The sequence below is a fragment of the Heptranchias perlo genome, chromosome 7 (genome assembly GCF_035084215.1).
Source record: "Heptranchias perlo isolate sHepPer1 chromosome 7, sHepPer1.hap1, whole genome shotgun sequence".
NCBI lineage: Eukaryota > Metazoa > Chordata > Chondrichthyes > Hexanchiformes > Hexanchidae > Heptranchias > Heptranchias perlo.
In genome coordinates this window covers 98279962-98424140 of record NC_090331.1, presented here as the reverse complement: position 1 = coordinate 98424140, position 144179 = coordinate 98279962, and the positions used below count along the sequence as shown (strand labels likewise).

The 144179-nt window shown below is 47.1% G+C and overlaps 3 protein-coding genes across 3 annotated transcripts in view; all 3 read right to left on the bottom strand.

The window, feature by feature from the left end:
* Nucleotides 1-30925: 30925 nt before the first annotated feature.
* Nucleotides 30926-98689, bottom strand: LOC137323417 (NAD(P)(+)--arginine ADP-ribosyltransferase 1-like). Its single transcript, XM_067986893.1, has 3 exons — nucleotides 98445-98689; nucleotides 51545-51670; nucleotides 30926-32122 (listed from the first exon to the last, which is right to left on the bottom strand). The coding sequence occupies exon 3, from the start codon at nucleotides 32114-32116 to the stop codon at nucleotides 31211-31213; it is 906 nt and encodes a 301-aa protein (XP_067842994.1). The 5' UTR covers nucleotides 32117-32122; nucleotides 51545-51670; nucleotides 98445-98689; the 3' UTR covers nucleotides 30926-31210.
* LOC137324071 (uncharacterized) lies at nucleotides 96716-116142 on the bottom strand (the record flags this gene model as incomplete). Its single annotated transcript, XM_067988238.1, has 5 exons — nucleotides 115903-116142; nucleotides 100543-100600; nucleotides 97768-97953; nucleotides 97081-97687; nucleotides 96716-96911 (listed from the first exon to the last, which is right to left on the bottom strand). Coding segments are annotated over exons 1-5 (1287 nt in total), but the record flags the coding sequence as incomplete, so codon positions are not given.
* A 17519-nt stretch (nucleotides 116143-133661) lies between these two features.
* Nucleotides 133662-144179, bottom strand: part of cps1 (carbamoyl-phosphate synthase 1, mitochondrial) — a 345020-nt gene continuing 334502 nt past the window's right edge. The window contains exons 34-35 of the mRNA XM_067988237.1: nucleotides 141191-141320; nucleotides 133662-135323 (exon numbers count right to left, since the gene is read on the bottom strand). Of these exons, the coding sequence (XP_067844338.1) occupies nucleotides 135222-135323; nucleotides 141191-141320 (232 nt within the window). The 3' untranslated portion in view covers nucleotides 133662-135221. The remainder of the gene's footprint in view (nucleotides 135324-141190; nucleotides 141321-144179) is intronic.

The following is a 144179-nucleotide window of genomic DNA, read 5'->3' as shown; positions in this document are numbered from 1 at the left end:
ACTCAGGTCAGTGATCCACTCCCAGCACTCATCCCACACTCAGGTCAGTGATCTACTCCCAGCACTGATCCCACACTCAGGTCAGTGATCCACTCACAGCACCAATCCCACACTCAGGTCAGTGATCCACGCCCAGCACCAATCCCACACTCAGGTCAGTGATCCACTCCCAGCACTGATACCACTCTCAGGTCAGTGGTCCACTCCCAGCACGGATCCCACACTCAGGTCAGTGATCCACTCCCAGCACCAATCCCACACTCAGGTCAGTGATCCACTCTCAGTACTGATACCACACTCAGATTAGTGATCCACTCCCAGCACTGATCCCACACTCAGGTCAGTGATCCACTCCCAGCACCGATCCCACACTCAGGTCAGTGATCTACTCCCAGCACTGATCCCACACGCAGGTCAGTGATCCACTCTCAGCACTGATGGCACACTCAGGTCAGTGATCCACTCACAGCACCAATCCCACACTCAGGTCAGTGACCTGCTCCCAGCATCAATCCCACACTCAGGTCAGTGATCTACTCCCAGCACTGATCCCACATTCAGGTCAGTGATCCACTCTCAGCACTGATGGCACACTCAGGTCAGTGATCCACTCACAGCACCAATACCACACTCAGGTCAGTGACCTGCTCCCAGCATCAATCCCACACTCAGGTCAGTGATCTACTCCCAGCACTGATCCCACACTCAGGTCAGTGATCTACTCACAGCACCGATCCCACACTCAGGTCAGTGATCCACTCACAGCACCAATCCCACACTCAGGTCAGTGATCCACTCACAGCACTGATCACACACTCAGGTCAGTGATCCACTCCCAGCACTCATCCCACACTCAGGTCAGTGATCCACTCACAGCACCAATCCCACACTCAGGTCAGTGATCCACGCCCAGCACCAATCCCACACTCAGGTCAGTGATCCACGCCCAGCACCAATCCCACACTCAGGTCAGTGATCCACTCACAGCACTGATCCCACACTCAGGTCAGTGATCCACTCCCAGCACTGATACCACCCTCAGGTCAGTGATTCACTGACAGCACTGATCCCACACTCAGGTCAGTGATCCACTCTCAGCACTGATCCCACACTCAGGTCAGTGATCCACTCCCAGCACTGATCCCACACTCAGGTCAGTGATCCACTCACAGCACCGATACCACACTCAGGTCAGAGATCCACACCCAGCACTGATACAATGTTCACATTGGTGATCCACTAACAGCACCAATGCCACATTCACATCAGTGATCCACTCTCAATACCGATGCTACATTGAGGTCAGTGATCAACTCCCGGCATTGGTGCCACACTCAGGTCAGAGATCTACACTCAGCACTGATCTCACACCCAGGTCAGTGATCCACTCTCAGCAGAGATACCACATTCAGGTCAGTGATCCACTCTCAGCACTGATAACACATTCAGGTCAGTAATCCACTCCCAGCACGGATCCCACACTCAGGTCAGTGATCCACTCCCAGCACCGATCCCACACTCAGGTCAGTGATCCACTCACAGCACCGATCACACACTCAGGTCAGTGATCCACTCACAGCACCGATCCCACACTCAGGTCAGTGATCCACTCCCAGCACCAATCCCACACTCAGGTCAGTGATCCACTCTCAGCACTGATACCACACTCAGATTAGTGATCCACTCCCAGCACTGATCCCACACTCAGGTCAGTGATCCACTCCCAGCACCGATCCCACACTCAGGTCATTGATCTACTCCCAGCACTGATCCCACACGCAGGTCAGTGATCCACTCTCAGCACTGATGGCACACTCAGGTCAGTGATCCACTCACAGCACCAATCCCACACTCAGGTCAGTGACCTGCTCCCAGCATCAATCCCACACTCAGGTCAGTGATCTACTCCCAGCACTGATCCCACATTCAGGTCAGTGATCCACTCTCAGCACTGATGGCACACTCAGGTCAGTGATCCACTCACAGCACCAATACCACACTCAGGTCAGTGACCTGCTCCCAGCATCAATCCCACACTCAGGTCAGTGATCTACTCCCAGCACTGATCCCACACTCAGGTCAGTGATCTACTCACAGCACCGATCCAACACTCAGGTCAGTGATCCACTCACAGCACCAATCCCACACTCAGGTCAGTGATCCACTCACAGCACTGATCACACACTCAGGTCAGTGATCCACTCCCAGCACTCATCCCACACTCAGGTCAGTGATCTACTCCCAGCACTGATCCCACACTCAGGTCAGTGATCCACTCACAGCACCAATCCCACACTCAGGTCAGTGATCCACGCCCAGCACCAATCCCACACTCAGGTCAGTGATCCACTCCCAGCACTGATACCACTCTCAGGTCAGTGGTCCACTCCCAGCACGGATCCCACACTCAGGTCAGTGATCCACTCCCAGCACCAATCCCACACTCAGGTCAGTGATCCACTCTCAGCACTGATACCACACTCAGATTAGTGATCCACTCCCAGCACTGATCCCACACTCAGGTCAGTGATCTACTCCCAGCACTGATCCCACACGCAGGTCAGTGATCCACTCTCAGCACTGATGGCACACTCAGGTCAGTGATCCACTCACAGCACCAATCCCACACTCAGGTCAGTGACCTGCTCCCAGCATCAATCCCACACTCAGGTCAGTGATCTACTCCCAGCACTGATCCCACATTCAGGTCAGTGATCCACTCTCAGCACTGATGGCACACTCAGGTCAGTGATCCACTCACAGCACCAATACCACACTCAGGTCAGTGACCTGCTCCCAGCATCAATCCCACACTCATATCAGTGATCTACTCCCAGCACTGATCCCACACTCAGGTCAGTGATCTACTCACAGCACCGATCCCACACTCAGGTCAGTGATCCACTCACAGCACCAATCCCACACTCAGGTCAGTGATCCACTCACAGCACTGATCACACACTCAGGTCAGTGATCCACTCCCAGCACTCATCCCACACTCAGGTCAGTGATCCACTCACAGCACCAATCCCACACTCAGGTCAGTGATCCACGCCCAGCACCAATCCCACACTCAGGTCAGTGATCCACGCCCAGCACCAATCCCACACTCAGGTCAGTGATCCACTCACAGCACTGATCACACACTCAGGTCAGAGATCTACTCCCAGCACTGATCCCACACTCAGGTCAGTGATCCACTCACAGCACCAATCCCACACTCAGGTCAGTGATCCACGCCCAGCACCAATCCCACACTCAGGTCAGTGATCCACTCCCAGCACTGATACCACTCTCAGGTCAGTGGTCCACTCCCAGCACGGATCCCACACTCAGGTCAGTGATCCACTCCCAGCACCGATCCCACACTCAGGTCAGTGATCTACTCACAGCACCGATCCCACACTCAGGTCAGTGATCCACTCTTAGCACTGATACCACACTCAGATTAGTGATCCACTCCCAGCACTGATCCCACACTCTGGTCAGTGATCCACTCCCAGCACGGATCCCACTCTCAGGTCAGTGATCCACTCACAGCACTGATCCCACACACAGGTAAGTGATCCACTCCCAGCACTGATACCACTCTCAGGTCAGAGATCTACACTCAGCACTGATCCCACATTCAGGTCAATGATCCAATCTCAGAGATACCACACTCAGGTCAGTGATCCACTCCCAGCAGTGATACTGCACTCAGGTCAGTGATCCATTCAGAGCACTGATATCACACTCAGGTCAGTGATCCACTCTCAGCACTGATCCCACACTCAGGTCAGTGATCCACTCTCAGCACTGATACCACACTCAGGTCAGTGATCCACTCATCGCACCGATACCACACTCAGGTCAGTGATCCACTCTCAGCACTGATACCACACTCAGGTCAGTGATCCACTCACCGCACCGATACCACACTCAGGTCAGTGATCCACTCTCAGCACTGATACCACACTCAGGTCAGTGATCCACTCACCGCACCGATACCACACTCAGGTCAGTGATCTACTCACCGCACCGATACCACACTCAGGTCAGTGATCCACTCTCAGCACCGATCCCACACTCAGGTCAGTGATCCACTCACCGCACCGATACCACACTCAGGTCAGTGATCTACTCACCGCACCGATACCACACTCAGGTCAGTGATCTACTCACCGCACCGATACCACACTCAGGTCAGTGATCCACTCTCAGCACTGATACCACACTCAGGTCAGTGATCCACTCTCAGCACTGATATGACACTCAGGTCAGTGATCCAATCCCGGTATGGATACCACACTCAGGTCAGAGATCCACGCCCAGCACTGATTCAATGTTCACATTGGTGATCCACTCACAGCACCAATGCCATATTCACATCAGTGATCCACTCTCAGTACCGATGCAACACTGAGGTCAGTGATCCACTCCTGGCACGGATGCCACACTCAGGTCAGAGATCTACACTCAGCACTGATCCCACACTCAGGTCAGTGATCCACTCCGGGCACCGATACTGCACCCGGGTCAGTGATCCACTCCCAGCACCGATCCCACACTTAGGTCAGTGATCCACTCCCAGCACTGATACCACACTCAGATCAGTGATCCACACCCAGCACCGATCCCACACTTCGGTCAGTGATCCACTCTCAGCACTGATACCACACTCAGGTCAGTGATCCACTCCCAGCACTGATACCACTCTCAGGTCAGTGATCCACTCACAGCACTGATACCACTCTCAGGTCAGTGATCCACTCACAGCACTGATCCCACACACAGGTAAGTGATCCACTCCCAGCACCGATCCCACACTCAGGTCAGTGATCCACACCCAGCACCGATCCCACACTCGGGTCAGTGATCCACTCCCAACACTGATCCCACACTCAGGTCAGTGATCCACTCTCAGCACTGATCCCACACTCAGGTCAGTGATCCACTCCCAGCACCAATACCACACTCAGATCAGTGATCCACTCCCAACACTGATCCCACACTCAGATCAGTGATCCACTCTCAGCACTGATCCCACACTCAGGTCAGTGATCCACTCCCAGCACTGATCCCACACCCAGGTCAGTGATCCACACCCACCACCGATCCCACACTCAGGTCAGTGATCCACTCTCAGCACTGATCCCACACTCAGGTCAGTGATCCACTCTCAGCACTGATACCACACTCAGATTAGTGATCCACTCCCACCTCTGATCCCACACTCAGGTCAGTGATCCACTCCCAGCACCGATCCCACACTTAGGTCAGTGATCCACTCCCAGCACTGATACCACTCTCAGGTCAGTGATCCACTCACAGCACTGATCCCACACTCAGGTCAGTGATCTACTCCCAGCACTGATCCCACACTCAGGTCAGTGATCCACTCCCAGCACTGATCCCACACTCAGGTCAGTGATCTACTCCCAGCACTGATCCCACACGCAGGTCAGTGATCTACTCCCAGCACTGATCCCACACTCAGGTCAGTGATCCACTCCCAGCACTGATCCCACACTCAGGTCAGTGATCCACTCCCAGCACTGATACCACACTCAGATCAGTGATCCACTCCCAGCACCGATCCCACATTTAGGTCAGTGATCCACTCCCAGCACTGATACCACTCTCAGGTCAGTGATCCACTCACAGCACTGATCCCACACTCAGGTCAGTGATCTACTCCCAGCACTGATCCCACACTCAGGTCAGTGATCCGTTCCCAGCACTGATCCCACACTCAGGTCAGTGACCCGCTCCCAGCATCAATCCCACACTCAGGTCAGTGATCCACGCCCAGCACCAATCCCACACTCAGGTCAGTGATCCACTCACAGCACTGATCACACACTCAGGTCAGAGATCTACTCCCAGCACTGATCCCACACTCAGGTCAGTGATCCACTCACAGCACCAATCCCACACTCAGGTCAGTGATCCACGCCCAGCACCAATCCCACACTCAGGTCAGTGATCCACTCCCAGCACTGATACCACTCTCAGGTCAGTGGTCCACTCCCAGCACGGATCCCACACTCAGGTCAGTGATCCACTCCAAGCACCGATCCCGCACTCAGGTCAGTGATCTACTCACAGCACCGATCCCACACTCAGGTCAGTGATCCACTCTTAGCACTGATACCACACTCAGATTAGTGATCCACTCCCAGCACTGATCCCACACTCTGGTCAGTGATCCACTCCCAGCACGGATCCCACACTCAGGTCAGTGATCCACTCCCAGCACCGATCCCACACTCAGGTCAGTGATCTACTCCCAGCACTGATCCCACATTCAGGTCAGTGATCTACTCCCAGCACTAATACCACACTCAGGTCAGTGATCCACTCCCAGCACCGATCCCACACTCAGGTCAGTGATACACTCCCAGCACTGATACCACTCTCAGGTCAGTGATCCACTCACAGCACTGAACCCACACACAGGTAAGTGATCCACTCCCAGCACTGATACCACTCTCAGGTCAGAGATCTACACTCAGCACTGATCCCACATTCAGGTCAATGATCCAATCTCAGAGATACCACACTCAGGTCAGTGATCCACTCCCAGCAGTGATACTGCACTCAGGTCAGTGATCCATTCAGAGCACTGATATCACACTCAGGTCAGTGATCCACTCTCAGCACTGATCCCACACTCAGGTCAGTGATCCACTCTCAGCACCGATACCACACTCAGGTCAGTGATCCACTCATCGCACCGATACCACACTCAGGTCAGTGATCCACTCTCAGCACTGATACCACACTCAGGTCAGTGATCCACTCACCGCACCGATACCACACTCAGGTCAGTGATCCACTCTCAGCACTGATACCACACTCAGGTCAGTGATCCACTCACCGCACCGATACCACACTCAGGTCAGTGATCTACTCACCGCACCGATACCACACTCAGGTCAGTGATCCACTCTCAGCACCGATCCCACACTCAGGTCAGTGATCCACTCACCGCACCGATACCACACTCAGGTCAGTGATCTACTCACCGCACCGATACCACACTCAGGTCAGTGATCTACTCACCGCACCGATACCACACTCAGGTCAGTGATCCACTCTCAGCACTGATACCACACTCAGGTCAGTGATCCACTCTCAGCACTGATATGACACTCAGGTCAGTGATCCAATCCCGGTACGGATACCACACTCAGGTCAGAGATCCACGCCCAGCACTGATTCAATGTTCACATTGGTGATCCACTCACAGCACCAATGCCACATTCACATCAGTGATCCACTCTCAGTACCGATGCAACACTGAGGTCAGTGATCCACTCCTGGCACGGATGCCACACTCAGGTCAGAGATCTACACTCAGCACTGATCCCACACTCAGGTCAGTGATCCACTCCGGGCACCGATACTGCACCCGGGTCAGTGATCCACTCCCAGCACCGATCCCACACTTAGGTCAGTGATCCACTCCCAGCACTGATACCACACTCAGATCAGTGATCCACACCCAGCACCGATCCCACACTTAGGTCAGTGATCCACTCTCAGCACTGATACCACACTCAGGTCAGTGATCCACTCCCAGCACTGATACCACTCTCAGGTCAGTGATCCACTCTCAGCACTGATACCACACTCAGATTAGTGATCCACTCCCACCTCTGATCCCACACTCAGGTCAGTGATCCACTCCCAGCACCGATCCCACACTTAGGTCAGTGATCCACTCCCAGCACTGATCCCACACTCAGGTCAGTGATCTACTCCCAGCACTGATCCCACACTCAGGTCAGTGATCCACTCCCAGCACTGATCCCACACTCAGGTCAGTGATCTACTCCCAGCACTGATCCCACATGCAGGTCAGTGATCTACTCCCAGCACTGATCCCACACTCAGGTCAGTGATCCACTCGCAGCACTGATCCCACACTCAGGTCAGTGATCCACTCCCAGCACTGATACCACACTCAGATCAGTGATCCACTCCCAGCACCGATCCCACATTTAGGTCAGTGATCCACTCCCAGCACTGATACCACTCTCAGGTCAGTGATCCACTCACAGCACTGATCCCACACTCAGGTCAGTGATCTACTCCCAGCACTGATCCCACACTCAGGTCAGTGATCCGTTCCCAGCACTGATCCCACACTCAGGTCAGTGACCCGCTCCCAGCATCAATCCCACACTCAGGTCAGTGATCCACTCCCAGCACTGATCCCACACTCAGGTCAGTGATCCACTCTCAGCACTGATCCCACACTCAGGTCAGTGATCCACTCCCAGCACCGATCCCACACTCAGGTCAGTGACCAATCTCAGCACTGATCCCACACTCAGGTCAGTGATCCACTCCCAGCAGCAATCCCACACTCAGGTCAGTGATCCACACCCAGCACCGATCCCACACCCAGGTCAGTGATCCACACCCAGCACCGATCCCACACTCAGGTCAGTGATCCACTCTCAGCACTGATACCACACTCAGGTCAGTGATCTTCTCCCAGCACTGATCCCACACTCAGGTCAGTGATCTACTCCCAGCACCGATCCCACACTCAGGTCAGTGACCAATCTCAGCACTGATCCCACACTCAGGTCAGTGATCCACTCCCAGCAGCAATCCCACACTCAGGTCAGTGATCCACACCCAGCACCGATCCCACACCCAGGTCAGTGATCCACACCCAGCACCGATCCCACACTCAGGTCAGTGATCCACTCCCAGCACCGATCCCACACTCGGGTCAGTGATCCACTCCCAGCACTGATCCCACACTCAGCTCAGTGATCCACTCTCAGCACTGATACCACTCTCAGGTCAGTGATCTACTCCCAGCACTGATCCCACACTTGGGTCAGTGATCCACTCCCAGCACCAATCCCACACTCAGCTCAGTGATCCATTCCCAGCACTGATACCACACTCAGATCAGTGATCCACTCCCAGCACTGATACCACACTCAGGTCAGTGATCCATTCCCAGCACTGATACCACACTCAGATCAGTGATCCACTCCCAGCACCGATCCCACACTTAGGTCAGTGATCCACTCCCAGCACTGATCCCACACTCAGGTCAGTGATCCACTCCCAGCACCGATCCCACACTCGGGTCAGTGATCCACTCCCAGCACTGATCCCACACTCAGCTCAGTGATCCACTCTCAGCACTGATACCACTCTCAGGTCAGTGATCCACTCTCAGCACTGATACCACTCTCAGGTCAGTGATCCACTCCCGGCACTGATACCACACTTGGGTCAGTGATCCACTCACTGCACTGATACCACTCTCAGGTCAGTGATCTACTCACAGCACTGATCCCACACACAGGTCAGTGATCCACTCCCAGCACTGATCCCACACTCAGGTCAGTGATCCACTCACAGCACCGATCCCACACTCAGGTCAGTGATCTACTCCCAGCACTGATCCCACACTCAGGTCAGTGATCTACTCCAAGCACTGATCCCACACTCAGGTCAGTGATCTACTCCCAGCACTGATCCCACACTCAGGTCAGTGATCTACTCCCAGCACTGATCCCACACTCAGGTCAGTGATCTACTCCCAGCACTGATCCCACACTCAGGTCAGTGATCTAATCCCAGCACTGATCCCACACTCAGGTCAGTGATCCACTCCCAGCACCGATCCCACACTCAGGTCACTGATCCACTCCCAGCACTGATCCCACACTCAGCTCAGTGATCCACTCTCAGCACTGATCCCACACTTGGTTCAGTGATCCACTCCCAGCACCGATCCCACTCTCAGGTCAGTGATCCGTTCCCAGCACTGATCCCACACTTGGGTCAGTGATCCACTCCCAGCACTGATCCCACACTTGGTTCAGTGATCCACTCCCAGCACTGATACCACACTCAGGTCAGTGATCCACTCCCAGCACTGATCCCACAGTCAGGTCAGTGATCCACTCCCAGCACCTATACCACACTCAGGTCAGTGATCCGCTCCCAGCACTGATCCCACAGTCAGGTCAGTGATCCACTCCCAGGACCTATACCACACTCAGGTCAGTGATCCGCTCCCAGCACTGATCCCACAGTCAGGTCAGTGATCCACTCCCAGGACCTATACCACACTCAGGTCCGTGATCCACTCACAGCACTGATCCCACAGTCAGGTCAGTGATCCACTCCCAGGACCTATACCACACTCAGGTCAGTGATCCGCTCCCAGCACTGATCCCACAGTCAGGTCAGTGATCCACTCCCAGGACCTATACCACACTCAGGTCCGTGATCCACACCCAGCACTGATCCCACACTCAGATCAGTGATCCACTCCCAGCACCGATCCCACACTTAGGTCAGTGATCCACTCCCAGCACTGATACCACTCTCAGGTCAGTGATCCACTCACAGCACTGACCCCACACTCAGGTCAGTGATCTACTCCCAGCACTGATCCCACACTCAGGTCAGTGATCCACTCCCAGCACTGATCCCACACCCAGCTCAGTGATCCACTCCCAGCACCGATCCCACACTCAGATCAGTGATCCACTCCCAGCACTGATAACACACTCAGGTCAGTGATCCGTTCCCAGCACTGATCCCACACTCAGGTCAGTGATCCGTTCCCAGCACTGATCCCACACTCAGGTCAGTGACCCGCTCCCAGCATCAATCCCACACTCAGGTCAGTGATCCACTCCCAGCACTGATCCCACACTCAGGTCAGTGATCCACTCTCAGCACTGATCCCACACTCAGGTCAGTGATCCACTCCCAGCACCGATCCCACACTCAGGTCAGTGACCAATCTCAGCACTGATCCCACACTCAGGTCAGTGATCCACTCCCAGCAGCAATCCCACACTCAGGTCAGTGATCCACACCCAGCACCGATCCCACACCCAGGTCAGTGATCCACACCCAGCACCGATCCCACACTCAGGTCAGTGATCCACTCCCAGCACCGATCCCACACTCGGGTCAGTGATCCACTCCCAGCACTGATCCCACAATCAGCTCAGTGATACACTCTCAGCACTGATACCACTCTCAGGTCAGTGATCTACTCCCAGCACTGATCCCACACTTGGGTCAGTGATCCACTCCCAGCACCAATCCCACACTCAGCTCAGTGATCCACTCCCAGCACTGATACCACACTCAGATTAGTGATCCACTCCCAGCACCGATCCCACACTTAGGTCAGTGATCCACTCCCAGCACTGATCCCACACTCAGGTCAGTGATCCACTCTCAGCACTGATACCACTCTCAGGTCAGTGATCCGTTCCCAGCACTGATCCCACACTTGGGTCAGTGATCCACTCCCAGCACTGATCCCACACTTGGTTCAGTGATCCACTCCCAGCACTGATACCACACTCAGGTCAGTGATCCACTCCCAGCACTGATCCCACAGTCAGGTCAGTGATCCACTCCCAGCACCTATACCACACTCAGGTCAGTGATCCGTTCCCAGCACTGATCCCACACTCAGGTCAGTGATCCGTTCCCAGCACTGATCCCACACTCAGGTCAGTGACCCGCTCCCAGCATCAATCCCACACTCAGGTCAGTGATCCACTCCCAGCACTGATCCCACACTCAGGTCAGTGATCCACTCTCAGCACTGATCCCACACTCAGGTCAGTGATCCACTCCCAGCACCGATCCCACACTCAGGTCAGTGACCAATCTCAGCACTGATCCCACACTCAGGTCAGTGATCCACTCCCAGCAGCAATCCCACACTCAGGTCAGTGATCCACACCCAGCACCGATCCCACACCCAGGTCAGTGATCCACACCCAGCACCGATCCCACACTCAGGTCAGTGATCCACTCCCAGCACCGATCCCACACTCGGGTCAGTGATCCACTCCCAGCACTGATCCCACACTCAGCTCAGTGATCCACTCTCAGCACTGATACCACTCTCAGGTCAGTGATCTACTCCCAGCACTGATCCCACACTTGGGTCAGTGATCCACTCCCAGCACCAATCCCACACTCAGCTCAGTGATCCACTCCCAGCACTGATACCACACTCAGATCAGTGATCCACTCCCAGCACTGATACCACACTCAGGTCAGTGATCCACTCTCAGCACTGATACCACTCTCAGGTCAGTGATCCACTCCCAGCACTGATCCCACACTCAGCTCAGTGATCCACTCTCAGCACTGATACCACTCTCAGGTCAGTGATCTACTCCCAGCACTGATCCCACACTTGGGTCAGTGATCCACTCCCAGCACCAATCCCACACTCAGCTCAGTGATCCACTCCCAGCACTGATACCACACTCAGATCAGTGATCCACTCCCAGCACCGATCCCACACTTAGGTCAGTGATCCACTCCCAGCACTGATCCCACACTAAGGTCAGTGATCCACTCCCAGCACCGATCCCACACTCGGGTCAGTGATCCACTCCCAGCACTGATCCCACACTCAGCTCAGTGATCCACTCTCAGCACTGATACCACTCTCAGGTCAGTGATCCACTCTCAGCACTGATACCACTCTCAGGTCAGTGATCCACTCCCAGCACTGATACCACACTTGGGTCAGTGATCCACTCACTGCACTGATACCACTCTCAGGTCAGTGATCTACTCACAGCACTGATCCCACACACAGGTCAGTGATCCACTCCCAGCACTGATCCCACACTCAGGTCAGTGATCCACTCACAGCACCGATCCCACACTCAGGTCAGTGATCTACTCCCAGCACTGATCCCACACTCAGGTCAGTGATCTACTCCAAGCACTGATCCCACACTCAGGTCAGTGATCTACTCCCAGCACTGATCCCACACTCAGGTCAGTGATCTACTCCCAGCACTGATCCCACACTCAGGTCAGTGATCTACTCCCAGCACTGATCCCACAATCAGGTCAGTGATCTACTCCCAGCACTGATCCCACACTCAGGTCAGTGATCCATTCCCAGCACCGATCCCACACTCAGGTCAGTGATCCACTCCCAGCACTGATCCCACACTCAGCTCAGTGATCCACTCTCAGCACTGATACCACTCTCAGGTCAGTGATCCGTTCCCAGCACTGATCCCACACTTGGGTCAGTGATCCACTCCCAGCACTGATCCCACACTTGGTTCAGTGATCCACTCTCAGCACTGATACCACTCTCAGGTCAGTGATCCGTTCCCAGCACTGATCCCACACTTGGGTCAGTGATCCACTCCCAGCACTGATCCCACACTTGGTTCAGTGATCCACTCCCAGCACTGATACCACACTCAGGTCAGTGATCCGTTCCCAGCACTGATCCCACAGTCAGGTCAGTGATCCACTCCCAGCACTGATCCCACACTCAGGTCAGTGACCCGCTCCCAGCATCAATCCCACACTCAGGTCAGTGATCCACTCCCAGCACTGATCCCACACTCAGGTCAGTGATCCACTCTCAGCACTGATCCCACACTCAGGTCAGTGATCCACTCTCAGCACTGATCCCACACTCAGGTCAGTGATCCACTCCCAGCACTGATCCCACACTCAGGTCAGTGACCCGCTCCCAGCATCAATCCCACACTCAGGTCAGTGATCCACTCCCAGCACTGATCCCACACGCAGGTCAGTGATCCACACCCAGCACCGATCCCACACCCAGGTCAGTGATCCACACCCAGCACCGATCCCACACTCAGGTCAGTGATCCACTCCCAGCACCGATCCCACACTCGGGTCAGTGATCCACTCCCAGCACTGATCCCACACTCAGCTCAGTGATCCACTCTCAGCACTGATACCACACTCAGGTCAGTGACCCGCTCCCAGCATCAATCCCACACTCAGGTCAGTGATCCACTCCCAGCACTGATCCCACACTCAGGTCAGTGATCCACTCTCAGCACTGATCCCACACTCAGGTCAGTGATCCACTCCCAGCACCGATCCCACACTCAGGTCAGTGACCAATCTCAGCACTGATCCCACACTCAGGTCAGTGATCCACTCCCAGCAGCAATCCCACACTCAGGTCAGTGATCCACACCCAGCACCGATCCCACACCCAGGTCAGTGATCCACACCCAGCACCGATCCCACACTCAGGTTAGTGATCCACTCCCAGCACCGATCCCACACTCGGGTCAGTGATCCACTCCCAGCACTGATCCCACACTCAGCTCAGTGATCCACTCTCAGCACTGATACCACTCTCAGGTCAGTGATCTACTCCCAGCACTGATCCCACACTTGGGTCAGTGATCCACTCCCAGCACCAATCCCACACTCAGCTCAGTGATCCCCTCCCAGCACTGATACCACACTCAGATCAGTGATCCACTCCCAGCACTGATACCACACTCAGGTCAGTGATCCATTCCCAGCACTGATACCACACTCAGATCAGTGATCCACTCCCAGCACCGATCCCACACTTAGGTCAGTGATCCACTCCCAGCACTGATCCCACACTCAGGTCAGTGATCTACTCCCAGCACCGATCCCACACTCAGGTCAGTGATCCACTCCCAGCACTGATCCCACACTCAGCTCAGTGATCCACTCTCAGCACTGATACCACTCTCAGGTCAGTGATCCACTCTCAGCACTGATACCACTCTCAGGTCAGTGATCCACTCCCAGCACTGATACCACACTTGGGTCAGTGATCCACTCACTGCACTGATACCACTCTCAGGTCAGTGATCTACTCACAGCACTGATCCCACACACAGGTCAGTGATCCACTCCCAGCACTGATCCCACACTCAGGTCAGTGATCCACTCACCGCACCGATCCCACACTCAGGTCAGTGATCTACTCCCAGCACTGATCCCACACTCAGGTCAGTGATCTACTCCAAGCACTGATCCCACACTCAGGTCAGTGATCTACTCCCAGCACTGATCCCACACTCAGGTCAGTGATCTACTCCCAGCACTGATCCCACACTCAGGTCAGTGATCTACTCCCAGCACTGATCCCACACTCAGGTCAGTGATCCACTCCCAGCACCGATCCCACACTCAGGTCAGTGATCCACTCCCAGCACTGATCCCACACTCAGCTCAGTGATCCACTCTCAGCACTGATACCACTCTCAGGTCAGTGATCCGTTCCCAGCACTGATCCCACACTTGGGTCAGTGATCCACTCCCAGCACTGATCCCACACTTGGTTCAGTGATCCACTCCCAGCACTGATACCACACTCAGGTCAGTGATCCACTCCCAGCACTGATCCCACAGTCAGGTCAGTGATCCACTCCCAGCACCTATACCACACTCAGGTCAGTGATCCGCTCCCAGCACTGATCCCACAGTCAGGTCAGTGATCCACTCCCAGGACCTATACCACACTCAGGTCAGTGATCCGCTCCCAGCACTGATCCCACAGTCAGGTCAGTGATCCACTCCCAGGACCTATACCACACTCAGGTCCATGATCCACTCACAGCACTGATCCCACAGTCAGGTCAGTGATCCACTCCCAGGACCTATACCACACTCAGGTCAGTGATCCGCTCCCAGCACTGATCCCACAGTCAGGTCAGTGATCCACTCCCAGGACCTATACCACACTCAGGTCCGTGATCCACACCCAGCACTGATCCCACACTCAGATCAGTGATCCACTCCCAGCACCGATCCCACACTTAGGTCAGTGATCCACTCCCAGCACTGATACCACTCTCAGGTCAGTGATCCACTCACAGCACTGACCCCACACTCAGGTCAGTGATCTACTCCCAGCACTGATCCCACACTCAGGTCAGTGATCCACTCCCAGCACTGATCCCACACCCAGCTCAGTGATCCACTCCCAGCACTGATACCACTCTCAGGTCAGTGATCCGTTCCCAGCACTGATCCCACACTTGTGTCAGTGATCCACTCCCAGCACTGATCCCACACTTGGTTCAGTGATCCACTCCCAGCACTGATACCACACTCAGGTCAGTGATCCACTCCCAGCACTGATCCCACAGTCAGGTCAGTGATCCACTCCCAGCACCTATACCACACTCAGGTCAGTGATCCGCTCCCAGCACTGATCCCACAGTCAGGTCAGTGATCCACTCCCAGGACCTATACCACACTCAGGTCAGTGATCCGCTCCCAGCACTGATCCCACAGTCAGGTCAGTGATCCACTCCCAGGACCTATACCACACTCAGGTCCGTGATCCACTCACAGCACTGATCCCACAGTCAGGTCAGTGATCCACTCCCAGGACCTATACCACACTCAGGTCAGTGATCCGCTCCCAGCACTGATCCCACAGTCAGGTCAGTGATCCACTCCCAGGACCTATACCACACTCAGGTCCATGATCCACACCCAGCACTGATCCCACACTTAGGTCAGTGATCCACTCCCAGCACTGATACCACACTCAGGTCAGTGATGCACTCCCAGCACCTATACCACACTCAGGTCAGTGATCCACTCCCAGCACTGATCCCACACTCAGGTCCGTGATCCACTCCCTGCACTGATCCCACACTCAGGTCCGTGATCCACTCCCTGCACTGATCCCACACTCAGGTCAGAGATCCACGCCCAGCACTGATACAACGTTCACATTGGTGATCCACTCACAGCACCAATGCCACATTCACATCAGTGATCCACTCTCAATACCGATACCACATTGAGGTCAGTGATCCACTCCCAGCACTGATACCACATTCAGGTCAGTGATCCACTCTCAATACCGATACCACATTCAGGTCAGTGATCCACTCTCAGCACCAATACCACACTCAGGTCAGTGATCCACTCTCAGCACCAATACCACACTCAGGTCAGTGATCCACTCTCAGCACCAATACCACACTCAGGTCAGTGATCCACTCTCAGCACCAATACCACACTCAGGTCAGTGATCCACTCTCAGCACCAATACCACACTCAGGTCAGTGATCCACTCTCAGCACCAATACCACACTCAGGTCAGTGATCCACTCTCAGCACTGATACCATACTCAGGTCAGTGATCCACTCACAGCACCAGGACCACACTCAGGTCAGAGATCCACTTCCAGCACCGATACTTGTTTCTGATCAGTGATCCACTCTCAGCATCAAGATCATACTCAGGTCAGTGATCTACTCCCAACACCGATACCACACTCAGGTCAACGATTCACTCACAGCACCAATACCACACTCGGATCAGTGATCCACTCTCAGCACCAATACCACACTCGGATCAGTGATCCACTCTCAGCACCAAAACCACACTCGGATCAGTGATCCACTCTCAGCAACGATACACCTCTTAGGTCAGCGATCCACTGCTGGCACCAATGCCATACTCGGGTCAGTGATCCACACTCAGCATCGATATATCACTCTGGGCAGTGATCCCCTCCCAGAACCAATCCCTGTCTCAGTTCAGCGATCCACTCAAGGAATCAATACACCTGATACCAATACCTTGCACAGGTCAGTGATCCACACTCCGCATCGATATCTCTCTTGCGTCAAAGATCCACTCTAGGCACAGATAGCTCTCTGGCAATCTATAACTTTTCTATAGGCTTAATTATAGTAAACGGGTAGTAAGAGGAGGGGTGGGGCCGATTAGGGACCAAAAAGGAGATCTACTCATGGAGGCAGAGGGGATGGCCGAGGTACTAAATGAGTACTTTGCATCTGTCTTTACCAAGGAAGAAGATGCTGCCAGAGTCTCAGTAAAGGAAGATGGGCTAAAAATTGATAAAGAGGAGGTACTAGAAAGGCTGGCTGTACTTAAAGTAGATAAATCACCTGGTCCGGATGGGATCCATCCAAGGTTGCTGAGGGAAGTAAGGGTGGAAATTGCGGAGATTCTGGCCATAATCTTCCAAACATCTGTAGATATGGGGGTGGTGCCAGAGGACTGGAGAATTGCAAATGTTACACCCTTGTTCAAAAAAGGGTGTAAGGATAAACCCAGAAACTACAGGCCAGTCAGATTAACCTCGGTGGTGGGGAAACTTTTAGAAACGATAATCCAGGACAAAATTAACAGTCACTTGGACGAGGGTGGATTGATTCGGGAAAGCCAGCACAGATTTGTTAAAGACAAATCGTGTTTAACTAACCCGATAGAGTTTTTTGATGAGGTAACGGAGAGGGTCGATGAGGGCAATGCAGTTGATGTGGTGTATATGGACTTTCAAAAGGCATTTGATAAAGTGCCGCATAGAATCATAGAAAGGTTGCAGCACGGAAGGAGGCCATTCAGCCCATCGGGTCCCTGCGGCTCTATACAAGAGCAATCCAGCTAGTTCCACCCCTCCTTTCCCCGCAGCCCTGCAAATTTTTCCCTTTCAAGTATTTATCCCATTCCCTTTTGAAGGCCATGATTGAATCTGCCTCCACCACCCCCTCGGGCAGTGCATTCCAGATCCTAACCACTCACTGGGTAAAAAAGTTTTTCCTCATGTCACCTTTGGTTCTTTTGCCAATCACCTTAAATCTGTGTCCTCTGGTTCTTGACCAATGGGAACAGTTTCTCTCTATCTACTCTGTCCAGACCCTTCATGATTTTGAACACCTCGATCAAATCTCCTCTCAACCATCTCTGTTCCAAGGGGAACAACCCCAGCTTCTCCAGTCTATCCACGTAACTAAAGTCCCTCATCCCTGGAATATTCTAGTAAATCCCTTCTGCACCCTCTCTAAGGCCTTCACATCTTTCCTGAAGTGCGGTGCCCAGAACTGGACACAATTCACCAGTTGTGGTCGATCCAGTGTTTTATAAAGGTTCATCATGACTTCCTCGCTTTTGTACTCTATGCCTCTATTTATAAAGCCCAGGATCCCGTATGCTTTTTCAACAAATTTCTCAACCTGCCCTGCCACCTTCAATGATTTGTGCACAAATACCCCCAGATCTCTCTGTTCCTGTACCCCTTTTAGAGTTGTGCCCTCTAGTTTATATTGCCTCTCCTCGTTCTTCCTAATGAAATGTATCACTTCGCACTTCTCTGCGTTAAATTTCATCTGCCACGTGTCCGCCCATTCCACCAGTCTGTCTATATCCTCTTGAAGTCTATCACTATCCTCCTCACTGTTCACTACCCTTCCAAGTTTTGTGTCATCTGCAAATTTTGAAATTGTGCCCTGTACACCCAAGTCCAAGTCATTAATATATTTCAAGAAAAGCAGTGGTCCCAGTACTGACCCCTGGGGAACACCACTGTACACCTCCCTCCAGTCCGAAAAACAACCGTTCACCACTACTCTCTGTTTCCTGTTACTTAGCCAATTCTGTATCCATGTTGCTACTGCCCCCTTTATTCCATGGGCTGCAATCTTGATGATAAGCCAACCATGCAGCACTTTATCAAATGTCTTTTCAAAATCCATATCAACTGCATTGCCCTCATCGACCCTCTCTGTTACCTGATCAAAAAACTCTATCAGGTTAGTTAAACACGATTTGCCTTTAACAAATCTGTGCTGGCTTTCCTTAATTAATCCACACTAATCCAAGCGACTGTTAATTCTGTCCCGGATTATCGTTTCTAAAGGTTTCTCCACCACTGAGGTTAATCTGACTGGCCTGTAGTTGCTGGGTTTATCCTTACACCCTTTTTTGAACAAGGGTGTAACATTTGCAATTCTCCAGTCCTCTGGCACCACCCCCGTATCTACGGATGTTTGGAAGATTATGGCCAGTACATCCACAATTTCCACCCTTACTTCCCTCAGCAACCTCGGATGCATCCCATCCGGACCAGGTGATTTATCTACTTTAAGTACAGCCAGCCTTTCCAGTACCTCCTCTTTATCAATTTTTAGCCCATCCAGTAACTCAACTATATTTTCTTTTACTGTGACTCTGGCAGCATCTTCTTCCTTGGTAAAGACAGATGCAAAGTACTCATTTAGTACCTCGGCCATCCCCTCTGCCTCCATGAGTAGATCTCCTTTATGGTCCCTAATCGGCCCCACCCCTCCTCTTACCACCCGTTTACTATTTATATACCCATAGAAGACTTTTGGATTCCCTTTTATGTTGACCGTCAGTCTATTCTCATACTCTCTCTTTGCCCCTCTTATTTCCTTTTTCACTTCCCCTCTGAACTTTCTATATTCTGCCTGGTTCTCACTTGTATTATCAACCTGACATCTGTCATACGCCCCTTTTTTCCGTTTCATCTTACTCTCTATCTCTTTTGTCATCCAGGGAGCTCTGGCTTTAGTTGCCCTCCCTTTCCCTCTCGTGGGAATGTACCTGGACTGTACCCGAACCATCTCCTCTTTAAAGACCGCCCACTGTCCAATTACAGTTTTGCCTGACAATCTTTGATTCCAATTTACCCGGGCCAGATCTGTTCTCAACCCATTGAAATTGGCCCTTCTCTAATTGAGTATCTCTCACCCCTATCCCTAACCCTTCCCCTAACACTAAACCTGATGAAATGTAATGCAGTTCCCTAACCCTAACCCTAGTCACTATGACTATGGCTGTAACCCTGCCTGTGTATGTATCTCAGTCCGAGGCTCTCTCTCTCTCTCTCTCTCCCTTGCTCTCTCTCTGTCTGTAGCTCTGCCGTGTCTGTGTCCGTGGGTCTGTCTGTAGCTCGGCCTGCAGCTCTCCCTTTCACTCTGCCTCTGGTTCTGACTACAGTTCAGTCTGTGCTTCTACCCATTCCCCTGTCTAAGGCTCTATTCGAAACTTTGCCTATTACTCTGTCTGTAACCTTGACCCTTTTTAGCAAAGGAAAAGAATCCAGGAAGACAGGTTATTGAAATGGGCAAACAGGTGACAGATACAATTTAATGTGGATGCAAATGAGAAAATACATTTTGAGAGAAAAAACAATGAATAATACACATTTAATGGAAAGATGATGAAGGCTGCGGTGCTCAGAAAGACACGGGTTCAAATATGTAATTCCCTGAAAGCGTAAGTGCAGTTCAATGAAACCATGAAAAGACCAATAGAATTATGGGTTAACAAATAGGGGCCAGAGTAAAAAAGTTAGGAACCAATGATAAATTCATACAAACCATTTGTTCGGCCATTGTAGTCTACTGTATGCGGCTTTGAACACTAAAAGCCATGAAGGACGTGGACTGACCAGGATGTCGCTAGGGAGGGGAAACTGTAGCTGTGAGGAGGGGTTTTGAAATACTGGGATTACCTCCACTGTAACAGAGCAGACTAAGAGAATAATTCATTGAGGTTTTCAAATCCCAAAGGGTTTTGATAGACTGAATAGGGAAAGGTTATTTCTTTTGGTTGGGCAAACAAGGGATCACCATTTTAAAGTTATTACCAAGAGAGCAAGGGAAGAGGATAAGAGAAATTTCTTGATGCAGAGTATTTTTGGAGCAAGATGTGCTTGCAGGATATAATTGTGACAGAGACCATTACACATGGAGGCAGAGGAAAGTAAACAGTTATGGAGAGAGCAGAGATTTACGGGATTAACTTTGGATACTCGAGCAAAGAGTCAGAACGGACCCATCTCTATGGGTCAGTCTGTGGGCCTGTCTATGCCCATCTCTATGGGTCAGTCCGTGGGCCTGTCTATGCCCATCTCTATGGGTCAGTCTCTGGGCCTGCCTGTGCCCATCTCTATGGGTCAGTCTCTGGGCCTGTCTGTGCGCATCTCTATGGGTCAGTCTCTGGGCCTGTCTACGCCCATCTCTATGGGCCAGTCTGTGGGCCTGTCTACGCCCATCTCTATGGGTCAGTCTCTGGACCTGTCTGTGCCCATCACTATGGGTCAGTCTCTGGGCCTGTCTGTGCCCATCTCTATGGGTCAGTCTCTGGGCCTGTCTGTGCCCATCTCTATGGGTCTGACTCTGGGCCTGTCTGTGCCCATCTCTATGGGTCAGTCTCTGGGCCTGTCTGTGCCCATCTCTATGGGTCAGTCTATGGGCCTGTCTGTGCCATTCTCTATGGGTCAGTCTGTGCCCATCTCTATGGGTCAGTCTATGGGCCTGTCTGTGCCATTCTCTATGGGTCAGTCTGTGCCCATCACTATGGGTCAGTCTATGGGCCTGTCTGTGCCATTCTCTATGGGTCAGTCTGTGCCCATCTCTATGGGTCAGTCTGTGGGCCTGTCTACGCCCATCTCTATGGGTCACTCTGTGGGCCTGTCTATGCCCATCTCTATGGGTCACTCTGTGGGCATGTCTGTGCCCATCTCTATGGGTCAGTCTGTGGGCCTGTCTGTGCCCATCTCTATGGGTCAGTCTGTGGGCCTGTCTGTGCCCATCTCTATGGGTCTGTCTCTGGGCCTGTCTACGCCCATCTCTATGGGTCAGTCTGTGGCTGGGTCTTATAGTTGTGTTCATGGTTCTGCCTATAGCTCTGTCCCGACTGTGTCAATATACTGTCCATGGTTCCGTCTATAGTTCTATCTGTTCATAGCTCTGCTTTTAGCTCTATCTTATGAATGTGTTCATAGCTATGTGTAGCTCTGTCTGGGCTGCCCATGTGTAGCTCTGTCTGGGCTGCCCATGTGTAGCTCTGTCTGGGCTGCCCATGTATAGCTCTGTCTGGGCTGGCCATGTGTAGCTCTGTCTGGGCTGCCCATGTGTAGCTCTGTCTGGGCTGGCCATGTGTAGCTCTGTCTGGGCTGCCCATGGGTATCTCTCTGGGCTGGCCATGTAGCTCTGTCTGGGCTGGCCATGTGTAGCTCTGTCTGGGCTGCCCATGCGTAGCTCTGTCTGGGCTGCCCATGCGTAGCTCTGTCTGGGCTGCCCATGCGTAGCTCTGTCTGGGCTGGCCATGCGTAGCTCTGTCTGGGCTGGCCATGCGTAGCTCTGTCTGGGCTGGCCATGCGTAGCTCTGTCTGGGCTGCCCATGCGTAGCTCTGTCTGGGCTGGCCATGCGTAGCTCTGTCTGGGCTGGCCATGCGTAGCTCTGTCTGGGCTGGCCATGCGTAGCTCTGTCTGGGCTGGCCATGCGTGGGTCTGTCTGTAGCTTTGTAACAAGGTGATTGAGGGCCGGTGTGCCAGCCGCAGGCTGGTATGGGCCCTGATGCCAGAGTAAGGCATATTGCCCCTTTAAGAACCTCACCTTTAAGAGGTAGTTGCTCCTGGAGTGGGTGTGACCTCCCCCAGCCAGGTGAGCTTAAAAGGGCGAGGGTCAGCACTAGTGGAAAGAAGTGAAAGAGGCTGTGATTTGGAGAGTTTTCTCGGTCCTGCTGAATTGAATGCACTGTGTAGTTTCGCTCTTTGATCTGTAAAATATAAAGTGTTTTAAGTACGGATTGTTCTCGGACACAGGAGGCTCTGAGATGACAGTGCCATGTAACATGTGGTGTCAGCAGTGGGATCGGGGTCTGGAATAGAGAAGGAAAGAGACCAAATCATAATGGTGAATGTGGGGAGAAAACTGGTGTGGGCCACATGAGCTCTGCAAGAGGCCGACCGGGCCGTACAAGAGAGAGAGAGAGAGGGAGAGAGAGAGAGAGAGAGGGCCACTCTGATCACTGAGACCCACCGGGCCGTACAAGAGAGGGAGAGAGAGAGAGACGGCCACTCCGATCACTGAGACCCACCGGGCCGTACAAGAGAGGGAGAGAGAGAGAGAGAGGGAGAGAGAGAGAGAGAGAGGGCCACTCTGATCACTGAGACCCACTGGGCCGTACAAGAGAGGGAGAGAGAGAGAGAGAGGGGGCCACTCTGATCACTGAGACCCACCGGGCCGTACAAGAGAGAGAGAGAGAGGGCCACTCCGATCACTGAGACCCACCGGGCCGTACAAGAGAGGGAGGACCACTCAGGTCCTGGAGACCCAGCAGGAGTCCACCCAACTATTATTGAACCAGGCCGCCCAGAGTTGAGTGGAGATTGCTGAATTGATGCAGCAGTGAGGCCAGATGGAGGGTCAGGAGTCCCCCATCCAACCTATCAGAGCCAGTCTCGAGCTACAGAAACTGACTCCAGAGGACAACGTGGAGACAAACCCATCAGCCTTTGAAAGATGTGCCGAGTGGGAAAGATGAACACCAGAATAATGGGCTGGCAGTATGGCCCTATCTTAGAGGACAATGTTCAGAGGGCCATCCTTGACCTGGAGCTGCAGGTGGTGGCCAACTACCCACAGTTAAAGATGGCGATCCTCGCCAGGGCTGGTGTCGCTCTAATTGTGTAACTCAGAGAGGTTCAAGGCCTGGTCCTATCAGGAGTGTAAGGCCCCCACCGCCCCACTCTGAAATGTCTCACTTGTTCCATATGGCCAGCCGGTGACTTCAGCTTGTCAGTGACTCCCCAGCCAGGACGGTGGAGTTAGTGATAATGGACCACGACCCACAAGACCATCCAGCCCAGATCAGGGAGTGGGTGGGTCAAGGGGACCTGGCCAATGCCCAAGATTTGTTGAAAGGCAACTTGCTGCAGAGGAACTGGTCAGATCCCCGATGATCTCCAGGCCACGAAATCCTGGGCCACCCCTCCCACCCCCTGAGTCTGAAGAATGGGAGTGGATCACGGGCAGATAAAACTCTCGTGGGTTGGCGGGGGGGGGCACTGAAGGGCAGCAAAGGGACTTATGGGTGTGACCAATGTCAATACAAATCTTGGGGTGACCAGTGAACATTTATCGGTGTTAGTGGTGTGATGGGTGGGTCCATCCCACGACACTCTGCCCAAACCAGGAGGAGCCTCAGGGAATCCGGGATAGCGGCAGGGATTCTCTCAGTTGGGTAGAGTGGCTCGAGCCACGTGGAGGCCGCTTACCCCTTCCTGGAAAATATGCGGGGTAATGGAAGGAGGTGGCGGCCCTCACTGACTCGGAGCGCAGTACGCCCTTCAGATCTAGACCAGGTGGACAAACTGGGAATAAAGTGTATACATGGGGATGTGTTCAATTACCTCAGCACCTGGGTCAAGGTGGAAGTGAGGAGAGCTGCCTGGGAGGTAAAGGCTGGGCTCGTTCCAAAGCTTCCTCAGTCCGGAACACTGGGGAGGGATTTCCCAGAGGAAGGGAGGTGATACAAACGGTCAATGGAAAGGGGGCAGGTTGAGAGCCTCTCCCAAGTGTCTCCCTTCTCCGATCCAGAGTTGTATCAGGCATCCGGGAAACCCAGAAAATCAAAAAGGGAACGGACGAGAGACAAAGCACAAGGAAGTAGGGCAGAGGTTCCGAAAGTTTCAGTAGGGGACCAGAACCCTAATCCCTCGGCTTCTCCAGCCCCAGAGGGCAAACCAGGGCCTGGTACGAAGAGGGAGAGAGGAGCTCCTCAGGCTGACCGCCCAGGGGAGGAAGGGATACATTTTTGATGGACTGAATGTGGGTAATTCAGACTTTTAACAGGAGCAGGTAAACGATCCAGACCTACAGAATGTGAAGCAAGAGATGAGTTAATGATAAACGATAAGGGTAAAACAAATGGTCACATTACATAGTGAAGAATGACCTGCTATTCAGTGACTCAGTGGCATTGGGAGGAAGGGGAGCAATTGCTGGTGCCACAGACCTATAAGCGGATAGTCCTTGACTGAGCCCACAAGCATCTATTCGGAGGGCACCTGGGGACAGAGAAGTGGCTGGTGAGATGGTTCTTCTAGCCAGGAGTGCATGAAGAGATCCGTCTGTTCTGTGCCTCCTGTCCAGAGTGTAGGCTGTATGGCCTCAGGCCTCACTCTCATACTCCATTAATCCCTCTTCCAATAATTCGAAAGGATCACGATGGACCTCGGGGGACCGTTGGAGGGGTCAGCGTGAGGACCCCAATATATTTTAGTAGTTGTTGACTATGCCAGACACTATCCCGAGGCGATTCCACTGAGGCGTACAACCTCCAAAACCAAAGCGGGAGAGTTAGTGACAATGTTCTCCAGGGGAGGGATCCCAAAGGAGATCTTAACGGATCTAGGGACTCCCTTTGTGTCCAGACTGATGAAGGACCTTTGTATCCTGCTCCACATTGAATCTGTGATGTGGAGATGCCGGTGATGGACTGGGGTTGACAATTGTAAACAATTTTACAACACCAAGTTATAGTCCAACAATTTTATTTTTAATCCCACAAGCTTTCGGGGGCTTCCCCCTTCCTCAGGCAGTGTGGAAAGGGGAATTGAATCTGAGGACCTCTGTGTACCATCCTCAAACCAATGGCCTTATGGGGAGGTTCAATAGAACCCTCGTGTATGTCTTTTTTTAAAAAAAAGGTTGTGGATAAGGATGGGAGGAATTCGGACCTCAAATCTAACCCCACCATTTAAAAAAGGAGGGAGAGAGAAAACAGGGAACTACAGACCGGTTAGCCTGACATCAGTAGTAGGGAAAATGCGAGAGTCTATTATAAAGGATGATTTAACAGGACACTTAGAAAATATCAATGGGACTAGACAAAGTCACCATGGATTTATGAAAGGGAAATCATGTTTGAGAAACTTACTGGAGTTTTTTGAGGATGTAACTGGTAGAATAGATAGGGGAGAACCAGTGGATGTGGTTTATTTGGATTTTCAGTAGGCCTTTGATAAGGTCCCACATAAGAGGTTAGTGTGCAAAATTAAAGCACATGGGATTGGGGGTAATATACTGGCATGGATTGAAAATTGGTTAACAGACAGGAAACAGAGAGTAGGAATAAATAGGTCTTTTTCGGGGTGGCAGGCAGTGACTAGTGGGGTACCGCAGGGATCAGTGCTTGGGCCCCAGCTATTCACAATATGTATCAATGACTTGGATGAGGGAACCAAATGTAATATTTCCAAGTTTGCTGATGACACAAAACTAGGTGGGATTGTGAGTTGTGAGGAGGATGCAAAGAGGCTTCAAGACGATTTAGACAAGTTGAGTGAGTGGGCAAATACATGGCAGATGCAGTATAATGTGGATAAATGTGAAGTTATCCACTTCGGAAGGAAAAACAGAAAGGCAGAGTATTATTTAAATGGTGATAGATTGGGAAATGTTGATGTACAAAGGGACCTGGGTGTCCTTGTACACCAGTCACTGAAAGCAAACATGCAGGTGCAGCAAGCAGTTAGGAAGGCAAATGGTATGTTGGCCTTCATTGCAAGAGGATTTGAATACAGGAGCAAGGATGTCTCACTGCAGTTATACAGGGTCTTGGTGAGACCACACCTGGAGTATTGTGTGCAGTTTTGGTCTCCTTACCTAAGAAAGGATATACTTGCCATAGAGGGAGTGCAGCGAAGGTTCACCAGACTGATTCCTGGGATGGCAGGACTGTCATATGAGGAGAGATTGGGTCGACTCGGCCTGTATTCACTCAAGTTTAGAAGAATGAGAGGGGATCTCATTGAAACATAAAATTCTGACAGGACTAGACAGACTGGATGCAGGGAGGATGTTTCCCCTGGTTGGGGGGTCCAGAACGAGGGGTCACAGTCTCAGGATACGGGGTAGGACATTTAGAACTCAGATGAGGAGAAATTTCTTCACTCAGAGGGTGGTGAACCTGTGGAATTCTCTATCACAGAAGGCTGTGGAGGCCAAGTCACTGAATATATTTCAGAAGGAGATAGATAGATTTCTAGACACAAAAGGCATCAAGGGGTATGGGGAGAGAGTGGGAATATGGTATTGAGATAGAGGATCAGCCATGTTCATATTGAATGGCGGAGCAGGCTCGAAGGGCCGAATGGCCTACTCCTGTTCCTATTTTCTGTTTCTGTTTACAGTATGTCTGCAGTTGGGGAAGGGCCTCGGTCCTTGAAAGGGTTTTCCCCGTTTGATCTGCTGCCTGGGTGGCAGCCTCAGGGAATCCTCTATCGCTAAAGAGGAACGGGAGGAACAAAACAGTTCCTCAAAATATTATTGAGCACATAGTGAAGATGAGGGAGCGGATCAAGGCGGTTACTCCCATAGTGAGGGCTCAATTAGAGAAGGCGCAGGAACACCAGAGATATATCCGTATAATAAAGAGGCTGCGGGCAGGAGGTTCCGACCAGGAGACCGAGTTATGGTCCTTGTCCCCACAACTGAAACAAGTACTTTGCACGGTGGCAGGTACCTTGAGGTTATAGAGGCCCGGAGAACTATAAGAAGGAAGCCTGAACAGATTTACCACATGAACCTCCTGAAGGCATGGAGAAAAAGGCCCTTGCAGTGATGGAGGAATCGTTAAGGGGGGCCCTGACCCCAAGGTACAAAGAACAGTTCACCTCTCGCGACCTGACTGAGGATCAGTACAAGCAGGCTCAGCACCTGGTAGATCAGAACCAGGATGTAGTCACATGAATGGAGGGAAGTTATCCAGGAGATTGAGGATGTTGGAAGCAGTAGTGATTGAAGAATCAGTGAATGGAGTCGCCTCATTGCTTTCGTTCTGCAACCCAAGGGCAACTGACTGTTCAGTAATGACTTTCAGAAACTGAATGAGGATCTAAATTCGATGCATGCCCGATGTCCCGGTGGATGAGTTGATTGAGAGATTGGGGAAGGCCAATTATCCCACCCCCTTCGATCTGACCAAAAGGTACTGGCGAATCTCAACAGTTGGCGAAAGAGAGAACGACTTTCACAGCTCCCGTGAGGCTCTCCCAGTACACGTCACATCATTTGGATTACATGGGGCCCCTGGCACCTTCCAAAGGCTCATGGAGCAAGTGATGAGTCCTCACTGGATAATGTAATCATCTATAGTATGGACTGGGGGTTCCCATTTACAGGAAGAGGCTGTATTAAACAGCTGAAGGAGATCTGGGCTCACAGCAAATCCAGAGAAGTGCCACATGGGGTTGTCAGAGACCAAATACCTCGGGTCCACTGACAGGGGTGGGTGGTGAAGCCTCAGGTCAGCAAAGTTGAACTTGTTCTGGTCTGGAATGCGCTGCCTGAAAGGGCAGGGGAAGCAGATTCAATAATAACTTTCAACAGGGAATTGGATCAATACTTGAAGGGAAAATTTACAGGGCCATGGGGAAAGAGCAGGGGAATGGGATTAATTGGATAGCTCTTTCAAAGAGCCGGCACAGGCACGATGGGCTGAATGGCCTCCTCCTGTGCTGTACCTACTGAGATGCTATCAAAGCCTGGCCCCGACCGTCAATAAGAAGCAAGTCGACGATTTATTTATTCCCAATATTGCTCCCTGAGCCTTCCACCCACCCCCCCCCCCTTATCAACCTGACTAAAGTGAAAACCCCTTCTCTGGTACGGAGGAACCCTGAGGCAGAGTCTGCTTTCAGGGACCTGAGCAAAGCACTGTGTAACAATCCTGTGCTCATGGTCCCAGACTTTAGCCTAAAGTTTGTTCTGTAGACCAATGCCTCAGAGGTGGGTTTGGGAGCTGTACTCTCTCAAATAATTGAGGGAGAGGAACATCCCGTGTTCTACCGGAGCAGCACATTGTTGCTGAGGGAGTAACGATGGGCGACAGTAGGGAAGGAGTGCCTGTCAATTAAATGGGCTGTAGAAACTTGTAGGAATGACCTACTGGGGCTCCAGATTCCCTTGGTGACCAATCACAAGGCCCACCAGTGGATGCAGAGTAACAAGGAGAAGAATTCCCATCTTACCCGGTGATTTTTGTCACCAAAGCCCTCCTGTTTTGAGGGGGAACACCGGGCAGGCATGGCTCATTGGAAGGCCGGTGCCCTCTCCCGACGTACTGCCACACGGCGCAGGTCACTCGAGCTGATGGATCTATGCTCGGGTGAGGGAATGTGTAACAAGGTGATTGAGGGCCGGTAAGCCAGGCGCAGGCTGATGAGGCCCTGATAACAGAGTAAGGGTGTTGCCCCTTTAAGAACTTCGCCTTTTAAGAGGTAATTGCTCCTGGAGTGGGCGTGACCCCCCCCCCCCAACCAGTTGAGCATAAAAGGGCGAGGTTCATAGAATCATAGAAATTTTACAGCACAGAAGGAGGCCATTCGGCCCATCATGTCTGCATCGGCCGAAAATGAGCCACCCAGCCTAATCCCACTTTCCAGCACTTGGTCCGTAGCCCTGTAGGTTACGGCTCTTCAGGTGCACATCCAGGTACTTTTTAAATGAGTTGAGGGTTCCTGCCTCTACCACCCTTTCAGGCAGTGAGTTCCAGACTCCCACCACCCTCTGGGTGAAAAAATTTCTCCTCAGCTCCCCTCTAATCCTTCTACCAATTACTTTAAATCTATGCCTCCTGGTTATTGACCTCTCTGCTAAGGGAAATAGATCCTCCCTATCCACTCTATCTAGGCCCCTCATAATTTTATACACCTCAATTAAATCACCCCTCAGCCTCCTCTGTTCCAATAAAAACAACCCCAGCCTATCCAATCTTTCCTCATAGCTAAAATTCTCCAGTCCTGGCAACATCCTCGTAAATCTCCTCTGTACCCTCTCTCGTACAATCACATCTTTCCTGTAATGTGGTGACCAGAACTGTACACAGTACTCAAGCTGTGGCCTAACTAGTGTTTTATACAGTTCCAGCATAACCTCCCTGCTCTTATATTCTATGCCTCGGCTAATAAAGGAAAGTATCCCATCTGCCTTTTTAACCACCTTATCTTCCCATCCTGCTACCTTCAGGGATCTGTGGACATGCACTCCAATGTCCCTCACTTCCTCTACACCTCTCAGTATCCTCCCATTTATTGTGTATTCCCTTGCCTTGTTTGCCCTCCCCAAATGCATTTCCTCACACTTCTCCGGACTGAATTCCATTTGCCACTTTTCTGCCCACCTGACCAGTCCATTGATATCTTCCTGCAGTCTACAGCTTTCCTCCTCACTATCAATCACACGGCCAATTTTTGTATCATCTGCAAACTTCTTGATCATGCCCCCTACATTCAAGTCCAAATCATTAATATTTACCACAAAAAGCAAGAGAAGTAGAAAGAAGTGAAAGAGGCTGGGAGTTGGAGAGTTTTCTCGGTCCTGCTGAATTGAATGTACTGTGTAGTTTTGTTTTGTGATCTAAATATAAAAAGTGTTTAGTACGGATTGTTCTGGGACACAGGAGGCTCTGAGACGGTAGTGCTGTGTAACTATGTGTGGCTCTGTGTGGGCTGCCCATGGCTCTGTCTACAGCTCTAAGTAGTTCAATCCTTTGTCTTTGTATGTGAATCCATTTAATGATCATTGGCTTATTCAGTACATTTTTACTCAGTCACATGGATCGATTGCATCCACTGTCACTTTTCAATGATATTTATCAGGACACTTTGCAATGGGGAGAGTGAGAATGGGAAGAATCCTAAATTAAACAAATCCAAAAACGGCCAATGATTGCCAAGTTTACTTTGCCTAAGTTCAGGAAATGAGTGGAATCTTCATGCCATGTGAGTGCAGCATCACTTTATGAGACACTGTAGGTTCTGATCAACCAAGAATTTAGAGATATTTCTGCTTCTTCAAAAAGACGACACAAGCAGCGAGCAGCAGAATCACCAAAATCGCTAGAATGGAGAACCACCATGGAGATACTGGTTCCAGCTTCCTCACCACCTGAAGATGTCCAGGGCCATTCGACTGCAGCTTCACCTCAGTTTGTTTCTGCCCAACTGATGAAAGAACTACATTGACACCTCGTACTCTGACATCATCTTCCCAATCGACTACCTTGGTAACATTAAAGACCTCATGAGGTGGGATGAGCACTTCCTCTTCCATACGAAAGAAGGAAAGGTTTTGGATGGAAACACCATGGGATGTAGTGATGTTAAAGAGTGTGTTACTGGTCTCTTCCTCATCTGTGAATGTTGAGACTGACTGCGTCATGTCCAGAGATGTTGAAGCAAACTGCCCGAAACGGATCTTTGCTCCTTCGCTGACCAGGACCCTTCTATCCATTCCTCTGTATACCCGTGTTCCTGGATCAGGACCCCAAGAACTGTTCCGTAATACACTCAGGGCTACAGACAGAAGATAGTGCAGACTTTTGTAATGGAAACATTCTGAATATATTTCATCATTAGCGCCATAGTTTCGGATAGCTTTATTAAAATATCTGTATAGAGGTGGGCGGTCTAAGGTGTAACACAGAATTGCTATGACGTGCTCCTCCAGCAGACCATCAGGTACCTTGACTTCCATCTTTCTGTACTGCCATTCATGGTAGGCTTGGAGCCAGGCTTCATTATAGTAAGTTCTGTTATTCTTGCGTTCCACCTCAACGTAGTCGATTGCTATCTTGTCTGATTCAGGGCTCTGAAAGAAATAGTAATCAGCTGAGCTTATTGCCATATCCATCTGGATGTCGCCTTTTTTTTCTGGAACCCGAAGTCTGGAAAAAGGCATTTGCCCCTTGGGGGGAGAGAAACAAAGCAACAACATAAGAGTAAGATATAAATACAACACATTACAGCAAGACTGGCTCCGATGGTCTATTTGATCTGAATACCAACCCTACTGTCTATCTATTACAATATCCAACTGCTTCTGCTTGAGTTTTCTATCCGTGCCTCAGCCATCCATTCTGGTAACCCTGATCCATCCTCCTTTTTGTATAAAGAAGTGTCTGTCCTGAGCTTGTCCTTCACATCTCTGACTCCGTCTTGTCCTATCCTCATGTAGCTCATCGCATTGTTCTGGATTTGATCCCTTTCTACTAAGTATACATCCCTCTAAGGTTCTCCTCTTGGATGTTTCTTTTTGAGATTAAAGAGCCTAGATTGCCTTTCATTGCCTCAACCTTTATTTTTTAGTAGTGCCTCAGTCTATGTTAGTCCTAAGGTTCGCTTGCCCACATTGTAGAATCACAGAAAGGTCTTTCAGCCCATCGTGTCTGTTGCGGTTCTTTGAGAGAGCTATCCAATTGGTCCCATAGTCCTGCAATTTTCTCCTTCAAGTATTTATCAAATTCCCTTTGAAAGTTATTGTTGAAACAGCTTCCACTGTCCTTTCAGGCAGCGCGTTCCAGATCATAACTTGTGTACTAGTCTTGGTTATGGGCTTCTGGTGTTTCTCATAGTGCAATAAATTTTAATATGGTCACCAGTGCCTTGTAGTCAGTTCCTCTGCTTACTGAATATTGTCTGGGTCTAACACACAATGAGCTCGAGGAACCTTTGACTTGCCACAAATGAGATGAATCATAGAATGATGCAGTACTGAAGGAGGCCATAAGAGCAGGTCCTTCAGCCCCTCGAGCATTCAATCCGATCATCACTGATCTTCTACCTCAACTCCACTTTCTCACCCTATCCCCATATCCCCTGATTCCCTTAGTGTCCATAAATCTATCACTCAGTCTTGAATGTACTCAACGACTGATCACCCACAGCCTTCTTTAAATATAGACATCACCCATAAAATCTCCATTGCCTGCTTACCTCTCATTATATCCTCTCATCATTGAAATAATTTCATTCTTAATCACTAAGGCTACTCCTCCCCCTCTACCAGTTTCCCTATCCTTCCTATAGACCTTATAACCTGGTATATTCAGTTCTCAGACCTGACTATCTTGTAGCCACGTCTCAGAAAAGCTTTTTACCTTGAATCTATGAAAATAACCCTCTAAGTTATATTTGTGCCTGTAATTCATTCAATTTGATCCTTATACTCTGTGCGTTTGTCAGCGAGCCCCTTTGGGACCGGGGTTACCTTTTCCACTTGGACTTTTGGTTCCAGCTGAACCCACCTTATGCACAATGATATCTGAGCTAGCTGGCTGAGCTCTCACCTTCCCTGGTCTCAGACAAGGCATTAACACACCTGCAGCAGATACTCTTTAGTCTATCACTGTCTCTATTACTGACGATAGGCATTAGCGTAACAAAGGTAGCTTCTCTTTATAAGATTCTCTTGTTGGATGTAGTTTCTCTTTGTAGTTAGAAGAAGATTCTCTTGTCTGCTTCTGTAAGAACTTTGCTTAGCAGGTGTAATAGGTATACCCTTATCAGTGCAGAGAGTCAGAGTGAGAAGTTAAATTAAATGGCTATCAGCCAAGTGCAGGCAGAGACAAAAGTGTCACTTAACTGTACAAGTGTCCGAGGCCAGGGAAGGTGAGAGCTAAGCCAGCTAGCTCAGATATCATTCTGCGTAAGGTGGGTTCTCCTGGAACCAAAGATCCAAGTGGAAAAGATATCCCTGCTCCCAAAGGGGCTCACTGGCTCATCACTCCAGAAACTAACACCTGTGTCCCAGGGAAGACTCTGTCATACCGCTCATGAGGACATGGTCATAAAAGCTCAAACACAGCTAATCGTGCACATAAACTATCAAACTTTGATATCTAATACTTGTCAGCTATCTAGGGTTAAGCTTAAAATAACCTCACTATTTTTAATAATCTCAGACTCTGATCGCTGCTATAGTTAATACTCAGTGTCCGTAATGCTAATTTAGAGTGATAGACTGAACTGCATGTGTAACCTCTGCTACTCATTTTGTGAAGTAACTCTGTCCATTAATTGCTATTTGAATTATTAGTTATCTCTGACTACATCTGTTTTTATCGATTGAGTGCTGGTACATCTAATGTTTAACTTTAAGTTGTGATTTTGTAACCAATAAATATTTGTTAGTGCACGACATGTTGTCTGCCTTCCCCTTCGGTGATTCGGTGAGAAAGGGTTCATTCATTCACTCGGTAGCTTGTGGGTCTCCAAAGGGAGAGTGGGGAAGATAACCTCAAATTCGATCCGAACTGGTTAATGTAAGGTATCATTCAGTCCGTGACCTAAAACTGGGCCGTGAAACCCCAGGTGATTCCTTAGTGAGGAGTTAAGTGAGGGTGTTAATGATTTGTCTGGTTCCTTGGCACATATTTGCAGGATACAATGTATTTTGATAGGATAGGGAAGGAAGAAGGGGAGTGGGGTAGCTTTACTAATTAAAGATAACATAATGGCAATAGAAAAAAAGGGACATAAAAATAGAAACAGAATCCATATGGACTGAGATGGAGGGATCAATCACGTTAATAGGCATATTCTACAGACCACCAAATAGAGGTAGGGAAGTGGAGGAAGAAATATGTAGACAAATCTATGAAATTAGTAAAAAACATTGAATAATAATCGTGGGAGATTGCAACTACCCTCAAATAAACTGGCAAGAAGAGATAGGGAAAGGTGAAAGGGGAATGGAGTTTTTACTGTGTGTACAGGACTCCTTTCTTACCCAGTATGTGAGCAGCCCAACAAGAGAGGAAACACAGTTGGATCCAGTAAGCATAAATTCATAGAAAGGTTACAGCACGGAAGGAGGCCATTCGGTCCATTGAATCCATGCTGGCTCTATACAAGAGCAATCCAGCTAGTCCCACTCCCCCGTCCTTTCCCCATAGCCCTGCAAATGTTTTCATTTCAAGTACTTATCCAATTCCCTTTTGAAGGCCATGATTGAATCTGCCTCCACCACCCCCTCGGGCAGTGCATTCCAGATCCTAACCACTCGCTGTGCAAAAAAGTTTTTCCTCATGTCACCTTTGGTTCTTTTGCCAATCACCTTAAATCTATGTTCTCTGGTTCTTGACCCTTCCACCAATGGGAACAGTTTCTCTCTATCTACTCTGTCTAGACCCTTCATGATTTTGAACACCTCGATCAAATCTCCTCACAACCGTCTCTGTTCCAAGGAGAACAATCCCAGCTTCTCCAGTCTATCCACGTAACTAAAGTCCCTCATCAATGGAATAATTCTAGTAAATCTCTTCTGCACCCTCTCTAAGGCCTTCACATCTTTCCTAAAGTGCGGTGCCCAGAACTGGACACAATACTCCAGTTGTGGTCGAACCAGTGTTTTATAAAGGTTCATCATGACTTCCATACTTTTGTACTCTATGCCTCTATTTATAAAGCCCAGGATCCTGTATGCTTTTTCAATGAATTTCTACCTTCAATGATTTGTGCACATATACCCCCAGATCTCTCTGTTCCTGTACCCCTTTTAGAGTTGTGCCCTCTAGTTTATATTGCCTCTCCTCGTTATTCCTACCGAAATGTATCACTTCACATTTTTCTGCGTTAAATTTCATCTGCCTCGTGTCCGCCCATTCCACCAGCCTGTCTATATCCTCTTGAAGTCTATCACTATCCTCCTCACTGTTTACTACACTTCCAGGTTTTGTGTCATCTGCAAATTTTGAAATTGTTCCCTGTACACCCAAGTCCAAGTCATTAATATATATCAAGAAAAGCAGTGGTCCCAGCACTGACCCCTGGGGAACACCACTGTACACCTCCCTCCAGTCCGAAAAACAACCGTTCACCACTACTCTCTGTTTCCTGTCCCTCAGCCAATTCTGTATCCATGCTGCCACTGCCTCCTTTATTCCATGGGCTTCAATCTTGATGACAAGCCGACAATGTGGCACTTTATCAAAAGCCTTTTGAAAGTCCATATACACCACATCAACTGCATTGCCCTCATCGACCCTCTCTGTTACCTCATCAAAAAACTCGATCAAGTTAGTTAAACACGATTTGCGTTTAACAAATCCGTGTTGACTTTCCTTAATTAATCCACACTCATCCAAGTGACTGTTAATTCTGTCCTGGATTATCGTTTCTAAAAGTTTCCCCACCGTTGAGGTTAAACTGACTGGCCTGTAGTTGCTGGGTTTATCCTTACACCCTTTTTTGAACAAGGGTGTAACATTTGCAATTCTCCAGTCCTCTGGCATCACCCCCGTATCTACGGATGTTTGGAAGATTATGGCCAGTTCCTCCGCAATTTCCACCCTTACTTCCCTCAGCAACTTAGGATGCATCCCATCCGGACCAGGTGATTTATCTACTTTAAGTACAGCCGGCCCGGACCCCGTGGAGTGCTCTCTCCGGCCCGGACCCCGTGGAGTGCTCTCTCCGGCCCGGACCCCGTGGAGTGCTCTCTCCGGCCCGGACCCCGTGGAGTGCTCTCTCCGGCCCGGACCCCGTGGAGTGCTCTCTCCGGCCCGGACCCCGTGGAGTGCTCTCTCCGGCCCGGACCCCGTGGAGTGCTCTCTCCGGCCCGGACCCCGTGGAGTGCTCTCTCCGGCCCGGACCCCGTGGAGTGCTCTCTCCGGCCCGGTGGATTTTGTTGAGATAGTCAGTGGGAATCGAGAAATAAAACAAGGTGTGACATCGCAGGACAGCAGGTAGGTGATTGGCTGGTAAGTGTTACAGCTTTTTTTCCCTCTGAGTTAGGGAATTGGATAAAATTAAATTAAAGGCCGGGAGCATAAAATTGCTGTTAGTTTATTAAATTTAATAACTTAAATTAGTTTAAGCAACATCTTGTGCCTTGTGAGAACCCCAGGATGCTTCTCGTGTCCTGGTCAACCACAGGTGCAGGAAGTGTCGTCAGCTGGAGGAGCTCGAGCTCCGGGTTTCAGACCTTGAGCAGCAGCTGGTGTCACTGCAGTGAATCCACGAGGCTGAGAGCTACGGGGATAGCACGTTTCAGGAGGTGGTCACCCTGCAGATTAAGAGAGTGCAGGCAGAGAGGGACTGGGTGACCACCAGACAGACAAGGAGGACCAGGCAGGTAGTTCAGGAGTCCCCTGAGGGCATCTCACTCTCCAACCAGTGTTCAGTTCTGGGTACTGGTGGGGGAGAGGGTTCCTCTGGGGAGTGCAGCCAGAGTCAAGACCAGAGCACCATGGGTGGCTCAGCTCCACAGTGGGGAGGAGAATGGTCAGGAGAGTGATGGTGACAGGGGATTCTATAGTTTGGGGAGCAGACAGGCGTTTCTGCGGCTGCAGACATGATTCCAGGATGGTATGTTGCCTCCATGGTGCCAGGGTCAAAAATGTCATTGAGCGGCTGCAGAATATTCTGGAGGGGGAGAGTGAACAGCCAGTAGTCGTGGTCCATATCAGTACCAACGACATAGGTAGAAAGAGGGATGAGTTCTTGCAGGCAGATTTTAAGGAGTTAGGAAAGATAGTAAGGAGCAGGACCTCAAAGGATTACTCCCAGTGCCATGCACCAGTGAGTATAGAAATAAGAGGATAGGGAAGATGAATGTGTGGCTGGAGAGATGGTGCAGGAGGGAGGGCTTTAGATTCCTGGGGCATTGGGACCAGTTCTGGGGGAGGTGGGACGTGTACAAGCCGGACGGGTTGCACCTCAACAGAGCTGGGACCAATGTCCTCACGGGGAGGTTCACTAGTGCTGTGGGGGAGGGGTTAAACTAATTTGGCAGGGGGATGGGCACCAGGATGTAGCACTGGAAAGGAGAAACAAGGAGCACAAAGGATTGGGAGAGAAAGATAGCACCAGAGTAAGAAATCGTACAGTATTAGGTGGGATCAGACTAAGAGAGAGTACAAGAAAGTCTAAGACTGGTTTTCAGTGCATGTGTGTAAACGCACGAAGTGTGGTAAACAAGGTCGGTGAGCTGCAGGCGCAAATAGTCACATGGGAATATGATGTCATGGTGATAACGGAGACCTGGCTCAAAAAAGGGCAGGATTGGGGACGAAATATTCCTGGATACAAGGTGTTCAGGAAAGAGAGGGAAGGGAAGAAAGGAGGGTGGTGGCAGTATTGATTAAGGAGAATATTGCAGTACTGGAGAGAGAGGATGTCCTGGAGGGGTCAAGGACAGAATCTATTTGGTTAGAGTTAAGAAACAATAGAGGTGCCATTACACTACTGGGTGTATTCTATAGGCCACCAACTAGTGGGAAGGATAAAGAGGAGAAAATTTGCAGGGAAATTACAGAGAGGTGCAAAAGCCATAGAGTAGTGATAATGGGGGACTTCAACTATCCTAATATAGACTGGGATAGTAATAGTGTGAAGGGGCAAAGAGGGGGAGAAATTTTTGAAACGTGTTCAGAATAACTTTCTTAACCAGTATGTTTCCGGCCCAATGAGGAAGGAGGCATTGCTGGATCTGGTTCTGGGGAATGAGGTGGGTCAAGTGGAGCAAGTGTCAGTGGGGGAGCATTTAGGGAACAGTGATCATAGTGTCATAAGGTTTAGATTAGTTATGGAAAAGGACAAGGAGCAATCTAGAGTAAAAATACTTAATTGGAGGAGGGCCAATTTCAGTGGGTTGAGAATGGATCTGGCCCGGGTAAATTGGAATCAAAGATTGTCAGGCAAAACTGTAATCAAACAATGGGCGGTCTTTAAAGAGGAGATGGTTCAGGTACAGTCCAGGCACATTCCCACGAGAGGGAAAGGGAGGGCAACTAAAGCCAGAGCTCCCTGGGTGACAAAAGAGAGAGAGAGAGAAAAATGAAGCAGAAAAAGGGGGTGTATAACAGATGTCAGGTTGATAATACAAGTGAGAACCAGGCAGAATATCGAAAGTTCAGAGGGGAAGTGAAAAAGGAAATAAGAGGGGCAAAGAGAGAGTATGAGAATAGACTGACGGCCAACATAAAAGGGAATCCAAAAGTCTTCTGCAGGCATATAAATAGTAAACGGGTAGTAAGAGGAGGGGTGGGGCCGATTAGGGACCATAAAGGAGATCTACTCATGGAGGCAGAGGGAATGGCCGAGGTACTAAATGAGTACTTTGCATCTGTCTTTACCAAGGAAGAAGATGCTGCCAGAGTCTCAGTAAAGGATAATATAGTTAAGATACTGGATGGGCTAAAAATTGATAAAGAGGAGGTACTAGAAAGGCCGGCTGTACTTAAAGTAGATAAATCACCCAGTCCGGATGGGATGCATCCGAGGTTGCTGAGGGAAGTAAGGGTGGAAATTGTGGAGGTACTGGTCATAATCTTCCAAACATCCGTAGATATGGGCGTGGTGTCAGAGGACTGGAGAATTGCAAATGTTACACCCTTGTTCAAAAAAGGGTGTAAGGATAAACTCAGCAACTACAGGCCGGTCAGTTTAACCTCGGTGGTGGGGAAACTTTTAGAAACGATAATCCGGGACAGAATTAACAGTCACTTGGATTAGGGAAAGCCAGCACGGATTTGTTAAAGGCCAATCATGTTTAAATAACCTGATAGAGTTTTTTGATGAGGTAACAGAGAGGGTCGATGAGGGCAATGCTGTTGATGTGGTGTATGTGGACTTTCAAAAGGCGTTTGATAAAGTGCCGCATAATAGGCTTATCATCAAGATTGCGTCCCATGGAATAAAGGGGGCAATAGCAACATGGATACAGAAATGACTAAGTAACAGGAAACATAGAATAGTGGTGAACGGTTGTTTTTCGGACTGGAGGGAGGTGTACAGTGGTGTTCCCCAGGGGTCAGTACTGGGACCACTGCTTTTCTTGTTATATATTAATGACTTGGACTTGGGTGTACAGGGCACAATTTCAAAATCTGCAGATGACACAAAACTTGGAAGAGTAGTGAACAGTGAAGAGGATAGTGATAGACTTCAAGAGGATATAGACAGGCTGGTGGAATGGGCGGACACGTGGCAGATGAAATTTAACGCAGAAAAATGCGAAGTGATACATTTCGGTAGGAGGAACGAGGAGAGGCAATATAAACTAGAGGGCACAACTCTCAAAGGGGTACAGGAACAGAGAGATCTGGGGGTATATGTGCACAAATCATTGAAGGTGACAGGGCAGGTTGAGAAAGCGGTTAAAAAAACATACGGAATCCTGGGCTTTATAAATAGAGGCATAGAGTACAAAAGTATGGAAGTCATGATGAACCTTTATAAAACATTGGTTCGGCCACAACTGGAGTATTGTGTCCAGTTCTGGACACCGCACTTTAGGAAAGATGTGAAGGCCTTAGAGAGGGTGCAGAAAAGATTTACTGGAATGATTCCATTGATGAGGGAATTTAGTTACGTGGACAGACTGGAGAAGCTGGGGTTGTTCTCCTTGGAACAGAGAAGGTTGAGAGGAGATTTGATCGAGGTGTTCAAAATCATGAAGGGTCTAGACAGAGTAGATAGAGAGAAACTGTTCCCATTGGCGGAAGGGTCAAGAACCAGAGGACACAGATTTAAGGTGATTGGTGAAAGAACCAAAGGTGACATGAGGGAAAACTTTTTTACACAGGGAGTGGTTAGGATCTGGAATGCACTGCCCGAGGGGGTGGTGGAGGCAGATTCAATCATGGCCTTCAAAAGGGAACTGGATAAGCACATGAAAGGAAAAACATTTCCAGGACTACGGGGAAAGGGCGGGGGAGTGGGACGAGCTGGATTGCTCTGGCGTAAAGCCGGCACAGATTCAATGGGCCGAATGGTCTCCTTCCGTGCTGTAACCTTTATATGATTCTATGATTCTATGTTGCTACTGACCCTTTTATTCCATGAGCTTCAATCTTGATGATAAGCCTAACATTAAGCATTTTATCAAACGCCTTTTGAAAGTCCTTATAGCACAACAACTGCATTGCCCTCATCGACCCTCAAAAACTCTATCAAGTTCGTTAAAGTGCCGAGTGGATGATCCATCTCGGCCTCCTCCCGATATCCCCAACATCACAGAAGCCAGTCTTCAGCCAATTCGATTCACTCCATGTGATATCAAGAAACGGCTGAGTGCACTGGATACAGAAAAGGCTATGGGCCCCGAAAACATCCCAGCTGTAGTGCTGAAGACTTGTGCTCCAGAACTAGCTGCGCCTCTAGCCAAACTTTTCCAGTACAGCTACAACACTGGCATCTACCCGACAATGTGGAAAATTGCCCAGGTATGTCCTGTCCACAAAAAGCAGGACAAATCCAATCCGGCCAATTACCGTCCCATCAGTCAACTCTCAATCATCAGCAAAGTGATGGAAGGTGTCGTCGACAGTGCTATCAAGCGGCACTTACTCATCAATAACTTGCTCACCGATGCTCAGTTTGGGTTCCGCCAGGACCACTCGGCTCCAGACCTCATTACAGCCTTGGTCCAAACATGGACAAAAGAGCTGAATTCCAGAGGTGAGGTGAGAGTGACTGCCCTTGACATCAAGGCAGCATTTGACCGAGTGTGGCACCAAGGAGCCCTAGTAAAATTGAAGTCAATGGGAATCAGGGGGAAAACTCTCCAGTGGCTGGAGTCATACCTAGCACAAAGGAAGATGGTAGTGGTTGTTGGAGGCCAATCATCTCAGCCCCTGGGCATTGCTGCAGGAGTTCCTCAGGGCAGTGTCCTAGGCCCAACCATCTTCAGCTGCTTCATCAATGACCTTCCCTCCATCATAAGGTCAGAAATGGGGATGTTCGCTGATGATTGCACAGTGTTCAGTTCCATTCTCAACCCCTCAGATAATGAAGCAGTCCGTGCCCGCATGCAGCAAGACCTGGACAACATCCAGGCTTGGGCTGATAAGTGGCAAGTAACATTCGCGCCAGACAAGTGCCAGGCAATGACCATCTCCAACAAGAGAGAGTCTAACCACCTCCCCTTGACATTCAATGGCATTACCATCGCCGAATCCCCCACCATCAACATCCTGGGTGTCACCATTGACCAGAAACTTAACTGGACCAGCCATATAAATACTGTGGCTACAAGAGCAGGTCAGAGGCTGGGTATTCTGCGGCGAGTGACTCACCTCCTGACTCCCCAAAGCCTTTCCACCACCTACAAGGCACAAGTCAGGAGTGTGATGGAATGCTCCCCACTTGCCTGGATGAGTGCAGCTCCAACAACACTCAAGAAGCTCGACACCATCCAAGAAAAAGCAGCCCGCTTGATTGGCACCCCATCCACCACCCTAAACATTCACTCCCTTTACCACTGGCGCACCGTGGCTGCAGTGTGCACCATCCACAGGATGCACTGCAGCAACTCGCCAAGGCTTCTTCGACAGCACCTCCCAAACCCGCGACCTCTACCACCTAGAAGGACAAGAGCAGCAGGCACATGGGAACACCACCACCTGCATGTTCACACCATCCCGACTTGGAAATATATCGCCGTTCCTTCATCGTCACTGGGTCGAAATCCTGGAACTCCCTTCCTAACAGCACTGTGGGAGAACCGTCACCACACGGACTGCAGCGGTTCAAGAAGGCGGCTCACCACCACCTTCTCAAGGGCAATTAGGGATGGGCAATAAATGCCGGCCTCGCCAGCGACGCCCACATCACTCAAGAAGCTCGACACCATCCAAGACAAAGCAGCCCATGAACGAATGAAAAAAAACACAACTTGCCTTTAACAAATCCATGCTGCCTTTCCGTAATCAATCTACCCTCGTCCAAGTGACTGTTGATTCTGTCCTGGATTATCGTTTCTAAAAGTTTCCCCACCACTGAGGTTAAACTGACTGGCCTGTGGTTGCTGGGTTTATCCTTTTTTGAACAAGGGTGTAACATTTGCAATTCTCCAGTCCTCTGGCACCACCCCCGCATCTACGGATGTTTGGAAGATTATGGCCAGTACCGCCTCAATTTCCACCCTTACTTCCCTCAGCAACCTAGGACGCATCCCATCCGGACCAGGTGATTTATCTACTTTAAGTACAGCCGGCCTTTCTAGTACCTCCTCTTTATCAATTTTTAGCCCATCCAGTATCTCAACTATATCTTCCTTTACTGAGACTCTGGCAGCATCTTCTTCCTTGGTAAAGACAGATGCAAAGTACTCATTTAGTACCTCGGCCATCCCCTCTGCCTCCATGAGTAGATCTCCTTTATGGTCCCTAATCGGCCCCACCCCTCCTCTTACTACCCGTTTACTGTTTACATGCCTGGAGAAGACTTTTGGATTCCCTTTGGGAAATAAAGCAGAGCATGTAAGAGAGGTAAGCATGGGGGAATATCTAGACAATAGTGATGATAAAATAATAACAAGATCAAAAAAGATATAAAAACATGTGAATCATAGAATCATAGAAGTTACAACATGGAAACAGGCCCTTCGGCCCAACATGTCCATGTCGCCCAGTTTATACCACTAAGCTAGTCCCAATTGCCTGCACTTGGCCCATATCCCTCGATACCCATCTTCCCCATGTAACTGTCCAAATGCTTTTTAAAAGACAAAATTGTACCCGCCTCTACTACTGCCTCTGGCAGCTCGTTCCAGACACTCACCACCCTTTGAGTGAAAAAATTGCCCCTCTGGATCCTTTTGTATCTCTCCCCTCTCACCTTAAATCTGTGCCCCCTCGTTATAGACTCCCCTACCTTTGGGAAAAGATTTTGACTATCGACCTTATCTATGCCCCTCATTATTTTATAGACTTCTATAAGATCACCCCTTAACCTCCTACTCTCCAGGGAATAAAGTCCCAGTCTGTCTAACCTCTCCCTGTAAGTCAAACCATCAAGTCCCGGTAGCATCCTAGTAAATCTTTTCTGCACTCTTTCTAGTTTAATAATATCCTTTCTATAATAGGGTGACCAGAACTGTACACAGTACTCCAAGTGTGGCCTCACCAATGCCCTGTACAACTTCAACAAGACATCCCAACTCCTGCATTCAATGTTCTGACCAATGAAACCAAGCATGCTGAATGCCTTCTTCACCACCCTATCCACCTGTGACTCCACTTTCAAGGAGCTATGAATCTGTACTCCTAGATCTCTTTGTTCTATAACTCTCCCCAACGCCCTACCATTAACGGAGTAGGTCCTGGCCCGATTCGATCTACCAAAATGCATCACCTCACATTTATCTAAATTAAACTCCATCTGCCATTCATCGGCCCACTGGCCCAATTTATCAAGATCCCGTTGCAATCCTAGATAACCTTCTTCACTGTCCACAATGCCACCAATCTTGGTGTCATCTGCAAACTTACTAACCATGCCTCCTAAATTCTCATCCAAATCATTAATATAAATAACAAATAACAGCGGACCCAGCACCGATCCCTGAGGCACACCGCTGGACACAGGCATCCAGTTTGAAAAACAACCCTCGACAACCACCCTCTGTCTTCTGTCGTCAAGCCAATTTTGTATCCAATTGGCTACCTCACCTTGGATCCCATGAGATTTAACCTTATGTAACAACCTACCATGCGGTACCTTGTCAAATGCTTTGCTGAAGTCCATGTAGACCACGTCTACTGCACAGCCCTCATCTATCTTCTTGGTTACCCCTTCAAAAAACTCAATCAAATTCGTGAGACATGATTTTCCTCTCACAAAACCATGCTGACTGTTCCTAATTAGTCCCTGCCTCTCCAAATGCCTGTAGATTCTGTCCCTCAGAATACCCTCTAACAACTTACCCACTACAGATGTCAGGCTCACTGGTCTGTAGTTCCCAGGCTTTTCCCTGCCGCCCTTCTTAAACAAAGGCACAACATTTGCTACCCTCCAATCTTCAGGCACCTCACCTGTAGCGGTGGATGATTCAAATATCTCTGCTAGGGGACCCGCAATTTCCTCCCTAACCTCCCATAACGTCCTGGGATACATTTCATCAGGTCCCGGAGATTTATCTACCTTGATGCGCGTTAAGACTTCCAGCACCTCCCTCTCTGTAATATGTACACTCCTCAAGACATCACTATTTATTTCCCCAAGTTCCCTAACATCCATGCCTTTCTCAACCGTAAATACCGATGTGAAATATTCATTCAGGATCTCACCCATCTCTTGTGGTTCCGCACTTAGATGACCTTGTTGATCCTTAAGAGGCCCTACTCTCTCCCTTGTTACCCTTTTGCCCTTTATGTATTTGTAGAAGCTCTTTGGATTCACCTTTGCCTGATCTGCCAAAGCAATCTCATATCCCCTTTTTGCCCTCCTGATTTCTCTCTTAACTCTACTCCGGCAATCTCTATACTCTTCAAGGGATCCACTTGATCCCAGCTGCCTATGCATGTCATATGCCTCCTTCTTATTTTTGACTAGTGCCTCAATCTCCCGAGTCATCCAAGGTTCCCTACTTCTACCAGCCTTGCCCTTCACTTTATAAGGAATGTGCTTACACTGAACCCTGGTTAACACACTTTTGAAAGCCTCCCACTTACCAGACGTCCCTTTGCCTGCCAACAGACTCTCCCAATCAACTTCTGAAAGTTCCTGTCTAATACCATCAAAATTGGCCTTTCCCCAATTTAGAATTTTAACTTTTGGGCCAGACCTATCCTTCTCCATAGCTATCTTAAAACTAATGGAATTATGATCACTGGTCCCAAAGTGATCCCTCACTAACACTTCTGTCACCTGCCCTTCCTTATTTCCCAAGAGGAGGTCAAGTTTTGCCCCCTCTCTAGTCGGGCCATCCACATACTGAATGAGAAATTCCTCCTGAATACACTCAACAAATTTCTCTCCATCCAAGCCCCTAATGCTATGGCTGTCCCAGTCAATGTTGGGAAAGTTAAAGTCCCCTACTATTACCACCCTATTTTTCTTGCAGCTGTCTGTAATCTCCTTACATATTTGCTCCTCAATTTCCCGTTGACTATTTGGGGGTCTGTAGTACAATCCTATCAAAGTGATCTCTCCCTTCTTATTTTTCAGTTCTACCCATATGGACTCAGTGGGCGAACCCTCAGATATATCCCCTCTCACTACTGCCGTGATGTTCTCCCTAATCAAGAACGCAACTCCCCCTCCTCTCTTACCTCCTGCTCTATCTTTCCTATAGCATCTGTACCCTGGAACATTGAGCTGCCAGTCCTGCCCCTCCCTTAGCCATGTTTCAGTAATAGCTATAACATCCCAGTCCCATGTACCCATCCATGCCCTGAGTTCATCTGCCTTGCCCATCAGACTTCTTGCATTGAAATAAATGCAGTTTAATCTAGTCTTCCCTTGGTCTTTGCCCTGCTTTCTCAGACCATCTGTCCGGTCATGTTCTGTACACTCTCCCTTACTGCCTTTTGTTTCTGTCACCACTTTATTTCCCACTGACTTCCTGCATCGGTTCCCATCCCCCTGCCACATTAGTTTAAACCCTCCCCAACAGCACTAGCAAACACTCCCCCAAGGACATTGGTTCCAGTCCTGCCCAGATGCAGACCGTCCAATTTGTACTGGTCCCACCTCCCCCAGAACCGGTTCCAATGGCCCAGGAATTTGAATCCCTCCCTCTTGCACCATCTCTCAAGCCACGTATTCATCTTAGCTATCCTGTCATTCCTACTCTGACTAGCCCGTGGCACTGGTAGCAATCCTGAGATTACTACCTTTGAGGTCCTACTCTTTAGTTTAACTCCTAACTCCCTAAATTCAGCTTGTAGGACCTCATCCTGTTTTTTACCTATATCGTTGGTGCCTATATGCACCACGACAACTGGCTGTTCACCCTCCCCCTCCAGAATGTCCTGCAGCCGCTCCGCGACATCCTTGACCCTTGCACCAGGGAGGCAACATACCATCCTGGAGTCTCGGTTGCGTCCGCAGAAACGCCTGTCTATTCCCCTTACAATCGAGTCCCCTATCACTATAGCTCTGCCACTCTTTTTCCTGCCCTCCTGTGCAGCAGAGCCAGCCACGGTGCCATGAACCTGGCCACTGCCACCTTCCCCTGGTGAGCCATCTCCCCCAACAGTATCCAAAACGGTATACCTGTTTTGGAGGGAGATGACCGCAGGGGACCCCTGCACTGCCTTCCTACTCTTCCTCTGTCTGTTGGTCACCCATTCACTATCTCCCTCAGTAATTTTTATTTGCGGTGTGACCAACTCACTGAACGTGCTATCCACGACTTTCTCAGCATCGCGGATGCTCCAAAGTGAGTCCATCCGCAGCTCCAGAGCCGTCAAGCGGTCAAACAATAGCTGCAGCTGGACACACTTCCCGCAGGTGAAGGAATCAGGGATACAGGAAGGATCCCTGAATTCCCACATCCCACAAGAGGAACATGACACGGCGCTGGGATCTCCTGCCATGACTTAACCCTTAAATTAGCTTAAGAACAACTGCAGTGTCAAGAGAAAAAAAAAGGAAAGAAAAACGACTTACCACTCCCTTTAAGGAGTTTACTCCTTTAAATTGTTCTCAATTTAGAGAATGTTAACTACACTAGGGACCTTGATTCACTAAAAAATAAACGCTACTTCCTATAAGACCTGCAGACCTTCCCTTTCCTTTTACTTCAGTTACTGTAGATAAGTAGAAATACTCACCTGAGATAGAAATGGGGGAGTATAATTGAAAAGCTATCAAACTTAGAGAGGATAAAACTCCTGGTCCGGATGGATTACATCCATAAATATTTTAAAAAGTTAGGGAAGGGATAGCAGAGGCACTATTACATGTATATAAAAATCCATTGGAAAAGGGAATGGTGCCAGAGGATTGGCAGATAGTTAATGTGACTCCTATATTTAAAAAGGGAGATAGGACAAGTCCAGGGAATTATAGACCAATTAGCTTAACATCGGTGGTGGGAAAGATCATGGAATCTTTACTCAAAGATGTAATAGAAAAACATTTAGAAACTGAAAATGTAGTAAAGAATATTCAGCACGGATTTCAGAAGGGAAAGTCATGCTTGACCAACATTACTAAACTCTGAAGAAGTAATAGAAAGAGTAGACAAGGGTAATGTAGTAGATGTGATATATTTGGATTTTTAAAAGGCCTTCGATAAGGTATGACTTTGTAGGCTCATGGCTAAGGTCAGAGCATGTGGAGTGAGGGGACAGGTAGCAGAATGGATAGCAAGCTGGCTACAAAACAGAAAACAGACAGTAGGGGTTAAAGGCTAGCTATTCAGACTGGCAAAAGGTGGGAAGTGGTGTTCCACAGGGATCAGTGCTGGGACCACTGTTGTTCACAATTTACATTAACGATTTGGATTCAGGATTGGAATCATAGAATCATAGAATCATAGAAAGGTTACAGCACTGAAGGAGGCCATTCGGCCCATCGAGTCCATGCCGGCTCTGTGTAAGAGCAATCTAGCTAGTCCCACTCCCCACCTTATCCCCGTTGCCCTGCAAATTTTTTTCCTTTCCAGAACTTATCCAGTTCCCTTTTGAAGACCATGATTGAATCTGCCTCCACCACCCCCTCGGGCAGTGCATTCCAGATCCTAACCACTCGCTGTGTAAAAATGTTTTTCCTCATGTCACCTTTGGTTCTTTTGCCAATCACCTTAAATCTATGTCCTCTGGTCCTTGACCCTTCCACCAATGGGAACAGTTTCTCTCTATCTACTCTGTCTAGACCCTTCATGATTTTGAATACCTCGATCAAATCTCCTCTCAACCTTCTCTGTTCCAAGGAGAACAACCCCAGCTTCTCCAGTCTATCCACGTAATTAAAGTCCCTCATCCCTGGAATCATTCTTGTAAATCTTTTCTTCACCCTCTCTAAGGCCTTCACATCCCAGAACTGGACACAATACTCCAGTTGTGGTCGAACCAGTGTTTTATAAAGGTTCATCATGACTTCCTTGCTTTTGTACTCTATGCCTCTATTTATAAAGCCCAGGATCCCGTATGCTTTTTTAACCACTTTCTCAACCTGCCCTGCCACCTTCAGTGATTTGTGTACAGATACCCCCAGATCTCTCTGTTCCTGTACCCCTTTTAGAGTTGTGCCTCTAGTTTATATTGCCTCTCCTCATTCTTCTTACCAAAATGTATCACTTCGCATTTTTCTACGTTAAATTTCATCTGCCATGTGTCCGCCCATTCCACCAGCCTGTCTATATCCTCTTGAAGTCTATCACTATCCTCCTCACTGTTTACTACCCTTCCAAATTTTGTGTCATCTGCAAATTTTGAAATTGTGCCCTGTACACCCAAGTCCAAGTCATTAATATATATCAAGAAAAGCAGTGGGTCCCAGTACTGACCCCTGGGGAACACCACTGTACACCTCCCTCCTGTCCGAAAAACAACCGTTCACCACTACTCTCTGTTTCCTGTTATTGAGCCACTTTTATATCCATGCTGCCACTGGCTCCTTTATTCCATGAGCTTCAATCTTGATGATAAGCCTATTATGCAGCACTTTATCAAATGCCTTTTGAAAGTCCATATACACCACATTAACTACATTGCCCTCATCGACCATCTCTGTTACATCATCAAAAAACTCAATCAAGTTAGTTAAACATGATTTGCCTTTAACAAATCCGTGCTGGCTTTCCCTAATCAATCCACATTCATCCAAGTGACTACTCATTCTGTCCCGGATTATCTTTTCTAAAAGTTTCCCACCACTGAGGTTAAACTGACTGGCCTGTAGTTGCTGGGTTTATCCTTACACCATTTTTTAAACAAGGGTGTAATATTTGCAATTCTCCAGTCCTCTGGCACCACCCCCGTATCGACGGATGTTTGGAAGATTATGGCCAGAATCTCCGCAATTTCCACCCTTACTTCCCTCAGCAACCTCGGATGCATCCCATCCGGACTGGGTGATTTATCTACTTTAAGTACAGCCGGCCTTTCTAGTACCTCCTCTTTATCATGTTTTAGCCCATCCAGTATCTCAACTACATCTTCTTTTACTGAGACTCTGGTAAAGACAGATGCAAAGTACTCATTTAATATCTCGGCTATCCCCTCTGCCTCCATGAGTAGATCTCCTTTTTGATCTCTGATCAGTCCCACCCCTCCTCTTACTACCCGTTTACTGTTTACATGCCTGTAGAAGACGTTTGAATTCCCTTTTATGTTGGCCGCCAGTCTATTCTCATACTCTCTCTTTGCCCCTCTTATTTTGTTTTTCACTTCCCCTCTGATCTTTCTATTTTCAGTAAAGTTTCAAAATTTGCAGAAAACACCAAGTTGGGGATGTAGTTAATACAAAGGAAGAAAGTGTCAAAATGCAAGAAGACATTAATAAACTTGCAGAATGGGCATGTAATTGGCAAATAAATTTCAATATAGACAAGTGTGAGGTGGTACATTTTGATAGGAAGAATAAGGAGGCCACATATTGCTTGGATAATAAGAGTCTAAATGGGGGAGAGGAGCAGAGGGATCGGGGGGTACAGATACACAAATCACTAAAAGTAGCAACGCAGGTTAATGAGGCCATAAGACAAGAAAGCAAAACTCTGGGGTTTGTTTCCAGGGGGATAGAATTGAAAAGCAGAGAATTTATATATAGATGCTTGGTTAGACCACACTGTGAACAGTTCTGGTCTCCATATTACAAAAAGGATATAGAGGCGCTGGAGAATATGCAAAAAAAGATTCACAAGGATGATACCAGAAATGAGAGGTTATATCTATCAGGAAAGATTGAACAGGCTGGGGCTCTTTTCTCTAGAAAAGAAAAGACTGAGGGGTGACCTGATAGAGGTCTTTGGATAATGAAAGGGTTTGATAGGGTAGATGTGGAGAAAATGTTTCCACTTGTGGGGGAGACCAGAACTAGGGGCCATAAATATAAAATAGTCACTAATCCAATCGGGAATTCAGGAGAAACTTTTTGTGCAGAGAGTGGTGAGAATGTGGAACTCGCTCCCACAAGAAGGAGTTGAGGTGAATAGTGTAGATACATTTAAGGGGAAGCTGGATAAACACATGAGGGAGAAAGGAACAGAAGGATTTGCTGATAGGGTGAGATGAAGTAGGGAGGGAGGAGGCTCGTGTGGAGCATAAACACCAGCATGGCCTGTTGGGCTGAATGGCCTGTTTCTTCTGCTGTACATTCTATGTTATATTAGTGGTGCTGAGTAATACTAGTATTAGTACATTTTGTTGTATTAGTGGCTATTGTGTTGTGTCCTTGGCGACCACCCCTTTATGGAAGCTGGTGTCCTCTCCATTTATATTGGGGCATTTAGCCTCGTTACAGTAAAGCCAGAAATTGTGATCCCAATGCTCTGGCGGCAGTAACACTGTCTATGTATTCAAGGCGAAATACTCAACAATTCGGGAAGAAAAAATGGCAGAAGCGGTGAGATGACAAAATAATTATCAGGCAGGAACGAGATCATTAAAAGCTGGTGTTTGTTCTTTAATGAAATGGGATCCATACTTACAATAATAACTCAGGATAAAAATCAGAACAAAACTCAGAAACCTCATTGCGAGCTTTTGGAATCTTAACTCCAACTTTTGTGGTTCTTTCACAAATCACATCAGCAAAGAAAACCTTTCTTTGATGCCTGGAATAGAATGAGATTACATTTTAGAATCCTCATTAGCACGGAGTTATCGTCCTCTCACAGAAACAAATTTCCCTTCAGGTTCTGACCATCCCATCGACGTTGCACTGGGGGGGGTGGGAGTCCAATTAAAGAGTCATTTCCTTTGCTTAGTTACCAATGGCAGTGTCATACAGACACGCCCGCCGGCACACACGCCCGCCGACGCACACGCCCGCCGACGCACACGCCCGCCGACGCACACGCCCGCCGACGCACACCTCCAGCTCCGAAATACGGTTAGCCAGTAGATGCAGCTGGACACACTTACTGCAGACATGGTTGCCAGGGACACTGGTAGTATCCATGACTTCCCACATAGTGCAGGAGGAGCATATCACGGTTGTGAGCTCTGATTCCATGAGTGGCCTTAGATTTATACTGCGTTCACATCTCGGACTCTCCGTTTAATCTGCACTCACCTCTCGGACTCTCCTCCCGCTCTGGGTCTCTCCTTTTACACTGTGCTCACCTCTCGGACTCTCCTCCCACTCTCAGTCTCTCCTTCTATACTGTGCTCACCTCTCGGACTCTCCTCCCACTCTCTGTCTCTCCTTTTATACTGTGCTCACCGCTCGGACTCTACCGATTTTTCATATACAGTAATGTATGGAGAGTGATAACACTCGGTGATATTTTATACACAGTAATGTATGAGCAGTGATATCACTCGGTGATATTTTATATACAGTAATGTATGAGCAGTGATATCACTCGGTGATATTTTATATACAGTAATGTATGAGTAGTGATATCACTCGGTGATATTTTATATACAGTAATGTATGAGCAGTGATATCACTCGGTGATATTTTATATACAGTAATGTATGGAGAGTGATATCACTCCGTGATATTTTATACACAGTAATGTATGAGCAGTGATATCACTCGGTGATATTATATATACAGTAATGTATGGAGAGTGATATCACTCCGTGATATTTTATACACAGTAATGTGTGAGCAGTGATATCACTCGCTGATATTTCATATACAGTAATGTATGAGCAGTGATATCACTCGGTGATATTTTATAAACAGTAATGTATGAGCAGTGATATCACTCGGTGATATTTTATACACAGTAATGTATGAGCAGTGATATCACTCGGTGATATTATATATACAGTAATGTATGGAGAGTGATATCACTCCGTGATATTTTATACACAGTAATGTGTGAGCAGTGATATCACTCGCTGATATTTCATATACAGTAATGTATGAGCAGTGATATCACTCGGTGATATTTTATACACAGTAAAGTATGGAGAGTGATATCACTCGGTGATATTTTATACACAGTAATGTGTGAGCAGTGATATCACTCGCTGATATTTCATATACAGTAATGTATGAGCAGTGATATCACTCGGTGATATTTTATACACAGTAATGTATGGAGAGTGATATCACTCGGTGATATTTTATACACAGTAATGTATGAGCAGTGATATCACTCGGTGATATTTTATATACAGTAATGTATGAGCAGAGATATCACTCGGTGATATTTTATATACAGTAATGTATGAGCAGTGATATCACTCGGTGATATTTTATATACAGTAATGTATGAGCAGTGATCACGCTCGCTGATATTTCATATACAGTAATGTATGAGCAGTGATATCACTCGCTGATATTTTATGTACAGTAATGTATGGAGAGTGATATCACTCGGTGATATTTTATATAAAGTAATGTATGCGCAGTGATAACACTCGCTGATATTTTATGTACAGTAAAGTATGAGCAGTGATATCACTCGCTGATATTTTATATACAGTAATGTATGGAGAGTGATATCACTCGTTGATATTTTATATACAATAATGTATGGACAGTGATATCACTCGCTGATATTTTATACACAGTAATGTATGAGCAGTGATATCATTCACTGATATTTTATATACAGTAATGTATGGAGAGTGATATCACTCACTGATATTTTATGTACAGTAATGTATGAGCAGTGATATCACTCGCTGATATTTTATATACAGTAATGTATGGAGAGTGATATCACTCGTTGATATTTTATACACAGTAATGTATGGACAGTGATATCACTCGTTGATATTTTATACACAGTAATGTATGGAGAGTGATATCACTCGGTGATATTTTATACACAGTAATGTATGGACAGTGATATCACTCGTTGATATTTTATATACAATAATGTATGGAGAGTGATATCACTCGGTGATATTTTAGACACAGGAATGTATGGAGAGTGATATCACTCTGTGATATTTTATACACAGTAATGTATGGAGAGTGATATCACTCGTTGATATTTTATACACAGTAATGTATGGACAGTGATATCACTCGGTGATATTTTATATACATTAATGTATGGAGAGTGATATCACTCGCTGATATTTTATATACAGTAATGTATGGAGAGTGATATCACTCGTTGATATTTTATACACAGTAATGTATGGACAGTGATAACACTCGGTGATATTTTATACACAGTAATGTATGGACAGTTTATCACTCGTTGATATTTTATACACAATAATGTATGGAGAGTGATATCACTCGGTGATATTTTAGACACAGGAATGTATGGAGAGTGATATCACTCTGTGATATTTTATACACAGTAATGTATGGAGAGTGATATCACTCGTTGATATTTTATACACAGTAATGTATGGACAGTGATATCACTCGGTGATATTTTATATACATTAATGTATGAGCAGTGATATCACTCGCTGATATTTTATATAAAGTAATGTATGGAGAGTGATATCACTCGGTGATATTTTATATACAGTAATGTATGGAGAGTGATATCACTCGGTGATATTTTATACACAGTAAGGTATGGAGAGTGACATCACTCAGTGATATTTTATACACAGTAATGTATGAGCAGTGATATCACTCGGTGATATTTTATACACAGTAATGTATGGAGATTGATATCACTCGGTGATATTTTATACACAGTAATGTATGGAGAGTGATATCACTCGGTGATATTTTATACACAGTAATGTATGGAGAGTGATATCACTCAGTGATATTTTATACACAGTAATGTATGAGCAGTGATATCACTCGGTGATATTTTATACACAGTAATGTATGGAGATTGATATCACTCGGTGATATTTTATACACAGTAATGTATGGAGAGTGATATCACTCGCTGATATTTTATACACAGTAATGTATGGAGAGTGATATCACTCGGTGATATTTTATACACAGTAAGGTATGGAGAGTGATATCACTCGGTGATATTTTATACACAGTAATGTATGGAGAGTGATATCACTCGGTGATATTTGATACACAGTAATGTATGGAGAGTGATATCAATCGGTGATATTTTATACACAGAAATGTATGGAGAGTGATATCACTCGGTGATATTTTATGTACAGTAATGTATGAGCAGTGATATCACTCGGTGATATTTTATACACAGTAATGTATGGAGAGTGATATCACTCGGTGATATTTTATGCACAGTAATGTATGGAGATTGATATCAATCGGTGATATTTTATACACAGTAATGTATGAGCAGTGATAACACTCGGTGATATTTTATACACAGTAATGTATGAGCAGTGATAACACTCGGTGATATTATATACACAGTAATGTATGAGCAGTGATAACACTAGGTGATATTTTATACACTGTAATGTATGAGCAGTGATATCAATCGCTGATATTTTATATACAGTAATGTATGATCCGAGATATCACTCGGTGATATTTTATAGACAGTAATGTATGAGCAGTGTTATCACTCGCTGATATTTTACACACAGTAATTTATGGAGAGTGATATCACTCGGTGATATTTTATACACTGCAATGTATGAGCAGTGATATCACTCGCTGATATTTTATACACAGTAATGTATGAGCAGTGATATCATTCACTGATATTTTATATACAGTAATGTATGGAGAGTGATATCACTCACTGATATTTTATATACAGTAATGTATGGAGAGTGATATCACTCGCTGATATTTAATGTACAGTAATGTATGGAGAGTGATAACACTCGCTGAAATTTTATGTACAGTAATGTATGAGCAGTGATATCACTCGCTGATATTTTATATACAGTAATGTATGGAGAGTGATATCACTCGTTGATATTTTATACACAGTAATGTATGGACAGTGATATCACTCGTTGATATTTTATACACAGTAATGTATGGAAAGTGATATCACTCGGTGATATTTTATACACAGTAATGTATGGACAGTGATATCACTCGTTGATATTTTATACACAGTAATGTATGGAGAGTGATATCACTCGGTGATATTTTATACACAGGAATGTATGGAGAGTGATATCACTCTGTGATATTTTATACACAGTAATGTATGGACAGTGATATCACTCGGTGATATTTTATATACATTAATGTATGAGCAGTGATATCACTCGCTGATATTTTATATAAAGTAATGTATGGAGAGTGATATCACTCGGTGATATTTTATATACAGTAATGTATGGAGAGTGATATCACTCGGTGATATTTTATATACAGTAATGTATGGAGAGTGATATCACTCGGTGATATTTTATACACAGTAAGGTATGTAGAGTGATATCACTCAGTGATATTTTATATACAGTAATGTATGGAGAGTGATATCACTCGGTGATATTTTATACACAGTAATGTATGGAGAGTGATATCACTCGGTGATATTTTATATACAGTAATGTATGGAGAGTGATATCACTCGGTGATATTTTATATACAGTAATGTATGGAGAGTGATATCACTCGGTGATATTTTATACACAGTAATGTATGGAGAGTGATATCACTCGGTGATATTTTATATACAGTAATGTATGGAGAGTGATATCACGCGGTGATATTTTATGCACAGTAATGTATGGAGAGTGATATCACTCGGTGATATTTTATATACAGTAATGTATGGAGAGTGATATCACTCGGTGATATTTTATACACAGTAAGGTATGGAGAGTGATATCACTCGGTGATATTTTATACACAGTAATGTATGGAGAGTGATATCACTCGGTGATATTTGATACACAGTAATTTATGGAGAGTGATATCACTCTGTGATATTTTATACACAGTAATGTATGGAGAGTGATATCAATCGGTGATATTTTATACACAGAATTGTATGAGTAGTGATATCACTCGGTGATATTTAATATACAGTAATGTATGAGCAGTGATATCACTCGGTGATATTTTATACACAGTAATGTATGGAGAGTGATATCACTCGGTGATAATTTATGTACAGTAATGTATGGAGAGTGATATCGCTCGGTGATATTTTATACACAGTAATGTATGGAGAGTGATATCACTCGGTGATATTTTATACACAGTAATGTATGGGCAGTGATATCACTCGGTGATAATTTATACACAGTAATGTATGAGCAGTGATAACACTAGGTGATATTTTATACACAGTAATGTATGAGCAGTGATCACACTCGGTGATATTTTATACACAGTAATGTATGGAGAGTGATATCACTCGGTGATATTTTATGTACAGTAATGTATGGAGAGTGATATCACTCGGTGATATTTTATACACAGTAATGTATGGAGAGTGATATCACTCGGTGATAATTTATGTACAGTAATGTATGGAGAGTGATATCACTCGCTGATATTTTTTACACAGTAATGTATGGAGAGTGATATCACTCGGTGATATTTTATACACAGTAATGTGTGAGCAGTGATAACACTCGGTGATATTTTATACACAGTAATGTATGAGCAGTGATAACACTAGGTGATATTTTATACACAGTAATGTATGAGCAGTGATCACACTGGGTGATATTTTATACACTGTAATGTATGAGCAGTGATATCAATCGCTGATATTTTATATACAGTAATGTATGATCCGAGATATCACTCGGTGATATTTTATAGACAGTAATGTATGAGCAGTGATATCACTCGCTGATATTTTACACACAGTAATGTATGGAGAGTGATATCACTCGGTGATATTTTATACACTGCAATGTATGAGCAGTGATATCACTCGCTGATATTTTATATACAGTAATGTATGAGCCAAGATATCACTCGGTGATATTTTATAGACAGTAATGTATGAGCAGTGATATCACTCGCTGATATTTTATACACAGTAATGTATGGAGAGTGATAACACTTGGTGATATTTTATACACAGCAATGTATGGAGAGTGATATCACTCGGTGATATTTTATATGCAGTAATGTATGGAGAGTGATATCACTCGGTGATATTTTACACACAGGAATGTATGGAGAGTGATATCACTTGCTGATATTTTTTATACAGTAATGTATGAGCAGTGATAACAATCGGTGATATTTTATATACAGTAATATATGAGCAGTGATAACACTTGCTGATATTTTTTACACAGTAATGTATGGAGAGTGATAACACTCGCTGATACTTTACATACAGTAATAGATGAGCACTTGAAATGCCATAGAATGCAAGGCTACGGACCAAATGCTGGAATATGGGATTAGAGTAGACAGGGCTGATGGCCGGCGCAGACACGATGGGCCGAAGGGCCTCTATCCGTGCTGTATAACTCTATGACTCTATGTATGAGCAGTGATATCACTCAGTGATATTTTATATACAATAGTTTATGGAGAGTGACAACACTCGCTGATATTTTATATACAGTAAAGTATGAGCAGTGATATCACTCAGTGATATTTTATATACAATAATGTGTGGAGAGTGATAACACTCAGGTGATATTTTATATACAGTAATGTATGGAGAGTGATATCACTCGGTGATAGTTTATACACAGTAATGTATGGAGAGTGATATCACTCGGTGATATTTTATATGCAGTAATGTATGAGCAGTGATATCACCAAGTGATATTTTAGATACAAAAATGTATGGAGAGTGATAACACTCGGTGATATTTTATATACAGTAATGTATGGACAGTGAAAACAATCTGTGATATTTTATAGACAGTAATGTATGGACAGTGATATCATTCTGTGATATTTTATATACAGTAATGTATGGATGTTGATAACACTTGCTGATATTTTATATACAGTAATGTATGGACAGTGTTAACACTCGCTGATATTTTATATACAGTAAAGTATGAGCCGAGATATAACTTGATGATATTTTATATACAGTAATGTATGAGCAGTGATGTCACTCGTTGATATTTTATATACAGTAATGTATGGAGAGTGATATCACTCGGTGATATTTTATACACAGTAATGTATGGAGAGTGATATCACTCGGTGATATTTTATACACAGTAATGTCTGAGCAGTGATATCACTCACTGTTATTTTATATACAGTAATGTATGGAGAGTGATATCACTCACTGATATTTTATGTACAGTAATGTATGAGCAGTGATATCACTCGCTGATATTTTATATACAGTAATGTATGGAGAGTGATATCACTCGTTGATATTTTATACACAGTAATGTATGGACAGTGATATCACTCGTTGATATTTTATACACAGTAATGTATGGAGAGTGATATCACTCGGTGATATTTTATACACAGTAATGTATGGACAGTGATATCACTCGTTGATATTTTATATACAATAATGTATGGAGAGTGATATCACTCGGTGATATTTTAGACACAGGAATGTATGGAGAGTGATATCACTCTGTGATATTTTATACACAGTAATGTATGGAGAGTGATATCACTCGTTGATATTTTATACACAGTAATGTATGGACAGTGATATCACTCGGTGATATTTTATATACATTAATGTATGGAGAGTGATATCACTCGCTGATATTTTATATACAGTAATGTATGGAGAGTGATATCACTCGTTGATATTTTATACACAGTAATGTATGGACAGTGATAACACTCGGTGATATTTTATACACAGTAATGTATGGACAGTTTATCACTCGTTGATATTTTATACACAATAATGTATGGAGAGTGATATCACTCGGTGATATTTTAGACACAGGAATGTATGGAGAGTGATATCACTCTGTGATATTTTATACACAGTAATGTATGGAGAGTGATATCACTCGTTGATATTTTATACACAGTAATGTATGGACAGTGATATCACTCGGTGATATTTTATATACATTAATGTATGAGCAGTGATATCACTCGCTGATATTTTATATAAAGTAATGTATGGAGAGTGATATCACTCGGTGATATTTTATATACAGTAATGTATGGAGAGTGATATCACTCGGTGATATTTTATACACAGTAAGGTATGGAGAGTGACATCACTCAGTGATATTTTATACACAGTAATGTATGAGCAGTGATATCACTCGGTGATATTTTATACACAGTAATGTATGGAGATTGATATCACTCGGTGATATTTTATACACAGTAATGTATGGAGAGTGATATCACTCGGTGATATTTTATACACAGTAATGTATGGAGAGTGATATCACTCAGTGATATTTTATACACAGTAATGTATGAGCAGTGATATCACTCGCTGATATTTTATACACAGTAATGTATGGAGATTGATATCACTCGGTGATATTTTATACACAGTAATGTATGGAGAGTGATATCACTCGCTGATATTTTATACACAGTAATGTATGGAGAGTGATATCACTCGGTGATATTTTATACACAGTAAGGTATGGAGAGTGATATCACTCGGTGATATTTTATACACAGTAATGTATGGAGAGTGATATCACTCGGTGATATTTGATACACAGTAATGTATGGAGAGTGATATCAATCGGTGATATTTTATACACAGAAATGTATGGAGAGTGATATCACTCGGTGATATTTTATGTACAGTAATGTATGAGCAGTGATATCACTCGGTGATATTTTATACACAGTAATGTATGGAGAGTGATATCACTCGGTGATATTTTATGCACAGTAATGTATGGAGATTGATATCAATCGGTGATATTTTATACACAGTAATGTATGAGCAGTGATAACACTCGGTGATATTTTATACACAGTAATGTATGAGCAGTGATAACACTCGGTGATATTATATACACAGTAATGTATGAGCAGTGATAACACTAGGTGATATTTTATACACTGTAATGTATGAGCAGTGATATCAATCGCTGATATTTTATATACAGTAATGTATGATCCGAGATATCACTCGGTGATATTTTATAGACAGTAATGTATGAGCAGTGTTATCACTCGCTGATATTTTACACACAGTAATTTATGGAGAGTGATATCACTCGGTGATATTTTATACACTGCAATGTATGAGCAGTGATATCACTCGCTGATATTTTATACACAGTAATGTATGAGCAGTGATATCATTCACTGATATTTTATATACAGTAATGTATGGAGAGTGATATCACTCACTGATATTTTATATACAGTAATGTATGGAGAGTGATATCACTCGCTGATATTTAATGTACAGTAATGTATGGAGAGTGATAACACTCGCTGAAATTTTATGTACAGTAATGTATGAGCAGTGATATCACTCGCTGATATTTTATATACAGTAATGTATGGAGAGTGATATCACTCGTTGATATTTTATACACAGTAATGTATGGACAGTGATATCACTCGTTGATATTTTATACACAGTAATGTATGGAAAGTGATATCACTCGGTGATATTTTATACACAGTAATGTATGGACAGTGATATCACTCGTTGATATTTTATACACAGTAATGTATGGAGAGTGATATCACTCGGTGATATTTTATACACAGGAATGTATGGAGAGTGATATCACTCTGTGATATTTTATACACAGTAATGTATGGACAGTGATATCACTCGGTGATATTTTATATACATTAATGTATGAGCAGTGATATCACTCGCTGATATTTTATATAAAGTAATGTATGGAGAGTGATATCACTCGGTGATATTTTATATACAGTAATGTATGGAGAGTGATATCACTCGGTGATATTTTATATACAGTAATGTATGGAGAGTGATATCACTCGGTGATATTTTATACACAGTAAGGTATGTAGAGTGATATCACTCAGTGATATTTTATATACAGTAATGTATGGAGAGTGATATCACTCGGTGATATTTTATACACAGTAATGTATGGAGAGTGATATCACTCGGTGATATTTTATATACAGTAATGTATGGAGAGTGATATCACTCGGTGATATTTTATATACAGTAATGTATGGAGAGTGATATCACTCGGTGATATTTTATACACAGTAATGTATGGAGAGTGATATCACTCGGTGATATTTTATATACAGTAATGTATGGAGAGTGATATCACGCGGTGATATTTTATGCACAGTAATGTATGGAGAGTGATATCACTCGGTGATATTTTATATACAGTAATGTATGGAGAGTGATATCACTCGGTGATATTTTATACACAGTAAGGTATGGAGAGTGATATCACTCGGTGATATTTTATACACAGTAATGTATGGAGAGTGATATCACTCGGTGATATTTGATACACAGTAATTTATGGAGAGTGATATCACTCTGTGATATTTTATACACAGTAATGTATGGAGAGTGATATCAATCGGTGATATTTTATACACAGAATTGTATGAGTAGTGATATCACTCTGTGATATTTAATATACAGTAATGTATGAGCAGTGATATCACTCGGTGATATTTTATACACAGTAATGTATGGAGAGTGATATCACTCGGTGATAATTTATGTACAGTAATGTATGGAGAGTGATATCGCTCGGTGATATTTTATACACAGTAATGTATGGAGAGTGATATCACTCGGTGATATTTTATACACAGTAATGTATGGGCAGTGATATCACTCGGTGATAATTTATACACAGTAATGTATGAGCAGTGATAACACTAGGTGATATTTTATACACAGTAATGTATGAGCAGTGATCACACTCGGTGATATTTTATACACAGTAATGTATGGAGAGTGATATCACTCGGTGATATTTTATGTACAGTAATGTATGGAGAGTGATATCACTCGGTGATATTTTATACACAGTAATGTATGGAGAGTGATATCACTCGGTGATAATTTATGTACAGTAATGTATGGAGAGTGATATCACTCGCTGATATTTTTTACACAGTAATGTATGGAGAGTGATATCACTCGGTGATATTTTATACACAGTAATGTGTGAGCAGTGATAACACTCGGTGATATTTTATACACAGTAATGTATGAGCAGTGATAACACTAGGTGATATTTTATACACAGTAATGTATGAGCAGTGATCACACTGGGTGATATTTTATACACTGTAATGTATGAGCAGTGATATCAATCGCTGATATTTTATATACAGTAATGTATGATCCGAGATATCACTCGGTGATATTTTATAGACAGTAATGTATGAGCAGTGATATCACTCGCTGATATTTTACACACAGTAATGTATGTAGAGTGATATCACTCGGTGATATTTTATACACTGCAATGTATGAGCAGTGATATCACTCGCTGATATTTTATATACAGTAATGTATGAGCCAAGATATCACTCGGTGATATTTTATAGACAGTAATGTATGAGCAGTGATATCACTCGCTGATATTTTATACACAGTAATGTATGGAGAGTGATAACACTTGGTGATATTTTATACACAGCAATGTATGGAGAGTGATATCACTCGGTGATATTTTATATGCAGTAATGTATGGAGAGTGATATCACTCGGTGATATTTTACACACAGGAATGTATGGAGAGTGATATCACTTGCTGATATTTTTTATACAGTAATTTATGAGCAGTGATAACAATCGGTGATATTTTATATACAGTAATATATGAGCAGTGATAACACTTGCTGATATTTTTTACACAGTAATGTATGGAGAGTGATAACACTCGCTGATACTTTACATACAGTAATAGATGAGCACTTGAAATGCCATAGAATGCAAGGCTACGGACCAAATGCTGGAATATGGGATTAGAGTAGACAGGGCTGATGGCCGGCGCAGACACGATGGGCCGAAGGGCCTCTATCCGTGCTGTATAACTCTATGACTCTATGTATGAGCAGTGATATCACTCAGTGATATTTTATATACAATAGTTTATGGAGAGTGACAACACTCGCTGATATTTTATATACAGTAAAGTATGAGCAGTGATATCACTCAGTGATATTTTATATACAATAATGTGTGGAGAGTGATAACACTCAGGTGATATTTTATATACAGTAATGTATGGAGAGTGATATCACTCGGTGATAGTTTATACACAGTAATGTATGGAGAGTGATATCACTCGGTGATATTTTATATGCAGTAATGTATGAGCAGTGATATCACCAAGTGATATTTTAGATACAAAAATGTATGGAGAGTGATAACACTCGGTGATATTTTATATACAGTAATGTATGGACAGTGAAAACAATCTGTGATATTTTATAGACAGTAATGTATGGACAGTGATATCATTCTGTGATATTTTATATACAGTAATGTATGGATGTTGATAACACTTGCTGATATTTTATATACAGTAATGTATGGACAGTGTTAACACTCGCTGATATTTTATATACAGTAAAGTATGAGCCGAGATATAACTTGATGATATTTTATATACAGTAATGTATGAGCAGTGATGTCACTCGTTGATATTTTATATACAGTAATGTATGGAGAGTGATATCACTCGGTGATATTTTATACACAGTAATGTATGGAGAGTGATATCACTCGGTGATATTTTATACACAGTAATGTCTGAGCAGTGATATCACTCACTGTTATTTTATATACAGTAATGTATGGAGAGTGATATCACTCGGTGATATTTTATACACAGTAATATATGGAGAGTGATATCACTCGTTGATATTTTATATGCAGGAATGTATGAGCAGTGATATCACTCGCTGATATTTAATGTTCAGTAATGTATGAGCCGAGATATCACTCACTGTTATTTTATATACAGTAATGTATGAGCAGTGATATCACTCGCTGATGTTTTATATACAGTAATGTATGCGCAGTGATATCGCTCTGTGATATTTTATACAGAGTAATGTATGGAGAGTGATATCACTCGGTGATATTTAATATACAGTTATGTATGAGCACTGATATCGATCTGTGATATTTTATATACAGTAATGTATGGAGAGTGATATCACTCGGTGATATTTTATACACAGTAATGTATGGAGATTGATGTCACTCGGTGATATTTTATACACAGTAATATATGGAGAGTGATATCACTCTGTGATATTTTATATACAGTAATGTATGAGCAGTGATATCACTCGCTGATATTTAATGTACAGTAATGCATGGATGTTGATAACACTCGCTGATATTTTATATACAGTAATGTATGGAGAGTGATATCACTCGATGATATTTTATACACAGCAATGTATGGAGAGTGATAACACTCGGTGATATTTTATACACAGTAATGTATGGACCTTGATAACACTCGCTGATATTTTATATACAGTAATGTATGGACAGTGATAACACTCGCTGATATTTTATATACAGTAATGTATGGACAGTGATAACACTCGCTGATATTTTATATACAGTAATGTATGAGCCCAGATATCACTCGCTGATATTTTATATACAGTAATGTATGGAGAGTGATATCTCTCGGTGATATTTCATACAGAGTAATGTTATGAGCAGTGATATCACTCGGTGATATTTTATATACAGTAATGTATGGAGAGTGATATCACTCGGTGATATTTTATATACAGTAATGTATGGAGAGTGAGATCACTCGGTGACATTTTATATACAATAATGTATGGAGAGTGATATCACTCGGTGATATTTTATATACAGTAATGTATGAGCAGTGATATCACTCTGTGATATTTTATATACAGTAATGTATGGAGAGTGATATCACTCTGTGATATTTTATACACAGTAGTATATGGAGAATGATATCACTCGTTGATATTTTATATACAGTAATATATGCGCAGTGATATCACTCGGTGATATTTTATATACAGTAATGTATGGAGAGTGATATCACTCGATTATATTTTATACACAGCAATGTATGGAGAGTGATATCACTCGGTGATATTTTATATACAATAATGTATGGAGAGTGATATCACTCGGTGATATTTTATAAACAGTAATATACGGAGAGTGATATCACTCGGTGATATTTTATATACAGTAATGCATGAGCAGTGATATCACTCGCTGATGTTTTATATACAGTAATGTATGGAGATTGATATCACTCGGTGATATTTTATTCACAGTAATATACGGAGAGTGATATCACTCGGTGATATTTTATATACAGTAATGCATGAGCAGTGATATCACTCGCTGATGTTTTATATGCAGTAAGGTATGCGCAGTGATATCACTTACTGATATTTTATGTACAGTAATGTATGGAGAGTGATATCACTCGATGATATTTTATACACAGCAATGTATGGAGAGTGATAACACTCGGTGATATTTTATATACAGTAATGTATGGAGAGTGATATCACTGTGATATTTTATACGCAGTAATGTATGGAGAGTGATAACACTCGGTGATATTTTATATACAGTAATGTATGGAGAGTGATATCACTCTGTGATATTTTATACGCAGTAATGTATGGAGAGTGATATCACTCTGACATTTTATATACAGTAATGTATGGAGAGTGATATCACTCGGTGATATTTTATACACAGTAATGTATGGAGATTGATATCACTCGGTGATATTTTATACACAGTAATATATGGAGAGTGATATCACTCGGTGATATTTTATATACAGTAATGTATGAGCAGTGATATCACTCGCTGATATTTAATGTACAGTAATATATGGAGAGTGATATCACTCGGTGATATTTTATGCACAGTAATGTATGGAGATTGATATCACTCGGTGATATTTTATACACAGTAATATATGGAGAGTGATATCACTTGCTGATATTTTATATACAGTAATGTATGAGCAGTGATATCACTCGCTGATATTTTATATACAGTAATGTATGGAGAGTGATATCACTCGATGATATTTTATGCACAGCAATGTATGGAGAGTGATAACACTCGGTGATATTTTATACGCAGTAATGTATGGAGAGTGATATCACTTGGTGATATTTTATGCACTGTAATGTATGAGCAGTGATATCACTCGCTGATATTTTATATACAGTAATGTATGAGGCGAGATATCACTCGGTGATATTTTATAGACAGTAATGTATGAGCAGTGATATCACTCGCTGATATTTTATACACAGTAATGTATGGAGAGTGATATCACTCGGTGATATTTTATACACTGTAATGTCTGAGCAGTGATATCACTCGGTGATATTTTATACACAGTAATGTATGGAGAGTGATATCACTCGCTGATACTATACATACAGTAATGTATGAGCAGCGATATCACTCAGTGATATTTTATATACAATGGTGTATGGAGAGTGATAACACTCGGTGATATTTTATATGAAGTAATGTATGGAGAGTGATAACACTCGCTGATATTTTATTTCCAGTAAAGTATGAGCAGTGATATCACTCAGTGATATTTTATACATACTAATGTATGAGCAGTGATAACACTTGGTGATGTTTTATATACAGTAATGTATGGAGAGTGATATCACTCGGTGATATTTTATATACAATAATGTATGAGCAGTGATATCACTCTGTGATATTTTATGTACAGTAATGTATGGAGAGTGATTTCACTCGGTGATATTTTATACACAGTAATGTCTGGAGAGTGATATCACTCGGTGATATTTTATATACAGTAATGTATGGAGAGTGAGATCACTCGGTGACATTTTATATACAATAATGTATGGAGAGTGATATCACTCGGTGATATTTTATATACAGTAATGTATGAGCAGTGATATCACTCTGTGATATTTTATATACAGTAATGTATGGAGAGTGATATCACTCTGTGATATTTTATACACAGTAGTATATGGAGAATGATATCACTCGTTGATATTTTATATACAGTAATGTATGCGCAGTGATATCACTCGGTGATATTTTATATACAGTAATGTATGGAGAGTGATATCACTCGATTATATTTTATACACAGCAATGTATGGAGAGTGATATCACTCGGTGATATTTTATATACAATAATGTATGGAGAGTGATATCACTCGGTGATATTTTATAAACAGTAATATACGGAGAGTGATATCACTCGGTGATATTTTATATACAGTAATGCATGAGCAGTGATATCACTCGCTGATGTTTTATATACAGTAATGTATGGAGATTGATATCACTCGGTGATATTTTATTCACAGTAATATACGGAGAGTGATATCACTCGGTGATATTTTATATACAGTAATGCATGAGCAGTGATATCACTCGCTGATGTTTTATATGCAGTAAGGTATGCGCAGTGATATCACTTACTGATATTTTATGTACAGTAATGTATGGAGAGTGATATCACTCGATGATATTTTATACACAGCAATGTATGGAGAGTGATAACACTCGGTGATATTTTATATACAGTAATGTATGGAGAGTGATATCACTGTGATATTTTATACGCAGTAATGTATGGAGAGTGATAACACTCGGTGATATTTTATATACAGTAATGTATGGAGAGTGATATCACTCTGTGATATTTTATACGCAGTAATGTATGGAGAGTGATATCACTCTGACATTTTATATACAGTAATGTATGGAGAGTGATATCACTCGGTGATATTTTATACACAGTAATGTATGGAGATTGATATCACTCGGTGATATTTTATACACAGTAATATATGGAGAGTGATATCACTCGGTGATATTTTATATACAGTAATGTATGAGCAGTGATATCACTCGCTGATATTTAATGTACAGTAATATATGGAGAGTGATATCACTCGGTGATATTTTATGCACAGTAATGTATGGAGATTGATATCACTCGGTGATATTTTATACACAGTAATATATGGAGAGTGATATCACTTGCTGATATTTTATATACAGTAATGTATGAGCAGTGATATCACTCGCTGATATTTTATATACAGTAATGTATGGAGAGTGATATCACTCGATGATATTTTATGCACAGCAATGTATGGAGAGTGATAACACTCGGTGATATTTTATACGCAGTAATGTATGGAGAGTGATATCACTTGGTGATATTTTATGCACTGTAATGTATGAGCAGTGATATCACTCGCTGATATTTTATATACAGTAATGTATGAGGCGAGATATCACTCGGTGATATTTTATAGACAGTAATGTATGAGCAGTGATATCACTCGCTGATATTTTATACACAGTAATGTATGGAGAGTGATATCACTCGGTGATATTTTATACACTGTAATGTCTGAGCAGTGATATCACTCGGTGATATTTTATACACAGTAATGTATGGAGAGTGATATCACTCGCTGATACTATACATACAGTAATGTATGAGCAGCGATATCACTCAGTGATATTTTATATACAATGGTGTATGGAGAGTGATAACACTCGGTGATATTTTATATGAAGTAATGTATGGAGAGTGATAACACTCGCTGATATTTTATTTCCAGTAAAGTATGAGCAGTGATATCACTCAGTGATATTTTATACATACTAATGTATGAGCAGTGATAACACTTGGTGATGTTTTATATACAGTAATGTATGGAGAGTGATATCACTCGGTGATATTTTATATACAATAATGTATGAGCAGTGATATCACTCTGTGATATTTTATGTACAGTAATGTATGGAGAGTGATTTCACTCGGTGATATTTTATACACAGTAATGTCTGGAGAGTGATATCACTCGGTGATATTTTATATACAGTAATGTATGAGCAGTGATATCATTCTGTGATATTTAATACACAGTAATGTATGGAGAGTGATATCACTCGGTGAAATTTTAAATACCGGACTGTTTGAGCCGAGATATCACTCGCTGATATTTTATACACAGTAATGTATGGACAGTGATAACACTCGCTGATATTTTATACAAAGTAATGTGTGGAGAGTGATATCTCTCGGTGATATTTTATACACAGTAATGTATAGAGAGTGATATCACTCGGTGATATTTTATATACAGTAATGTATGAGCAGTGAGATCACTCTGTGATATTTTATATGCAGTAATGTATGGACAGTGATAACACTCGGTGATATTTTATACACAGTTATGTATGGAGAGTGATATCACTCGGTGATATTTTATATGCAGTTATGTATGGAGAGTGATATCACTCGGTGATATTTTATACACAGTGATGTATGGAGATTGATATCACTCGGTGATATTTTATACATAGTAATATATGGAGAGTGATATCCCTCGGTGATATTTTATATACAGTAATGTATGAGCGGTGATATCACTCTGTGATATTTTACATACAGTAACTTATGGACAGTGATAACACTCGGTGATATTTGATATACATTAATGTATGAGCCGAGATATCACTCACTGATATTCAATATATAGCAATGTATGGACGTTCATAACACTCGGTGAAATATTATATACAGTAATGTATGGAGAGTGATATCACTCGGTGACATTTTATACACAGTAATGTATGAGCAGTGATATCACTCACTGATATTTTATATACAGTAATGTATGAGCCGAGATATCACTCACTGATATTTTATATAAAGTAATGTATGATCAGTGATATCACTCGCTCATATTTTACATACAGTAATGTATGCGCAGTGATAACACTCGGTGATATTTTATACACAGTGATGTATGGACAGTGATATCACCCTGTGATATTTTATACACAGTAACGGATGGAGAGTGAAAACACTCAGTGATATTTTATACACAGTAATGAATGCAGAGTGATATCACTCGGTGATATTTTATACACAGTAATGTATGGAGAGCGACAACACTCGGTGATATTTTATATACAGTAATGTACGGAGAGTGATATCACTCGGTGATATTTTATACACAGTAATGTATGGACAGTGATATCACTCGGTGATATTTTATATACAGTAATGTACGGAGAGTGATATCACTCGGTGATATTTTATACACAGTAATGTACGGAGAGTGATATCACTCGGTGATATTTTATACACAGTAATGTATGGACAGTGATATCACTCGGTGATATTTTATACACAGTAATGTACGGAGAGTGATATCACTCGGTGATATTTTATACACAGTAATGTATGGAGAGTGATAACACTCGCTGATATTTTACACACAGTAATGTATGGAGAGTGATATCACTCGCTGATATTTTACACAGTAATGTCTGGAGAGTGATAACACTCGGTGATATTTGATACACATTAATGTATGGAGAGTGATAACACTCGGTGATATTTGATACACATTAATGTATGGAGAGTGATAACACTCGGTGATATTTTATATACAGTAATGTATGGAGAGTGATAACACTCGGTGATATTTTATATACAGTAATGTATGGAGAGTGATATCACTCGGTGATATTTTATACACAGTAATGTATGGAGAGTGATATCACTCGGTGATATTTTATATACAGTAATGTATGGAGAGTGATAACACTCGGTGATATTTTATATACAGTGATGTATGGAGAGTGATAACACTCGGTGATATTTTATACACAGTAATGTATGAGCAGTGATATCACTCGGTGATATTTTATATACAGTAATGTATGAGCAGTGATATCACTCGGTGATATTTTATATACAGTAATGTATGGAGAGTGATATCACTCGGTGATATTTTATACACAGTAATGTATGGAGAGTGATAACACTCGGTGATATTTTATATGCAGTAATGTATGAGCAGTGAAATCACTCGGTGATATTTTATACACAGTAATGTATGGAGAGTGATATCACTCGGTGATATTTTATACACAGTGATGTCTGGAGATTGATATCACGCGGTGATATTTTATATACAGTAATTTATGAGCAGTGATAACACTTGCTGATATTTTATATACAGTAATGTATGAGCAGTGATATCACTCTGTGATATTTTATATGCAGTAATGTATGGAGAGTGATAACACTCGGTGATATTTTATATACAGTAATGTATGGAGAGTGATATCACTCGGTGATATTTTAAATACCGGACTGTATGAGCAGTAATATCACTCTGTGATATTTTATGTACAGTAATGTATGGAGAGTGATTTCACTCGGTGTTATTTTATACGCAGTAATGTATGGACAGTGATATCACTCGCTGATATTTTATACAAAGTAATGTATGGAGAGTGATATCAATCGGTGATATTTTATACACAGTAATGTATAGAGAGTGATATCAATCGGTGATATTTTATATACAGTAATGTATGGACAGTGATATCACTCGCTGATATTTTATACAAAGTAATGTCTGGAGAGTGATATCACTCGCTGATATTTTATGCACAGAAGACAGAGGGTGGTTGTAGAGGGTTGTTTTTCAAACTGGATGCCTGTAACCAGCGGTGTGCCTCAGGGATCGGTGCTGGGTCCGCTGTTATTTGTTATCTGTATTAATGATTTGGATGAGAATTTAGGAGGCATGGTTAGTAAGTTTGCAGATGACACCAAGATTGGTGGCATTGTGGACAGTGAAGAAGGTTATCTGGGATTGCAACGGGATCTTGATCAATTGGGCCAGTGGGCCGATGAATGGCAGATGGAGTTTAATTTAGATAAATGTGAGGTGATGCATTTTGGTAGATCGAATCGGGCCAGGACCTACTCCGTTAATGGTAGGGCGTTGGGGAGAGTTATAGAACAAAGAGATCTAGGAGTACAGGTTCATAGCTCCTTGAAAGTGGAGTCACAGGTGGATAGGGTGGTGAAGAAGGCATTCGGCATGCTTGGTTTCATTGGTCAGAACATTGAATGCAGGAGTTGGGATGTCTTGTTGAAGTTGTACAGGGCATTGGTGAGGCCACACTTGGAGTACTGTGTACAGTTCTGGTCACCCTATTATAGAAAGGATATTATTAAACTAGAAAGAGTGCAGAAAAGATTTACTCGGATGCTACCGGGACTTGATGGTTTGACTTGCAGGGAGAGGTTAGACAGACTGGGACTTTTTTCCCTGGAGAGTAGGAGGTTAAGGGGTGATCTTATAGAAGTCTATAAAATAATGAGGGGCATAGATAAGGTCGATAGTCAAAATCTTTTCCCAAAGGTAGGGGAGTCTATAACGAGGGGGCACAGATTTAAGGTGAGAGGGGAGAGATACAAAAGGGTCCAGAGGAGCAATTATTTCAATCAAAGGGTGGTGAGTGTCTGGAACGAGCTGCCAGAGGCAGTAGTAGAGGCGGGTACAATTTTGTCTTTTAAAAAGCATTTGGACAGTTACATGGGTAAGATGGGTATAGAGGGATATGGGCCAAGTGCAGGCAATTGGGACTAGCTTAGTGGTATAAACTGGGCGACATGGACATGTTGGGCCGAAGGGCCTGTTTCCATGTTGTAACTTCTATGATTCTATGACTCTATAAGTAATGTATGAGCAGTGATATCACTCGGTGATATTTTATATCCAATAATGTATGGACAGTGATAACACTCGGTGATATTTTATACACAGTAATGTATGGAGAGTGATATCACTCGGTGATATTATATATACAGTAATGTATGAGCAGTGATATCACTCTGTGATATTTTATATACAGTAATGTATGGAGATTGATATCACTCGGTGATATTTTATACACAGTAATGTATGGAGATTGATATCACTCGGTGATATTTTATACATAGTAATATATGGAGAGTGATATCCCTCGGTGATATTTTAGATACTGTAATGTATGAGCGGTGATATCACTCTGTGATATTTTATATACAGTAACTTATGGACAGTGATAACAGTTGCTGATATTTGATATACAGTATTGTATGAGCCGAGATATCACTCGCTGATATTTAATATACAGCAATGTATGGACGTTGATAACACTCGGTGATATTTTATATACAGTAATGTATGGAGAGTGATATCACTCGGTGACATTTTATACACAGTAATGTATGATCAGTGATATCACTCACTGATATTTTATATACAGTAATGTATGAGCCGAGATATCACTCACTGATATTTTATATAAAGTAATGTATGATCATTGATATCACTCGCTGATATTTTATATAAAGTAATGTATGGACAGTGATATCACTCGGTGATATTTTATATACAGTTATGTATGAGCACTGATATCGCTCTGTGATATTTTATACACAGTAATGTATGGAGAGTGATATCACTCGGTGATATTTTATATACAGTTATGTATGAGCACTGATATCGCTCTGTGATATTTTATACACAGTAATGGATGGAGAGTGATATCACTCAGATATTATATATAGAGTAATGTATGAGCAGTGATATCACTCGGTGATATTTTATACACAGTAATGTATGGAGATTGATATCACTCGCTGATACTATACATACAGTAATGTGTGAGCAGCGATATCACTCAGTGATATTTTATATACAATAGTGTATGGAGAGTGATAACACTCGCTGATATTTTATATACAGTAAAGTATGAGCAGTGATATCACTCAGTGATATTTTATACATAATAATGTATGGACAGTGATAACACACGTTGATATTTTATATGCAGTAATGTATGAGCAGTGATATCACTCGGTGATATTTTATACACAGTAATGTATGGAGAGTGATATCACTTGGTGATATTTTATATACAGTAATGTATGAGCAGTGACAACACTTGCTGATATTTTATATACAGTAATGTATGAGCAGAGATAACACTTGCTGATATTTTATATACAGTAATGTATGAGCAGTGATATCACTCGGTGATATTTTATATACAGTAATGTATGGAGAGTGATATCACTCGGTGATATTTTATATACAGTAATGTAAGGACAGTGATATCACTCGGTGATATTTTGTACACAGTAATGTATGGACAGTGATATCACTCAGTGATATTTTGTAAACAGTAATGTATGGACAGTGATATCACTCGGTGATATTTTATACACAGTAATGTATGGAGAGTGATATCACTCGGTGATATTTTATACACAGTAATGTATGGAGAGTGATATCACTCGGTGATATTTTATACACAGTAATGTATGGACAGTGATATCACTCGCTGATATTTTATAAAATGTAATATATGAGCAGTGATAACACTCAGTGATATTTTATACACAGTAATGTATGGACAGTGATAACACACGGTGATATTTTATATGCAGTAATGTATGGAGAGTGATATCACTCTGTGATATTTTATATACAGTGATGTATGGAGAGTGATATCACTCTGTGATATTTTATATACAGTAATGTATGAAGAGTGATATCACTCGCTGATATTTTATATACAGTAATGTATGGAGAGTGATATCACTCTGTGATATTTTATACACAGTAATGTATGGAGAGTGATATCACTCGGTGATATTTTATATACAGTAATGTATGGAGAGTGATATCACTCTGTGATATTTTATACACAGTAATGTATGGAGAGTGATATCACTCGCTGATATTTTATATACAGTAATGTATGGAGAGTGATATCACTCTGTGATATTTTATACACAGTAATCTATGGAGAGTGATATCACTCGCTGATATTTTATATACAGTAATGTATGGAGAGTGATATCACTCGCTGATATTTTATATACAGTAATGTATGAAGAGTGATATCACTCGGTGATATTTTATATACAGTAATGTATGGAGAGTGATATCACTCGCTGATATTTTATATACAGTAATGTATGGAGAGTGATATCACTCGGTGATATTTTATATACAGTAATGTATGGAGAGTGATATCACTCGGTGATATTTTATATGCAGTAATGTATGGAGAGTGATATCACTCGGTGATATTTTATATACAGTAATGTATGGAGAGTGATATCACTCGGTGATATTTTATATACAGTAATGTATGGAGAGTGATATCACTCGCTGATATTTTATATACAGTAATGTATGGAGAGTGATATCACTCGGTGATATTTTATATGCAGTAATGTATGGAGAGTGATATCACTCGGTGATATTTTATATGCAGTAATGTATGGAGAGTGATATCACTCGGTGATATTTTATATGCAGTAATGTATGGAGAGTGATATCACTCGGTGATATTTTATACACAGTAATGTATGGAGAGTGATATCACTCGGTGATATTTTATACACAGTAATGTATGGAGAGTGATATCACTCGGTGATATTTTATACACAGGAATGTATGGAGAGTGATATCACTCGGTGATATTTTATATACAGTAATGTATGGAGAGTGATATCACTCGGTGATATTTTATACACAGTAATGTATGGAGAGTGATATCACTCGGTGATATTTTATACACAGTAATGTATGGAGAGTGATATCACTCGCTGATATTTTATATACAGTAATGTATGGAGAGTGATATCACTCGGTGATATTTTATACGCAGTAATGTATGGAGAGTGATATCACTCGGTGATATTTTATATGCAGTAATGTATGGAGAGTGATATCACTCGGTGATATTTTATATGCAGTAATGTATGGAGAGTGATATCACTCGGTGATATTTTATACACAGTAATGTATGGAGAGTGATATCACTCGGTGATATTTTATACACAGTAATGTATGGAGAGTGATATCACTCGGTGATATTTTATACACAGGAATGTATGGAGAGTGATATCACTCGGTGATATTTTATATACAGTAATGTATGGAGAGTGATATCACTCGGTGATATTTTATACACAGTAATGTATGGAGAGTGATATCACTCGGTGATATTTTATATACAGTAATGTATGGTGAGTGATATCACTCGGTGATATTTTATATACAGTAATGTATGGAGAGTGATATCACTCGGTGATATTTTATACACAGGAATGTATGGAGAGTGATATCACTCGCTGATATTTTATATACAGTAATGTATGGAGAGTGATATCACTCGGTGATATTTTATATACAGTAATGTATGGAGAGTGATATCACTCGGTGATATTTTATATGCAGTAATGTATGGAGAGTGATATCACTCGGTGATATTTTATATACAGTAATGTATGGAGAGTGATATCACTCGGTGATATTTTATATACAGTAATGTATGGAGAGTGATATCACTCGCTGATATTTTATATACAGTAATGTATGGAGAGTGATATCACTCGGTGATATTTTATATGCAGTAATGTATGGAGAGTGATATCACTCGGTGATATTTTATATGCAGTAATGTATGGAGAGTGATATCACTCGGTGATATTTTATATGCAGTAATGTATGGAGAGTGATATCACTCGGTGATATTTTATACACAGTAATGTATGGAGAGTGATATCACTCGGTGATATTTTATACACAGTAATGTATGGAGAGTGATATCACTCGGTGATATTTTATACACAGGAATGTATGGAGAGTGATATCACTCGGTGATATTTTATATACAGTAATGTATGGAGAGTGATATCACTCGGTGATATTTTATACACAGTAATGTATGGAGAGTGATATCACTCGGTGATATTTTATACACAGTAATGTATGGAGAGTGATATCACTCGCTGATATTTTATATACAGTAATGTATGGAGAGTGATATCACTCGGTGATATTTTATATGCAGTAATGTATGGAGAGTGATATCACTCGGTGATATTTTATATGCAGTAATGTATGGAGAGTGATATCACTCGGTGATATTTTATATGCAGTAATGTATGGAGAGTGATATCACTCGGTGATATTTTATACACAGTAATGTATGGAGAGTGATATCACTCGGTGATATTTTATACACAGTAATGTATGGAGAGTGATATCACTCGGTGATATTTTATACACAGGAATGTATGGAGAGTGATATCACTCGGTGATATTTTATATACAGTAATGTATGGAGAGTGATATCACTCGGTGATATTTTATACACAGTAATGTATGGAGAGTGATATCACTCGGTGATATTTTATATACAGTAATGTATGGTGAGTGATATCACTCGGTGATATTTTATATACAGTAATGTATGGAGAGTGATATCACTCGGTGATATTTTATACACAGGAATGTATGGAGAGTGATATCACTCGGTGATATTTTATATACAGTAATGTATGGAGAGTGATATCACTCGGTGATATTTTATACACAGTAATGTATGGAGAGTGATATCACTCGGTGATATTTTATATGCAGTAATGTATGGAGAGTGATATCACTCGGTGATATTTTAAACGCAGTAATGTATGGAGAGTGATATCACTCGGTGATATTTTATACACAGTAATGTATGGAGAGTGATATCACTCGGTGATATTTTATACACAGTAATGTATGGAGAGTGATATCACTCGGTGATATTTTATACACAGTAATGTATGGAGAGTGATATCACTCTGTGATATTTTATATACAGTAATGTATGGAGAGTGATATCACTCTGTGATATTTTATATACAGTAATGTATGGAGAGTGATATCACTCTGTGATATTTTATATACAGTAATGTATGGAGAGTGATATCACTCGGTGATATTTTATATACAGTAATGTATGAGCAGTGATATCACTCGGTGATATTTTATACACAGTAATGTATGGAGAGTGATATCACTCGGTGATATTTTATACACAGGAATGTATGGAGAGTGATATCACTCGGTGATATTTTATATACAGTAATGTATGGAGAGTGATATCAGTCTGTGATATTTTATACACAGTAATGTATGGAGAGTGATATCACTCGGTGATATTTTATATGCCATAATGTATGGAGAGTGATATCACTCGGTGATATTTTATATACAGTAATGTATGGAGAGTGATATCACTCGGTGATATTTTATACACAGTAATGTATGGAGAGTGATATCACTCGGTGATATTTTATATGCAGTAATGTATGGAGAGTGATATCACTCGGTGATATTTTATATACAGTAATGTATGGAGAGTGATATCAGTCTGTGATATTTTATACACAGTAATGTATGGAGAGTGATATCACTCGGTGATATTTTATATGCAGTAATGTATGGAGAGTGATATCACTCGGTGATATTTTATATACAGTAATGTATGGAGAGTGATATCACTCGGTGATATTTTATACATAGTAATGTATGGAGAGTGATATCACTCGGTGATATTTTATATACAGTAATGTATGGAGAGTGATATCACTCGGTGATATTTTATATACAGTAATGTATGGAGAGTGATATCACTCGGTGATATTTTATACACAGTAATGTATGGAGAGTGATATCACTCGGTGATATTTTATATGCAGTAATGTATGGAGAGTGATATCACTCGGTGATATTTTAAACGCAGTAATGTATGGAGAGTGATATCACTCGGTGATATTTTATACACAGTAATGTATGGAGAGTGATATCACTCGGTGATATTTTATACACAGTAATGTATGGAGAGTGATATCACTCGGTGATATTTTATACACAGTAATGTATGGAGAGTGATATCACTCTGTGATATTTTATATACAGTAATGTATGGAGAGTGATATCACTCTGTGATATTTTATATACAGTAATGTATGGAGAGTGATATCACTCTGTGATATTTTATATACAGTAATGTATGGAGAGTGATATCACTCGGTGATATTTTATATACAGTAATGTATGAGCAGTGATATCACTCGGTGATATTTTATACACAGTAATGTATGGAGAGTGATATCACTCGGTGATATTTTATACACAGGAATGTATGGAGAGTGATATCACTCGGTGATATTTTATATTCAGTAATGTATGGAGAGTGATATCAGTCTGTGATATTTTATACACAGTAATGTATGGAGAGTGATATCACTCGGTGATATTTTATATGCAGTAATGTATGGAGAGTGATATCACTCGGTGATATTTTATATACAGTAATGTATGGAGAGTGATATCACTCGGTGATATTTTATACACAGTAATGTATGGAGAGTGATATCACTCGGTGATATTTTATATGCAGTAATGTATGGAGAGTGATATCACTCGGTGATATTTTATATACAGTAATGTATGGAGAGTGATATCAGTCTGTGATATTTTATACACAGTAATGTATGGAGAGTGATATCACTCGGTGATATTTTATATGCAGTAATGTATGGAGAGTGATATCACTCGGTGATATTTTATATACAGTAATGTATGGAGAGTGATATCACTCGGTGATATTTTATACACAGTAATGTATGGAGAGTGATATCACTCGGTGATATTTTATATACAGTAATGTATGGAGAGTGATATCACTCGGTGATATTTTATATACAGTAATGTATGGAGAGTGATATCACTCGCTGATATTTTATATACAGTAATGTATGGAGAGTGATAAGTAGGGGGAGGAAGCGCTTGTCTGGTGTTGGGGAAGGAGTGGTGGGTGGGGGAGGGGGATGCGGCGGTGGGTGGGTGAGGGGCGGTGAGTGGGGGAGGGGGAGGGGACCGTGGGTGGGGGAGTGTGAGGGTGAGGTGTAGTTGGGTGGGTGGGTGAGGAGCGGTGGGTGGGGAATGGTGCGGTGGGTTGGTGGGGCACAGGGAGGGTTCGGTGGGAGGGGGAGGGGGCGGTGGGTGGTTTGGGGAGGGGCGTTGGGTGGGGGAGGGGCAGTGGGTGGGTGGGGCACGGGGAATGGTCGGTGTGTGGGGGAGGGGGAGGGGTCTGTGAGTGGGGGAGGTGTCTGTGGGAGGGGGAGTGGGTGATAGGTGGGTGGGGGAGGGGTCTGTGGGAGGGGGAGTGGGTGGTGGGTGGGGGTGGGGGAGGGGTGGTGGGTGGTTGGGTTCAGTGGGTGGGGGAGGGTTCTGTATGAGGGGGAGGGGGCAGTGGGAGGGGGAGGGGCGGTGGCTGGGTGGGGGAGGGGTCAGTAGGAGGGGGAGGGGCGGTCGGTGGGTGGGGGAGGGGTCAGTAGGAGGGGGAGGGGCGGTCGGTGGGTGGGGGAGGGGTCTGTATGAGGGGGAGGGGGCAGTGGGAGGGGGAGGGGGAGGGGCCGTGGCTGGGTGGGGGAGGGGTCAGTAGGAGGGGGAGGGGCGGTGGGTGGGTGGGGGTGGGGTCAGTAGGAGGGGGAGGGGCGGTCGGTGGGTGGGGGAGGGGTCAGTAGGAGGGGGAGGGGCGATCGGTTGGTGGGGGAGGGGTCAGTAGGAGGGGGAGGGGCGGTGGGTGGGTGGGGGAGGGGTCAGTAGTAGGGGGAGGGGCGGTCGGTGGGTGGGGGAGGGGTCTGTGTTCGGGGGAGGGGCGGTCGGTGGGTGGGGGAGGGGTCAGTAGGAGGGGGAGGGGCGATCGGTGGGTGGGGGAGGGGTCAGTAGGAGGGGGAGGGGCGGTCGGTGGGTGGGGGAGGGGTCTGTATGAGGGGGAGGGGGCAGTGGGAGGGGGAGGGGCGGTGGCTGGGTGGGGGAGGGGTCAGTAGGAGGGGGAGGGGCGGTCGGTGGGTGGGGGAGGGGTCAGTAGGAGGGGGAGGGGCGGTCGGTGGGTGGGGGAGGGGTCTGTGTGAGGGGGAGGGGGCAGTGGGAGGGGGAGGGGCGGTCGGTGGGTGGGGGAGGGATCAGTAGGAGGGGGAGGGGCGGTCGGTGGGTGGGGGAGGGGTCTGTGTGAGGGGGAGGGGGCAGTGGGAGGGGGAGGGGCGGTCGGTGGGTGGGGGAGGGGTCACTACGCCAGTGTTTCAGCCTCTGCCGATGTGCCGGGCAGTGAGCTCTCGGACTGTAATTACTGTGAGCTTCCTGCCCCTCATATTGGAGGATTCGGAGGCCGTTTATCACCTGGAAAACAGGCACTGTGCAGCCGAATTGCTCGACCCTGGAGTAAAAAACAGTGAAGAAAATACTAAATATCTGAGCTGTCTTTTCCCCAAATGGATGAGCTGTGGGGCTGCCCATATCTGAATGTATCTTGTGATCGTGTTTGCCTTGTTCTGAAATGTGAGCGTTCAGCTGTTGCTGCCGATCAGGTCTAAGTTTATCCAACATCTGTCATCTGAGATCAGCTGCAACTTTGTTGAAGTCTCAGCCTTGTGCTCAGTGGCACTCCCTGCTCCGAGTCGGCAGGAATGGTTCAAACCCCACTCCACACAACCTGAACACACAATCAACACTGACAGGACTGAGGGACTGCGGCATTCTCCGAGATCAGAGGATTCGGTTAAATACACTTCGAGAGCTGTGGTGTCCTTCCCCAGAATTAGTCCATTAACTGACCCAAACTTTATTATGTTAATCGAAAAGGGAATTACATGATTAGAACAACTGAGTGAGAGTGAGAGTGACTCACACACACTCACACTCACACACACTCACACTCACATACACTCAGAGCAGAGACTCACAAAGGCTCACACACACACACTCACACTCACACACACTCACACTCACACACACTCAGAGCAGAGACTCACAAAGGCTCACACACACACACTCACACACACACACACTCACACACTCACACTCACACACACTCAGAGCAGAGACTCACAAAGGCTCACACACACACACTCACACACACACACACTCACACACACACACACTCACACTCACACACACTCAGAGCACAGGCTCACACACACACACTCACACACACACTCACACACAGAGCACACACTCACACAGAGTACACACTCACACACACACACACTCACACACACACACACACACACACTCACACACAGAGCACACACTCACACACAGAGTACACACTCACACACACACACACTCACACACACACACTCAGAGCACAGGCTCACACATACACACTCACACACACACTCACACACAGAGCACAGACTCACACACAGAGCACACACTCACACAGAGTACACACTCTCACACACACACACTCACACACACACACTCACACACACTCACACACAGAGCACACACTCACACACAAAGCACACACTCACACACACACACACAGAGCACACACTCACACACAAAGCACACACTCACACACAAAGCACACACTCACACACACAGACTCACACTCAGAGCACAGACTCACACTCACAGAGCATAGACTCACACTCACAGAGCACAGACTCATACACACACTCAGAGCACAGACTCACACACACACACACACACAGAGCACTGACTCAGACACTCACACAGACACACAGAATCTCACACACACACTAGTATCAGTAATGGTGACCAGTCAACTACCGGATTGTCGTAAAAACCCATCTGGTTCACTAATGTCCTTTAGGGAAGGAAACCTGCCGTCCTTACCCGGTCTGGCCAATATGTGACTCCAGACCCACAGCAATGTGGTTGATTCTTAATTGCCCTCTGAAATGGCCTAGCAAACCACTCAGTTGTAAAATCTCGCTTCAGAAATTCATAATAAGAATAAAACCGGACGGACCACCCAGCATCGGACCACTAGGCACCGGACACGACAACGGCAAAACACCAAGCCCAGTCGACCCTGCAAGGTCCTCCTCACTAACATCTGGGGACTTGTGCCAAAATTGGGAGAGCTGTCCCACAGACGAGTCAAGCAACAGCCTGACATAGCCATACTCACAGAATCATACCTTTCAGCCAATGTCCCAGACTCTTCCATCACCATCCCTGGGTATGTCCTGTCCCACCGGCAGGACAGACCCACCAGAGGTGGCGGTACAGTGATATACAGTCAGGAGGGAGTGGCCCTGGGAGTCCTCAACATTGACTCCGGACCCCATGAAATCTCAAGGCATCAGGTCAAACATGGGCAAGGAAACCTCCTGCTGATTACCACCTACCGCCCTCCCTCAGCTGACGAGTCAGTCCTCCCCCATGTTGAGCACCACTTGGAGGAAGCACTGAGGGTAGCAAGGGCACAAAATGTACTCTGGGTGGGGGACTTCAATGTCCATCACCAAGTGTGGCTCGGTAGCACCACTACTGACCGAGCTGGGTGAGTCCTGAAGGACATAGCTGCCAGACTGGGCCTGCGGCAGGTGGTGAGCGAACCAACACGAGGGAAAAACTTACTTGACCTCGTCCTCACCAATCTACCTGTCGCAAATGCATCTGTCCATGACAGTATTGGTAGGAGTGACCACCGCACAGTCCTCGTGGAGATGAAGTCCCGTCTTCGCACTGAGGACACCATCCAACGTGTTGTGTGGCACTACCACCGTGCTAAATGGGATAGATTCAGAACAGATCTAACAGCTCAAAACTGGGCATCCATGAGGCGCTGTGGGCCATCAGCAGCAGCAGAATTGTATTCCAGCACAATCTGTAACCTCATGGCCCGGCATATTCCTCACTCTACCATTACCAACAAGCCAGGGAATCAACCCTGGTTCGATGAGGAGTGTAGAAGAGCATGCCAGGAGCAGCACCAGGCGTACCTAAAAATGAGGTGCCAACCTGGTGAAGCTACAACACAGGACTACATGCATGCTAAACAGCGGAAGCAACATGCTATAGACAGAGCGAAGCGATTCCACAGCCAACGGATCAGATCAAAGCTCTGCAGTCCTGCCACATCCAGTCGTGAATGGTGGTGGACAATTAAACAACTAACGGGAGGAGGAGGCTCCGTGAACATCCCCATCCTCAATGATGGCGGAGTCCAGCACACGAGTGCAAAAGACAAGGCTGAAGCGTTTGCAACCATCTTCAGCCAGAAGTGCCGAGTGGACGATCCATCTCGGCCGCCTCCCGATATCCCCACCATCACGGAAGCCAGTCCACAGCCAATTCGATTCACTCCATGTGATATCAAGAAACGGCTGAGTGCACTGGATACAGCAAAGGCTATGGGCCCCGACAACATCCCGGCTGTAGTGCTGAAGACTTGTGCTCCAGAACTAGCTGCGCCTCTAGCCAAACTGTTCCAGTACAGTTACAACACTGGCATCTACCCGACAATGTGGAAAATTGCCCAGGTATGTCCTGTCCACAAAAAGCAGGACAAATCCAATCCGGACAATTACCGCCCCATCAGTCTACTCTCAATCATCAGCAAAGTGATGGATGGTGTCATCAATAGTGCTATCAAGCGGCACTTACTCACCAATAACCTGCTCACCGATGCTCAGTTTGGGTTCCGCCAGGACCACTCGGCTCCAGACCTCATTACAGCCTTGGTCCAAACATGGACAAAAGAGCTGAATTCCAGAGGTGAGGTGAGAGTGACTTCAATGGCTGGAGTCATACCTAGCACAAAGAAAGATGGTAGTGGTTGTTGGAGGCCAATCATCTGAGCCCCAGGACATTGCTGCACGAGTTCATCAGGGCAGTGTCCTCGGCCCAACCATCTTCAGCTGCTTCATCAATGACCTTCCCTCCATCATAAAGTCAGAAATGGGGATGTTTTCTGATGATTGCACAGTGTTCAGTTCCATTCGCAACCCCTCAGATAATGAAGCAGTCCGTGCCCGCATGCAGCAAGACCTGGACAACATCCAGGCTTGGGCTGATAAGTGGCAAGTAGCATTCATGCCAGATAAGTGCCAAGCAATGACCACCTCCAACAAGAGAGAGTCTAACCAGCTCCCCTTGACATTCAACGGCATTACCATCGCCGAATCCCCCACCATCAACATCCTGGGGGTCACCATTGACCAGAAACTTAACTGGACCAGCCATATAAATACTGTAGCTACAAGAGCAGGTCAGAGGCTGGGTATTCTGCGGCGAGTGACTCACCTCCTGACTCCCCAAAGCCTTTCCACCATCTACAAGGCACAAGTCAGGAGTGTGACGGAATACTCTCCACTTGCCTGGATGAGTGCAGCTCCAACAACACTCAAGAAGCTCGACACAATCCAAGATAAAGCAGCCGGCTTGATTGGCACCCCATCCACCACCCTAAACATTCACTCCCTTCACCACCGGCGCACTGTGGCTGCAGTGTGTACCATCCACAGGATGCACTGCAGCAACTTGCCAAGGCTTCTTTGACAGCACCTCCCAAACCCGTGACCTCTACCACCTAGAAGGACAAGGGCAGCAGGCGCATGGGAACAACACCACCTGCACGTTCCCCTCCAAGTCACACACCATCCCAACTTGGAAATATATCGCCGTTCCTTCATCGTCGCTGGGTCAAAATCCTGGAACTCCCTTCCTAACAGCACTGTGGGAGAACCTTCACCACACGGACTGCAGCGGTTCAAGAAGGCGGCTCACCACCACCTTCTCAAGGGCAATTAGGGATGGGCAATAAATGCCGGCCTCGCCAGTGACGCCCACATCCCATGAACGAATAAAAAATGCACAGACACACACTCAGAGCACAGACTCACACACACAGGCACGGGGCACAGACTTACACACACACACACACACACACACAATCATACACAGGCTCAGGGCACAGATTGACATACATACAGATACAGGCACAGGGCACAGACTCATACATACAGACTCATACACAGGCAGAAGTCACAGTCTCTGTGGTGCACACGCTCACACATAGGTAAAGGGCACAGTCTCACGTACACACTCACAGGGCACAAATTCATACACACAGCCAGAGGGCACAATCTTGCATCCATACATGTACACATACATATAGGCACACACTCACAGGTGCACACACACAGTCACACTCACAGACACAGCGCACAGGCACAGAGCACAGACTCGCAAATACACAATCAGACACAGGCACAGCGCACAGACTCGCAAATACACAATCATACACAGGCACAGGGCACAGACTCACAAATACACAATCATACACAGGCACAGGGCACAGACTCACAAATACACAATCATACACAGACACAGAGCAAAGACTCGCAAATACACAATCATACACAGGCACAGAGCACAGACTCACAAATACACAATCATACACAGGCACAGGGCACAGACTCACAAATACACAATCATACACAGGCACAGAGCACAGACTCACAAATACACAATCATACACAGGCACAGGGCACAGACTCGCAAATACACAATCATACACAGGCACAGAGCACAGACTCACAAATACACAATCATACACAGGCACAGGGCACAGACTCACAAATACACAATCATACACAGACACAGAGCACAGACTCGCAAATACACAATCATACACAGGCACAGAGCACAGACTCGCAAATACACAATCATACACAGACACAGAGCACAGACTCACAAATACACAATCATACACAGGCACAGGGCACAGACTCACAAATACACAATCATACACAGGCACAGAGCACAGACTCACAAATACACAATCATACACAGGCACAGAGCACAGACTCACAAATACACAATCATACACAGGCACAGAGCACAGACTCACAAATAGACAATCATACACAGACACAGAGCACAGACTCACAAATACACAATCATACACAGGCACAGGGCACAGACTCACAAATACACAATCATACACAGGCACAGAGCACAGACTCACAAATACACAATCATACACAGGCACAGAGCACAGACTCGCAAATACACAATCATACACAGGCACAGAGCACAGACTCACACACACTCGCAGGGCACAGACTCACACACACTCACAGGGCACAGACTCACACACACTCACAGGGCACAGACTCACACACACTCCAGGGAACAGACTCACACACACTCACAGGGAAGAGACTCACACACACTCACAGGGCACAGACTCACGCACACTCACAGGGCACAGACTCACACACACTCACAGGGAAGAGACTCACACACACTCGCAGGGCACAGACTCACACACACTCACAGGGCACAGACTCACACACACTCGCAGGGAAGAGACTCACACACACTCACAGGGAAGAGACTCACACACACTCACAGGGCACAGACTCACACACACTCGCAGGGCACAGACTCACACACACTCACAGGGCACAGACTCACACACACTCCAGGGAAGAGACTCACACACACTCACAGGGCACAGACTCACACACACTCGCAGGGAAGAGACTCACACACACTCACAGGGCACAGACTCACACACACTCACATGGAAGAGACTCACACACACTCGCAGGGCACAGACTCACTCACACTCAGGGCACAGACTCACACACACTCACAGGGAAGAGACTCACACACACTCACGGGGAAGAGACTCACACACACTCACAGGGCACAGACTCACACACACTCACAGGGAAGAGACTCACACACACTCACAGGGCACAGACTCACACACACTCACAGGGAAGAGACTCACACACACTCACAGGGAAGAGACTCACACACACTCACAGGGCACAGACTCACACACACTCACAGGGCACAGACTCACACACACTCGCAGGGAAGAGACTCAAACACACTCACAGGGAAGAGACTCACACACACTCACAGGGCACAGACTCACACACACTCACAGGGCACAGACTTACACACACTCACAGGGCACAGACTCACTCACACTCAGGGCACAGACTCACACACACTCACAGGGCACAGACTCACACACACTCACAGGGCACAGACTCACACACACTCACAGGGAAGAGACTCACACACAATCACAGGGAAGAGACTCACACACACTCGCAGGGAAGAGACTCACACACACTCACAGGGAAGAGACTCACACACACTCACAGGGCACAGACTCACACACACTCACAGGGCACAGACTCACACACACTCACAGGGCACAGACTCATACACTCACAGGGCACAGACTCACTCACACTCAGGGCACAGACTCACACACACTCACAGGGCACAGACTCACACACACTCACAGTGCACAGACTCACACACACTCACAGGGCACAGACTCACACACACTCGCAGGGCACAGACTCACACACACTCGCAGGGAAGAGACTCACACACACTCACAGGGCACAGACTCACACACACTCGCAGGGCACAGACTCACACACACTCGCAGGGAAGAGACTCACATACACTCGCAGGGAAGAGACTCACACACACTCACAGGGCACAGACTCACACACACTCACAGGGCACAGACTCACACACACTCGCAGGGAAGAGACTCACATACACTCGCAGGGAAGAGACTCACACACACTCACAGGGCACAGACTCACACACACTCACAGGGCACAGACTCACACACACTCACAGGGCACAGACTCACACACACTCACAGGGCACAGACTCACTCACACTCAGGGCACAGACTCACACACACTCACAGGGCACAGACTCACACACACTCACAGGGCACAGACTCACACACACTCACAGGGAAGAGACTCACACACACTCACAGGGAAGAGACTCACACACACTCACAGGGCACAGACTCACACACACTCGCAGGGAAGAGACTCACACACACTCACAGGGAACAGACTCACACACACTCACAGGGCACAGACTCACACACACTCACAGGGCACAGTCTCACACACACTCACAGGGCACAGACTCACACACACTCGCAGGGAAGAGACTCACACACACTCACAGGGCACAGACTCACACACACTCACAGGGCACAGACTCACACACACTCGCAGGGAAGAGACTCACACACACTCACAGGGCACAGACTCACACACACTCACAGGGCACAGACTCACACACACTCACAGGGCACAGACTCACACACACTCACAGGGCACAGACTCACACACACTCGCAGGGCACAGACTCACACACACTCGCAGGGAAGAGACTCACACACACTCGCAGGGAAGAGACTCACACACACTCACAGGGCACAGACTCACACACTCACAGGGCACAGACTCACACACACTCACAGGGCACAGACTCACTCACACTCAGGGCACAGACTCACACACACTGACAGGGCACAGACTCACACACACTCACAGCGCACAGACTCACACACTCACAGGGAAGAGACTCACACACACTCACAGGGAAGAGACTCACACACACTCACAGGGCACAGACTCACACACTCACAGGGCAAGACTCACACTCACTCGCAGGGAAGAGACTCACACACACTCACAGGGAAGAGACTCACACACACTCACAGGGCACAGACTCACACACACTCACAGGGCACAGACTCACACACACTCGCAGGGCACAGACTCACACACTCACAGGGCACAGACTCACTCACACTCAGGGCACAGACTCACACACACTCACAGGGCACAGACTCACACACACTCACAGGGCACAGACTCACACACACTCACAGGGCACAGACTCACACACACTCACAGGGCACAGACTCACACACACTCGCAGGGAAGAGACTCACACACACTCGCAGGGAAGAGACTCACACACACTCGCAGGGAAGAGACTCACACACACTCCAGGGAACAGACTCACACACACTCACAGGGCGCAGACTCACACACACTCACAGGGCACAGACTCACACTCACTAGCAGGGAAGAGACTCACACACACTCACAGGGAAGAGACTCACACACACTCACAGGGCACAGACTCACACACACTCACAGGGCACAGACTCACACACTCACAGGGCACAGACTCACTCACACTCAGGGCACAGACTCACACACACTCACAGGGCACAGACTCACACACACTCACAGGGCACAGACTCACACACACTCACAGGGCACAGACTCACTCACACTCACAGGGCACAGACTCACTCACACTCGCAGGGCACAGACTCACACACACTCGCAGGGAAGAGACTCACACACACTCGCAGGGCACAGACTCACACACACTCGCAGGGAAGAGACTCACACACACTCGCAGGGAAGAGACTCACACACACTCGCAGGGAAGAGACTCACACACACTCGCAGGGAAGAGACTCACACACACTCGCAGGGAAGAGACTCACACACACTCCAGGGAACAGACTCACACACACTCCAGGGAACAGACTCACACACACTCACAGGGCACAGACTCACACACACTCCAGGGCACAGACTCACACACACTCCAGGGAACAGACTCACACACACTCCAGGGAACAGACTCACACACACTCCAGGGCACAGACTCACACACACTCCAGGGAACAGACTCACACACACTCACAGGGCACAGACTCACACACACTCCAGGGAACAGACTCACACACACTCACAGGGCACAGACTCACACACACTCCAGGGAACAGACTCACACACACTCACAGGGCACAGACTCACACACACTCCAGGGAACAGACTCACACACACTCACAGGGCACAGACTCACACACACTCCAGGGCACAGACTCACACACACTCCAGGGAACAGACTCACACACACTCCAGGGAACAGACTCACACACACTCACAGGGCACAGACTCACACACACTCCAGGGAACAGACTCACACACACTCACAGTGCACAGACTCACACACACTCCAGGGAACAGACTCACACACACTCACAGGGCACAGACTCACACACACTCCAGGGCACAGACTCACACACACTCCAGGGAACAGACTCTCACACACTCACAGGGCACAGACTCACACACACTCCAGGGCACAGACTCACACACACTCCAGGGAACAGACTCACTCACACTCACAGGGCACAGACTCACACACACTCCAGGGAACAGACTCACACACACTCCAGGGAACAGACTCACACACACTCACAGGGCACAGACTCACACACACTCCAGGGAACAGACTCACACACACTCCAGGGAACAGACTCACACACACTCACAGGGCACAGACTCACACACACTCACAGGGAACAGACTCACACACACTCACAGGGCACAGACTCACACACACTCACAGGGCACAGACTCACACACACTCACAGGGAACAGACTCACACACACTCACAGGGAACAGACTCACACACACTCCAGGGAACAGACTCACACACACTCACAGGGCACAGACTCACACACACTCACAGGGCACAGACTCACACACACTCACAGGGCACAGACTCACACACACTCACAGGGCGCAGACTCACACACACTCCAGGGAAGAGACTCACACACACTCCAGGGAACAGACTCACACACACTCACAGGGCGCAGACTCACACACACTCGCAGGGAAGAGACTCACTCACACTCACAGGGCACAGACTCACACACACTCACAGGGCACAGACTCACACACACTCACAGGGCACAGACTCACACACACTCGCAGGGCACAGACTCACACACACTCGCAGGGAAGAGACTCACACACACTCGCAGGGAAGAGACTCACACACACTCACAGGGCACAGACTCACACACTCACAGGGCACAGACTCACACACACTCACAGGGCACAGACTCACTCACACTCAGGGCACAGACTCACACACACTGACAGGGCACAGACTCACACACACTCACAGCGCACAGACTCACACACTCACAGGGAAGAGACTCACACACACTCACAGGGAAGAGACTCACACACACTCACAGGGCACAGACTCACACACTCACAGGGCAAGACTCACACTCACTCGCAGGGAAGAGACTCACACACACTCACAGGGAAGAGACTCACACACACTCACAGGGCACAGTCTCACACACACTCACAGGGCACAGACTCACACACACTCACAGGGCACAGACTCACACACTCACAGGGCACAGACTCACTCACACTCAGGGCACAGACTCACACACACTCACAGGGCACAGACTCACACACACTCACAGGGCACAGACTCACACACACTCACAGGGCACAGACTCACACACACTCACAGGGCACAGACTCACACACACTCGCAGGGCACAGACTCACACACACTCGCAGGGAAGAGACTCACACACACTCGCAGGGAAGAGACTCACACACACTCGCAGGGAAGAGACTCACACACACTCCAGGGAACAGACTCACACACACTCACAGGGCGCAGACTCACACACACTCACAGGGCACAGACTCACACTCACTAGCAGGGAAGAGACTCACACACACTCACAGGGAAGAGACTCACACACACTCACAGGGCACAGACTCACACACACTCACAGGGCACAGACTCACACACTCACAGGGCACAGACTCACTCACACTCAGGGCACAGACTCACACACACTCACAGGGCACAGACTCACACACACTCACAGGGCACAGACTCACACACACTCACAGGGCACAGACTCACTCACACTCACAGGGCACAGACTCACTCACACTCGCAGGGCACAGACTCACACACACTCGCAGGGAAGAGACTCACACACACTCGCAGGGCACAGACTCACACACACTCGCAGGGAAGAGACTCACACACACTCGCAGGGAAGAGACTCACACACACTCGCAGGGAAGAGACTCACACACACTCCAGGGAACAGACTCACACACACTCCAGGGAACAGACTCACACACACTCACAGGGCACAGACTCACACACACTCCAGGGCACAGACTCACACACACTCCAGGGAACAGACTCACACACACTCCAGGGAACAGACTCACACACACTCCAGGGCACAGACTCACACACACTCCAGGGAACAGACTCACACACACTCCAGGGAACAGACTCACACACACTCACAGGGCACAGACTCACACACACTCCAGGGAACAGACTCACACACACTCACAGGGCACAGACTCACACACACTCCAGGGAACAGACTCACACACACTCACAGGGCACAGACTCACACACACTCCAGGGCACAGACTCACACACACTCCAGGGAACAGACTCACACACACTCCAGGGAACAGACTCACACACACTCACAGGGCACAGACTCACACACACTCCAGGGAACAGACTCACACACACTCACAGTGCACAGACTCACACACACTCCAGGGAACAGACTCACACACACTCACAGGGCACAGACTCACACACACTCCAGGGCACAGACTCACACACACTCCAGGGAACAGACTCACACACACTCACAGGGCACAGACTCACACACACTCCAGGGCACAGACTCACACACACTCCAGGGAACAGACTCACTCACACTCACAGGGCACAGACTCACACACACTCCAGGGAACAGACTCACACACACTCCAGGGAACAGACTCACACACACTCACAGGGCACAGACTCACACACACTCCAGGGAACAGACTCACACACACTCCAGGGAACAGACTCACACACACTCACAGGGCACAGACTCACACACACTCACAGGGAACAGACTCACACACACTCACAGGGCACAGACTCACACACACTCCAGGGAACAGACTCACACACACTCACAGGGCACAGACTCACACACACTCACAGGGCACAGACTCACACACACTCGCAGGGCACAGACTCACACACACTCACAGGGAACAGACTCACACACACTCACAGGGAACAGACTCACACACACTCCAGGGAACAGACTCACACACACTCACAGGGCACAGACTCACACACACTCACAGGGCACAGACTCACACACACTCACAGGGCGCAGACTCACACACACTCCAGGGAAGAGACTCACACACACTCCAGGGAACAGACTCACACACACTCACAGGGCGCAGACTCACACACACTCGCAGGGAAGAGACTCACTCACACTCACAGGGCACAGACTCACACACACTCGCAGGGAAGAGACTCACACACACTCACAGGGCGCAGACTCACACACACTCACAGGGCACAGACTCACACACACTCACAGGGCACAGACTCACACACACTCACAGGGCACAGACTCACACACACTCACAGGGCACAGACTCACACACACTCACAGGGCACAGACTCACACACACTCGCAGGGAAGAGACTCACACACACTCACAGGGCTCAGACTCACACACACTCACAGGGCACAGACTCACACACACTCACAGGGCACAGACTCACACACACTCACAGGGCACAGACTCACACACACTCGCAGGGAAGAGACTCACACACACTCACAGGGCTCAGACTCACACACACTCACAGGGCACAGACTCACACACACTCACAGGGCACAGACTCACACACACTCACAGGGCACAGACTCACACACACTCGCAGGGAAGAGACTCACACACACTCGCAGGGAAGAGACTCACACACACTCACAGGGCACAGACTCACACACACTCACAGGGCACAGACTCACACACACTCACAGGGCACAGACTCACACACACTCGCAGGGAAGAGACTCACACACACTCACAGGGCACAGACTCACACACACTCACAGGGCACAGACTCACACACACTCGCAGGGAAGAGACTCACACACACTCACAGGGCACAGACTCACACACACTCACAGGGAGGAGACTCACACACACTCACAGGGAAGAGACTCACACACACTCACAGGGCACAGACTCACACTCACTCGCAGGGAAGAGACTCACACACACTCACAGGGAAGAGACTCACACACACTCACAGGGCACAGACTCACACTCACTCGCAGGGAAGAGACTCACACACACTCGCAGGGAAGAGACTCACACACACTCACAGGGCACAGACTCACACACACTCACAGGGCACAGACTCACTCACACTCAGGGCACAGACTCACACACACTCACAGGGCACAGACTCACACACACTCACAGGGCACAGACTCACACACACTCACAGGGAGGAGACTCACACACACTCACAGGGAAGAGACTCACACACACTCACAGGGCACAGACTCACACTCACTCGCAGGGAAGAGACTCACACACACTCACAGGGAAGAGACTCACACACACTCACAGGGCACAGACTCACACACACTCACAGGGCACAGACTCACACACACTCACAGGGCACAGACTCACACACTCACGGGGCACAGACTCACTCACACTCAGGGCACAGACTCACACACACTCACAGGGCACAGACTCACACACACTCACAGGGCACAGACTCACACACACTCACAGGGCACAGACTCACACACACTCACAGGGCACAGACTCACACACACTCGCAGGGCACAGACTCACACACACTCGCAGGGAAGAGACTCACACACACTCGCAGGGAAGAGACTCACACACACTCGCAGGGAAGAGACTCACACACACTCCAGGGAACAGACTCACACACACTCCAGGGAACAGACTCACACACACTCGCAGGGCGCAGACTCACACACACTCCAGGGAACAGACTCACACACACTCGCAGGGCGCAGACTCACACACACTCGCAGGGAAGAGACTCACACACACTCACAGGGCACAGACTCACACACACTCACAGGGCACAGACTCACACACACTCACAGGGCACAGACTCACACACACTCACAGGGCACAGACTCACACACACTCACAGGGCACAGACTCACACACACTCACAGGGCACAGACTCACTCACACTCACAGGGCACAGACTCACACACACTCACAGAGCACAGACTCACTCACACTCACAGGGCACAGACTCACTCACACTCACAGGGCACAGACTCACTCACACTCACAGGGCACAGACTCACACACACTCACAGGGCACAGACTCACTCACACTCACAGGGCACAGACTCACACACACTCACAGAGCACAGACTCACTCACACACAGGGCACAGACTCACTCACACTCACAGGGCACAGACTCACTCACACTCACAGGGCACAGACTCACACACACTCACAGGGCACAGACTCACACACACTCACAGGGCACAGACTCACACACACTCACAGGGCACAGACTCACACACACTCACAGGGCACAGACTCACACACACTCGCAGGGCACAGACTCACACACACTCACAGGGCACAGACTCACACACACTCACAGGGCACAGACTCACACACACTCGCAGGGAAGAGACTCACACACACTCACAGGTACAGACTCACACACACTCACAGAGGTACAGATACAGACACACACATACACACACAGAGGTACAGATACAGACACACACATACACACACACACACACACACAGGTACAGACAACCACACACACACAGAGGTACAGATACAGACACACACATACACACACAGAGGTACAGATACAGACACACACATACACACACACACACACAGGTACAGACAGCCACACACACACAGAGGTCCAGATACAGACACACACATACACACACACACACGCACACAGGTACAGATACAGACACACACATACACACACACACACACACACACACACACACAGGTACAGATACAGACACACACATACACACACACACACACACACACAGGTACAGACTCGCACACACACACGCACACAGAGGTACAGATACAGACACACACATACACACACACACACACACACACAGGTACAGATAAAGACACACACATACACAAACACGCACACACACAGGTACAGATACAGACACACACATACACAAACACGCACACAGGTACAGACACACACACACAAACACACACACAGGTACAGACACACACACAAACACACACACAGATACAAACACACACACACAGGTACAGACACACACACAAACACACACACAGATACACAAACACACACACAGGTACAGACACACACACACAGGTGCAGACACACACACAAACACACACACAGTACAGACACACACACACACACAAAGACACAAACACACACAGGTACAGATACACACCACACACACAGGTACAGACACACACACACACACACACACACACAGGTACGGACACACACAAACACACACACAGGTACAGACACACACACATACACAGGTACAGACACACACACAGGTACAGACACACACAAACACACACACAGGTACAGACACACACACACATACACAGGTACAGATACAGATACACACACAAACACACACACACAGGTACAGGCACACACACACAGAGGTATAGACACACACACACACATACACACACACAGGTACAGACACACATGCACACACATACACACAGGTACAGACACAAACACACACACACACATGCAGAAACACACACACAGGTACAGACACAAGCACACACACACATGCAGAAACACACACACACAGGTACAGACACACACACGTGCACAGGTACAGACACACACATACACACATGCTCACAGGGACAGACACACACATACAGCTACAGACACACACACACAACACACACAGGTACAGACATACACACATACACACACACAAACACACACACAGGTACAGACACACACACAGGTACACACACACACACACAGGTACAAACGCACACACAGGTACACACACACACACGCACAGGTAAAGACACACACATGTACACACACACAGGGCACAGACTCACACACACACACATACACTCTCACTGGGCACAGACTCAAACATGTTCACAGGGCACAGACTCACACGCACACACACGCACACAGTCTCAGTCTTACACACACATAGGCAAAGAGCACAGATTTGCACACACAGTCTCATATACACACATGTACAGGCCATAAACTCACACACAGTCAGAGGGCACAGTCTCGGGTATATACAGACACACATACACACAGGCATACTCACAGAGGTGCACACACAGAGTCTCTCTCTCACACACATACACACACACACACACACAGGCATAGGGCACAGAATCAATCAGACACAGGAACAGGGCACAGGTCAAAAGAAAACTGGGCAAAGTGCAAAAAAGGTTTGTTGATGCTCTACAGCACAAGAGATATATACCCCAGTATGTTTTGAACACAAGGAAAGTTTGTCAGACTCTGTGAAATCACTTGAGTGAACCTAACTGTGCCTGGGAATAAAATGATTAACTTACTGTTCACTGTGTTCCTTCAGTCTGGCTGTTGTTAAAACTGGTTGAGTGTCGAAGGCCACTTATTGATCTGGACTCTTGTGAAGCACTTCCACCCTGTTTGAGTGCAGCAGTCTCCCTGTGGTTAATTATAATGTGTTTCTGGGTGCCCTTCAATCACTGTCCACAGTAACACTAGCTCACTAGATCCAAAGTTATAGTTGTGGTTCATGCCTGTGTTCTGTTAACTGGCCTCAACCAATTGCTGTCCTGCTGGAAAAGGCAGAAGCCCAAGTATAAGAGGGTGGGGCACAGTTTGCAACCGCCTGCTGTCAAGCGGGCTGAGCCTGGCAGAGTTTCCAGGGTCTGTCTAATTTAAATCGGGCAATGCCAATCATGTGGAAGGCACTGCTTGTGAGACAGAAACTTGTATGCTGACTCAGGATTTCTCAGTCTGCAGCAGTTTAAAAGGGCCACCCCTGAAAGATTTCCAGTGAGATGTGTCCCTTAAAACCGGAGAAGGTTACTACACAGGAGTGCATTCATCCCGTTGTATATGTGTTTGCTTTTCACCAGAGCAATTCACAAGTAGTGCCCCAACCACTTTCCCCACAGTCCTGGATCTTCCTCTGCTGCAAGTATTTATCCACTTTTCCCTTTAAATGATCTCGGCCTCGACCATTCCCTGTGTCAAAGCATTCCCTGCTCCAACAACCCCCAGTAAAGACATTTCTCCGAAGCTCTCTCCTCACTCTCAGGACCCCTCAGCACTAACTCCCCAACCAGACAAAACAACCTTTCCCTGTTCATTCTATCATCATTTCAAAAAAGAATCAATTCACTCGACTCTTGGCTCTGTCAATGAAAAAAGAAGTCCCTGATCAATCTACACTGTACACTCCTTCTGATCTTAATGTCCTTCGTATAATGGAGCAGCCAACACTGCACACAATGCTCTAACTGTGGTCCGACGAACCTTTTCTATAAATTCATCATTACTTCTTTACTCTTGTGCTCTATGTTTTTTCCTAAAATGGGTCACCTCACATTTATCCACATCTTCCTCCTGTCAGCCCATTCCACTTTCCGGTTTAGTCATCCTGAAACCTTTTACAAACCATCCTACTTCTGTGTAATTCGGAAATTTCAAAATGATGCTTCCTATACCCAAGACCAAACCATCGATATATTTGCGAGGAAAAGTGTTCCCTGGATTACTCCACTTTCAACCCTTCTCCACTCTGAACTAAGCCTTTGTTTCCTGTCCATCAACCAACTTTCTCTCCACACTGTAAAATCCCCTCTCATACACTGTACCAACATTTTTTAACAAGCCTCCTGTGAGATATTTTATCAAATCCATTTACACGACATCTACCACCTTCCCTTTCAGGGAATTAGCATGAGGACTCTGGGTCAGGGGGAGGTAAGAGGGAGTTGTCCCTGCTTGTGTTCATTTATTGCTGGACTTTCTGTTGTATTGGAGTTTACCACACCCATTTACCTCATTTTTATAATTACTTGTTCTGTTTCTCTTACCAATACCTGGTTACTTTAATCTCTGTCCGGATTTAATGTACATGAGTTTGGTCCCGGTACCCGGTGCTGATTTTCGGATGGTGGAGCGGGTTTGGATCCCAGCTCCAACCCGCTGATTTCCGGGTTCCCCAGTGACGTGTTCAGGTGTGTGCGCGGACCTCCCGAATGCAGGAATCCCACCAGCCGGTGGGATGATCATTTACATACTTTGCCAGATAGTTAAGGTACATTTCGGCAGGGGTGTAATTTTGAAGGATCCTCAGCGTGTTTCCCATGCTGTGGGAAATACTCCCTGTTGGAGCAGACGTGTTTCAGCCAGTAGCCAGTGGGAGATGTAAAGGATTATTTGACAGTGGGGGGAAACCTCATTTATTGCAGCAGGGCACTCTGTCACTTCAGACAAAGTTTTGGCTGCAACACCTTTGACTTTCCACTCAAAATTATTAATTTATACCCTAAACTCTGCTGTGCAAACACATTAACCTACTTTGTGGACCCCCTCAAACTCACACTGTCAGGATGGGGGGGCACGATGGCTGCATTCACCACTCCATCCAAGGACGAGCAACATCACCAGCCTCACCAGGCACGCCGTCCACCTCCGCCACCTGGAGCTCCACAACACAGTGCACCACAGGGACCTGCACAAGAGAGAACAACATTGCAGGAGGCAATATCCTCGCCACAGGGTCTACAGGCCGAGGCTCAGCTTCCTGGACCTCTCTGAGGAGTGGTGCATACAGAGGCTCAGAGTCAGTCGCCAGGTAGTCGCGGACATCTGCAGCCTCCTTCATACCGAGCTGCTCCCGGCTGGACCGAGCGTCCCCTTACCTGTCGCTGTCAAAGTCACCACTGCCCTCAACTTCTTTGCCTCCAGGTCATTCCAGGGTGCCACCGGGGACATCGCCGGGATCTCTCAGTCATCTGCACACTAGTGCATAAGGCAGGTCACCGACGGCTTGTTTTGCAGGGCCTCGCAATACGTCAACTTCCCCATGGACGACCTCAGCCAGACGGAGAGGGCAGTGGGATTCCACGCTGTGTCTGGCTTCCCACGGGTGCAGGGTGTAATCGATTACACCCATATAGCAATACAAGCACCTCCACACGAGCCAGGACTGTTCATCAACAGGAAGGGCTATCACTCCATCAACACTCAGCTTGTTTGTGACCACCGCAAGAGATTCCTTCACGTGTGCTCCAGATTCCCTGGCAGCTGCCCCGATTCCTTCATCCTCCGGGAATCCAACATCCCGCCCCTCTTCCACGCACCGAACACCCGCAAGGGCTGGCTCCTCGGGACAAGGGATACCCCCTGAACACGTGGCTCATGACACCTCTGAGGAACCCCATCACCGAGCAACAGCATCGTTATAACGACAGCCACATCGCTACCAGGTCTACAATTGAGCATGTTATAGGGCTGCTCAAGATGTGCTTCAGGTGCCTTGATCGTTCTGCAAAACATGGCACAACAGAGAGGGGTGCCACTTGAGGACGCCTGATCCACATCTGCCACCCACATTGAGGAGGAGGAGGAGGAGGAGGTGGAGGCGGAGGAGGAGGAGCAACCCATGGGCAGAACAGCGGCTCACCTGGCTGCTCGTGAGTCCAGGGAGTCACTGATATCTGAACGGTTCTCCTAACATCAGACAGTGTGAAGAGTCCAGTCCTCACACCACCTGGAGAGAGCAGCGGCCACACTGCCCCCTCCCCCACCCTGCACAAGATAAATGTGCAACTTCACATACACCCACTGTAGGGTGACCCAATGGGTGACATCAAGTGTGGGAGTTCATGGTGAACCGCATGAAAGGGCCTTAAGCCAGTCAAGAATGGCCAAGACGTGACAGTAGTGGTGACAATAATAATATTTAATGTCCATTTAACAAAAAGCAAATATAAATAAAAAACATGACAAACCTTGTGCATCCCCTTTGTGCTCACAAAACTTTTGCCTTTCGCTTCCAACTACTTTTTTTTTATTTGTTCATGGGATGTGAGCATCGCTGGCAAGGCCAGCATTTATTGCCCATCCCTAATACCCCGTATAATATGTAGAAGTCAATTGCTATTGTGAGTGCTGAATGTTAAAGTTCTGTCACCAGCCGTTTGTCGGGTGGCAGTCTCGGCGTCCCCGACGGACAGGCACTCGAGGGTGTGGCTCACTTCAAGAGCCTCCTGCTCCGCGTCGGTGAGGGACGACCTGATGTTACGGCCCCCCCTCCGGTCTTCACCCTCTCCCGTGCATTCTGGGCTCTCCTCTCCTATAAGGGGAGAAAGTAGAGAGGCACGAGTGAGTGATGGTGACGTGGCCAACCGCTGAATGCATTGGTTTGGGTGAGGCTGACCGTGAAAGAGATGCATCAGAGGGTGAGTATGAGACAGAGGCATGAGATTGTATGAGGATTGGGTTGAGTGGTAGTGGTGGGATGAGTACTGGGGAGGTGAGGAAGTGCAGGTAAGTTGAGGATGAGGTTTGAATGGGTGTGAGGAGTGATGTGATAGAGTAGTGTGGGCAGTGCAGAATGAGTTGGGGGGTGGGGGCGGTGATGTGGAAGACGGAGTGCAGGAGAATGAGTCAGTGTACTCACTTTGACTGACCTGGTTAGGTCATTGAAGCGCTTCCTGCACTGGAGCCAGGTGCGGGAGACGTTGCTGCTGCTGGTGACCTCCTCTGACCCCGAGCCAGGCGTTCTCAGTGGCAGGGACAGGTCACTTCCTCCCGTTCGCCGGGTGGAAGACATCCCTCCTCCACCTCACCCCATCCAGTAGGACCTGGAGTGAGGCATCGGTAAATCTGGGAGCAGCCTTTCCCCCGGTCTGCTCCATTGTGGTGTGTGGGTGTTTGCTCCAGGAGCAGCCATTGGAGGACTGCCCCTTTAAATCGGGCTCCTCCAGCTGACAGCCCGTGATGTGGGTGCGCAGGCCGCCCGCTGCGCAGGTTGACGATGGGAACACCCAGAAACCACGTTAAGTGTGGGGAACGGACAGATTTTATTGGGCGGGTTACGCACACGCCCAGTCGCCCCCCCCCTCCCCCACCCGCCCCCCCACCCCCCCCCGCCGCTGCCATCTCACCTCCCCGCTAATATCGGGGCCGATGACTCCCTTTAGAAAAGCTGTTTGCTCAGGGGTTACAGTTTATTTAAGTATTGCAGGGTGAGATTAGTCCCACGGGGAGGTTTGCATTAGGAGTTAGGGTTAAGGGAATATTCTGCGTCAGGGGAAGATAGTAAATGTAATCGGTTGGGTTTTGGGGTGTTGAGGTTTATGGCTCAGGATTATGTTTTGGGGTTCAGGTCTGGGAGTGGGATTTTGGGGTTCAGGTCTGGGAGTGGGATTTTGGGGTTCGAGTCTGGGAGTGGGATTTTGGGGTTCGGGTCTGGGAGTGGGATTTTGGGGTTCAGGTGGGGGAGTGGGATTTTGGGGTTCGGGTCTGGGAGTGGGATTTTGGGGTTCGGGTCTGGGAGTGGGATTTTGGGGTTCGGGTCTGGGAGTGAGATTTTGGGGTTCAGGTCTGGGAGTGGGGTTTTGGGGTTCGGGTCTGGGAGTGGGATTTTGGGGTTCGGGTCTGGGAGTGAGATTTTGGGGTTCAGGTCTGGGAGTGGGGTTTTGGGGTTCGGGTCTGGGAGTGGGATTTTGGGGTTCAGGTCTAGGAGTGGGATTTTGGGGTTCAGGTCTGGGAGTGGGATTTTGGGGTTCAGGTCTGGGAGTGGGATTTTGGGGTTCGAGTCTGGGAGTGGGATTTTGGGGTTCAGGTCTAGGAGTGGAATTTTGGGGTTCAGGTCTGGGAGTGGGATTTTGGGGTTCCGGTCTGGGAGTGGGATTTTGGGGTTCAGGTCTAGGAGTGGGATTTTGGGGTTCAGGTCTGGGAGTGGGACTTTGGGGTTCGGGTATGGGAGTGGGATTTTGGGGTTCGGGTCTGGGAGTGGGATTTTGGGGTTCAGGTGGGGGAGTGGGATTTTGGGGGTCGGGTCTGGGAGTGGGATTTTGGGGTTCGGGTCTGGGAGTGGGATTTTGGGGTTCGGGTCTGGGAGTGAGATTTTGGGGTTCAGGTCTGGGAGTGGGGTTTTGGGGTTCGGGTCTGGGAGTGGGATTTTGGGGTTCGGGTCTGGGAGTGAGATTTTGGGGTTCAGGTCTGGGAGTGGGGTTTTGGGGTTCGGGTCTGGGAGTGGGATTTTGGGGTTCGGGTCTGGGAGTGAGATTTTGGGGTTCGAGTCTGGGAGTGGGATTTTGGGGTTCAGGTCTAGGAGTTGGATTTTGGGGTTCAGGTCTGGGAGTGGGATTTTGGGGTTCGGGTCGAGGAGTGAGATTTTGGGGTTCAGGTCTAGGGGCTCGAATTTAGCAGGCCTGCGGGTTCCCAGCGGGTGGTCCTCCGGGAGCGTGGTCAACACGCTCGGTGAAATTAGTGGGTTGCCCACGCGATCGTAGCAGGCAACCCACTAATAGGAATCAATTACCTGCTCCTCCGGGGTCCACGGCGCTGGTCTGCGCGTCGGTCGGGCTGCGCATGCGCAGTACGATCTGTCAACTGGAGGCTCTCTAGTTAAAGGGGCAGTCCTCCACTGACAGATGCTGCAACCAATGGGACAAATTGCAGCATGGAGCAGCCCAGGGGGAAGGCTGCTCCCAGTTTAATGATGCCTCACCCCAGGTATCATCAGATGGGGTGAGGAGGAGGGGGAGGACAGAGATCTTCCACCCGGCGGGCGGGAGGAAGCGGCCAGCCTCTGCCACCAAGAAGGCCTGGCTCGAGGTGGCAGAGGGGGTCACCTGCACCACCAACATATCGCCCGCCTGCATACAGTGCAGGAGCGCTCCAATGACCTCAGTAGGTCAGCCACAGTGAGAACACGTAGTCTTTCCCCTACACTCCGTCTGCCACAACACTGCCCCCACCCCACATCTCCTTCGGCACCGCCAACACTACTCTGTCACATGACCCCTCATACCCACTCAAACCCCATCCTCATCTTACCTCCACCTACTCACCTCGCCAGTACTCATCCCGCCACTAACACGCGACCCAATCCTCATACAATCTCATGGCTCTATCCCATACTCACCCTCTCGTGCATCTCCCTCACGGCCAGCCTCACTCAACCTGCCACTACCTGTGCTGCAGCCACAGGACATGCATCACATATGTGCAGTAGGCAGCGTAAGGCAAACGTGTCGTGAGCATGAAGGGGGTGCACAAGGGTGTCTGAGGGTTTGTCATGGGTGTTACCTATATTGAATTTCAGAGCAACAAACAGCACACATTATATTGACACCACCACTGCCATGTCTCCGCGAATCCTGTCTGTTGTGTGCAATAATGCCCGCTCCTGGGTATCACTATGAGGACCCACCACTGATGCCACCCATCGTGTTACTGCAGAGTGGGTGTAGGTGTATTTGCAGGGCTCTTCCGCGCAGACGACTGAGAGACATCGGCGGTGTAGCCGGCTGCACCCTGGAAGGATGCGGAGGAGAAGTTGTGGAGGGCAGTGGTGACTTTGACAGCGACAGGTAAGCAGTTGGTGCTGGGGCCAGCCAGGAGCAGCTCGGCATGAAAGAGCCGGCAGATCTCCACGACTACATGTCGAGCGAATCTGCGCCTCCGTGTGCACTGCTGCTCGGAGAGGTCCGGGGAGCTGCGCCTCGGTCTGTGGACCCTGTGGCGAGGGTAGTGCCCTCTGCGATGCATCTCTCTCTGCGGTAGCCCTCCCTCCTGCTGTACAGGTGGGCGTGCAACAGCACCGTGTTGGGGGGCTCCACGTCTCTGCGGCGGACGGCGTGGACTGCGAGGCTGCTGGGGCTGGTCATCCTGTTCGTCCTCCGAGGATGTCAACGCACCACCCATCTGGCAGGTGTTGGTCTGAGGGGTTGTGCAGGGTAGGTGGGTGTTTCCTCGGACTGGGGCTGCGGTTTCGTGTCGGTCTGTCCTCTGGCTTGGCGGGGGGTGGTGGGGGGCAGGGGTTGCCCTATGTGACGCGGTGGCCTCCTGCGTGGGTGAGGGCTCTCCCCCGTGGAGCGCACCTTGGCACCTGCCACAGGCTGCTGGCTGCAACACGCCTGGTTGGAGAGAGACTGTTTCCCCCAGTGTGGGAAACTCACTGCCTTGAACCTAAAATCCCACACTTCCTCTTTTGACAGCTGATTCAGCTCATTAACTGACCTCAACAAGCAAGTTAAGTACACTCAAGTGGAACCCTGCTGGCTTTAATTGCCTGCGGGATTCCCACCAGCGAGGCTTGCGCGCACAGCCCCGCACGTCAGCGCGGTACCCGGAAGTGGCCGGGATTTCGGCGCGATCCGGTCACGTGACCGGATATCGGGATTTTCGGAGCTGCCCCGCTGGAAACCCACTGGAAACACGATGCCAAAATCGAGCCCATGGAGTGGGATTTTGGGGTTCAGGTCCAGGAGTGGGATTTTGGGGTTCAGGTCTCGGAGTGAGATTTTGGCGTTCAGGTCTGGGAGTAGGATTTTGGGGTTCAGGTCTAGGGGCTCGAATTTAGCAGGCCTGCGGGTTCCCAGCAGGTGGTCCTCCGGGAGCGTGGAAAACGCGGACGGCTAATCGTGTGCGTCCCCCACGCGATCGCGGGATAATTGACCTGATTAAGCCCTGCTTCCGGGTTCTGCGCTCCCCAGCTGCGTGCCGGCCGGCTGCGCATGTGCAGTACCGTCGACGCGATGTAGGAGCTCCAGTTAAAGGGGCAGTCTCCCAAAGGCCCTCCTGCTGCAAGCAAGCGGTTTGAGACAATGGCTCAGCAAAGGGGAAAGGCTGCGCCCCGTTTTTCAGACCTGGCACTGCAGCTGATGCTGGAGGGCGTGAGGAGGAGGAGGGAAACGCTCTTCCCAGAGGATGGGCGCAAGTTCCCTGCCGCCGCCACCAGGAAGGCATGGGCAGAGGTGGCAGCGGAGGTGAGCAGCAGGGGCAACACCCCAAGGACTTGGGAGCAGTGCCGCAAGCGCTTCAATGACCTGACTAGGTCTGGCAAGGTGAGTACACCAACGCACCCTCCCACAGCCCGTCCCCACCATCATGCCAAACAGATCACAACCCCCTCCTGCACAGCCACCACTGCGCTCCATCAGCAGTCCTCACAGCCACTCATTCACCATCCTCGCCGTGCACGCAAGTACCCACCGTCCCTGACCCCACCCGAACACTACCACACACCCCAATCCCCATGCAATGGGATGGGCACGTGGCCCACGCATCCTCCCATCCGTTCCGCGCCACGCTCAACCCAACCACACCGATGCTCGATGCGTCTCACGATGCAATACGCACCCACTCACACATCTGTGTTTTGCCTTCACAGGAGAAGAGAAGCAAGAACGATCGGGAAAGGGCACGCATCGGAGGTGGGCCGCCGCAAGTGGTGGAGCTCACCGACGCAGAGGTGGAGGCGCTCGACCTCGCCCGCACGTGACATTGCCTGTCGGTGGCCGATGGCGAGTGTGTCGCTGCCGAAACGGCCGGTAAGGGAAAGCTGACACTCAACACCCATGATCGCGAGTTACCGTCTCATCACCTGCCATCAGGCGCACTGTCAAGTTGGTCCACATGCCTCAAAGTGCCCTCTGTTCTCTTGCAGGTCCGTCTTTGGGTGAAGCGAGCGTGGAGGGCGATTCCTCAGAGGACATGGCGGTCTCTGAGGGTGCATCGTCACATCAGAGCCAACCATCCACCAGCGCAGAGACACGCACCTCGGTGGGTCCCCCTCGCCAACTACTTGGTGAGTCACCGCGCACGAGTGAGCATGAGCAGACCCTGGTGGCAGGGGCAGCCGCGGAGGGTCCGCGACGGAGGGAGCACTCATCTCCAGGCTCTGCTCAGCCGGACCCAGATGCTGAACCCAGGGGGCCACCAGTGAAAAGGAGAGTCGTCGAGGGCCACCAGCTAATTGCTGAGGTACTGGCAGAGGTGCCGCGCGCATTGTCCACAATAGCGCAGGCGATGGAGGAGTCCACCTCCTGCATGTGGGCATTGGTGGCGCAGACACAGGAGGGTACCGGCAACACAGTGTCGCGGGTAGGTGCGGGACTGTCTGCGGTGGAGGACAGGCTGGCCTCCCTCGAGCGTCACGCACAGCTCCAGATCGAGTCCATGCAGGCCCTGACAACGTCTGTACGGATTCAGGGTGAGCAACATTCCGCCGCCATCAACAGGCTGAGGGATACACTAGAGGTGGCCTTGCAAGGCCTCACACATGCCATCCAAACTGCCGTCCAGCAGGGTGGAAGGGGTGATGTGGGCCGAGGCCAAGAGAGGGATGATGGTGACCGGGGACATGGAAGCGGGGATGCCTCTCAAGGCGCCCCCACGTCCCACCCGTTGCCCACCTCTCAACCAGTACCCGCAATGGTGCCTCCTCTCCAGGTGGCCGAGTCTGCCCCTGCCCCGGTGCAGGAGGAGCAGTCTGTGGAGGTGCCCTCACGGGCACCGAAACCCAGGGCCGTCCGCCAAAAGCATCTACCCGGTCAGGGCATGAACAGGAGCAACCTGCCACTACCTCTGCTGGAGCCACAGGGGTAGCACCACGTAGGGGTTCCCGGAGAAGAATTGCAAAGGCCTTATAATCACAAAGGGAATACACCAGGGTGTTTATTAATTTGTATTTTTTTTAATATAATGTCACATTGGAGATATTAAATAGTCTATTCTCACCACTCCTGCCACCTCTCGTCCATTCTTCCGCGGCCTGTGCAATAGTTGCGTTCCGTGGAGGCCATCATGACGGCGAACACCTGCTGCCACCCATTGGGCACACTGCTGTGGGTGCAGGATTACTGGCAGCACTCTTCAGTGGAGGGGGCTGGTATGGCCGCTCGCATGTGCAGGTGAGGAGATGCGAGCGCCTCGCAGTGTCTGACTCTAGGAGAACCGTTGACGTATGAGTGCGTCCCTGGCCCGGCGACCATCCCGGTGAGTCGCGGCTCGGCGCATGGGTCGTCCAACATCCTCTGGCGCGTCCTCCTCCTCCGCCTCCTCCTCCTCCTCCTCCTCCTCACCCTCGCCTTCCTCAATGTGGGTGGCGGATGTGCATGGGGCCTCCTCCAGCGGCACCCCTCTCTGTTGGGCCATGTTGTGCAGGGCACAGCAGACAACTATGATTCGTCCCACTCTGAATGGTGTGTATTGCAGCGCTCCCCCAGAACGATCAAGGCACCTGAAGCGCATCTTGAGAAGCCCTATGGTCTGCTCAATTGTAGACCTGGTAGCAGTGTGGCTGTCATTGTACCGACGCTCCGGCTCGGTGATGGGGTTCCTCAGAGGTGTCATGAGCCACGTGTGGAGGGGATACCCCTTGTCGCCGAGGAGCCAGCCGTTGCCGGCGTTGGGTGCCTGCAGGATGGGCGGGACGGCGGACTCCCTGAGGACGAAGGCATCGTGGCAGCTGCCAGGGTATCTGGCGCACACGTGTAGGAATCTCTGGCGGTGGTCACAGATGAGCTGGGCGTTCATGGAGTGATACCCCTTCCTGTTGATGAACAGCCCTGGCTCATGCGGAGGTGCCCGTATTGCGATGTGGGTGCAGTCGATTACACCCTGCACCCGTGGGAAGCCGGCCATGGCATGGAATCCAACCGCCCTCTCCATCTGGCTGCGCTCGTCCATGGCGAAGTTGATGTAGTGCGAGGCCCTGCGGAACAACCCATCGGTGACCTGCCTTATGCACTTGTGTGCAGAGGACTGACAGACCCCGGTGATGTCCCCGGTGGCACCCTGGAAGGATCCGGATGCGAAGAAGTTGAGGGCAGTGGTGACTTTGACGGCGACAGGTAGGAAGATGCTGCTTGGTCCATCCGGGAGCAGCTCGTCGTTAAGGAGGCTGCAGATGTCGGCGACTACCTGGCGATTGACTCTGAGCCTCCGTATGCACTGCTCCTCGGAGAGGTCCATGAAGCTGAGCCTCGCTCTGTACACCCTGTGCGGAGGGTAGTGCCTCCTGCGACGCATCTCTCTCTGCGGTTGCCCTCCCTCCTGCTGTGCAGGTGGGTGTGCCGCAGCACCGTGTTGGGGGGCCCCACCTCTCCGAGGCGGACGGCGTGGACTGCGAGGCTGCTGGGGCTGGTCATCCTGTTCGTCCTCCGACGATGTCAACGCACCACCCATCTGGCAGGTGTTGGTGTGAGGGGTTGTGCAGGGTAGGTGGGTGGGTCTTCGGACTGGGGCTGCGGTTTCGTGTCGGTCTGTCCTCTGGCTTGGCGGGGGTTGGTGGAGGGCAGGGGTTGCCCTATGTGACGCGGTGGCCTCCTGCGTGGGTGAGGGCTCTCCCCCGTGGAGCGCACCTTGGCACCTGCCACAGGCTGCTGGCTGCAACACGCCTGGTTGGAGAGAGACTGTTTCCCCAAGTGTGTGAAAAGTTCTTTCTCAAATCCCCTCGAAACCTCCCGCCTTTTACCTTGAATCTATGTCCCCTTGTTATAGAACCCTCAACGAAGGGAAAAAGCTCCTTAGTATCCATCCTATCTGTGCCCCTCATAATTTTGTACACCTCAATCATGTCCCCCCTCAGCCTCCTCTGCTCCAAGGAAAACAAACCCAATCTTCCCAGTCTCTCTTCATAGCTGAAGCGCTCCAGCCCTGGTAACATCCTGGTGAATCTCCTCTGCACCCTCTCCAAAGCGATCACATCCTTCCTGTAGTGTGGCGACCAGAACTGCACACAGTACTCCAGCTGTGGCCTAACCAGTGTTTTATACAGCTCCATCATAACCTCCTTGCTCTTATATTCTATGCCTCGGCTAATAAAGGCAAGTATCCCATATGCCTTCTTTACCACCTTATCTACCTGTTCCGCCACCTTCAGGGATCTGTGAACTTGCACACCAAGATCCCTCTGACCCTCTGTCTTGCCTAGGGTCCTCCCATTCATTGTGTATTCCCTTGCCTTGTTAGTCCCTCCAAAGTGCATCACCTCGCACTTTTCCGGGTTAAATTCCATTTGCCACTGTTCCGCCCATCTGACCAACCCATCTATATCATCCTGCAGACTGAGGCTATCCTCCTCGCTATTTACCACCCTACCAATTTTTGCATCATCAGCGAACTTACTCACCTCGCCAGTACTCACCCCGCCACTAACACGCAACCCAATCCTCATACAATCTCATTGCTCCATCCCATACTCACCCTCTCGTGCATCTCCCTCACGGCCAGCCTCACTCAACCTGCCACCACCTGTGCTGCAGCCACAGGGCATGCATCACATATGTGCAGTAGGCAGCGTAAGGCAAACGTGTCGTGAGCATGAAGGGGGTGCACAAGGGTGTCTGAGGGTTTGTCATGGGTGTTACCAATATTGAATTTCAGAGCAACAAACAGCACACATTATATTGACACCACCACTGCCATGTCTCCGCGAATCCTGTCCGTTGTGTCCAATAATGCCCGCTCCTGGGTATCACTATGAGGACCCACCACTGATGCCACCCATCGTGTTACTGCAGAGTAGGTGCAGGTGTATTTGCAGGGCTCTTCCGCGCAGACGACTGAGAGACATCGGCGGTGTACCCGGCTGCACCCTGGAAGGATGCGGAGGAGAAGGTGTGGAGGGCAGTGGTGACTTTGCCAGCGACAGGTAAGCAGTTGGTGCTGGGGCCAGCCAGGAGCAGCTCGGCATGAAAGAGGCTGCAGATCTCCACGACTACATGTCGAGTGAATCTGCGCCTCCCTGTGCACTGCTGCTCGGAGAGGTCCGGGGAGCTGCGCCTCGGTCTGTGGACCCTGTGGCGAGGGTAGTGCCCTCTGCGATGGGTCTCTCCCTGCGGTAGCCCTCCCTCCTGCTGTGCAGGTGGGCGTGCAACAACACCGTGTTGGGGGGCTCCACGTCTCTGCGGCGGACGGCGTGGACTGCGAGGCTGCTGGGGCTGGTCATGCTCTTCGTCCTCCGAGGGTGTCCACACACCACCCATCTGGCAGGTGTTGGTCTGAGGGGTTGTGCAGGGTAGGTAGGTGGTTCCTCGCACTAGGGCTGCAGTTTCGTATCAGTCTGTCCTCTGGCTTGGCGGGGGGTGGTGGAGGGCAGGGGTTGCCCTATGTGACGCGGTGGCCTCCTGCGTGGGTGAGGGCTCTCCCCCGTGGAGCGCACCTTGGCACCTGCCACAGGCTGCTGGCTGCAACACGACCGGTTGAAGGGAGACTGTTTCCCCCAGTGTGGGAAACTCACTGCCTTGAACCTAAAATCCCACACTTCCTCTTTTGACAGCTGCTTCAGCTCATTTAATGACCTCAACAAGCAAGGTAAGTACTCTCAAGTGGAACCCCGCTGGCTTTAATTGCCTGCGGGATTCCCACCAGCGGGGCCTGCGCGCGCAGCCCCGCACGTCAGCGCAGTACCCGGAACTGGCCGGGATTTCGGCGCGATCCGGTCACGTGACCGGATATCGGGATTTTCGGGGCCCCCCCGCTGGAAACCCGCCGGAAACCCGACGCTAAAATCGAGCCCATGGAGTGGGATTTTGGGGTTCAGGTCTGGGAGTGAGATTTTGGGGTTCAGGTCTGGGAGTGGGATTTTGGGGTTCGGGTCTGGGAGTGAGATTTTGGGGTTCAGGTCTGGCAGTGGGATTTTGGGGTTCAGGTCTGGGAGTGAGATTTTGGGGTTCAGGTCTGGCAGTGGGATTTTGGGGTTCAGGTCTGGGAGTGAGATTTTGGGGTTCAGGTCTGGGAGTGGGATTTTGGGGTTCAGGTCTGGGAGTGGGATTTTGGGGTTCAGGTCTGGGAGTGGGATTTTGGGGTTCAGGTCTGGGAGTGAGATTTTGGGGTTCAGGTCTGGCAGTGGGATTTTGGGGTTCGGGTCTGGGAGTGGGATTTTGCAGTTCCGGTCTGGGAGTAGGATTTTGGGGTTCAGGTCTGGGAGTGGGATTTTAGGGTTCGGGTCTGACAGTGGGATTTTGGGGTTCAGGTCTGGGAGTGGGATTTTGGGGTTCAGGTCTGGGAGTGGGATTTTGGGGTTCGGGTCTGGCAGTGGGATTTTGGGGTTCAGGTCTGGGAGTGGGATTTTGGGGTTCAGGTCTGGGAGTGGGATCTTGGGGTTCGGGTCTGGGAGTGGGATTTTGGGGTTCGGGTATGGGAGTGGGCACGATGCAAACCCGCATGAACCAAACTTACCGTTTCCGACACGATCGCTCGTTGTTTGATCGCGGTTAACGTCCTCTCCGGGTTTCACGCCCAGCAGCTAGTCTGATTGACAGGCCGGCTGACATCAGGAGCTGCAACACGACGGGGGGGGGCGAGAAAGAGAGAGAGCCAGACATGATCTGGTGATGGAACGGAAGACCGAGGTTGGGGGTAAGATCAGGGGGGAGCGGGGAAGATCGGGGAGGGATGGGAAGTTCGGGGCGGAAAGGGGGAACATCGGGGGAAGATCGGGAGGGTGAGGAGGGGACATCAGGGGGGACATCGGGAGGGTGAGGAGGGTGACATTGGGTGAAGAGCGGGGGGTGAAGAGGGGGACATCGGGGGGACATCGGGGGGACATCGGGGGGTGAAGAGGGGGACATCAGGGGGGAGATCGGGAGGGTGAAGACGGTGACATCGGGGGAAGATCGGGAGGGTGAAGAGTTGACATTGGGTGAAGAGCGGGGGTGAAGAGGTGACATCGGGGTGGAGACCGGGGGCTGAAGAGGGGGAAATCGGGGTGAAGAGGGGGACTTCGGGGGGAAGAGGGGGACTTCGGGGGGAAGAGGGGGACTTCGGGGGGAAGAGGGGGACTTCGGGGGGAGATCGGGGGTGAAGAGGGGGACATCGGGTGAAGATCAGGGGTGAAGAGGAGGACTTGGGGGGGAGATCGGGAAGGCGAAGAAGGGGACTTCGGGGGGAGATCGGAGGGTGAAGAGGGGGACATCGGGGGGAGATCGGAGGGTGAAGAGGGGGACTTCAGGGGGGAGATCGGGTGGTGAAGAGGGGGACTTCAGGGGGGAGATCGGGTGGTGAAGAGGGGGACTTTGGGGGGGAGATCGGGTGGTGAAGAGGGGGACATCAGGGGGACATCGGGAGGGTGAAGAGGGGGACATCGGGGGAAGATTGGGAGGTGAAGAGGGGACATCGGGGGAACATCGGGAGGGTGAAGAGTGGGACATCGGAGTGGAAGACTTTGGACATCAGAGCAGGTTTCAAAGGCAGGTTCATTCAGTATTTTCACTGCCATGGTTTTTTATTTAATTTATTGAGTTTCTTTTTTCCTGATCTGGTCCTGATTCACCAGGCGTGAATCAGAAGCCGTCCAGGTAAGTTAAAAATCTTTCTAATCCCTTCATCTGTCACAGGTAAAGTGCCTCAAGGACCTGAATGTCATCTCGCCGGCTTTAATTGCCAGACACAGGTGGTTCCTGGGAAACTCGGAAGCCGGCGGGTTGGAGCCGGATTCTGAACCCGAATGGGATTTCCGCAATTTTCGGAGCCCCCGCCCCCACCCCGACCCCACCCCACCCCACCCCCACCCCACCCCCTGCCCCCGCCCACCCTGCCCCCGCCCCACCCCCGCCTCCACCCCTGCCCCCACCCCACCCCGCCCCTGCCCCCACCCCACCCCGCCCCTGCCCCCACCCCACCCCGCCCCTGCCCCCGCCCCCGCCCCCGCCCCCGCCCCCGCCCCCGCCCCCGCCCCCGCCCCCGCCCCGCCCCTGCCCCCACCCCGCCCCGCCCCACCCCCGCCCCCGCCCCTGCCCCTGCCCCCACCCCACCCCACCCCGCCCCCACCCCACCCCCGCCCCACCCCCGCCCCCACCCCCAATGCATTTGCCTCCGAAAATCACCCCCAGGGTTTGGGTCAGGGCCAGAATGATCCTGGATTATGCCTCACTGTGTTCGGGTAATTCTCTTTGTGTAAGTGTTGTGAGCTTTATTGAGATTAGATTTTGGTATTAGTGGTTGGGGTAAGGGACATGTACCAGGTCAGTGGAAGTGGTAAAATTAGTGTTTTGGGTTTAGGGGTCAGGGCGCAGATGCTTAGGATTGTGAGGTCATCCATTGTGAGGGTAGAGCTCAGTGGTTATGTTTTAAGGGTTCGATGAGGGTTTATGATTTTGCTTTAGGGGCTTGGGGCTTTATAGTTGGGGCAGTGTGGTTTCTGTTACTAGTAGGGTCCTGTTTAATATTATAGTCATGTTCAGACCCTATTTTGAGGTTAAGGGGTTTCTGGTTGGGCCATTTGTTGCAGGGTTCTAGTTTAGCAATCCATTGTCTCACTCGCTCTCCTCTTTTCCCCTCTGGGGTGTCCAATTAATGCTGGTTTCAAGGCCCGATTTCCAGGGACTTCACACCATGTTCCATGAAATGTCTGGTGATAGTTTTGTCTTCATTTTTTGTTCTAATGGCACTGAGGGGTTAGGGTCAAGGATTAGGGGCTGGGTTAGGATTGGACTTGGGGTTCAGGGTAGTTAGGATTAGGGTTAGGAGTAGTTTTGGGGTGGGGTTGGGGGGTGAGAGGTGGGTTTTAGTTTGGGGGTATTTTAGGATGACAGTTTGAGGTTAAGGTTCGGGTACAGGTCAGGGTCTGGGGTAGGATCAGGGTTTGGGGGGGATTGCGGGTGGGAGGTGTTGGGTTTAGGGTGTTTGGGTTAGGGTTAGGGTTAGGGTTAGGGTAGGGTAGGGTAGGGTAGGGTAGGGGGTGTGTGGGCAGAAGGATGGTCGCCCCCTCACGTTCGTATCTGCATTTCTCAAGTTTTATGTTTCTCTGGGGTCTGCCACTTCTGATTGGCTCACACTTTCTATTGCGTTCTGTCCGTTTTATGGTAATTTTTCTGACCCTGGCTGGGGTTATGATGGCAGTGGGTTCACAAATAGGGAGGTGAGGAAGTGCTCAGAAAGTGAAGGTAAGTTGATGATGAGACTTAAGTGGGAGTGAGGAGTGATGTGATGGAGGAGGCTTGGCAGGACAGAGTGAGAGGGGGGGTAATGTACACCACAGGATGTGGGGGAATCAGTAACTGTGCTCACTTTTCCGGACCTGGTTAGGTCATTAACTCGCCTCATGCACTGCACCCAAGACCTGGGCACCGTGCTCCTGCTGCTGATCTCCTCCACCAGGCCCAGCCAGGCCTTCTTGGTGGCAGAAGCAGGTCGTTTCCTCTGGTCAGCCGGGCAGAGGACCTCCCTCCTGCTTCTGACCCCAGCCCGTAGCAACTCAAGGGAGGAGCCGCTCAAACGGGGTGCTGCCTTCGACCTGTGATGCCGCATTTTTCAATTTTCATCCTTTCTCCTTCAAAATCCATGGTTGCAATGGCCCCTTTAAATACTCCAGGTCCCAGCTCATCACACGGGCACGCAGTACACCCACTGGTCAGTTTGGAGACGCGAAACACAGAAGTAAAATTAAGGGCTTTCAATTCAGTTGCGATTGCTCAAACCGACATGCAGAAAAGATTTCTGGGTGACCCACACGACTATTTACCCACCCGCTGACCTCCCTCCGCCATGCTAAAATCACGACCCAGGGGTCTCTGTGGTGGGATTTCTCCTGGTACTGACCGTGTGTCCGGGTGCTTGAGTATTTTGGGCAGTACGTAGAACATTCTGGGCTGTGCTTGCTCCCCCCTCAGGTATTCAAACTGTTTCTGATTGGTGTGTTTGGCTTTCTTCAGTTGTGTTAATATGTTTTCAATTTCTTTTTGCGTTTCCTCATAGATTGGTTTTGTTAACTTAGTGTAGTGGTTATTTAGTTGTCTGTGTGCTTCAAACAGGTATTGCTGCCTGTCCATGATAACTGTACTGCTGCCTGTCCATGATAACTGTACTGCTGCCTGTCCATGATAACTGTACTGCTGCCTGTCCATGATAACTGTAATGCTGCCTGTCCATGATAACTGTAATGCTGCCTGTCCATGATAACTGTACTGCTGCCTGTCTATGATAACTGTACTGCTGCCTGTCCATGATAACTGTACTGCTGCCTGTCCATGATAACTGTACTGCTGCCTGTCCATGATAACTGTACTGCTGCCTGTCCATGATAACTGTACTGTTGCCTGTCCATGATAACTGTACTGCTGCCTGTCCATGATAACTGTATTGCTGCCTGTCCATGATAACTGTATTGCTGCCTGTCCATTTTAACTGTATTGCTGCCTGTCCATGATAACTGTACTGTTGCCTGTCCATGATAACTGTACTGCTGCCTGTCCATGATAACTGCATTGCTGCCTGTCCATGATAACTGTACTGCTGCCTGTCCATGATAACTGTACTGCTGCCTGTCCATGATAACTGTACTGCTGCCTGTCCATGATAACTGTACTGCTGCCTGTCCATGATAACTGTACTGCTGCCTGTCCATGATAACTGTATTGCTGCCTGTCCATGATAACTGTACTGCTGCCTGTCCATGATAACTGTACTGCTGCCTGTCCATGATAACTGTACTGCTGCCTGTCCATGATAACTGTACTGCTGCCTGTCCATGATAACTGTACTGCTGCCTGTCCATGATAACTGTACTGCTGCCTGTCCATGATAACTGTACTGCTGCCTGTCCATGATAACTGTACTGCTGCCTGTCCATGATAACTGTATTGCTGCCTGACCATGATAACTGTACTGCTGCCTGTCCATGATAACTGTACTGCTGCCTGTCCATGATAACTGTACTGCTGCCTGTCTATGATAACTGTACTGCTGCCTGTCCATGATAACTGTACTGCTGCCTGTCTATGATAACTGTACTGCTGCCTGTCCATGATAACTGTACTGCTGCCCTGACCTGCTGGTTTTATGAAGATATCTGGGTTGTTTCTTTCTTTTCTGGTGAAGTTTTGTTTGTATTTGGAAGTGGAGATTATTTTCTATTTCCGATTGTGTTTTTTTGATGAAGTTTAAAATTTCAGGGTCTATCCGTTTATTTTGTGCAGTCCATTCTGACGGTGGTTTGAATGTTTATTTGTCAGTGGATCGCTGAAGTAGTCTGTCAGTTTTATTTTTCGGTAAACCTGTTTAAGTCTACCTGAATTTGCTCTTTACAGTGTGTTGTGGCAGGTACAAAAGTGAAGCCTTTGTATTAAATCCTTCCCTGTGTTTCTGTGGAGTGAAGAGCTGGGAAATATTGATGGTGGTTTCTCCTAGGTTTAGGCTTGGCTTTTGTTCGATTAATGAATGGGTTCAGTTTGAAGATTTCACCCAGTGTTTATTATAATGTGTGTTGTGTTTTCTGTCCAGTATATTTGGCCAGGGCCGACTGCTGCCGAGATGGAGATTTGGGTTTTTATATTTAACTCCCGGATTGTGTCCTTCTCTGTGGGAGTGCTTCACAGAAATTGATTTCAGGCACCCAGATGAGTGCATTTGGGAATTAATTAATTGACACTTTCAGTAGTGACTGCAGTCAGTGCTCTCTGTGTTCAGTTATTGACACTTTCAGTAGTGACTGCAGTCAGTGCTCTCTGTGTTCAGTCATTGACACTTTCAGTAGTGACAGCAGTCAGTGCTCTCTGTGTTCAGTTATTGACACTTTCAGTAGTGACTGCAGTCAGTGCTCTCTGTGTTCAGTTATTGACACTTTCAGTAGTGACTGCAGTCAGTGCTCTCTGTGTTCAGTCATTGACACTTTCAGAAGTGACTGCAGTCAGTGCTCTCTGTGTTCATTTATTGACACTTTCAGAAGTGACAGCAGTCAGTGCTCTCTGTGTTCATTTATTGACACTTTCAAAAGTGACTGCAGTCAGTGCTCCCTGTGTTCAGTTATTGACACTTTCAGTAGTGACAGCAGTCGGTGCTTTCTGCGTTCAATTACTGACACTTTCAGTAGTGACAGCAGTCAGTGCTCCCTGTGTTCAGTTATTGACACTTTCAGTAGTGACAGCAGTCAGTGCTCTCTGTGTTCAGTTATTGACACTTTCAGTAGTGACTGCAGTCAGTGCTCTCTGTGTTCAATTATTGACACTTTCAGTAGTGACTGCAGTCAGTGCTCTCTGTGTTCAGTTATTGACACTTTCAGTAGTGACTGCAGTCAGTGCTCTCTGTGTTCAGTTATTGACACTTTCAGTAGTGACTGCAGTCAGTGCTCTCTGTGTTCAGTCATTGACACTTTCAGTAGTGACAGCAGTCAGTGCTCTCTGTGTTCAGTTATTGACACTTTCAGTAGTGACTGCAGTCAGTGCTCTCTGTGTTCAGTTATTGACACTTTCAGTAGTGACTGCAGTCAGTGCTCTCTGTGTTCAGTCATTGACACTTTCAGAAGTGACTGCAGTCAGTGCTCTCTGTGTTCATTTATTGACACTTTCAGAAGTGACAGCAGTCAGTGCTCTCTGTGTTCATTTATTGACACTTTCAAAAGTGACTGCAGTCAGTGCTCCCTGTGTTCAGTTATTGACACTTTCAGTAGTGACAGCAGTCGGTGCTTTCTGCGTTCAATTACTGACACTTTCAGTAGTGACTGCAGTCAGTGCTCTCTGTGTTCAATTATTGACACTTTCAGTAGTGACAGCAGTCAGTGCTCTCTGTGTTCAGTTATTGACACTTTCAGTAGTGACAGCAGACAGTGCTCTCTGTTTTCAGTTATTGACACTTTCAGTAGTGACAGCAGTCAGTGCTCTCTGTGTTCAATTATTGACACTTTCAGTAGTGACAGCAGACAGTGCTCTTTGTGTTCAATTATTGACACTTTCAGTAGTGACAGCAGTCAGTGCTCTCTGTGTTCAATTATTGACACTTTCAGTAGTGACAGCAGTCAGTGCTCTCTGTGTTCAGTTATTGACACTTTCAGTAGTGACAGCAGTCAGTGCTATCTGTGTTCAATTATTGACACTTTCAGTAGTGACAGCAGTCAGTGCTCTCTGTGTTCAGTTATTGACACTTTCAGTAGTGACAGCAGTCAGTGCTCTCTGTGTTCAGTTATTGACACTTTCAGTAGTGACAGCAGTCAGTGCTCTCTGTGTTCAGTTATTGACACTTTCAGTAGTGACAGCAGTCAGTGCTTTCTGCGTTCAATTATTGACACTTTCAGTAGTGACTGCAGTCAGTGCTCTCTGTGTTCAGTTATTGACAATTTCAGTAGTGACAGCAGTCAGTGCTTTCTGCGTTCAATTATTGACACTTTCAGTAGTGACTGCAGTCAGTGCTCTCTGTGTTCAGTTATTGACACTTTCAGTAGTGACTGCAGTCAGTGGTCTCTGTGTTCAGTTATTGACACTTTCAGTAGCGACAGCAGTCGGTGCTTTCTGCGTTCAATTACTGACACTTTCAGTCGTGACTGCAGTCAGTGCTCGCTGTGTTCAGTTATTGACACTTTCAGTAGTGACAGCAGTCAGTGCTCTCTGTGTTCAGTTATTGACACTTTCAGTAGTGACTGCAGTCAGTGCTCTCTGTGTTCAGTTATTGACACTTTCAGTAGTGACTGCAGTCAGTGCTCTCTGTGTTCAATTATTGACACTTTCAGTCGTGACTGCAGTCAGTGCTCTCTGTGTTCAGTTATTGACACTTTCAGTAGTGACAGCAGTCAGTGCTCCCTGTATTCAGTTATTGACACTTTCAGTAGTGACAGCAGTCAGTGCTCTCTCTGTTCATTTATTGACACTTTCAGTCGTGACTGCAGTCAGTGCTCTCTGTGTTCAATTATTGACACTTTCAGTAGTGACTGCAGTCAGTGCTCCCTGTGTTCAATTATTGACACTTTCAGTAGTGACAGCAGTCAGTGCTCTCTCTGTTCATTTATTGACACTTTCAGTAGTGACTGCAGTCAGTGCTTTCTGCGTTCAATTATTGACACTTTCAGTAGTGACTGCAGTCAGTGCTCGCTGTGTTCAGTTATTGACACTTTCAGTAGTGACTGCAGTCAGTGCTCTCTGTGTTCAGTTATTGACACTTTCAGTAGTGACTGCAGTCAGTGGTCTCTGTGTTCAGTTATTGAAACTTTCAGTAGTGACTGCAGTCAGTGCTCGCTGTGTTCAGTTATTGACACTTTCAGTAGTGACAGCAGTCAGTGCTTTCTGCGTTCAATTATTGACACTTTCAGTAGTGACTGCAGTCAGTGCTCTCTGTGTTCAGTTATTGACACTTTCAGTAGTGACTGCAGTCAGTGCTCTCTGTGTTCAGTTATTGACACTTTCAGTAGTGACAGCAGTCAGTGCTCCCTGTATTCAGTTATTGACACTTTCAGTAGTGACAGCAGTCAGTGCTCGCTGTGTTCATTTATTGACACTTTCAGTCTTGACAGCAGTCAGTGCTTTCTGCGTTCAATTATTGACACTTTCAGTAGTGACTGCAGTCAGTGCTCGCTGTGTTCAGTTATTGACACTTTCAGTAGTGACAGCAGTCAGTGCTTTCTGCGTTCAATTATTGACACTTTCAGTAGTGACTGCAGTCAGTGCTCTCTGTGTTCAGTTATTGACACTTTCAGTAGTGACTGCAGTCAGTGCTCTCTGTGTTCAGTTATTGACACTTTCAGTAGTGACTGCAGTCACTGCTCTCTGTGTTCAGTTATTGACACTTTCAGTAGTGACTGCAGTCACTGCTCTCTGTGTTCAGTTATTGACACTTTCAGTACTGACAGCAGTCAGTGCTTTCTGCGTTCAATTATTGACACTTTCAGTAGTGACTGCAGTCAGTGCTCCGTGTGTTCAGTTATTGACACTTTCAGTCGTGACTGCAGTCAGTGCTCTCTGTGTTCAATTATTGACACTTTCAGTAGTGACAGCAGTCAGTGCTTTCTGCATTCAATTATTGACACTTTGAGTAGTGATTGCAGTCAGTGCTCCCTGTGTTCAGTTATTGAGACTTTCAGTAGTGACTGCAGTCAGTGGTCTCTGTGTTCAGTTATTGACACTTTCAGTCGTGACTGCAGTCAGTGCTCTCTGTGTTCAGTTATTGACACTTTCAGTAGTGACTGCAGTCAGTGCTCTCTGTGTTCAGTTATTGACACTTTCAGTAGTGATTGCAGTCAGTGCTCTCTGTGTTCAGTTATTGACACTTTCAGTCGTGACAGCAGTCAGTGCTCTCTGTGTTCAGTTATTGACACTTTCAGTAGTGACAGCAGTCAGTGCTCTCTGTGTTCAGTTATTGACACTTTCAGTAGTGACAGCAGTCAGTGCTCCCTGTGTTCAATTATTGACACTTTCAGTAGTGACAGCAGCCAGTGCTCTCTGTGTTCAATTATTGACACTTTCAGTAGTGACTGCAGTCAGTGCTCTCTGTGTTCAATTATTGACACTTTCAGTAGTGACAGCAGTCAGTGCTCTCTGTGTTCAATTATTGACACTTTCAGTCGTGACAGCAGTCAGTGCTCTCTGTGTTCAGTTATTGACACTTTCAGTCGTGACTGCAGTCAGTGCTCTCTGTGTTCAATTATTGACACTTTCAGTAGTGACTGCAGTCAGTGCTCTCTGTGTTCAGTTATTGACACTTTCAGTAGTGACAGCAGTCAGTGCTCTCTGTGTTCAATTATTGACACTTTCAGTAGTGACAGCAGTCAGTGCTCTCTGTGTTCAATTATTGACACTTTCAGTAGTGACTGCAGTCAGTGCTCTCTGTGTTCAGTTATTGACACTTTCAGTAGTGACTGCAGTCAGTGCTCCCTGTGTTCAATTATTGACACTTTCAGTAGTGACTGCAGTCAGTGCTCTCTGTGTTCAGTTATTGACACTTTCAGTAGTGACAGCAGACAGTGCTCTCTGTGTTCAATTATTGACACTTTCAGTAGTGACTGCAGTCAGTGCTCCCTGTGTTCAATTATTGACACTTTCAGTAGTGACAGCAGTCAGTGCTCTCTGTGTTCAATTATTGACACTTTCAGTAGTGACAGCAGTCAGTGCTCTCTGTGTTCAATTACTGACACTTTCAGTAGTGACAGCAGTCAGTGCTCTCTGTGTTCAATTATTGACACTTTCAGTAGTGACTGCAGTCAGTGCTCTCTGTGTTCAATTATTGACACTTTCAGTAGTGACTGCAGTCAGTGCTCTCTGTGTTCAGTTATTGACACTTTCAGTCGTGACTGCAGTCAGTGCTCTCTGTGTTCAGTTATTGACACTTTCAGTCGTGACTGCAGTCAGTGCTCCCTGTGTTCAATTATTGACACTTTCAGTAGTGACAGCAGTCAGTGCTCTCTGTGTTCAATTATTGACACTTTCAGTCGTGACTGCAGTCAGTGCTCTCTGTGTTCAGTTATTGACACTTTCAGTCGTGACTGCAGTCAGTGCTCTCTGTGTTCAGTTATTGACACTTTCAGTAGTGACAGCAGTCAGTGCTCTCTGTGTTCAATTATTGACACTTTCAGTAGTGACTGCAGTCAGTGCTCCCTGTGTTCAGTTATTGACACTTTCAGTCGTGACTGCAGTCAGTGCTCTCTGTGTTCAATTATTGACACTTTCAGTCTTGACAGCAGACAGTGCTCTCTGTGTTCAATTATTGACACTTTCAGTAGTGACAGCAGTCAGTGCTCGCTGTGTTCAGTTATTGACACTTTCAGTAGTGACAGCAGTCAGTGCTCTCTGTGTTCAGTTATTGACACTTTCAGTAGTGACAGCAGTCAGTGCTCTCTGTGTTCAATTATTGACACTTTCAGTAGTGACAGCAGACAGTGCTCTCTGTGTTCAATTATTGACACTTTCAGTCGTGACTGCAGTCAGTGCTCCCTGTGTTCAGTTATTGACACTTTCAGTAGTGACTGCAGTCAGTGCTCTCTGTGTTCAGTTATTGACACTTTCAGTCGTGACTGCAGTCAGTGCTCTCTGTGTTCAGTTATTGACACTTTTAGTAGTGACAGCAGTCAGTGCTCTCTGTGTTCAATTATTGACACTTTCAGTAGTGACTGCAGTCAGTGCTCTCTGTGTTCAGTTATTGACACTTTCAGTAGTGACAGCAGTCAGTGCTCTCTGTGTTCAGTTATTGACACTTTCAGTAGTGACAGCAGTCAGTGCTCGCTGTGTTCAGTTATCACCACTTTCAGTAGTGACAGCAGACAGTGCTCTCTGTGTTCAATTATTGACACTTTCAATAGTGACTGCAGTCAGTGCTCTCTGTGTTCAATTATTGACACTTTCAGTAGTGACTGCAGTCAGTGCTCTCTGTGTTCAGTTATCACCACTTTCAGTAGTGACAGCAGTCAGTGCTCTCTGTTCAGTTATTGACACTTTCAGTCGTGACAGCAGTCAGTGCTCTCTGTGTTCAATTATTGACACTTTCAGTAGTGACAGCAGTCAGTGCTCTCTGTGTTCAGTTATTGACACTTTCAGTAGTGACTGCAGTCAGTGCTCTCAGTGTTCAATTATTGACACTTTCAATAGTGACTGCAGTCAGTGCTCTCTGTGTTCAGTTATCACCACTTTCAGTAGTGACAGCAGTCAGTGCTCTCTGTGTTCAGTTATTGACACTTTCAGTAGTGACAGCAGTCAGTGCTCTCTGTGTTCAGTTATTGACACTTTCAGTCGTGACAGCAGTCAGTGCTCTCTGTGTTCAATTATTGACACTTTCAGTAGTGACAGCAGTCAGTGCTCTCTGTGTTCAGTTATTGACACTTTCAGTAGTGACAGCAGTCAGTGCTCTCTGTGTTCAGTTATTGACACTTTCAGTAGTGACTGCAGTCATTGCTCTCTGTGTTCAGTTATTGACACTTTCAGTAGTGACAGCAGTCAGTGCTCTCTGTGTTCAGTTATTGACACTTTCAGTAGTGACTGCAGTCATTGCTCTCTGTGTTCAGTTATTGACACTTTCAGTAGTGACAGCAGTCAGTGCTTTCTGCGTTCAATTATTGACACTTTCAGTAGTGACTGCAGTCAGTGCTCTCTGTGTTCAGTTATCACCACTTTCAGTAGTGACAGCAGTCAGTGCTCTCTGTGTTCAGTTATTGACACTTTCAGTAGTGACTGCAGTCAGTGCTCTCTGTGTTCAATTATTGACACTTTCAGTAGTGACTGCAGTCAGTGCTCTCTGTGTTCAGATATTGACACTTTCAGTAGTGACAGCAGTCAGTGCTCTCTGTGTTCAATTATTGACACTTTCAGTAGTGACTGCAGTCAGTGCTCTCTGTTTTCAGTTATCACCACTTTCAGTAGTGACAGCAGTCAGTGCTCTCTGTGTTCAGTTATTGACACTTTCAGTAGTGACTGCAGTCAGTGCTCTCTGTGTTCAATTATTGACACTTTCAGTAGTGACTGCAGTCAGTGCTCTCTGTGTTCAGTTATTGACACTTTCAGTAGTGACTGCAGTCAGTGCTCTCTGTGTTCAATTATTGACACTTTCAGTAGTGACTGCAGTCAGTGCTCTCTGTGTTCAATTATTGACACTTTCAGTAGTGACTGCAGTCAGTGCTCTCTGTGTTCAATTATTGACACTTTCAGTAGTGACTGCAGTCAGTGCTCGCTGTGTTCAGTTATTGACACTTTCAGTAGTGACAGCAGTCAGTGCTCCCTGTGTTCAGTTATTGACACTTTCAGTCGTGACTGCAGTCAGTGCTCTCTGTGTTCAATTATTGACACTTTCAGTCTTGACAGCAGACAGTGCTCTCTGTGTTCAATTATTGACACTTTCAGTAGTGACTGCAGTCAGTGCTCTCTGTGTTCAGTTATCACCACTTTCAGTAGTGACAGCAGTCAGTGCTCTCTGTTCAGTTATTGACACTTTCAGTCGTGACAGCAGTCAGTGCTCTCTGTGTTCAATTATTGACACTTTCAGTAGTGACAGCAGTCAGTGCTCTCTGTGTTCAGTTATTGACACTTTCAGTAGTGACTGCAGTCAGTGCTCTCAGTGTTCAATTATTGACACTTTCAATAGTGACTGCAGTCAGTGCTCTCTGTGTTCAGTTATCACCACTTTCAGTAGTGACAGCAGTCAGTGCTCTCTGTGTTCAGTTATTGACACTTTCAGTAGTGACAGCAGTCAGTGCTCTCTGTGTTCAGTTATTGACACTTTCAGTCGTGACAGCAGTCAGTGCTCTCTGTGTTCAATTATTGACACTTTCAGTAGTGACTGCAGTCAGTGCTCTCTGTGTTCAGTTATTGACACTTTCAGTAGTGACTGCAGTCAGTGCTCTGTGTGTTCAATTATTGACACTTTCAGTAGTGACTGCAGTCAGTGCTCTCTGTGTTCAGTTATTGACACTTTCAGTCGTGACAGCAGTCAGTGCTCTCTGTGTTCAATTATTGACACTTTCAGTAGTGACTGCAGTCAGTGCTCTCTGTGTTCAGTTATTGACACTTTCAGTAGTGACTGCAGTCAGTGCTCTGTGTGTTCAATTATTGACACTTTCAGTAGTGACTGCAGTCAGTGCTCTCTGTGTTCAGTTATTGACACTTTCAGTAGTGACAGCAGTCAGTGCTCTCTGTGTTCAGTTATTGACACTTTCAGTAGTGACTGCAGTCATTGCTCTCTGTGTTCAGTTATTGACACTTTCAGTAGTGACAGCAGTCAGTGCTCTCTGTGTTCAGTTATTGACACTTTCAGTAGTGACTGCAGTCATTGCTCTCTGTGTTCAGTTATTGACACTTTCAGTAGTGACAGCAGTCAGTGCTTTCTGCGTTCAATTATTGACACTTTCAGTAGTGACTGCAGTCAGTGCTCTCTGTGTTCAGTTATCACCACTTTCAGTAGTGACAGCAGTCAGTGCTCTCTGTGTTCAGTTATTGACACTTTCAGTAGTGACTGCAGTCAGTGCTCTCTGTGTTCAATTATTGACACTTTCAGTAGTGACTGCAGTCAGTGCTCTCTGTGTTCAGATATTGACACTTTCAGTAGTGACTGCAGTCAGTGCTCTCTGTGTTCAATTATTGACACTTTCAGTAGTGACTGCAGTCAGTGCTCTCTGTTTTCAGTTATCACCACTTTCAGTAGTGACAGCAGTCAGTGCTCTCTGTGTTCAGTTATTGACACTTTCAGTAGTGACTGCAGTCAGTGCTCTCTGTGTTCAATTATTGACACTTTCAGTAGTGACTGCAGTCAGTGCTCTCTGTGTTCAGTTATTGACACTTTCAGTAGTGACTGCAGTCAGTGCTCTCTGTGTTCAATTATTGACACTTTCAGTAGTGACTGCAGTCAGTGCTCTCTGTGTTCAATTATTGACACTTTCAGTAGTGACTGCAGTCAGTGCTCTCTGTGTTCAATTATTGACACTTTCAGTAGTGACTGCAGTCAGTGCTCGCTGTGTTCAGTTATTGACACTTTCAGTAGTGACAGCAGTCAGTGCTCCCTGTGTTCAGTTATTGACACTTTCAGTAGTGACAGCAGTCAGTGCTCTCTGTGTTCAGTTATTGACACTTTCAGTCGTGACTGCAGTCAGTGCTCTCTGTGTTCAGTTATTGACACTTTCAGTAGTGACTGCAGTCAGTGCTCTCTGTGTTCAATTATTGACACTTTCAATAGTGACAGCAGTCAGTGCTCTCTGTGTTCAGTTATTGACACTTTCAATAGTGACAGCAGTCAGTGCTCTCTGTGTTCAGTTATTGACACTTTCAGTAGTGACAGCGGTCAGTGCTCTCTGTGTTCAGTTATTGACACTTTTCGTCGTGACAGCAGTCAGTGCTCTCTGTGTTCAGTTATTGACACTTTCAGTAGTGACTGCAGTCAGTGCTCTCTGTGTTCAGTTATTGACACTTTCAGTAGTGACAGCGGTCAGTGCTCTCTGTGTTCAGTTATTGACACTTTTATTAGTGACAGCAGTCAGTGCTCTCTGTGTTCAGTCATTGACACTTTTAGTAGTGACAGCAGTCAGTGCTCCCTGTGTTCAGTTATTGACACTTTTAGTAGTGACAGCAGTCAGTGCTCCCTGTGTTCAATTACTGACACCAAGCAGCACTTTTTTAGTTTACTGTCGATTTTACAGTTTGCGCAGGATTGCTGTCGAGTGGGTCAAGTTAGATCCTGGAAAGCTGTCAATTTGGCGATGAGATTCGGCCAGCTTTTTATCTGGGAGATGTGAGTGTCTCCCATCACCAAAATGGCCTTGGGAGGTTCCACTTCCTGGGTCAGCTTTTTTTGCCTCCTGTTGGGGTGTCTCGTTATTGTTTGCAAGTTTTCCCCATCAGGGTCGGGTCCTGTCCCTATTACTATACTTACTGCCTGTGTTACTGTGCTTACTGGCTCTGTTACTGTGCTTACTGCCTGTGTTACTGTGCTTATTGGCTCAGTTACTGTGCTTACTGGCTCTGTTACTGTGCTTACTGCCTGTGTTACTGTGCTTACTGGCTCAGTTACTGTGCTTACTGCCTGTGTTACTGTGCTTACTGGCTCAGTTACTGTGCTTACTGGCTCAGTTACTGTGCTTTCTGGGTCTGTTACTTTGCCTACTGCCTCAGTTACTGTGCTTACTGGCTCTGTTACTGTGCTTACTGGCTCAGTTACTGTGCTTTCTGGGTCTGTTACTTTGCCTACTGCCTCAGTTACTGTGCTTACTGGCTCTGTTACTGTGCTTACTGCCTGTGTTACTGTGCTTACTGGCTCAGTTACTGTGCTTACTGGCTCAGTTACTGTGCTTTCTGGGTCTGTTACTTTGCCTACTGCCTCAGTTACTGTGCTTACTGGCTCTGTTACTGTGTTTACTGGCTCAGTTACTGTGCTTACTGCCTCTGTTACTGTACTTACTGGCTCTGTTACTGTGTTTACTGGCTCAGTTACTGTGCTTACTGCCTCTGTTACTGTGCTTACTGGCTCAGTTACTGTGCTTACTGCCTCTGTTACTGTGCTTACTGCCTCTGTTACTGTGCTTACTGCCTCTGTTACTGCGTTTGTTTGTTTGTTTCTGTTTCTCATTTGTCTCTGTGGCAGGTGTTGATGTTTCACTGTGTTCTCGGTTGGGGAGGGGTTTGTCAATGGTCCGGGGCTGGGGTTGGGTGCTGTCAGCAGCGTCGGGGTTGGGTTTGTTGGATTATTATATTATATTCTGAATTAGTCTAGCCCTTTGTTGGTCCTCTTCATAGTACCTGGGCCTATTTGGCCCGGGCTCTTGAGATGCGGGCGTGATCCAGAGTGGTTCCCACATTGGAAGTCTTGACAGTTGGTTTCTGGAACGAGGCAGCCCTGGGTGTTGAGCTGACCAATTGCTCTGTCTCTGTCCGTGAGATCAGTTCAAGTATCTGGTCTTCTTGCTTCGTCAGTTGTTTTTATTCTAAATTTCTGTTTGAGTTTTTTTAATTCCAATTCATGTCTTTGCCCATCACCTCCTCTCACAGTCCGTCAACTGAGCCTCAGCTCATTTATTGTCCAATTCTTCCAGGTTTGTTTTGTAAAGTTCAATTAGAATTTGTCTCACTTGTTTTGCCCACTTTTCGGAATTTGAGGCCAATTTTTTCAGGGTTTACTGGTTTGATGAAATGCATTAATTTGCCCACCTGTCTTAAAATGCCCTTCGAGGGCTGCTTCTGGCCCTCTAGGAATATTACGTCATGGATTGTCTGGAATGTTTTGTAGATTATTCTAACTGTTGCAGCAAATCTGTCTCTGGCTGTCGGGAGATTCATGTGTGTACCAGAGTCTGATCTCATGTGCATTTGGTTACCAGACAGCCTGCATGTGTTCTGCATAGTATTGTCCATTCTCTGGGTGCAGAATATTGGGGAAGAGGTTAAAGAGATATTATTAGCTTCTTATAGAATCATGAAATCCTAGAATGGTTACAGCACAGAAGGAGGCCATTCGGCCCATCAAGCCCATGCCGGCTCTTTGTAAGAACAGTCCAGCTAGTCCCATTCCCCCGCCCTTTCCCCGTAGCCCTGCAGATTTTTTCCCTTCAAATATTTATCCAATTCCTTTTTGAAAGCCATGATTGAATCTGCCTCCACCACCCTTTCAGGCAGCACATTCCAGATCCTAATCATTCACTGTGTAAAATAGTTTTTCCTCATGTCGCCTTTGGTTCTTTTGCCAGTCACCTTCAATCTGTGTCTTTTGGTTCTTGACCCTTCTGTCAATGGGAACAGTTTCTCTCTATCTACTCTGTCTGGACCCTTCATGATTTTGAACACCTCTATCAAATCTCCTCTCAACCTTCTCTGTTCCAAGGAGAACAACCCCAGCTTCTCCAGTCTATCCACGTAACTAAAGTCCCTCATCCCTGGAATCATTCTAGTAAATCTTTTCTGCAACCTGTCTAAGGCCTTCACATCTTTCCTAAAGTGCGGTGCCCAGAACTGGACACAATACTCCAGTTGTGACCGAACCAGTGTTTTATAACTCATTGAAATAAAACATTTATTTTGAAAGAAATGAAAAAATAATAAGAAGCATTGGAAATAGCTTCCATACTTTTGTACTCTATGCCTCTATTTATAAAGCCCAGGATCCTGTATTCTTTTTTAACCACTTCCTCAACCTGTTCAGGCACCTTCAACGACCTGTGTACAAATACCCCCAGATCTCTCTGTTCCTGCAGCCCCTTTAGAATTGTGCCCTCTAGTTTATATTGCCTCTCCTCGTTCTTTCTGCCAAAATGTATCGCTTCGCACTTCTCTGAGTTAAATTTCATCTGCCACGTGTCCGCCCATTCCATCAGCCTGTCTATATCCTCTTGAAGTCTATCACTATCCTCCTCACTGTTCACTACACTTCCAAGTTTTGTGTCATCTGCAAATTTTGAAATTGTGCCCTGTACACCCAAGTCCAAGTCATTAATATATATCAAGAAAAGCAGTGGTCCCAGCACTGACCCCTGGGGAACACCACTGTACACCTCCCTCCAGTCCGAAAAACAACCGTTCACCACTACTCTATGTTTCCTGTCATCAGCCAATTTTGTATCCATGCTGCCACTGCCCCCTTTATTCCATGGGCTTCAATTTTGCTGAAAAGCCTATTATGTGGTACTTAATCAAACGCCTTTTGAAAGTCCATATACACCACATCAACTGCATTGCCCTCATTGACCCTCTGGGTGTTCTGTTTGATACCTTGAGGTCGTTCTTTGGCTCAGTTTGTTTTTTCTGCTTGGAATCTTTTATTTCTTTCATTTTAATTATTTCTTTGCTTAGGACTTGTTCATTTTTCAAGCAACGTGTTATTTCATTAGTAAATGATTTTTCTCCCACTCGCATTTTATTTGTTTCATTTTAGTTATTCACTGTAGTAATTGCTGGGGGGGTCACGTGAAATTGACAGATTTTTATTCGGTAATGAATATGGAGCAAAGGAAAGTAAATGGAGCTGAGCTACAGATCAATCATCATCAGATTGAATGACGGAACAGACTGGAGGGGCTGAATGGCCTCCTCCTGTTCTTCTGTCCCCGTGAAGAATATGTTGCTGCTCCTACCAGATCTCTGAGAGGGAAATGATATCAAAAAGACTGGGATAAGATCTGGTGCAATTACATTTACGCTGCAGTAAGCAATTCATTTCAACAGCCCCTTTACTTGTAGCTTGTTCAAACAACTGATACCCATCACACATGGAATTACTGCATACAGGCCCGGCTATCTGTCAGTCTGAAGCCCCTCATACAATCAAGTACATTCATTCCAATTACTTCATTTCCACTCTGCAACGATCAGAAAATTTGATTTTACCGATCCCAGCGATGGGTTGTAAATCTCTCATCATCGTCTATTGAAATTAATTGATTGGATATTTTTTATAATCCATTTTAATTGATTTTTTTCATGTAACAGAGACACTAAGAAATTCTGACACTAACATTGATTGCAACACAGTTTTATGTAGCTGCCGCAGCTATTGGAATCCAGGAGCATCGCCAGGCCCCATGACTTTCCAACGCTGCATATCCCACTCCTGGGAGTGAAGCTCTGTAACCTGAGCTGAGACCAGCCCTAAGTCATGGCTTCACAGCAAATACCCAAAGTGACAGTGTGAACATTTGAAATGTGAGACAAAGGCACCGTGGAGAACGAGAGGCAACTGTTCGGGTCTGGGCATCACAGCACCTCTGTGGTAGATCACAGACTTGGATTGTGGGCAGTACAACTCACTGGTGTCGTTCGACTGTTGAGTGATTCATTTTCATGAACCCCCATACTCTGAGCTACATATCTTGTGTCACAAAATACAATTGCATGGGAGATGTCAGAGCCAGTGGGCGGGGTGGGTCAGGGAGGTCATGGCCCCCAGTCATTTTGAGGTCGGCCAACACAGCAACAGAGGACGGACTCCATTTTGCTCCCAGGAACCTGTGACCCATCTTCGGTCTCCAGGCCTGCGAGGTTGCCCACCCAGACTTTGCACGCAGTGTGTCAGCATTCTCCAGTCCCCTTCGTGGCAAGTCAGACAAATTTTGAATTCGACCCCCCCCCAGATGGCCAAACATAGCTCTGCCACGAGGAGATGATGCAACAGAGTGGCACGCCTTCAGGTTCAGGTGACATCTGTTGGCCATTCAGCATCTGCTCTCCCCTTCAATGGTATTGTCCAAACCCCTCGGTTCACAGCTGCCTTGTAACAAACTGCTCGGTATCTTCTGATAGGAACCAGCTGACCGTCCCTACTCCTGGTCACTGGACAGGGACCACACACCCCGTCAGCACGGTGCCCCAGTGTGGATGTTGGAGGTGGGCAGGACCAGGCTGCTGACACCCACGTTCAGGTAAGGTAGTCGATAGTTCCCAGCACCGATGGAATCACACCCCACCGATGGAATCACACCCCACCCATGGAATCACAGCCCACCCATGGAATCATACCCCACTCATGGAATCACACCCCACCCATGGAATCACACCCCACCCATGGAATCACAGCCCACCCATGGAATCACACCCCACCGATGGAATCACACCCCACCCATGGAATCACACCCCACCCATGGAATCACAGCCCACCCATGGAATCACACCCCACCCATGGAATCACACCCCACCCATGGAATCACAGCCCACCCATGGAATCATACCCCACCCATGGAATCACACCAGATCCATGGAATCACAGCCCACCCATGGAATCACACCCCACCCATGGAATCACAGCCCACCCATGGAATCATACCCGATTCAAGGAATCACACCCCACCCATGGAATCATACCCCACCCATGGAATCACACCCCACCCATGGAATCATACCCGATTCAAGGAATCACAGCCCACCCATGGAATCATACCCCACCCATGGAATCACAGCCCACCCATGGAATCATACCCCACCCATGGAATCACACCCCACCCATGGAATCATACCCCACCCATGGAATCACACCCCACCCATGGAATCATACCAGATCCATGGAATCACACCCCACCCATGGAATCACACCCCACCCATGGAATCACACCCCACCCATGGAATCACAGCCCACTCATGGAATCACACCCCACCCATGGATTCACACCCGATGCAGGGAATTATACCCCACCCATGGAATCATACCCGATTCAGGGAATTATACCCCACCCATGGAATCACAGCCCACTCATGGAATCACACCCCACCCATGGAATCACACCCGATGCAGGGAATTATACCCCACCCATGGAATCATACCCGATTCAGGGAATTATACCCCACCCATGGAATCACACATCACCCATGGAATCACACCCGATGCAGGGAATTATACCCCACTCATGGAATCACACCCCACCCATGGAATCATACCCGATTCAGGGAATTATACCCCACCCATGGAATCACACATCACCCATGGAATCACACCCGATTCAGGGAATTATACCCCACCCATGGAATCACACCCGATCCAGGAAAGAGGGCAGATGGAGCGACTGAGACATAAAAAAAAGGCACAAAAGTAAAAGTCAGAAGGAATGTCCTGTGTTCAGAGCAGCTGTTCCTAGTTTCAGAGATGGACATGGTTATATTCCAATCACTCACAAACTGGACAGCTTTGAGTTTCATTAAACAATTATTTATTTTTGTTCTGTTAAGGTTACATGGAATTATACAGGTTTACAACAGAGGAATGAAATGAACAAAGCACTATGAAAAGAACTGGGCAGCCCTGCCTGCTGTGGCAATCTGTTCCACAGGTGAACCTCACCGACACCATCATTCTGTGACCGAGCATTCTTGGAATTACTGCTCCAGAACCCAGGGATCACTGGCACTGATGAGTGCACACTGAGCGAGAGAGGGTGCTCATCATTAAACCCAGCTTATACAGACAACCAGGGTTCTCACTGAGGCCATGGGGGTGGGCTGAGGCTGTTACACTTCAGGGCCATTAGTGTATCCGCACGCACACGCACACGGACACGGACACGCACACGGACACGGACACGCAGTGTGGAAAGGGGAGGGGAGAGTGTTCTGGTGAGGATATCGATGTAGCCGTGATGGTAGTGGTAGTGAGGAAATGAGAAAATAGGTGGCAAATCTGCAAATGACACCCCCATACAGTGAAGACAGGACCAGTGAGAGATCCTGAGGGTGGGGGCAGGGGTCAGGTGCCAGTTCAGGCCACATAATCCAGGTTGCAATGTTGGGCTGAATCAGTCTCTGACCGCCAATGTAAACTGGACCACCTTCAACACTTCACTTTAATTCCAAAAAATCAAATCACTCCAGCATGGCCCAGCTACCTGGCTGAGGTAGAATGTCAGACAGTAATCATTGCCTTGTAATCATTGACCGGGGTGGGGTGAGGGGGGGGTGAGGGGGTGGGGTGAGGTGTGAGGGGTGAGGGGTGAGGGGGGTGAGGGTGAGGTGAGGGGGTGAGGGGGGGGTGAGGGGGAAGGGGGAGGGGTGAGGGGGTGAGGGGGAAGGGGGTGAGGGGGAAGGGGGTGAGGGGGAAGGGTGAGGGGGTGAGGGGGTGAGGGGGAGGGGTGAGGGGGTGAGGGGGTGAGGGGCGAAGGAAGTGATTAGGAGATTCTGGCACATCATTTCAGGGCCATTCTGAGTGCGGACATCGGGGCATCAAGAACTTACACCAGAATACTGAAAGAGGGACAGAACCACACAATGGGCTCAAATTACTGATGGGAACAAATTGTCTGCTCAGTACAAAGTGACAAACTGAAACCCAGCGAGTGCCACTGAGTTGGAGGAGTTCAGACAGTGCTGTGTGGAGCAGATAGTTTAAAGACCTCAAGAGCAGATCTGTTGAAGCAACTCTGGCATCTAGTAGGCCTCGAGCGATAGACGGGAGAGGGGGTGGTCTTAATAATCCCACCAGTCACCACTCCCCGTTCCTCATGGTGAGATATCAGTGCCCCTTTTCATTTACTTATACAGTGGGGGAAAAACAGAGGAAGTAAGAACGAGGAGTTATTTACATAGTGCTTAAACCTCCAAAACAAGAGCTGGGTAAGGTGAATGGCATGGTCACAATGAAATCTCTCTCTTTATTAAAACTGTTACAAACAAGAACATGTTTTGCCTGTATCAGAGAACCAACTTTGTACACGTGGAGTGCGGGTCTGCAGAAGCCAGGCTGGTGGGAGCCACTCACTGCAACCCTCTGATCACACTGTTCTCTCGGTAATGGTACAGGCTGGTCGAGTCCAACTTTCCACAGTGTTTAATCGCTTCAGCAAAAAGTTTCACCACCTGAAAGGATAAGGAAGGAATCATTAAACACTGAAACTTGGGCATCTTATCCATGGGTCCATCCTGGGTACAATGGAAGATGGACATTGAAAGAGCTGAACAAGAGGAAGCAGCTGGGACCATTCAGGGGATTGATGTTAGACTGAAGGGAGTGACCCAATGATTGGTGCTGGGACCTCCACTGTTTCTGACCCACATAAACAACGTGGACCCAGAAACGTAATGTAAGCTGGTCAGATTGTCAATGGCACCAATCTAAGGGGCCTATAGAGTCTGATGAAGCAGCCAAGGGGTTACAGAAGGACTGAGACAATATTTACAAGTGGGCAGAACAATGATAGATAAAATTCAATACAAATAAGTGTAAGGTCCTGCACATTAGAAGCAAAAAACTTAATGGTGTGAAACTAACCAGGGGAAGAGGCTGAAAGTGATTTAGGACTGAACATTCAGAGCAGAGCAGCAATTAATAAAGCAAAATGAATGGCATTGGTTTAGCTGGAGGAGAGACTGAAAGGGATCTGGGAGTGATATGTAGCTAATTTTTCCAGGTGATAAAGCTCGCTCGCTGCCAACACTGCATTTCAGATTCAGGTCACTTAAATAAGCCAGGTGTTCCCCCACTGCAGGCCCAATCCTGGGCAGGGTTAGTCCCTGGAAGTGAGAGAGGGCCGTCAAATGTGGCTGGAGTAGTGTTCATGGCCACTGGCTGCGAGCTTTTCTGGCTGATGTCCGAAGGCAGCAGTGAAGAGTTCTTCAGCCCTCGCATGGACCGGGGGTACCTTTCTGCTGACTCCGCCCTTGTGCTGCCTGTCCCTTCGAAGATCCTCTCTCTGGACTGGACTGGACTGAACACAGGCCCAAGACCCAATTTTCTAGGGCACTGCACTGAATGGACACCATTGTCTGAACAAATCAGGATGTATACCAGGCAAGCACTCGACCCCCTCACCCCACCCCTCCTCACCTCCCCAGAAATTCCCAGGCAACGCAAAGGGGTAGAACCCAGCACATGTGTCCAGTCCGTGCTCCTGTACTTTGTGTGCAGGAATAAGCATTTCTCAGGTGCAAAGCTCAGGTAAATCAGCTCCAGTAAGTCCGAGGCTGTCATACTGAAGCTACCCAGCTTTCTGGTTAAATATTGCAGCAGTTTTGGTCACTGACGCATGAGAACAGTCTAAACCCTGGAGGTAACCCTCCGAGATCTCTGTAACTTCCTTCAGCCCTACAACACTCCCAGATCTGAGGGAACTAAGGGTGGAAATTGCAGAGGTACGAGCCATAATCTTCCAATCATCCTTAGAGAGGACTGGAGAATTGCAAATGTTACACCTTTGTTCAAAAAAAGGGTGTAAGGATAAACTCAGCAACTACAGGCCAGTCAGTTTAACCTCAGTGGTGGGGAAACTTTTAGAAACAATAATCCGGGACAAGATTAATAGTCACTTGGACGAGTGTGGATTAATAAAGAAAAGCCAGCATGGATTTGTTAAAGGCAAATTGTGTTTAACTAACTGATTGAGTTTTTTTTGATGAGGTAACAGAGAGGGTTGGTGAGGGAAATGCAGTTGATGTGTTTATGGACTTCCAAAAGGCGTTTGATAAAGTGCCGCATAATAGGCTTATCAGCAAAATTCAAGCCCATGGAATAAAGGGGGCAGTGGCAGCAAGGATAGGAAATTGGCTCAGTGACAGGAATCAGGGATTAGTGTGAACGGTTGTTTTTCGGACTGGAGGGAGGTGTACAGTGGTGTTCCCCAGGGGTCAGTGCTGGGACCACTGCTTTTCTTGATATAGATTAATGACTTTTTCAAAATTTCAAATAATGACTTTTGCACAATTTCAAAATTTGCAGATGACACAAAACTTGAAAGTGTAGCAAACAGTGAGGAGGATAGTGATAGACTTCAAGAGGATATAGACAGGCTGGTGGAATGGGCGGACACATGGCAGATGAAATTTAACACAGAGAAGTGCAAAGTGATACAATTTGGTAGGAAGAACGAGGAGAGGCAATATAAACTAGAGGGCACAACTCTAAAAGGGGTACAGGAACAGAGAGACCTAGGGATAGGGCAGGTTGAGAAAGTGGTTAAAAAAGCATATGGGATCATGGGCTTTATAAATAGAGGCATAGAGTACAAAAGCAAGGAAGTCATGATGAACCTTTATGGTTTGGCCACAAATGGAGTATTGTGTTCAGTTCTGGGCATCACACTTGAGGAAAGATGTGAAGACTTTAGAGAGGGTGCAGAAGAGATTTACTAGAATGATTCGAGGGATGAGGGACTTTTGTTACGTGGAGAGACTGGAGAAGCTGAGGTTGTTCTCCTTAGAGCAGAGAAGGTTGAGAGGAGATTTGCTAGAGGTGTTCAAAATCATGAAGGGTCTAGACAGAGTAGATAGAGAGAAACTGTTCCCATTGGCGGAAGGGTCGAGAACCAGAGGACACAGATTTAAGGTGATTGGCAAAACATCCAAAGGCGACATGAGGAAAATATTTTTTACACAGCGAGTGGTTAGAAAAAAATTCACAAGGCTACGGGGAGAAGGGCAGGGGAGTGCGACTAGCTGGATTGCACTTGCAGACAGCCGGCATGGACTCAATGGGCTGAATGGCTCCCTCCTGTTCTGTAACCATTCTATGATCTCTGTAACCTCCTCCAGCCCTGCAACCCTCCGAGATCTCTGCCCTCCTCCAATTCTGGTCTCTTGCACATCTCCGATTTCCATCGCTCCACCATTGGCGGCCGTGCCTTCAGCTGCCTAGGCCCCAAACTCTGGAATTCCCTCCCTAAACCTCTCCGCCTCTGTCCTCCTTTAAGATGCTCCTCCTAAGATCTCCTTAAGTGGCTCGGTGTCAAATTTTGTTTGATAACACTCCTGGGAAGCGCCTTGGGACGTTTTGCTACGTTAAAGTGCTGAGAATGAGATAAATACTCTCAGAGACATTAGATGCACAAGGGATACTATAGTGGGGGGGCTAAAAACCCACCAATGCAACAGATAGGACCATGTGGAAGGAGATGTCACAGACATCTGTGGCAAATCTATACACCACTGTATACCACCCTCCAGTACTTCTTCCTAGAAGTTTAATAACCTCACAAGGTCAGCAAAGGTCAGTGTGTTGCCATTCATCTACATCTTAAACTTTACAGACTAAAGTAACCCTAAAAGTGCAGTAACAAACTTAAGGGGACAACCCTGTGAACTAAATGAGGCTGCACAGACTCCCTGAGGTGGAGCAGTTCCATTATAGTACAGGGGAATCCTGCACACCCTTAAAATAATCATTGTTTCTATGGGCATTCCATAACAGAAGTGATACAAACACTTCAATAATTGTCAAATAAACCAGTCTGTGGCTGAAAGTAACGACCATTCTGTTCTCACTCAGGAAAAAATGGCACATTATTTGTGGGAACAAGCTACAGGCGGAGAACAGCTGACATTCACCCATTAAGATCCAATCATCCAGCAGAATATGGCAATCGAGATATTGGGTGTCATTCGGCTGAGGTGATGAGGGAAGGGGAGGGGGATGGGGGAGATGGAGGTACTGAACCCACAGTTGATTTGTACAGGATGTTCAAAGATCCTAAAATAATTCCAATTTTCTGACACTCAATACTCTGATTATAGGAGCAGAACAGGAAGGAGACAGTGGGCAGCAAGATTTTTAGTGCTTTTCTCTCCACAAGTGCTGGATGCAGGTAAGAAACAGAGAGAAAGTGCCCTATTAACAAGACCCTCAACAACAGAAACATGGAGAAAGTGCCCCATTGACAAGACCCTCAACAACAGAAACATGGAGAAAGTGCCCCATTGACAAGACCCTCAACAACAGAAACATGGAGAAAGTGCCCCATTGACAAGACCCTCAACAACAGAAACATGGAGAAAGTGCCCCATTGACAAGACCCTCAACAACAGAAACAGAGAGAAAGTGCCCCATTGACAAGACCCTCAACAACAGAAACATGGAGAAAGTGCCCCATTAACAAGACCCTCAACAACAGAAACATGGAGAAAGTGCCCCATTGACAAGACCCTCAACAACAGAAACATGGAGAAAGTGCCCCATTAACAAGACCCTCAACAACAGAAACATGGAGAAAGTGCCCCATTGACAAGACCCTCAACAACAGAAACATGGAGAAAGTGCCCCATTGACAAGACCCTCAACAACAGAAACATGGTGAAAGTGCCCCATTGACAAGACCCTCAACAGAAACAGAGAGAAAGTGCCCCATTGACAAGACCCTCAACAGAAACAGAGAGAAAGTGCCCCATTGACAAGACCCTCAACAACAGAAACAGCCAGCAGAAATTCAGCTACACCATTAAAAGGGACAGAAAGCAGAGAGTAGTGGTGAACAGTTGTTTTTCAGACTGGAGGGAAGTATACAGTGGTGTTCCCCAGGGATTAGTATTAGGACCACTGCTCTTTTTGATATATATTAATGACCTGGACTTTGGTATAGAGGGTATAATTTCAAAGTTTTCAGATGACATGAAACTCAGAAATGTAGTAAACAATGAGGAGGATAGTAACAGACTTCAGGAGGACACAGACAGACTGGTGAAATGGGCAGACACATAGCAGATTAAATTTAACGCAGAGAAGTGTGAAGTGATGTATTTGGTAGGAAGACTGAGGAGAGGCAATTTTAAAGGGAGTACAGGAAGAGAGAGACCTGGGGTGTAGGTACACAAATCTTTGAAGGTGACAGGACAGGTTGAGAAGGCTGTTAAAAAAACACACGGGATCCTTGGCTTGAGAGGCACAAAAACAAGGAAGTTATGCTAAACCTTTATAAAACACTGGTGCGGCTTCAACTGGAGTATTGTGTCCAGTTCTGGGCACCGCATTTTATGAAGGATGTCAAGGCCTTGGAGAGGGTGCAGAGGAGATTTACTAGAATGGTTCCAGGGATGAGGGACTTCAGTTATGTGGAGAGACTGGAGAAGCTGGAGTTGTTCTCCTTAGAACAGAGAGGGTTAAGGGGAGATTTAATAGAGATGATCAAAATCATGAATGGTTTTGATAGAGTAAATAGGGAGAAACTGTTTCCAGTGGCAGGAGGGTCGGTAACCAGAGGACACAGATTGAAGGTAATTGGCAAAAGAACCAGAGGGGAGATGAGGAAAACTTTTTTTTAAACACAGCGAGCTGTTACGATCTGGAATGCGTTGCCTGAAAGGGCGATGGAAGCAGATTCAATAATAACTTTCAAAAGGGAATTGGATAAATACTTGAAGGGGAAAAGTTTACAGGGCTATGTGGGACTAATTGGATAGCTCTTTCAAAGAGCCAGCACAGGCACAAAGGGCCGAATGGGCTCCTGAATGCTGTACGATACCATCATTCATCATCTCGTTCACCAGCCTGGACAGAGTAACTCGGGGGATATAAATAGTTCAGATGAAGTGTGGTCACTGAGTGCTGTATGAGGGAGGAATTAAAAGCTCAGTATGACTGAGTCACGGTAAGTGCAAGTTGTTGTTTGAGGAAGTTTGCAGATCTCCCTGGAAGATGAAGCAAAGCTCTTCCAGGGTTTCTGGGGTGAGCTGCAGCCTCCTTACACATAACGTCAGGGAGATATTCAAACAACATCTCTGGGTACACCCAAGGCCCTCCCTCACTTCTGGCAGAACCTAGCACTGAAATTAAATGGGGTGTAAAACTGGCGGATCCCCTCTCCTCCCCAAACTCTGAGCCCCCCGTTAGATCGGCCAGGGTTATGCCCGACCAAACCTGTGGAATTTCTGGGCCAGTGTGTTAAACTCACTGCACCAAGCAGTACTCCTCCCACAATGTCGATCTCTAGTACCAGAGTAGGTAGTCTGGTCATTATTTTTACCTGGAAATTGGTAATGAGGGGCACTCCATGATCAATGGCCATTCTCCGGATCAGGTAGTTTTCCCTCATAAACCGTGTGTTGTTGTTGGGCAGGTTTATCACCAGATCAATGGCTCCATCACGAATGAGTCTGCAAAGGAAATAGAGGAGAGTCAGTGGGCGTCTCAGTAAATTCAAACAGGAACACGCCAAAATCTGCCCAACCCACCATAAACCTACCTCGACCAAACACACATAGCAAATTCCAATTGATCCTCATGACTCTGTGTAAAGGAAGGCAGTCCTGTAGTGCCAGACCATTGACAGGCTGAGAAGGAGCAGTGTTAATGGTGCTGATAGTGTTCACACTGGTAACACTGATCCCTGAGCCAGTGAGACTCACCCAATAATTGATGGGGTTATTTAAACATTTATTATGTTTATTATTATTTTATTTTTTGCTGAAAGGTCAAAATTACATCCATTTAAGGGACTAAATACCCACACGCTCTAAAGGGTATATAGTCATCACTTGGAATATAAAGCACGGGTCACCGAAAACTCCAATTTCAATAAATACTGACAGACAAAAAAAAACAGTCCAGAGTAACCCGTGGTGAATTAACAGTCGTGCTCACACGTTGAGATACCACTGTGGTGAATTAACAGTCGTGCTCACACGTTGAGATACCACCGTGGTGAATTAACAGTCATGCTCACACGTTGAGATACCACTGTGGTGAATTAACAGTCGTGCTCACACGTTGAGATACCACTGTGGTGAATTAACAATCGTGCTCACACGTTGAGATACCACTGTGGTGAATTAACAGTCGTGCTCACACGTTGAGATACCACTGTGGTGAATTAACAGTCGTGCTCACAGGTTGAGATACCACTGTGGTGAATTAACAGTCATGCTCACACGTTGAGATACCACTGTGGTGAATTAACAATCGTGCTCACACGTTGAGATACCACTGTGGTGAATTAACAGCCGTGCTCACAGGTTGAGATACCACTGTGGTGAATTAACGGTCGTGCTCACAGGTTGAGATACCACTGTGGTGAATTAACGGTCGTGCTCACAGGTTGAGATACCACTGTGGTGAATTAACGGTCGTGCTCACAGGTTGAGATACCACTGTGGTGAATTAACGGTCGTGCTCACAGGTTGAGATACCACTGTGGTGAATTAACGGTCGTGCTCACACGTTGAGATACCACCGTGGTGAATTAACGGTCGTGCTCACACGTTGAGATACCACCGTGGTGAATTAACGGTCGTGCTCACACGTTGAGATACCACCGTGGTGAATTAACGGTCGTGCTCACACGTTGAGATACCACCGTGGTGAATTAACGGTCGTGCTCACAGGTTGAGATACCACCGTGGTGAATTAACGGTCGTGCTCACACGTTGAGATACCACCGTGGTGAATTAACGGTCGTGCTCACACGTTGAGATACCACCGTGGTGAATTAACGGTCGTGCTCACACGTTGAGATACCACCGTGGTGAATTAACGGTCGTGCTCACACGTTGAGATACCACCGTGGTGAATTAACAGTCGTGCTCACACGTTGAGATACCACCGTGGTGAATTAACAGTCGTGCTCACACGTTGAGATACCACCGTGGTGAATTAACAGTCGTGCTCACACGTTGAGATACCACCGTGGTGAATTAACAGTCGTGCTCACACGTTGAGATACCACTGTGGTGAATTAACAGTTGTGCTCACAGGATTAAACATCTTAAGATAGAATAGTACTGAAACAGCCTGTACTCATCCTCGCACAGATAAAACAATCTCTGGTGAGATCTTAAATATGGAATGGATTAGGTGTGTAACAGGAGGAAATGCTGTCTTTACAGCTGAGCTGAAATTATAGTGTACTGATTGGCACTGATTGGATACCCAGGGATAGCAGAAAGGTATGTCTCTTGGATTGAAGCAAATGTACCTCAAAGTAGGCTTGGTATCCCCACCACCCACTCCAGCTCCAGTGGCTGACTGTTTTTGGGAAGGTGGGAGACACATCACATCTATGTGTTAACAGGGCCCTAAAGATTTAGCAGGGAAATTATAGGGCGGGCTTCACAGTGACTGACTGTTCAAATACCATTATAATTAACTGCAGAAATCTGAGCAACACACACCCACATGCCGACTGACGAGCCGACCTGGCACGCGCATTAAGTAAATAAATAAAAGAAGGTTAGATAGTGATGGCAGTAACTGCAGCATGTGGGAGTCTGTGGAGAGCATCGTGATCCCAGACAATCACATCTGCAGTTCGAGGATCATCGGCTCAGAGTTGTTGAGCTGAGTCTGAGCTGCAGACATTGCGATGCATCAGGGAGGGGGAGAGTTACCTGGACACTTTGATCCAGGAGGCAGTCACATCCCCTTAGGTTAGGTTGTAGTTTAGATTCATTCAGTGTTCAGGGACAGGAGGATGTGACTGCGAGTCAGGCAGGGGTAAGGGGACCCAGGATACAGTGATGGAGGAGACTCAGCCTTTGACCTTGTCCAACAGGTACGAGGTACTTGCTACCTGTGTGGATGAGAGCAAGGACTGCAGGGAGGGTGGGCAAACTGACCATGACACCATGGTACAGGAGGCCATTCAAGTGGGGGGAGTGAAAAGGAATGTGGTCGTGTTAGGGGATAGTATAGTCAGGGGGATAGACACTGTTGTCTGCGGCCGTGACCGAGAGTCCTGAAGGCTGTGTTTCCTGCCCGGTGCCAGGGTTAAGGACATCTCCTCACGGCTGGAGAAGAACTTGGAGCATGAGGGGGAGGATCCAGTTGTCGTGATCCACGTGGGAACCAATGACACAGGTAGAACTAGGAATGAGGTTCTGCCGAGACAGTTTGAGGAGCTCGGGTCTAAATTAAAAGCAGAACCTCAAAGGTAATAATCTCTGGATTACTGCCTGAGCCAGGTGCAAATTGGCACAGGGTCAAACAGATCAGAGAGTTGCATGCGTGGCTCAGAGTGG

Coding starts and splice junctions, on each gene's coding strand:
- LOC137323417 (XM_067986893.1), bottom strand. CDS start 32,116: ATGCCTTTTTCCAGACTTCGGGTTCCAGAAAAAAAAGGCGACATCCAG.